The sequence below is a fragment of the Bos mutus genome, chromosome 6, assembly GCF_027580195.1.
Source record: "Bos mutus isolate GX-2022 chromosome 6, NWIPB_WYAK_1.1, whole genome shotgun sequence".
Classification (NCBI taxonomy): domain Eukaryota; kingdom Metazoa; phylum Chordata; class Mammalia; order Artiodactyla; family Bovidae; genus Bos; species Bos mutus.
The window spans coordinates 55,623,638-55,767,816 of NC_091622.1; the positions used below are offsets into that span (position 1 = coordinate 55,623,638).

Below are 144,179 nucleotides of genomic sequence, written 5' to 3' on the forward strand. Positions count from 1 at the left end.
AGAGTACCCCAACATTTGTGGCTTTAGGAATGAACGAGATTCTATGCAAGAGAATATAATAAGGGGAAGGAAGGAATGGTTTTGACTGGTAAATCAGAAGATTCCTCTTTACAGGTGACATTTAAACTGAGAAGTACAGGCTGATGGGAGTCAGCTTGTGTGCTGTGCATGTGTGTGGGAGGACAGAGGTGTGCTCTAGACCAAGAAGAACATTTGAAAACCTCAGAGGCAGCAAAAGTCAGGAACTTTTGAGGAAATGAAAGAGGATCATTCTCTAGATGGTGAAAAAATGACAAGATGAAGGAACAAGCAGGTATATTATGTATAACTATATAAGTATATAGCTGCTCATTCCTTCAACTTCATCTTGTCCTTTTTTCACCATCTAGAGAAAGACCCTCTTTCATTTCCTCAAAAGTTCCTGACTTTTGCTGCCTCTGAGGTTTTCAAATGTTCTTCTTGGTCTAGAGCACACCTCTGTTCTCCCACACACATCTATTTCTGCTTTATTGACTATGCTGAAGCTTTTGACTGCGTGGATCACAATAAACTGTGGAAAATTCTGAAAGAGATGGGAATACTAGACCACCTGATCTACCTCTTGAGAAATTTGTATGCAGATCAGGAAGCAACAATTAGAACTGGACATGGAACAACAGACTGGTTCCAAATAGGAAAAGGAGTTCGTCAAGGCTTTATATTGTCACCCTGTTTATTTAACTTATATGCAGAGTACATCATGAGAAACACTGGACTGGAAGAAACACAAGCTGGAATCAAGATTGCCGGGAGAAATATCAATAACCTCAGATATGCAGATGACACCACCCTTATGGCAGAAAGTGAAGAGGAATTCAAAAGCCTTTAGATGAAAGTGAAAGTGGAGAGTGAAAAAGTTGGCTTAAAGCTCAACATTCAGAAAACAAAGATCATGGCATCCGGTCCCATCACATGGGAAATAGATGGGGAAACAGTGGAAATAGTGTCAGACTTTATTTTTCTGGGCTCCAAAATCTCTATAGATGGTGACTGCAGCCATGAAATTAAAAGACGCTTACTCCTTGGAATGAAAGTTATGGCCAACCTAGATAGCATATTCAAAAGCAGAGACATTACTTTGCCAACAAAGGTTCGTCTAATCAAGGCTATGGTTTTTCCAGTGGTCATGTATGGATGTGAGAGTTGGACTGTGAAGAAGGCTGAGTGCCAAAGAATTGATGCTTTTGAACTGTGGTGTTGGAGAAGACTCTTGAGAGTCCCTTGGACTGCAAGGAGATCCAACCAGTCCATTCTGAAGGAGATCAGCCCTGGGATTTCTTTGGAAGGAATGATGCTAAAGCTGAAACTCCAGTACTTTGGCCACCTCATGCAAAGAGTTGACTCATTGGAAAAGACTCTGATGCTGGGAGGGATTGGGGGCAGAAGGAGAAGGGGACTACAGAGGATGAGATGGCTGGATGGCATCACTGACTCGATGGACGTGAGTCTGAGTGAACTCCGGGAGTTGGTGATGGACAGGGAGGCCTGGCGTGCTGCGATTCATGGGGTTGCAAAGGGTCAGACACGACTGAGCGACTGATCTGATATGATATAAGTCATGTCAGGTTTGGGGATTTTTATCAGAAGGGTGATCAGAAGTCATCAAAAAGATTGAAGCGGGGACAACGTAATCATTTCCTTACCTTATATAATCTTCAAAATAACCCTTGATGGAATGTATGACTGCTATGTTCTTACATCAGATATATAAATTGAGATGCAGAGAAGTTAAACTGCAAATGTTATTATTTGATAGAATATTCTAGAGACTATCTTTTTTTCTTCTATTGCAGTTTCCCCACATTCAGGTAACTTCCTGTTCAGAAGCATGCTAGAGGGATGACATCAAGAGCCAACTATCCTGAAGAGGTGAAAACAATACTTTGTAAGAAAAACTAAAGTGACAAAAAGTATTTTCAGTAAAACGATGTTCTAACAGGGACCATCCTTTTAGTCACTCTTACATTCCACCTATCCAAAAAGAGTGCACAGTCTAATCTATAGAGATTTCAGAGTAGAGATGGACCCACACTATATGTCCACCTATAGACTGTGACTTACAAATAGAAACGACTAACTCACAGCTTTCTTAGGGACTTACAAACATTACTTGATACTTGTCATTTGATACCTTTGCTTTTAGGGAAATAAAATGGACAATCAACTCAATTTATCCTTCTATTTTCTATAGTAGTGGAGAAGGCAATGGCACCCCACTCCAGTACTCTTGCCTGGAAAATCCCATGGATGGAGGAGTCTGGTGGGCTGCAGTCCATGGGGTCGCTAAGAGTTGGACACAACTGAGCGACTTCACTTTCACTTTTCACTTTCATGCATTGGAGAAGGAAATGGCAACCCACTCCAGTATAGTAGAATCCTAATGTTAGGAAAATTTTAAGTTTTAACTATAAGGTGGCTTTTTTGTATCATATAAACAAATTTAATATTTTTTCCTAAACCAAGTAATTAAAAATATATTGATAGAAGGAGAGCAGAGGTTAAAAAATGTCTCAGTCCTTCATAAAAATGTGTTGGTATATTTTAGAATGAAGGTGCTAACCAAGTTACTCTCTCTGTCTCTAACAGTGCCAGACATGAATATATGATTTAAAAGTTCATTCACCACTGACCTCATGTGCTGTGTGTATACTTGTGACTGTAACTTCCGTGCCATCCATGTCTGCTGTTCTTACTCTAGGAAATAAGATCCAAATATCCTGTTTCTCTGTCTGAAAAGGTAGTGTTCTCAGTTTTTTTAAAAAACACATTTTTAGAAAAGATCTCTATCTGCCATTTGATCATTTTCTATGTGTGAAAAATGACATACCATCTCAGTTATGCTCCACAGCAGGTGCACAGACCTTCAAAGACCCAACTCTCAAGTCTGCATTTCCTTCACTCCACATGGCTTCTGTAGCATCCTGTGTAATGGTTTTATATTTTTTCCTGTGGAAACACTCATACCCACACTACTGCAAGTTCAGCCTGGTTTAGCAATCAGAATACATTGTGTCTTCCCAGTACGTTTTGCAAGCATATTAAGGAGACCCTGCTGTCATGCTTGACTGAACTTTGCTTTCTTTCACTTATAAAGGAACTACTGCTTATGCATTCATTCAGCCATGAATGCTTGGCTTTTTCATTACAGTTACTAGGACACTAAAAAAGGAAGGTTTTTTGGATTTTCATTCATCTTCAGAAAAACAAGAAAATAAAACAGCACTGGAAGCAGTATTTGCCTTTGTACCCAAAGGTGGGGACAATTTTTTTTACTAAAGTAATATTAAAAAAAAGCCACCAAGTTAATTCATTAGATTAGCTTCATAAGTGCAGAGAACACTTTTAAATAAAAAGCATAACATTTATACAATCATCAGATAGGTAAATGTTTTGTTGAGCCAGTTGAATTCAATAGGAACACATATATAAAGAACTTTAGTTTTTCTTCCATTGCCCCTTTCCAAGTGTGCTTTTGGACTTACTTTGCTCCTGCCCCTGAATGAAATATATGGCTGGTCCTTAGATTTTTCTCGACTGTGTCAACAACAAGAACAATCTAGTGAATGTAACAAAAAAGTGCAGCCTGATCTAGCATAACAAATTAATTCCTGTATTGTTCATTTATTATAAAACGTATTGTCCTCAGTCACCACTCCCTTTCCCACCATTTGGCTTCAGGTCTGGAAGCCTTCCTTGGGGTGGTTGCTCGGATCAGAAGGGTAGGATTTTCCCCCTCACTTCACCAGCTGTTCCATCAGACCCGTCAAGGTTCACATCAATGGGAAAAGGAGATTGAGAGGAAGGGTGGTGTCTTAAATGGTAGGTGCAGCTGTAATTTTCTGGCTTGCTCTCTCCTAGTTCTCCCCAACTCTGTACCCACTTCACTCCTCACCCTCAACCACTGCTGGAATCTGGATTCTACTTGCTGCTCCTGAGATGTTGGTGATAACGTCCTCTCAGCCAGCAGCTTTTGACATCCCCTCCTCAGCCCCTTTTGGGTTAATTGAGTTTCTCTCTTTCAAAAGACTCAGTCCCTACCTCAAACTTCTCTCAGACACTCCACAGCCTTTAGCAAGGTTCAGACACAGCTGGCACTCACTGCAAACATGTGAACTGTTGTGCTGCCTTCTTCAAAGCTAACTCTACGTTACGTACCACAACTAACATGATGAGAATAGTGTACGAGAGCCTGTGGCCAAGTATATCACGTAGTAGACACAAATGACAAAAGGAACATGCTACTACATCAACAAGGCTGGGGTCTTGCATTTTTGCAGGAATGCATGCATGTGAGCATGTGTGGGTAGACATATGTATTAAATATTACCTATATGTACAATGGACATGAATTTGAGCAAACTCCAGAAGACAGTGAAGGATAGGGAAGCCTGGCATGCTACAGTCCATGGGGTCACAAAGAGTTAGATACAACTTAATGACTGAACAACAACAATATGTTTTATTATTGGGGTCATATTTATCAACCCACATGCAATCTCAACATATAAGCCCTCTCCCTTAATCCTCACTACCCTATGAATTGGATTTCAGTATTAGCTTCATTTTATAGATGAGATACTTAGAGGTTTAAGAATTTAAGTAACTTACTCAAAGTCACACACTTTATAAAAGGTAGAGCTGGAACGCAAGCTTAGTACCACTGTCAGATGTATAGGCCTAGCTCACTGTAAATACTACATAAGGCATCTCCTCTTGGGCCTGGAGTATTATTAGCTTATATAGTGACTGGAGCTAGGCTATTAAAATGGATTCTTGCATCCTTAGCCAAAGGTTTGCTTGGATAACAGACTTTAACGGCAGCTTTCATCTCTGTGTTATTGATGGAAATCTTTCACTGAGTGAGGTGTGACTTGGGTACAAGCCTATACAAGACTGTAATCATCCCATTAAACAATACAAAACAATAACAACCCAAGCCTTCAAAGTAGTCCACCCACTCCCTCACACACCTTCTTAAATATTATATCAATAATAGAGGCAATGATGTCTTGATTCAAATTTCTTCTGCACAGTTTATGACATTTGTAATTTAGTTATGATTTCCAGGATACATGCATTTTGAATTCCAGTTTTCAAAGTTCCTTGTGCCAACTTTGAACATTAAAGAGAATCTTACTACTCATGATAACTTGTGAGGGGAAAAAATATGTTTGGTCAGTAAAATTACCAGGCAAGTCATTCACCAGCCACATTATTAATATGATGAATTCAGAGCAAGTAGATAAGCCCTGAAAAAAAATGAAATTTCTTGCTATTAGGCCCATTCAGTGGTTCAAGGCCCCACTCAAGCAAATCATAGAATTAACATTTCCAAACTAGAGTTTCATAAAAGGTCTAAATAATGTTGTAAGCTACTTGACGAAGCAACTTTGGAAAACACATCATCAATCAGTATTCTCTCCTAGAGATTTATGACAGATGTTATCTTATTAAAGTATTCATGGGACTCCTGAAGGAAAGAAACCTGTTTAACTTTGTTCAACTTAGCATTTCCTAAGTTTATTTGATCAGAAAAACATCTTTTTGTGTAACACCTTTAGTTTATGGAAACGTTTTCAGAACTTTTAGAAAAGCTGATGCAGTGTAATTAGAGAAATTGTATCTGATAGATAATGCTCAAAGAAGATTACTGACTATTGCTTTCTGCAGCAAAATTATCAAGAATTTTTTGGTGGACATGGTTTAAGGAAATAATCTTTAAAATACTACCAGCATGCACACATTCTAGACATATGTTCCAGGTCCATAGACTTCAAAATGGAAGGAAGTTTAGAAAACTTCAAAGAAAATTATAGAGCCTCCAGAACTTGAAAAAAAGTTCAGCCTACCTTTTAATGAAAATGAAACAAGATGTCTTTATGGGTAAAGTTAAGATTTTTACTTAAAAATCAATAGCAGAATCCAACCCAACTCACAACCAAAGCATAATAAAGATCTCTAAGTTCTATGCTGTGTTGTTGGTGTTCAGTACTATATTATAGAAAAATTTAATTTAGGAAATTTGTGGATAGTAGCAAATGCTCATGCAAGCTCCGAAAAATCTCACTGGCATGCCCTTATGACATATACTAATTTAACGAGTTTAACTAGCAATATAAAGTCCAAAGAAATTCTTCAATTTCTTTCTTGGCCTTATTTGCCAAAAAAAAAAATACATATATATTGATATGTATTATATATATATATATATATATATATATATATATATATATCACAAGTAAATGGCTCAGTGTTTGAAGACTAAAACTTTCCCACATTTTGCTTGTTTTAACAAATAAACACTACCATATAGGAACTTACCACCTTGCTAGAAATAAGCCAATTTTGAAAAAATCTTGTTTTCATATGGCTTCCACTGATATAGTTGTGATTTCTTTTAAATTTTTGTGTTTTTTTTTCAATTCCTTTTCTTTTCTTTCTTATTCAATAACCTTTTCATATGTCTTCCCAGGTATTCACTTTTATTGAGAAGAGCATTCCAAATATCCACAGCTTTCTTTTGGTAGTATTTTATGGCTTTCAAATCCCTTTCATATGCAATTTTCATTTACTTTGTAACAAATGCATATTAGTGAAAAGTACATGTTTTCTTAGAGATCTTTGAAGCTCAGCACATTTCTTCATTTTCTTTTGTTTAGTGAAATCCAGGGGTTCCGATTTATGATCTTTTTCACTGATGGCAGTTCTCATACTCTGGATCCTCCAAAGCACAACATGTAACTACTACACTTTTTCTAGTAAGTTCTTTGAACCCACAAATACAATTACCAGGAATGTAGGCCTTGAGTTTCCTTGAAGATCATGTACACATATTTTTCAACAAATAAGGAATAAATTTATTCTTTTTCAAAGTTCTAAAACTTGAAAGAAATTTTTATGTTGAATCCTAAGAATCACAGGCCATACAAGTGTTTTCTACATTTGTAGTAGTGGTCTTAGATTAAAACTTAGGTATTTTTCACCATTGAATTTAGATATGTTTGGGCACATCTGGAGGTTCTATGCTAGCGGTTTCGAAAATCTTTCTGTAACAGAGGACTCCTTTGTGCAAATGAAATCTTCAGAGGAAATGAAAATAAAACATAAAACGGATCACACTCTGGTTAAAATAGGGCAGGCGTGGGGGTGGGACTCTTTGCCTCTGTGGGAACGTGGGTAATTCTAAGCTGTTCCCTCTGTCAGTGACACAGACTGCCCTGCAGCTCAGCCCCATAACTCAAACTTCTGCCATAGGGAAGGACGTGCCATCAAATAGACTATAAAAGTGAAAGCTGTTCCCCACATGTTTAAGAGATACTAAGAGCCCAGCACAAAAGTAACATCAAAGAAAGCAGCCTAGGAGAATGGAAGCTATATTACGCTGGGTATTTTTAGAACTAGGGGTGGGCACAGTAGAGTGAGTGGCAGAATGAGTAGAATGTTAGTCACATTTGGATCTTCAGGGAGGACCTCACCTTCAGTGTCTGTCAGCAGGACCTAAGTATTGTAGCTATAGAGGCATTAGCAGCAGATTTCATAAAGAACTGGGAAGAAGGAAAAAACTGTATATAATCTGCAATAACTGAGGGGATGTTTCTTGATGACATTTACAACTTACCTTAGAAACTCTCATAAATACCTGAGGGGAAAAAAAAGGCAAGGAAGAAAATATAAGCCCCCTTTATTTGCTGGAAGCCATATAATAGTGATTGTTACAGAGTCCAATGAGTAAAACAATTCACATCAAGAGTTTCAAGGAAGAGTTAATGCAAGGAATGATGATGTAGGCTTTGGAGGCCTTCAGAGCAAGAAGGGAACACTAGGGTAAATTAAAGAGCTAATGAAGACAAGCAACTACTTCCCCCAAAGGCTCTGGAAACAAAATGGAAACACAGAAGTTACCAGAGTAGCAGCTTAGAGGTGAGGCCTCAGGGAATGGAGGCTCAGCCTCTGATAAGGAGTCCCCTTTGGCTGATGTGGTTTCACTTTGGCATGTGATAGGACTTATTCTGGAAGTGCCAAAAGGAGTGGGAATAAACAGTCTGGGGGTAGATTACTGCTGCCACATAGTGCTTAGAGAAAAAGCAAGAAAGAGTAGGGAGGTCTTCTCTGCCTTTCCTGCCCCATCCTCCCATCCTCTCTAGGGACCCTTATTGGCAGAACCAAATAGGACATCAAGCTGGCAAAACTACCATACATATGGAGGGATAAAATTGGGGTAAAAACACAATAGGTAAATAGAGCAAGCACAGAAAAGAACAGAGTACAACTATAATTATGGACCTATGTCCTTTTCCCAGGTTGGTGTGATGACACAAATGGTGACATTTTTTTCCTTATTTGATTGTCTATTGTTCAAAATTGGGCTTCCCTGGTGGTTCAGCTGGTAAAGAATCCGCCTGCAATGAGGGAAACCTGGGTTCAATCCCTGGGTTGGGAAGATCCCTAGGAGAAGGGAACAACTACCCACTCCAGGATTCTGGCCTGGAGAACTCTATGGACTATATAGTCCATGGGGTCGCAAAGAGTCCGACAGACTGACTTTCACTTTCACTGTTCAAGGTTAAAGTTGAAAGCATAAAAAGATAAAATGTCTTGTAAAAATACTCTCTGGAAAAAGTTTCATGTAAATTATGGCAAAGCCATCATTTTTGAAAGATATTTTTCAACATTCACTTTTATATATTGATGTAGTAATATTAATTTAGCACCATTCAGTATCTTGAAGATACACTTCACAGGCAACTTTAAACACACTAGGGCTTCCCAGGTGGCTCAGTGCTAAAGAATCCACCTACCAATGCAGGAGACCCAGCTTTAATGCTTGGGTCAGGAAGATCCCCTGGAGGAAGATTCCAATATTCTTGCCTGGGAAATCCCAGAGACAGAGAAGCCTGGTGGGCTACAGTCCTTGAGGTTGCAAAGAGTTGGACATGACTTAGCAACTAAACAACAACTAGACACATTAGAAATGAATTAATGTTAGGGGCTTGACTGATAGATAATGCCTGCTCTTAAATTTTCTCAATTAAGGTGATGTCCTTTGCTTTTTAGGTCACAAAAATCTAGGATCCTAACCAGATATGATTATAGGTGTTCATATTTATTTAAATTTTTGGACAACATTTTTGCTGCACATATAACACACTGTGTAACAGTGGGATGTTTATCTACCTAAAATATCATCATCTTCACTTTTTGGATATTCACCACATGACAGATACTGTTAAAACACTTGGAAAAGTACAAGTGAGAAGCTTTAAACTGTAAGGGAATTACTTTAATCTCAATAGCTTCTAGTTAAATTTTCTTTTTGCGTATTTGATATTTAAAACAAATGGATCATGCTTCCTGTAATCTAAAATACAGGATACTAGACTCTGAAGCCTCACGGTGTACCTCTCAATCCCTAGACTAGGCCTCACTTGACCATTCATTTATTTTGCTGTTACTCTATCAGGCCAGGTTCAGGCAGGGCAGGAGACTCACTAAGTGTTCTGGGAAAAGGAATTAACTATAAGAACTATACTTTACAATTGTGGGAGGAGCTGGGGAAGTGAAAGTCTGGAAGGGAAACTTTAGAAGATAAGAGAAGTTAGCATGCTATCAATCTAAGAAGCCAAGTACATCCCATTACTAAAATAGACCCATAAAAGGAGATCCCATTGGGGAGCTTTATGGAATGTTCTTTCTGTGGGTCTGCAGCTGAGAGTTTCTGGGTATACATGCTGCTGCTGCTAAGTCACTTCAGTCGTGTCCGACTCTGTGCGACCCCATAGACGGCAGCCCACCAGGCTCCCCTGTCCCCAACTTTGATATTCAGGACCAGTAAGCTGTTAGAGCAGAGGGGAACTAAGACAATGCAGCAACCCCACTGAACCACAACTTCATCTATCTGTTATCTCGTCTGGCTGCAAAACAACTTTCAGAGTAAAGTCTGTGGCATCACTTCAATTTGCCAATGTCTTGCAAGTTCTTCTTTTGGTAGGGGGACCAGACAGGTGAGGGGACTCTGGGAAACAGTCCTCAATTTAATAAGGATGATGTAATAGTCCATTGCAGCCAGTTCATGCAAGAAACTCATTAAGTAATCTTCTGTAAAATGGGAATAATAACAGGGTGTTTGTGACAATGAAATGACAGAACGCATGTAAAGATTTTAATAGTGCCTGCCACCTGGTGAATATTCAAAAAGTGATTGTCGTTATTTAGATTAAGCAGATAAAAATAGAAAGTAGAATGATTAACTCTGCTCAAGGTAAATTGAGGCCATTATATGCACATTGTTTTGGACACCCTGAGAAGGTGTCCCTTGGATCTCTGATGGCTGAGAGTATAACTAACTAATGGACCCACCTGCTAAGATTTGAAACCTATCACTTCAATTCTCTTAGGGTCACACCTTCCCACTGGCCTCCAGCCAATGATTGGGTGTGGCAGAAGTACTAAGGCAGGTCTGCTCCTGGGAGACAAGAAATTCCTCTCACAGTAGAGACTATGCTCAAAACCTACCAGATGACCCTGATGAACTTTCTTTAGAACTGCAAAGCCTATCTAGAAGCAGTACTTTTCTTTCCTTCCTCCATCTCTTCCTCCTTCCCTCCCTTCCTTCTTTCTTTTCTTCCTTCCCTGTCTCTCTTCTTCACCTAAGGTCAGACCAAGTTTCTTCCAGCTCCTTCCCCCTTTTTCCCATTGGAAGTTCCCTGCATTTCTAGCATGTTTAATCTGGTACTGGTGTTTGCTTCTTAAAGGACATAAGCTAACATGAGCGCAAAAGAAAAACATTAGTACCTTAGGAAGATAAGATCTAGCACCAAAAAGTGAAGAAAGGAAAAAAATTAGTAAATAGATTAATTTAGACAAGCTAACCTTCATAATTTTATTACACCACCAAAGAAAGCTGCCTGAGTATTAATTCTAGACTTCTTTCTTTACAGAGTTTCAGGATAAAACTTTTTGTTTCATTTTAATTCAATATTTTGAGAGCCCCTTCAAATTATTGTCCTTCTTGCTTAATTTAACAGAGACAAGCTAATACTCATTTCTTCAACTGCTTTAACCTCTACTTCTGTTTCAGTAGAGGTTATTGGTAATATGCATATGCATATCTAAGCAACTACTCTATTGTCCTAAGGTCAATTCTTGTCCCATAATATAATTTGATGTACAAATATTTTCACTGTTATAAGAACCATGAAGAAATTTTGATACTTTTTCAAAGCCTCTTTTGAAGAATTGATCATTGTTTTACCCTTTTTACATAAATATCAATATGTCAAAATCAGCTAGGATTCAGTACTAGAAGTGTTTTATATACCTTCTTTCATCTAAAAATAAAACCACTAGAATTCATCCCGCCATGGCCTTGATGGCGAAGAAGCTCAATGTTATGTTAAGTTAAATGCTTAGGAATGATCTTATCTTTTTCTGCTTAGGAATGATCTTATCTCTTTTGTAGTAACTTATTTTCTTTTTTGCCCTGAGTCTTTTCTATTTTTTCTGGTTTTATTTATAATGATTATATATTCATGAGTTTAAGTATCCTAAAATATCTGCATTTTGGTGGGGAGGGAACTAGATAGGCCATAAAATTTTAAATACTCTGTATATTCCAAACACACATCTATTTACAAAAATATGCTCAGGAAATGGAGCCTCATCAAGCATTTTCTCTCAAATTGGATTTGCATGTTATATATCACATAATGAGCCTTTTGAAGTTCCAAGAAGTCAAAATTCCGTCCAGTGACCTGACATCATGAAAACAGATTCTTCACCAGTCAAAAGAGCTAATTCATTATGGGGGAAAAATGATGCTAAAAATATCTGCACTGTCTTAGTCACTATAGTTTTGCTGAAACTATAACCAGTTCAAAACATACTTTTTTTTATACATTGTATAAAACAGATACTATAAACAATAGAGAATACTCTTCATTACAATTTGGAACTAGAGGAATTTGTTTTCTTCCAAGCATAACTGTTAGCAATTACATTATTCTAGCGGTCAAGATAAACAAAGCAATTAGATCTGAAGAATTAGGTATTAACGTTATTGTGAAATATCAGAGAGTCTTTGCATGCTGCAACAGGCTGGGAAATGGTCCTTTACCTGTAGCACAAAGATAATATAGTATTAGAAGTTGTTTATTTATGTCTATCTTAAACAGTTGGCTAGCTAGCCTCTTCTAGTAATCTAAACAAACAGGATATATAAGTCACACAATTGAATATCAGATACATGAGGGATGGGACTTGGGTCTCCCAGTGCCTAACACACAATAGATGCTTAGAAAAATATTTTTTAAATGAATGAACATGTTTGTAAGTTCAGTTCAGTTCAGTCGCTCAGTCATGTCTGACTGTTTGCGACCCCATGAATAGCAGCATGCCAGGCCTCCCTGTCCATCACCAACTCCCGGAGTTCACTCAAACTCACGTTCATCCAGTCGGTGATGCCATCCAGCCATCTCATTCTCTGTCGTCCCCTTCTTCTCCTGCCCCCAATCCCTCCCAGCATCAGAGTCTTTTCCAATGAGTCAACTCTTTGCATGAGGTGACCAAAGTACTGGAGTTTCAGCTTTAGCATCATTCCTTCCAAAGAACACCCAGAAACCAATCTCCTTCAGAATGGACTGGTTGGATCTCCTTGCAGTCCAAGGGACTCACAAGAGTCATCTCTAACACCACAGTTCAAAAGCATCAATTCTTCGGTGCTCAGCTTTCTTCACAGTCCAACTCTCACATCCATACATGACCACTGGAAAAACCATACCCTTGACTAGACAAACCTTTGTTGGCAAAGTAATGTCTCTGCTTTTCAATATGCTATCTAGGTTGGTCATAACTTTCCTTCCAAGGAGTAAGCGTCTTTTAATTTCATGGCTGCAATCACCATCTGCAGTGATTTTGGAGCCCCAAAAAATAAAGTCTGACACTGTTTCCACTGCTTATCCATCTATTTCCCATGAAGTGATGGGACCAGATGCCATGATCTTCGTTTTCTGAATGTTGAGCTTTAAGCCAACTTTTTCACTCTCCTCTTTCACTTTGATCAAGAGGCTTTTTAGTTCCTCTTCACTTTCTGCCATAAGGGTGGCATCATCTGCATATCTGAGGTTATTGGTATTTCTCCCAGCAATCTTGATTCCAGCTTGTGTTTCTTCCAGCCCAGTGTTTCTCATGATGTACTCTGCATAGAAGTTAAATAAGCAGGGTGACAATATACAGCCTTGATGTACTCCTTTTCCTATTTGGAACCATGATGGAACCAACAACAACCATCTGTTGTTCCATGTCCAGTTCTAACTGTTGCTTCCTGACCTGCATATAGGTTTCTCAAAAGGCAGGTCAGGTGGTCCGGTATTCCCAACTCTTTCAGAATTTTCCACAGTTTATTGTGATCCACACAGTCAAAGGCTTTGGCATAGTCAATAAAGCAGAAATAGATATTTTTCTGGATTTCTCTTGCTTTTTTGATGATCCAGTGGATTTTGGCAATTTGATCTCTGGTTCCTCTGCCTTTTCTAAAACCAGCTTGAACGCTTTTGTAAGTTATCTTGCTCAATTTAGGATTTGTTGTTGTTGCTGAGTTGCTAAATCGAGTGCAACTCTTTGCAACCCCATGGAGTGGAAGCAAACCAGGCTTCCCTCTACTTTACTATTTCCCTGAGTTTGCTCAGACTTCTGTCCATTGAGTCAGTGATGCCATCCAACCATCTCATCCTCTGTCACCCTGTTTTTCTCCTGTCCTCAATCTTTCCCAGCATCAGGGTCTCTTGCAATGAGTTGGCTCTCCACATTAGGTGGCTAAAATATTGGAACTTCAGTTTCAGCATTAGTTCTTCCAATGAATATTCAGGGTTGATTTCCTTTATGTTAGATAGATTTGATCTCTGTCCTGTCCAAGGGACTCTCAAGAGTCTTCTTCAGCACCACAATTCAAAAGCATCAATTCTTTAGCTCTCTGCCTTCTTTATAGTCCAACTCTCACATCCATACATAGCTACTGGAAAAACCATAGCTTTGACTACATGGAGTTTTGTTGATAAAGTGATATCTCTGCTTTTTAATATGCTGTCTGGGCCTTCCCTGGTGGCTCAGACAGTAAAGAATTTGTCTGCAAGGTGGAAGACCTGGGTTTGATCCCTGGTTGCAAAAGATCCCCTGGAGATCTTTTGCTAGCATGTATGTGAAAGGAGTGCAGTTGTATAGTAGTTTGAACATTCTTTGGCATTACCCTTCTTCGGGATTGGAATTAAAACTGACATTTTCCAGTCCTGTGGCCACTGCTGAGTTTTCCAAATTTGCTGGCATATTGAATGCAGCACTTTCACAGCATAATCTTTTAGGATTTGAAATAGCTCAGCTGGAATTCCATCACCTCCACTGGCTTTGCTCATAGTTAATGCTTCCTAAGGCTCACCTGACTTCATACTCCAGGATATCTGGCTCTAGGTGAGTGATCACACCATTGTGATTATCTGGGTTGTGAAGATCTTCTTTTGTATAGTTCTTCTGTGTATTCTTGTCACCTGTTCTTAATCCCTTCTGCTTTCTGTTAGGTGCTGGCCATTTCTGTCCTTTTTTGTGCCCATTTTTGCAGGAAACACCCCCTTTGTATCTCCAATTTTCTAAAAGAGATCTCTTTTTTTTCAGTCTTTTAGTCTTTCCCATTCTATCTTTTTCTCCTCTATTTCTCTGCATTGTTCACTTAAGAAGGCTTTTATATCTCTCCTTGCTATTCTTTGGAACTCTGTTGGGTATATCTTTCCTAATTTAGGATTTAGAACAGAAGTAATTAGCACTCACCAAAATGGATGCATTTTATTTCTCCACAATGGATGGAACATACTTTAAAATGTGTGTGTAATTATGTATGAGTATTTAGATGCCAGTGACATTATATTTCCAGTACAGTATACAGTCAAGGTGGCTGATGTTGTTCTTTTCTAAAATACTAAAAATTAATGTTCAACTTGTGGGAAATCCTTGGGTGTGAGCTTACAAAGTGCTAAAAGCTCTACTTTATCTTGGTATTGAGGTTCTCCAAAGAACATATCTCTCAAAACCTCAAAAGGAAACAACATTTCACAGAGAAGGCACAATCAGTTACAGCATCACAGCAGCATTTTTCTGAAGTTTATAAGAAATTCAAAGGCTTTAAATTTGAAGATTTGGCTGAAAAGGGCTACAGATAATTGCCTGACATTGTATACTTACACTGGTTTACATTATTTGTATTCAAGAAATTCATTTGAGAATAAACAGGGAAAAGTGTCATGTAGGCCAGCAACATAGAGTAGTACAAACCTCAGGATTCATGAAAAAAAGAAGCAAGTTCCCTGGGGATGGTTTCACCAGAAGTTCTCCTGACTTATGTACTCCTAGTTCATCCGTGGGTTCACTGTTCTTTCTACAAGTTGGGACTTTGCCATAGGTTTGACTTTGCACCTGAGGATATCTCAGTAACGTCTACCATTCCAGTTGCCTGCCTGTGCTATTAGCTGTTTCTTCCTTTTGTTTTCCTTGTCTAATCCATAGCACTAAATCTTTTAAAACCCTGTTTAATATATGGCTAGCTTGCTCTTTTTTTAATTTTAATTTTTTTAACACCAAAAACATTTTGTACTGGGGTATAGCTGATTAACAATGCTGTGATAGCTCCAGGTGAACAGTGAAGAAGGGACTCAACCATACACATACATCTATCCATTCTCGCCCAAACTCCACTCCCATCCAGGCTGGCACAAATTTGTTCCTTATCGATGCAATGTTTAGTCACTCCTACTACATTTTTAAGATCCACAGGAGCAAGAGCTATCTTTTAAGCCACCCGGATATCAGGACAATGCTTAGCATACAATAAATCCATGACAGTTGATGGAAAGGCAAATATCTCACACCATGGCTTCCTTCTCTGTTGTATGTAGATGTACAGGTCAATGGTAGGGCTTCCCAGGTGGCGCTAGTAGTAGAGAACCTGACTGCTAATGCAGTAGATGTAAGATACTCGAGTTTGATCCCTGGGTTGAGAAGATCCCCTGGAGGAGGGCATGGCATCCCTCTCCAGTGTTCTTGTCTGGAGAACCCATGGTCAGAGGAGCCTGGTAGCATACAGTCCATAGGGTCTCAAAGAGTCAGTCATGACTGAAGTGACTTAGGACATGTACACACAGGTGGTCCTTACATTTATTCAGCAGAGGTTTGGTGATGAACACCCTGTTTCTGTAGATCATCATTGATCTTGTCTTGCTGCTTGTGCTAGTCATGGCTCATAAGTGATGCTGATTACAGTTGTTCCAAAATGGGTCACAGTATCTACTGTTGACCCAAATTTCACAGCTAAATTGTAGGGAGGATATCACCACTACCACATTGAAATAGTTAACCTGTTTGGAAGCCAAAGCTGTGTTCACACAGCAGACTTTCTCATAAATTCACTTGCCATGTTATATTCTGTTTCTTTGTTTATTTTGTATCACACAAAAGGGTATTGCCACAGCTATTGGATTAAGTAATGCCTCAAAACATTAGTCTTCAAGGTCATGCAAATACACTATTTCATCCTTTGTGAAAAGTTGATAAAGATTTCAACTTCTGTAAAAATCTCCTGTATATTCAAAAATAGCTCTACCATGGATCACCTCTTCTCTCCAAAAAGCATATTAAAGACAGTTTCTTGTTTTTTAAAATTCCTAGCATGTCCCCTGCTATCTCTCCTTGAAGCACTCTACTTTTTGGGTTCTTAAGAATGTTAAGATTGTTTTCCAGGTATTATGCTTACAGCTTGTTGCTGAAATGAGAGTAAATGAACTACAAAAAAATATTTGGGAGTCTAGTACTTCAGAAAAAGTAGGATTTCTTAATGAATGTGTAGAAAATGCATATTTAAAAATCTTCCAGCTTATTGCACAAGCTAAACTCTGAAGGCCCCTATATTTCCAGTTATTGGATTAGTAATTATCAATTCTTTAGAAATGGTTCCATTTTTACTATTCTAAGCTATCATTAACATTTTGAAGATTTAACAGATGAAATTGTGGCTTTTTAAAAGTACCCAAACAGAGAACTCAGTTCTTTCAGGGATGAATACATTACTTCCTTTGTACATTGAAATAAGAGAAGTCCTCTGATCTTGATCATTCGGGCATATTTCTCCTAGAACTACCAGTCCTCCTTAGTACATGAATAAGGCACTGAGGAATTAACTCCTTCAAAACCCAAGGAACCCACTTCCATACAGAGGTGTTGATTTACTGTACTATCCTGTATAATCAAATGACTTTATATAGCATCTTTACTGAAATGCAATTAAATTATTAACCCCCCAAATAAACCAATAACCTGGTTTATTTTCTAGAAGCAATATAAACATTAGAAAAGTACAAATCAATTTTAGACGAAGAAGAGATTACAATCACATATTTGCAGCCAAAGGAAGTATGAGAGAGATGGTGGGGAAGACAAAGGGGAAAAATGGCATACAGCATTGATTATTTATTACAAGTTTTGCTTTTAAAGCAAAACTAACATTCTTAAGCAGCATACACACACACAAACACACACACACACCTGATTTTTTAAGACCTACTTTTCAAACAGCACTCTTAATGTCTTTGTAGATAGCACCCAAGAGTTAAAAAAATAAATAAATAAAATACTCTCATCTTGTGTTAGATAATACCACAGAGAGTATTTCTAACTTCAGCTTTAGCTTTTTGTCTACTGACTAGACCTATTTAAATTTCCTAACCTTTTTAATGAGCTCCAAAAATAAATATATATTATAGAGAAAACTGAAGCACGCTCACTCTTTACAGAGAAATGACACAGAGAGGGAATTTATGCAGTATGTAACCTAAATAACCTAGATCAGATTTAATTCAATATGGGAGCCTGGGATTACATTAGGGCTGTTATCTGGGTCTACCAGTAACTGTAACAGCATCTTCAAAAGGTGGTACAATCTTGGCTCATCTGTGTCCTAACAAAGAATGAACCCTTTGTGAGAGCAGAATTCATTTTTGTTCTCAATTTTTAAAAAATCAAATGACGTTTCCTTAAAATTTTATAGCTATTTCTAAATAAAGAAATAAAAAATTAAAAAAAAGATGCATTTCTGACAGTGCTCAGAAAAACAGAAAGAACTGTTCCCAATGACTGCCTTTCACTGCACAAACCCAACACTTAGGCTGAGAGGTACCCGGAAAGACATTCCATAGAAGCTTCAATTTTATCACCACAGATTCAGTCTTAAAAAATTCAAGTAATGCTGATGAGGAAACCCACAGTCCTGCCAAGACTCTAGTGCAAATGGGTTTATCCAAGTGATTTTTGGCAGATGGTTCAAGGCAGCAAAAGAAAAAGAACAACATGGAAGATATGCTGAAAGGGAGAGGTGAGTGGGAAGCAGGGCCAAAAAGAAGTTGCCAGTGATTATTTCATAATAAAAATGCTTGCCTAGAGCCAGCTATGGCTGTTCCTCCCACCCGCTGCCACTCACCGAGATCCTAGGGTGCCTTGAACCCACTGATGAGAGCAATGAGGAGGGGAAGTGAAGCAAAATAGAAAAGTTGATAACACTTTTCTGCTGTTGAACCTGGTTAACACCTGTAGTGGATACAAATAATTTGACACAGCAGTTGATTGCATAAGATCAAATATGTCAAGATAACAATAGTCTAAGTGGAGAGAAAGTTGTGGTTCTAAGGAACTTGATAATTTCCATTTATAATAAAATTTACTTCTGAGCAACAAAGACCTACGAAGATTCAACATGTAACTGTAACTGATGGACACTGGTTGGGGAAGATCCTCAAGCAGTCCCAGCTCAGGCAAATTTAGTTCAAAGAGTTCAGTTACTTCTGAAAAGCAGCAAATTGGAAGCCTCTTAGTATCCTTTCCCCACTTTATAAAAGTGCCCATGATGCTGAGGGTGCAGTTCATGCTGAAGAATTAGTTTCTTGTAAATTTATTTTTGCAGTGTAAGAAATAAGACTTCTGATGATAATTCTACTTTCAAAGAGATGAGTTCTGGAATGATAAGTCTAGGAATAAGCTCTGTAAGAGATGCCAGAGTGTGGGTAGAAGGACATTCTGTGGAGGTAATGTCTAGAATAGCAAAGATCTGTTCCTTTGGTGGATTTCCTTGTGACTGTCCAGAGGAGAGGGGGGAAACTAGAGGGGAACTTAAAGGGTATATGTAGTGTCAACATATATCAGACCCTCCCTTTTTTTTCTTTTAAAAATATTACTTTTCTTCTTTCAGTTACTTCTTATTTCTCTTTACCAGAACTACATCTCAAATTTCTAATTATACCCTGGTAGAAATCGAGCCTTGAGGAAGGTATAGAAACTCGTTCTAAACTGGGATACCACACACTACACAGTAGCAATGCACCTGGCACACCCTCGTTTGAAAATCTGTCTCTGAAAATTTTGGCAGAGAAGAAGGCTGTCTAGTTTTCATTTCTCATGAAAGTTCACTTCATTGGTTTCATGTCATAGGCCCATGACTCTATAGAGTCATAGTTTTCATAAACACAACAATGACTCAACAGAGAAAGGTTGTAAGCTGTAATTCAAACACTGATAGTAATTTCAGAGGCCACTAAAAGAAGAGTTTTTACTAACCAAAAAATTGAATAACACAGTTCCTGACACCCTGAACAAACCATTTTTGCTATATAGTGACTGTAGAAGTCACCAATAAGAACTTTCAACACTAAACCTTCAGGTATGAAAAACCATATTAAAATCAATAGTTACTGCAATCAGTTGGTAACGTTTTGGAATTTACTTAAACACAAAGGAATGAAATGATCTCTGCAAATATGTTGGCTATAGTTTTCAAATCTGGTGACTTAGTTTGAATTAACTCCTTTGCTGCTACTTCTCATTAACACATAAATATAACAAAAATGAAAGATAAGCTTAAAATTTATGAGGAAATTGTTCTAGCACCATTTTTTTGGCATAATTAAAAATTAGTTTATTTGTTTTAATTGGAGGCTAATTACTTTACAATATTGTAGTGGTTTTTGCCATACATTTACATGAATCAGCCTTAGATGTTCATGTATCCCCCATCCTGAACCTGCCTCCCAACTCCCTCCCCATCCCACCCCTCAGGGTTGTCCCAGTGAACCAGCTTGGAGTGTCCTGTTTTATGCATTGAACTTGGACTGGTGATCTATTTCACATATGGTAATACACATGTTTCAATCCTATTCTTTCAAATTATCCCACTCTCGCCTTCTCCCACAGAGTCCAAAAGAGTGTTCTTTACATCTGTGTCTCTTTTGCTGTCTCACATGTAGGGTCATCGTTAGCATCTTTCTAAATTCCATATATATGCATTAATATATTGTATTGGTATTTTACTTTCTGACTTACTCTGTATAATAGGCTCCAGTTTCATGCACCTCATTAGAACTTATTCAAATGTGTTCTTTTTAATAGCTGAGTAATATTCCATTGTGTATATGTAGCACAGCTTTCTTATCCATTCATCTGCTGATGGACATCTAGGTTACTTCCATGTCCTAGCTATTGTAAACAGTGCTGTGATGAACATTGGGGTACACGTGTCTCTTTCAATTCTGGTTTCCTCAGTGTGTATGCCCAGCAGTGGGATTGCTCGGTCATATTTCCAGTTTTTTAAGAAATCTCCATATTGTTCTCCATAGTGGCTGTACTAGTTTGCATTCCCACCAACAGTGTAAGAGGGTTCCCTTTTCTCTTCACCCTCTCCAGTATTTGTTGTTTGTAGACTTTTTGATAGCAGCCATTCTGACTGGCGTGAAATGGTACCTCATTGTGGTTTGATTTGCATTTCTCTGATAATGAGTGATGTTGAGCATCTTTTCATGGGTTTGTTAGCCATCTGTATGTCTTCTTTGGTGAAACGTCTGTTTAGTTCTTTGGCCCATTTTTTGATGGGTCGTTTATTTTTCTGAAATTGAGGTGCATCAGCTGCTTGTATATTTTTTCAATTAATTCTTTGTCAGTTGCTTCATTTACTATTATTTTCTCCCATTCTGAAGGCTGTTTTTTCACCTTGCTTATAGTTTCCTTTGTTTTGCAAAAGCTTTTAAGTTTAATTCGGTCCCGTTTATTTTTGTTTTTATTTCCATTACTCTGGGAGGTGGGTCATAGAGGATCCTGCTGTGATTTATGTCAGAGATGTTTTACCTATGTTTCCTTCTGGGAGTTTTATAGTTTCTGGTCTTACATTTAGATCTTTAATCCATTTTGAGTTTATTTTTGTATATGGTGTTATAAAGCATTCTAGTCTCATTCTTTTACAAGTGGATGACCAGTTTTCCCAGCACCACTTGTTAAAGAGATTGTCTTTTCTTCATTGTATATTCTTGCCTCCTTTGTCAAAGATAAGGTGTCTACACATGCATGAATTTATCTCTGGGCTTTCTATTTTGTTCCATTGATCTATATTTCTATCTTTGTGCTGGCATAATTTTTGAATGAGTTTTTAAGTTGTTTTAATTTGTATGAAAATTATTAACAAGGAGTTAGTTGCCTATGTCGGAGAAGGCAATGGCACCCCCTCCAGTTCTCTTGCCTGGCAAATCCCATGGGTGGAGAAGCCTGGTAGGCTGCAGTCCATGGGGTCAGAAAGAGTCGGACACAACTGAGCAACTTCACTTTAACTTTTCACTTTCATGCATTGGAGAAGGAAATGGCAACGCACTCCAGGGCTGCGTCTATTGGGTTGCACAGAGTCAGACACAACTGAAGTGACTTAGAGTAGCAGCAGCAGTTGCCTATGTGGGCCTTTAGTGGAGCCCAATTGTTAGAACTTGTGTAAAAAAATAAAGCATTTACAACTTTTATGAGATAACTGGAAATTTGAATCCAGATCAAGTATCTGATGATAGTAAGAAACATTTTTATTACATTTTTAGAATAATATGATGATTTTTAAATAACTTATATATTGTTTATTACACTTCATCATTATCTTAGTCATCAAACATGTGTTGACCTTCTGCTGTATCAGAGGCACTGTGTCCCAGAAGAAGTATTTGATATTGGGCAGAACCAGGTGGTAGTTATTCCATCTCTGTTTGAAGATTATGCCCTGCCCATTTGACTGCTTCTAACTTAAGTTCATTCTTGAACACTTGCCACTGAATTCCAGACATTTTCAATGATAAATTACTCTTTATAAAGTCAATAAAATATGTGTTAGCTGTATGAAGTAACCCATTTGACATGAATATGTTATGTCAGCCTTAATATCATTGCAAAAGGACCTATAGTGAGTGTAACATTTGGCCTCAGTTCTTTTTAAATATGTGAATTTGCCTTGTCTCAATGTGCGTGCGTGCGTGTGTGTGTGTGTGTGTGTATAAAACAAAATAGTATGACAACACTTAAGAGGACAATGACATATGCTTGCCTCTTACCCTCTTTCCAACCCACATATTCAAGGATCTGTCAATGCCCTCCAGCCAAAGGCCACCAGGAACAGACCTTTAATTGAACAGACAGGGCTTATTACTCATTTCAATGAGGGGGAACTCACACCATGAGGAGCTATGGTGCATCTCAGTTAAAGGGTATTGAAAGGGATTTATTATAAGATTGGGGCCTTTGTTGAGAAGATCCCCTAGAGAAGGGAATGGCTACCCATTCCAGTATTCTTGCCTAGAGAATTCCAAGGACAGAGGAGCCTGGTGGGCTATAGTCCACGGGGTCACAAAGAATCAGACCTGACTATTTTACATACAATAGTGTGTATGTTTTCATACTACTCTCTCCATTTGTCACAACCTCTCCTTCCCTGTCTGTGTCCATAAGTCTGTTCTCTATGCCTGCATCTCCATTGCTGCCCTGCACATAAGTTTATCAGTACAATCTTTCTGGATATGCATTCTCTTTCTGACTTATTTCACTGTGTACAATAGACTCTAGATTCATTCACCTCATGAAAACTGACTCAAATGCATTGATTTTTATGGCTGAGAAATATTCCATCGTAAATATGTACCACTGCTCCTTTATCCATTCATCGGTCAATGGACATCTAGGTTGCATACATGTCCTAGCTACTGTAAATAGTGCTGCAACGAGGGTACGTGTGCTGCAATTGGGGTACATGCGTCTTTTTCAATTATGGTTTTCTCAGGGTATATGCCTAGTAGTGGGATTGCTGGATCATATGATAGTTTTATTTCTGGTGTTTTAAGGAATCTCCACATTGTCTTCCCTACTGGCTGTATCCACTTACATTCCTACCAACAGTGCAAGAGGATTCCCTCTTCTCCACACCCTCTCCAGCATTTATTGTTTGTAGATTTTTTTTTGATGATGGCCATTTTGACTGCTGTGAGGTGATCTCATTGTAGTTTTTATTTGCATTTCTCTACTAATGGGCAATGTTGAGTTTTTTGTCACGTGCTTACTAACCATATGTATGTCTTCTTTGGAGAAATGTCTGTTTAGGTCTTCTGCCCGCTTTTTTGATTTGGTTGGTTGTTTTTCTGGTATTGAGTTGCATGAGCTGCTTGTATATTTTGGAGGCTAATCCTTTGTTAATTGTTTCATTTGCTATTATTCTCTCCCATTCTGAGGATTTTCTTTTCACCTTGTTTGTAGCTCCCTTTGCTGTGTGAAAGTTTTTAAGTTTAATTAGGTCCCATTTTTTTTTTTTTTTTTTAAATTTCCATCACTCTAGGAGGTGGGTCATGGAGGATCTTGCTGTGATTTACATCATAGAATTTTCTGTCTATATTTTCCTGTAAGAGTTTTATAGTTTCTTGTCTTATATTTAGGCCTTTAATCTGTTTTGAATTTATCTTTGTGTATGATGTTAGGAAGTGTTCTAATTTAACAGTTCAGTTTTCCCAGAACCACAGAAAGAGAAATTAAGGAATCAATCCTACTTACCACTGCAACAAAAGGAACAAAATACCTAGGAGTAAATATACCTAAGGAGACAAAAGAGCTGTATACATAAAACTATAAAAAACTGATGAAAGAAATCAAAGATGACATAAACAGATGGAGAGATATTCCATGTTCCTGGATTGGAAGAATCTGTATTGTGAAAATTACTATACTACCAAAAGGAATCTGCAGATTCAATGCAATCCCTATCAAATTACCAATGACATTTTTTTACAGAACTAGAACAAAAATTTTCACAATTCATATGGAAACACAAAAGACCCCATATAGCCAAAGCAATCTTGAGAAAAAAGAATGGAGCTGGAGGAATCAACCTTCCTGACATCAGATGATGCTTCAGTGCTACAGTCGTCAAGGCTGTATGGTACTGGCACAAAGACAGAAATAAAGACCAATGGAACAGATAAAAGCCCATAGATGAACCCATGCATCTATTGGCACCTTATCTTTCACAAAGGAAGCAAGAATAAATAATGGACAAAAGCTAGTTTCTTCAATACAATAATTGGTGCTGTGAAAACTCCATTGCTTTTGGAAAAGCTACATCCCTTGGTAGTTTCCCAAGAATGGGTATAGAGGAGGCAAAAGCTTTGATATTTGCATACCTGAAAGATGCCCTTTCTCCCCCTGCACACTTTTAAAAAGTGTCTTTTCTCTCAGCTTTATTGAAATATAACTGACATATAACATTGTGTAAGTTTAAGGTGTACAGTATGTTGATTTGATGTACTTTTTACTGTGATATGATTACCACTATAGCCTTAGCTAGTAACTCTACCACATCATATAATTACCATTTCTTTTTTCTGTCCCTGGCTCAAATGATGTCTTGAGGAAAACAGAATTCTGAATTAGAAAGAGGGAAATCTCAGACTATCAAAGTCACAATTGAGTGTTGATTTTGAAAAGTCTAATGCCTTCTGATTTAAATGTGACCTTTCTTGCTTCTTTGGAGGCTATTAGTATCTTTGTCCTTTATGCTTTGAATATTCATAGTATTTAAAGTAATATGAATAGTCATAATAATATGACTAGTTATGATTTTTTTCTTCTTTTTTCAATCTATAGTTCTGATCCTATAGTTTCTTCAGTCTGGAATATCAGACACTTCATATGGGAAATTTTCAGTTTTTTGATAATTTCTTTCTTTTATTTCCTTTTTCTAGGACTTATATTAATTGAACCACTTAGACTGAACCATTAATTTTCTTAACTTCCTTTTCTTTTTTCTATTGTCTTTTTGTCTTTTGTTTGACCTCTGGGATATGTTTACCTATATACCAGCTTAAAAACTTCCTGTTGTATTTTAACTCCTATGAGATCTTTCTCATTATCTGAATACTTCTCTTTTTTTAAGAAAATCTTTTCTTATTGTATGGGTACATTATCTTCTCACATCCTAGATGCTGAGTATTAATTATAGATTTATTCGATATTTTCTTCTCTTTCCTGTCCTGGCTCTGTTATTTCAAGTTTTTTGTGTTTGCTTTAGTCTTCAGCAGCATGTAGGAGGCTTGTTTCAAATGCCTCACCCCCTTGACTGATATTCCATACTCAAAAGTGAAGCATTAAGCTCACTGTTTGGAAGGTTTTACATAATTACATAGGGCTTCTGACTGGGTGCTTCATCATGAATGACCTAACAGGAGCAGGGCAGTCTACAGAGGGTGAGGAGAAGGGAGAGGAGCACTAAACATTTCCTATGAATTGGCCTTTTTCTTGGGGTATTCAGTCACTCTAGAGAACAAACTTCTAATCTTCTGCCTGAGAGGTTAACCTTGCTGGCCCTATTCTTGGACCTGAGCAGAATAGAGTGGGACTTCACTTTCTAAAATCTCACTTTACCCTTATGGTCAGAATGGCACTCCCTTCCGGTTTTCTGCTCAGCCTCCTGCCTCTGCTGCAGTTTTTTCATAGAGAACATCTCTAGCTTCCAATGGGTGGAAGAGAGACTGTTGCCTGGCTATGTGGGGCAGAGAGGAGGGATCTCGGTATCTAATGGCTCCCCAAACTGAATTTGAACAAAACTTGTTTACATCTCTAACCTTATTCTCAGTTCAGAGTTATTTGCTGCCTCTAATTCCTGGGCTCTCCTGAGCTTCTACGGCAAGAACCAGTCTATTTTCCACCATATAGGGACAGTATTTGCTTGATTAGGTTATTTACAACTTGTCCATCTGCTTCTGATCTTCCAAAAGTTTGTTGACGTATTTTCTCTGTCATATTATCACCATTTTCTTTGTCCTTTGTAGTTTACCTGTTGTTTTATCTTCTTCAGTGGCATTTTAGGAGAAAGCAGAGATAGAATATATATTAAATCTATATTGTTTAACCAAAAAGTCTTAGCTTTGATTTTTACCACCTGTTTTACAAAGACATTTTAAAATTGATAATTCTGATATTTAATTGCATTTTCCCAGTACAGTAAGTTATTGGGGAAAATAAAAACAAAACAATCATTTTTGCCTTCTCTTTCCACTCATCATCCAGTTGTGAGAACTTGCTCTAAATAGATAAAAGATATTCAATAAGAGTTTTCAAATGGGGAAAAATTAATGTGGGCTGACTGCGCCAAAGTTTGGGGTCAGTAACTACATAGAAACTCAAAGAAAATAACAAAATCAGATAACAGAACTAATAATGTTGCTAACATCTGATGTATCCACAGCTCCTCACCATAAACAAAGTGGAAAGTAGCAAAGTTCCGTATACTTCGAAACTTTACTGTCCTCTCCTGCCTAGCATCAGTAGGCTGTCCAGTCTATTGCAAAGTTATATTTCTTCACTTGTTCAGTGAGTGACTGTCCTGCTTACTGGAATTTCCTCTGCACTCACTTTGATACTTTTGTATGAAGAACTGCAGTCTTTTCAATCACATAATGTTTTGTATGAATTCAAGACTGCATACTAATTCCTTTAATGTCAGTGGAAGCAAAGAATTCTCAGTAGAGAAAGTATTGTAGTCATAATAATGAGTAACCACAATGAAGATGCTAATCCATTGTAAAGCCCATCAAGGTGAATTTTTTGCAGTTAACTTCTATGGGTGTCACAAACCTTGATTGCAAATGTCAGTTCTTTCCATGGTTAGTGACATCAATTAACTGAAAACAAGATGCAGGAACATGCAGATGCTTGTTTTAATGAGTAAACACAGCAAGCGTGGCCTGTGGTAGGTCTCACCTTGCAATATTACATATTTTGGGGAAGCCAGACAGAGAACAAGTTTAGACTTGAGGACAGCAAATGTCAATGAGGCTAAAGCAAAATGTTTGGGCTTTTTTCCTCCTGACCTGAGAGAGTATTTTCCTGCATATCTAGAAAGAAATAAATGTATATTGGTTCAGTGATTCAGCATTTCATTATCAGTTTTATTCAATACTTAAAATGTACATGGTGTAAATTCCCCATTAAAGTCTTCTGTTTTTAGGGATTCATTCACTACCTATTCAAACATGCCAATATTTTTCTGACCTCTCCTAAATGTATTAGATATTCCAAAGAATTGTCCCATGCTATCTAAAAGATGATAAATCCAAAATTAATCAAATGATCTACCTATCAAGCTGAATTTTTTTCTCCAAATTCCTTGACTCATTTGGTTTACTATCTGTTCAGTCACCTAAACCAAACATTTCAATCATACTCCATTACCAAGCACAGTTTTATACAAGTGGCCAAGAAATGTTTCTCAAGTAAATAGATGACTGGGTTTTCAATACTTTCTGTTCCTCTTTTTATAACTGATGATTTAGAAGTTATAATTCAAGTCAGGTTTAGTCACTCAGTTGTGTCTGACTCTTTGTGATCACATGGACTGTAGCACGCTAGGCTTCCTTGTCCATCACCAACTCCTGGAGCTTGTTCAAATTTACGCCCATCGAGTTGGTGATGCCATCCAATCACCTCATCTTCTGTCATCCCCCTTCAGTCTTTCCCCAAATCAGGGTCTTTTCCAATGAGTCAGTTATTCGCATCAGGTGGCCAGAGTATTGGAATTTCAGCTTCAGCATCAGTCCATCCAATGAATATTCAGGACTGATTTCCTTTATGATTGATTGATTTGATCTCTTTGCAGTCCAAAAGACTCTCAAGGGTCTTCTCCAACACCAAAGTTCAAAAGCACCATTCTTTGGTGTTCAGCTTTCTTTATGGTCCAACTTTTACAACCGTACATGACTACTGGAAAAACCATAGTTTTGACTAGATGGACCTTTGTTGGCAAAGTAATGTCTCTGCTTTTTAATATGCTGTCTAGGTTGGTCATAGCTTTTCTTCCAAAGAGCAAGCATCTTTTAATTTCATGGCTGCAGTCACCATCTGCAGTGACTTTGGAGCCCCCCAAAAATAAAGTCTGTCACTGTTTCCATTGTTCTAGTTCTAGTTCCTTTACTTCAAATCTCCTCTCAAAACATCACCTTCCTTTGCCTGCACTGTTGCTGCTCTAACATGGACTCTCAAGTCACTTAATTCTTGTGTGTCTACCATCTAAAACATCTAACTCCCTAAAGCATAGATTTTACTATAGAATTATTTGGTTCAAAAATATTTAATATCTCTCTTTTGTCTGCAAAAACACAATTCCAACTTCACCACTCTCCGTAATTATTTCTCTTACCACTTCCCAGACTCATAAACCCTCTTCAAAAGCCATGCTTTCCTCTTTTTTATCATACAATGTCATGTCTTACTTCCTTGCCTCTGATCATATTATTTCCTATGCTGGAACATCCCTTCCCTCTGTTGTGAAAGCTGCTCAAATCCTGCTCACACATTAGCTCCTAATTAGGGATTAGGCCTCTAATCTGGAGAAGGAAATGGCAACCCACTCCAGTACTCTTGCCTGGAAAATCCCATGGATAGAGGATCCTGGTAGGATACAGCCCATGGAGTAGCAAAAAGTCGGACATGACTGAGTGACTTCACTTTCACTTTCCAGGCCTCTAATCCGAGTGAAATTTTTACCCCTCAAAGCTTTGGGGATACTCTGAATTCACAGTTCTGCTCTAATTCTCAACACAGTTTAAGCTGATTTCAATCATCTTTCTGCCTTTCTCTGAAGTTCCCATCATGTAGATAGTACCTGGGCCACAGTAAATGCTACAGAAAGTTCTCAGAATTGGTATCAAATTAAAGCCATATACACAACATATGCAAATTACATACATATTTCAGGAGTTAAAGGAACAGAAGTCCCTGAAAAATAAGATTTCCACTGGAGAATAAGCCCACACCTTTACCCCAACCCTTACCACGCCTTCCCATATCACTCTTTTCCTTTTCCTCAGCCTCTTCACACCACAAAAATTCTTGGGCAGTATTTAGGCCTGTGGTGGCATTCACTCTTTATTCCCTATTCACTGGGCTGTATTTTCCCATTTCATCTTCTAGGTGTTCTGAGTGTTGCTCTAAGAACTCTGGTGCTTAAGATGAGACAAGGCAATGCCCATGGGAGGGAGGGCGGAATTCAGGCTGTGCTTTGGAAGTTTTCATTTCATTTCAGAGTCTCCCAGAGAACAGGAGCCTGTCTGGAATGTACTGTCTTCTGCCTCTGGTGCTGTACTCTCCCTAATGAAAGGAGGGGCCTGGAGAGGAGGCAGCAGGCTTCTCTGGGTTTCTCCTCACACCCTGGACTCCTCCAGTATCAAGTCCTGTAATGCCTTGGCCTCTGTACAATGTGCCAATGGAGGGGCAGGCAGCAATGGGAACTTGCTGTGAATGAATTCTAATTATACACAGTGAAGATTTCTCACTAGTTAGAGAAAGCCACTCTTCAGGTTTGCTTTCTTTTAGTGAAGGAGCATTTTATCCAATTAGAGAGAAATTATCAGAGAGGAAAGAGGCCAAGTACCTATCTTGATCTCACTGCAGATGTGCCATAGAAGAAGGCACTAATTAAACTAATCTCCTACCCAGTGGTAATAGACTCTGCTCCAGCAGAGGAATATTTTTAAAAATTCTTTATGGTAAAAATATTATAAGTATATGCTAACTAGAGATAATCATAAGGACTCTCACATGGAACTATATCCAGCTTCAACAATTATTAACCTATAGCTAATTTTATTTCATCTATACACCACTACCACAATCTCAGATTATTTTAAAGCAATTCAGACAACATATTAGCTCATGCATAAGTATTTTAGAGTATCACATAGAATTATTAGCAATGTTATTAACTTAGTTTACCTTTGATTATTATACTTCTCATCCTACCACAGAATCCACATTTTGTTGCCTTAAAACGTGAAAAATGTATGGAGCTTCCACGGTATATCAAAACTGTAAAACTTACATGGCGAGTGGGATTGTGTGAGCTAACTCTGTCCCCGTGGTTTACCATTCTGTACACAATGGCATCCAGGGTGCTGGAATGCCCCTCCTTTGGTCACCTAGTAACTTTTCACTGGTCAACAGAAGCTGAATAAACTATTATGTGGCAGGAAAGTGCTTGGCGAGCTGACTTGGATCATCTCCTAGATTTTAGAAGAAAAAAAAAATCCATAGCCAAGATTAAATTTGCTAAACCTTTAGGCTTTGCTGTCAGGAAACATTCCACTCTTGGAGAGTAAGATGGATGCAGAAGACATGGGCTCAGGTAAACTAGGCCATATATTGAAGCAGATTTGGAGACAAAATCTGATGCTAACGCAGGTGCTTCTGGGTGAAGACCACTGTGAAGGGGCTGGTGGGGCCTCTTGGATCGCCACAGTGGTCTTTCTGGGTCAGGAGCTCAGTGGGGCCCTTCACCAACTCTTGGAGCACACTGCAGGGACTCTGCGCTCCACCTGCCAGCAGCTGTACGCACTGCTTGACAAAGAGAATCATTGTACCTGGAGACAAGGCAAGTATTTATTTATTCTTTCTCTAAAAAATATTTATTAGCCACTCTGAGAGGGCTAATGAGCACACAGAGGCTACGTTAAGGTCTCAGTCCATAAAGAATGAACGATTTGATGTGGGAAGTAACACAACTGCACAGTAACACAAGGGACATTGAGGACAGTCCCATTACAGACGTACAAATGAAGTGCCTTAAGTCTTCAGAAACAGGTGAGATTACATTTTTTCAGGTGGAGAATTTTGCTAAGACAAATGCAGCATCTAACCTGAGGGTGAAGGAATGGATTGGGTTTATGCAGCCAGAACTTGGGCATGTTGAAAGAACATTCCAGGCAGAGGTGTTATCAGCAGGATCCAACACTTAGAAGTAGGAAAATATAGGCTTAGTTTGAGGCAGGTTGATCAGTTTTTCCATATTGAAATATGATATTCTAATTTTAGACTTATTTAAACTTGAACTTGCTAATCACAAAAATATTGGGAAGTCCAGGGTGGGATGGAATATGAAATTATACCCCCAAGACACACATAAAGAGGGGTGCAGGTTCTTGGGAATAAGCCCAGTTATGGATGCTAAGTACAGCATGGCAGGAAAAATGTGGTATCCAATGCCTATTATCTCAAACAATAGTTACTCTAGATAAGAAGATGGGCATCATGAAATCCAACTCTAAATAACATGGGGTGAAGGCAAGTGGGCAGGTCTCATCAATTGGGAATCCAGGGCAGATAATGTTAAAAATTCAGTCTAGAGAGCAGATCGTGGACATTGAGGGAAATCTGTCCAAAAGCAGCATGACCCAGAGACCCTAAGCTGGAACTCAGAGACAGGAATCAAATCTCTAGAGAGAACTGAATGTGATTCTAGGCAATGTATGAAGATGTGATTATTCATGGAGAATAAGGTCAGCTCCTAAAAGAGGAGTTCAAAATAAAGACTGGTTCTCAGATACAAGACAAAAAAAAAAGTCAGAACTAGAGCCCAGTGATAAGGCTAGACTAGTTGAAGATGTTTTAGTGATGACTTTGAAAACACTGAGCCATATGGCACCTTAAATTACATATTTCTGAGTTCAGAGTTGAATTTTAAAGATTGGAGAGTTGCTAAGCCTATAAGAAGCCATCAAGTGACCCCAGCTGTGAGGAGAGGAGGAATGCTTAAATAGGAAAATAAAATAAGAAACAGGGATGGAGTAAGAGACTATGTCAGATCAGATCACAATGAGAGGTTTACACCAGAGCAGAGAGGTTTGACTTGGTTTATTAGTTTTTGAGTAGCCAGGTTCCAATCAGAGAATTGGTGTCATTAGAGCTATTCTTTGAAAGGCTTATTGAAAATTGTCAGTGATCACAAGCCCAGCAGGATGAATAGTGTGAACTTAATTAAATCATAATAGCAAACAAAGTACTCAACAAAATATAGCATCTGCATCAGCAGAAATAATGTAGATATGGCATGCCTGCTACCCAAGTCTATTTGAAGCATTCCACTAAACTTCAAGCAAATCATTATATGTGGATCATTGATAAACTATATAGTACATTCAAAGAAGAAAAATAATTTCCCCCAAATCATACCATATGAGGAATGAATGGAAGGAGATGTTGACTTCAATAAGACAGCATGTTATGGGGGAGGTTAGTGGTCATGATACCTTCAAATATTCAAAGAATTTTCACAAGCAAGAGGAATTGGATTTATTCTTTGCTATTATGTTAAAAAGACAATTTGTCCCCAATTTCTAGATGTGTTAAAAAAATTACAGTTGTACAAATGACTTCTTCAAGAGGGATACAGGCTTTAAAGCCTAGTAAGGGTCTTACACACACAAAGGTCTTTACAGATTTCTAGGATAATTTCTCCATACTTTATTACATGTCAGTGGAAAAACAATGTGGTTTAGTTTTGTATTTATTCTTTTTATGTGTCTCTGTGTGTATTGTGTGTGTAGAAACCATTACGTTCATAGACTGCCTCATGAAAATAAATGAATATTTGGGGAGCACTGCTACATTTCTAAAGAAAGAAGAAAAGGAGATGTGTAATTTATGCGGCATGCATGATGAATGTACTCCACTGCAGACAAAGTCCACCATTCAAGATATCAAAGCAACAGACATTGCTGCAAGAGGGGAACAAAATGTCATAGAAACAGCTACTGTTTCTCCCACAAATGGAGAGGAAAGTCATTACACAAACCAGGTCCAGTTGAAAAAAAATAAAATACATAAGAGTTCAGAATTAGTGGAAAAAGAAAACAATACATCATTGAATGGAGATGTAACAGGGCAAGAAGAGTCACAGAACAAAATGTTCCCAGATAATGCAGAAAATAAAGATGATAAACAAATAGAACACATGACTATTGAGAGCATAAATGGAAACAGGGAAGAGTTGCATGACATAATCCAGACAACAGAAAGAGAAATTCAAGAGATTTCAGAAAGCCAAAGAGAAGAGATTACCACATCCTCAATAACATGTGATAGCTCCAATAAATGTGTGAATAGTCTTCCCAGTGACTCAGAGAGTCTAAAGCAAAAGAATAACATAATGGAAAAGGAGTAAGTAAATACAATGTAAGAGGTGCTTGTGTACGCCTACCTATATGTGTTTCCACTTGTATATAAAACAATTTACACATGAGTAAAATTTTATATCTATATTTCATATCTCCTAAAGATATTAGCAATCAATAACTGTTTAAATTACTACCATAAAAATTTATAAGGCTGTTATTATTAGTTTCTTACAGCTTCCAGAAAAAAAAATGCTTCTTTAATGGAAGAAGGAATTGACTGTTTAAGAAAGTGGTTAAAATGAACAATTGTCCTGAACACGGACAGTTTCCTAAATCAGTACTCTTTAGATTGTCATGAGGAAAAAACAACTAGGAGACTGCAGAGTTCAAATATTAGAAGAGAATTTCCTAGCCTCTGATTTATTTTATGTATATTTTCAAATTCTCACATTTATTTTATGTATTAATATAAATCATCATGTATCTGTAACCTGTGTCTGTAGAACTCTGGGAGGGCTTAGGCATAAGCTTCGGGAGATTCTTAAAATTGAATATATATTTTCACAACTACTTTATATCCTTGGAGATGGTCTAGAGCTCTCGCCAGACTTTCAAAGAGCCCATGACTTCAAAAAAATATGTTGAAATTGACTGGTCTATTTTATGAATCCATCGCCCCTAGACAAGGTAATAATAATCCATATTTCTTTAAACAAAATAAAATATTCATAAGCTATATTTTCCCAGTAAAAATAAGACTCTTAGAAGACAATGGGGAATAAAAATACCATTGGTTTAGAAGACAGATAGACATAAATTTATCTCCTGTTTTATTCCATACTAGTTCTGTGACCCTGAGCAACTTGTTTCATTTCTTAGACCCATTTTCTTATTTGTAGAAATTATATATACTTCCTGGGATTATTTGATAAGATCAAAGGATAAAATCATCTAAAGGGTCTAGTACCTTGTTGCTTGGCCAACCTTCACTCTCAGCTAAACATCTCTATGTTGATTTATTTTACCACCACCAATCCTCACTTTCTCCACCACACACACACCATCAAACATCACTTATCCCATCTGTGCTCTTTCAGACACACAATACCATTTCCAGGACAACACCACAAATGAGTCTATGGTCTCAGGCAAGTCATTTTGCTCACTTTGACTTTGTTATCTCATCTATGAAAGGAAAGGGATGAGCTCTGAGGTTCCCTACATGTCTGAAAGTCTAGTCAATTTCATAGATGTCACAGGAGCACATTCAAGGCATGAAAGACCCCCCAGGTTTGAAAGACTTATGCTTCTGAAAAACAACTGTTAAAAGCAGTCAATATGTGGTTCCCATTTCACTTGAGAAAAACATTAACACTTTGAATCCTCACACTCAGAAATGACTCAATGCATCAACTAATGAGTCACTGCTGAACCACTCCCTCTAACACCTCCTTTAGGTGTTCTTGTTAGTGATTTCCTCTTTGTGGCAATGTAACCACTTTTGCTTGGCTTGCATGTTTCGTAAGATGACTGCTCATTGAAGCTCCTCAGGCTAGGAAGCCATGGTGCCCCAAGAAAGATGAGTGTCATAAACAAAACCTAGTTTGGAATCTGTTGTGATTCCTTCCTGGAGAATATTTTTTAAAAAGTCTAACTCTTTCAGGGTAGTTGTCCTAGTGTATACAGACTCAAAGGGAAACAACACTGGAATAAACCAATATGATTATTTTGGTGGCTGGACTAGATCTGCTTGATTAGATCTACAGGTCTCCTTGCTCTACTTTGTTAGTCTTTTGGAAGAAGAGTGTATTGAGTTGGGCTTCCAGGGCACAGAAGAGAGTCATTTTTGAAGTGTTACAAGGCAGAATCATTGCACCTTCCATTAAACAATGTATCTAATTTTCTGAAGTACCATTATCATCATGATCAGAGAATACTCAAACAGACCAATGACTTGAGTAATTTTCTATTCCTCCTCACTGTATGGGTTAAGAATTGTAAATATAAATAAATAATCCTCTCTTCTATTTCAACATATTTTTTAGATTTCTGTGTTACAGGGCATTTTAAAGTTAAATTTATTAATTGAAAATAGTTAAAACCTGATTATTTTAGAACTGGGTATTTACACTGTATTTTATAAAGATCCTTTTCTTTTTTTAAAAAAAAATCTTTTTTAAAGATTCTCTTATTTCTCTTTGACACTGTTTATGTTTCAGTCATGTCACTGGTAGGAAATAAGAAATAGAAAGAAGAGAAGAAGTGCAAGCTGTGTAGAGATTTAATGTTTATTGAAAACTCATTTTATGTTAATTCACTATTATAAGAAGTTGAAACATTTTATCTCATTCAATCTTCACACTATTGTGAAGATTGAATTATTTGATATTTGATATTTGTTTCAGTTTATAATGGATAATGAAACCAGCATTTTAGAATGATTTGAGGAAGTCTGATATAATAGAAAGTTTGAGCTTTTGTGTTAAAGATAGATGGATTCATTTATTGACTCTACAACTTACTATCTGTGTAATTTTCAGAAAGTTAAAATTTCTAAACCTCAGTTTCTTTATTTATAAAATGGTAATGACAGTGGGATATGCCTGACCCCATAGCATGGGAATTTAAACGAAATAATGTCTAGCACAAAACCTGATCATAGAAAGAGCTAAAATATTATTAATAGCTATTTTAATAAGAATTATTGATGTTAAAGATAAAGCAGTTAGTAAGTAACTAATATCAAATTTGAATTCAAATCTATAAGATTCTAAAATGTTTGGCAAAGATGATGATACAGAAAGTAAGAGTAAAACCAAAGGTAAAAATAAGCTTTTGGATTGGTTCTTTGAGGACTGTGAATATTCTGTTTCTATTCACCTTGATTAAATGTACATTCACAGTACTTTTATATTTTCTCAATTTTTATTAAAAATGTAATAAGCATCATCACTTGATTTATGGCATTTAGACAATTCCAGGACAACATATATATATATATATATATATATATATATATATATACACACACACACACACACACATTTCCTTTCATCAAAACTTAGAAAACTATTCAGGTATTAGTTTTTGATTTATCAAGAAGCTTCAGCAATCTTCAGATTTATATTTGAAGTGAGCAAAACTGAGAGATGAATTGACCACCTAAATAATAACTGTAATAACAACAATAACAATGGATAACTTACATGGTACTTACTATATGCCAGGCATAGCTTTTAAATGACTTTACTGTATAATTGTTCGTTTAATTCTCACAGCCTTCATATGAGACTGGTATTATTTTTCACTATTTTAGAGTTGAGAAAGTTGAGGCACAGAGAAGTTGTGTATCTTGCCCAAAGTCACAGTGTCAGAAATGGGAGAGCTGGGATTCACACCACAACACCGTGGCTCTAGAACTGATACTCTTAGACATTTCACTATATAGTCCATAAATCAACTAATTGAAAAACAATGATGTCCCCTTTTCCCCTACAGGTATCTTGATGTGCTGAGTGATGATACTGTCCCCCAAGTGTCTTGTTATATTACAGCACCAGCCTATGTTCTACAACATTTACAATGCAGGGTAACTAATAGCATGAGTTCTTTAATAGTGAGTGAGAATGAAGAGTTGGTCAGCAATGTCATCACTGTGGAGTGCTCAGATATGGAAAAGAGAATTCCATTTCCAATATGCATTGCGATTCCATTTACTGCACGTTACAGGGGAAATTACAGAGATATCATGGTGAAAGTGTCTGACATAAACCTTCGATCAAGTTATCTAACTCCAAATTCACTGGAGGGAAAGACAGGAAGTTACAAGGTTGGTCAATCCTTGATTACACCAATATTTTCTCTGTGACTCTTCTTCTAACTAATTACTCAGATTACCAAATCATTGTATAGATATAATTGCTTCATTGGTAAAAATGGAAGGATTGATGAGATTTATGCTGGTGAATCCATGTGTTATTTTTGTTTGTTTGTTTCATTTTTCTATACATAAAGATCAAACAGCAGAGCTTGTTGGTCAAATTTGGGAGTGAAAAACTTGATTCTAGGAACCAGCAAGTGTTATATTTTTGCCTGGAAAGCAAAACCAACATCATTGTTTAATTAGCGTCATACCTTAGACTAGTTTAGACTAACATTTTTAATGGGATGAGCTTCTGTTTAGAATCTCTAGATGACAGTAGCTTTATTTTTATCATTCATGGGTTGAGAAAATATTTGAGTGTCTGTGTGTGCTTGTATGTGTGTTTGCACTGAGATAAATCATGTTTACTATAAATCATGTTTAGTATATATATGGAAAACAGTAAATGTGGTAGTTAGGATATGGATTGTGGAGGAAGACTGCTGGGTTTGAAGTTTGGTTCCTACATCAAACTTTGGTTGCTTGCAATGTCCACTTGAGTAAATTATGTAACCTTGCTATGACCCAGTTTTTTCATCTTAAAAGTGAATACAATAATAGTGTCTACCAGGTAGGGTAATAAGGATTAAATGAGAAAATACACTCAAGATGATAGAAGGAAGCCCATAAACACATTATAGTAGTTAATAAACTATCATTTATATGGTAGACTTTACTATAATAACTCTAAAGCCATCTATTCCATTTCAATCCCAAAGAAAGGCAATGCCAAAGAATGTTCAAACTACTGCACAGTTGCACTCATCTCACGTGCTAGCAAAGTAATGCTAAAAATTCTCTAAGTCAGGTTTCAACAGTACATGAACCAAGAACTTCCAGATGTTCAAGCTGGATTTAGAAAAGGCAGAGGAACCAGAGATCAAATTGCCAACATCTGCTGGATCATTGAAAAGGCAAGAGAATTCCAGAAAAACATCTAGTTCTGCTTCACCGTCTATGCTAAAGCCTTTGACTGTGTGCATCACAACAAACTGTGGAAAGTTCTTCAAGAGATGGGAATACCAGACCACCTTACATGCCTCCTGAGAAATCTGTATTCAGGTCAGGTAGCACCAGTTAGAACTGGACATGGAACAACGGACTGGTTCCAAACTGGGAAAGGAGTATGTCAAGGTTATATATTGTCACCCTACTTATTTAACTTATATGCAGAGTACATCATGCAAAATGCCAGGCTGGATGAAGCACAAGCTGGAATCAAGATTGCTGGGAGAAATATCAATAACCTCAGATATACAGATGACACAACCCTTATGGTAGAAAGCAAAGAGGAACTAAACAGCCTCTTGATGAAAGTGAAAGAGGAGAGTGAAAAAGCTGGCTTAAAACTCAGCTTTCAAAAAACTAGGATCATGGCATCTGGTCCCATCATTTCATGGCAAATAGATGGGGAAACAATAGAAACAGTGAGAGACTTTATTTTCTTGGACTCCAAAATCACTGTAGCTATGAAATTAAAAGACATTTGTGCCTTGGAAGGAAAGCTATGACCAACCTAGACAGCATATTAAAAAGCAGAGACATTAATTTGCCAACAAAGGATGGTTAGTCCAAGTTATGGTTTTTTCCAGTAGTCATGTATGGATGTGAGGGTTGGACCATAAAGAAAACTAAGAGCCAAAAAATTGATGCTTTTGAACTGTGGTGTTGGAGAAGACTCTTGAGAGTCTCTTGGACTGAAAGGGTATCAAACCAGTCAATCCTAAAGGAAATCAGTCCTGAATATTCATTGGAAGGACTGATGCTGAAGATGAAGCTCCAATACTTTAGCCACCTGATGTGAAGAACTGACTCACTGGAAAAGACCCTGATGCTGGGCAAGATTGAAGGCAGGAGGAGAAGGGGATGACAGAGGATTTGGTGATTTGATGGCACCACTGACATGATGAATATGAATTTGAGCAAGCTCCCGGAGTTGGTGATAGACAGGGAAGCCTGGTATGCTGCAGTTCATGGGGTCGCAAAGAGTCTGACACGACTGAGCAACTGAACTGAACTGAACTGCTAGCCATCTGTGGTGACAAAATCATATGCTTTGAAGAAAGAATACATGCACAATTATTAAACTGAGCATAGAGTTGATGGGAACTAAAATTTGAAGTTCTTCTCTGGACCACGGGAACTTATTTTTAAATAATTAAAATTATTTACTTTTCAGCTTTATATAAGTTGTTATTATTTGTAGAGGTGGGTAGGGAATAAATGTAAAAAAACGCCATACATACAAAGAATTCTTCTTGACTCATCTTTTCCTCTTCCAATTTGGGTCTTTTCTGAGTTATAAACAAGATTATACAGTTGAATATGAAAGCTGTGCCTGTTCTAATTATTTACTCCAATTCGTGCAACTAAAACGTTTTCTATTCAGTCTAGGAAGTAGCTTGTGGCCTTTTACCATTGACCTATCCATGTGACTATCATAATAATAACAAAAAATGTTCATAGCACATATGCTTTTCACCAAATAGATATGAAGATGGTTAATAAATAGCGCAAAAGAAAAAAGGGAGAACATTTCTACTCAGAAAAATAAAAGCATATACTTTTCTTTTAATAGTTTTCTAATGGTAGTTATCCCTATATTTAGCCCAAGAAAATTTAAACTCTGGATTCCTTCCAAATTTTTGTGTGGTTCATACGACATTTAAGAATTCTAATTCTGGAGTCAGATAAACCATCGTCAGAATTCTGCTCATGACACTCCCCTGCTTAAAAATCCTTCCGTTTCCCCAGTATCTGCCAAATATACTCTAACTGCATGGCAACCATCATGAGTTCCGAGAAAACCTTTTTTCTTACCTCTCACCATTTTCCCTCTGGCCAATTAAGAACATTCATCATGCCGTGAATTTTCCCAGCAACAGATTCATGCAGAGATATTGTGAAATCTCTTCCTTAGTCAGTTTTCAAATGATAGATTATTTTCCATTGTGATTGTCCTGAAATGTTTGTGTGTGTGTCTGGATGATTATCCTCTCATGCCTGGGTGGAGCTCGGCTGGTGTTTGGGGAAGCATTGAATAGACCAGATTACTTCTAAGTCCTCCTCTTCATTTTAAGCTTTGGTGATTATATTGAGTAGATAATTATGTTTTCATTTATGTACACAGTTCCTTTCTGTGTGATAAAAAAGCTTGAATATGTCCTTGCATATATGCATTCCAAATTTAAATGTCACTATATAAAAAAGAAACACAAGTGTGTCTCTTTGCAATCATCTGCTCCCCCTGCATGGAAGAGAGAAATAGAGAAAATGACTTTATCAGGAGGTTATGAATTGTCAGAGGAAGGAATTTGCTGACAGTATAAGTGCTGTAGGATTGGTGTAAACTACCCAAATGATGAAATTTTAGCCCTCAGAATTTCTAAAACTGTTAAACTTTCTGGATAGAGGCCAGTGCTTAAAGTCCATTCTGGAAAAGAAGGATAGGATTCCAAACATGATTAATATTTGTGAAAACACTAAATTTACCTTTTACCTTTTCAGGGGAATAATTTAAATTGAAAAATATATTTATTTCTCTTTTTTTCTATTGTGTGGTTCAAGTTTGAGAAACTCCTAGTAACTACTTCTAGTTTATCTCATGAAAGGACCATCCATTTTGGGTTAATGAAGAAATTCTCAATGACAGAAACAGCATATAGCTATTGTTTTTTCTTTTTTCCCCACAGCTGTAGAATATGTACAGCATATACTTCCAGAATAATGCACTACTAATGTGTTTTAATGTCATTGTCTTAATATCCTTCAATCCACACAGGGGACCTGTGCTGAAGTGAAAGTTTACAAGTTGGGGATCTTTTCTGTTGTGTCTTGTTTAAAGAAAGAGTCCTTTACAGTAACAAAGAAAGGTCTTACTCATAAGACAACCATGGATTCCCGAATATCCTTAAATTACCCTCCAGGAGTTTTCAACTCACCAGTGCTTGTACAAATAAAGGTAAATATTAAAAACTGGTGAGGCTTTGTGTGGGTTATCAAACTTTGTCCTAAAAGGGAAGAAGATACAAATATTTAATATAGCAATAAATGAATTTTCATACTTTTAATCACCTAACTTATAGTGTCATCAGTGAAATAGTGGTGATTTAGAGCATATTAAATCTCATTCCCAAAGAAATCCCTGACTTATTGTAAAGCCTGTTCTAGCTATTTTTTGTCTTATTTTGTTGTACTGTTTATGATATTTGTTGACCAAAAAAATGTTGAATATCTATGATAGAATTAATGTTGGACTTTGGGGCTTTTGTATAATTCAAGAATTCCACCTGAGAGGATGTTTAAAAAAGAAGCTAATCAATTAGAACATTTCTGATTATGAATATTTGGTTATATTTAATTATAAAACAGTTCTTTTGGGGATGAGAATTTAATTCATACAAGCATTACATACAAGACATACAACTATGTATCAATATACATTTTAGAAAACATATTTCTTCAATATTTCCTATCCTTCTAGTCTAACTCTCCCTCATGCTCTCCTATTTTTTCCCAGTTGTTACCATAATGGGTAAGGGAAGAAAAGTCAGGAAGAAAACATATTATAAATAATTGATTCATAAATATTTTCTATAAACTGTGAAATTTTGAAATCATTCTAGTTATTTTTATTAGCCATTCTTATGTGAGAGGAAACAAATAAATGTAGTCTTGTTTGTCTAGTTTCTGAAGATCACTTGATCTAACAATAGTTCTAATTAGAAATTATGTAAAATGTCTATTTTGTTTTCTGGGTCATTTTGTTGCCTACAATTAACAGTGATTCTCAGTTATTTATAACATAGAACAAGAAACCTAGATTTTACAAAGACTTTGCAAAAAGAGGACCAATCGCTATGATCTTTCATAAGATAGTGTTGATTCTAGCCAACAATGCAGAGAAAAATGTATAAAACTATGTTCTAATAAATTTTTAGAAAATTGACTTGGACATGTGCTGATACTTTGCATCTTCTGCTATTAAGATATAGCAATATATATCCTTTATTTTTCTTTGTTTAGGTTCAACCAATTGAACCATCTCTGGTGGCATATTTAAAAACTCAGCAAGAGACTTCCTACTCAGTACTATCCACAAGCCCTATGATTCATGTTCAGCACCCATCAACACATTCTTTTCAGAAGCCAGTCACTGTACTCCTACCTTGCTCTCCACACCCTGACAAAAAAAATCTTGGGTCTGAAATAGATCATAAAAGAACAGCTAGTACCACAACAAACAGAATCATACCTTTGTACTTCAACAGGTAAGTTTGACCCTAATGGCTCTAGTTGACTTAATGGTAAACAAAGAAACATGATTAAAAGTATAATCAGATATAGTTAAGTATCAGCACCGAAATATGATGAAATATTTTTAATATAGAAACAAAATATTGTGGATCTGGAAGGGTAATGGTTTTAGCTGTCATAGGTCCAAAAGTATGCTCTGAGAAAAGATTGACACAAAAGAGGCAAAATTAATCCTCGCTTTCAAAAAATTTATGATATGGTTAATTACAAAGATGTAAAGGTTTGATCTCTGGGTCAGGAAGATCCCCTGGAGAAGGAAATGGCAACCCACTCTGGTATTCTTGCCTGGAAAACCCCATGGACAAAGGAGACTGGAGAACTACAGTCTGTGGGGTCGCAAAAGAGTCAGACACAAGTTAGTGACTAAGCACACACACACACACACACACACACACACACACACACAAATAGTAACCCTAATCTTTGTTTCTGTCCTTTCATTTAATACTTTTTTTTTTCCTAACAAGAAAGGTAAACAGGAACCTTTACATTCTTTGATTCTGAAGGCAATTTTTTTTTTCTTTTTGGAAAAAACATTAGAGGGAGAAACAACTTCAGACAGAAATAATAACAATTATTAACTGAGAAGCTAATTTTTTTTTCTTTAATTTTATTTTTAAGATTAAAAAAATTTCAGGTATACACGTGCTCCCCATCCTGAACCCTCCTCCCTCCCCCCTCCCCATACCATCCCCCTGGGTCGTCCCAGCGCACCAGCCCCAAGCATCCAGCATCGTGCACTGAACCTGGACTGGCATCTCGTTTCATACATGACATTTCACATGTTTCAATGCCATTCTCCCAAATCTTCCCACCCTCTCCCTCTCCCACAGAGTCCATAAGACTGTTCTATACATCAGTGTCTCTTTTGCTGTCTCATACACAGGGTTATCGTTACCATCTTTCTAAATTCCATATATATGCGTTAGTATACTGTATTTATGTTTTTCCTTCTGGCTTACTTCACTCTGTATAATAGGCTCCAGTTTCATCCACCTCATTAGAACTGATTCAAATGTATTCTTTTTAATGGCTGAGTAATACTCCATTGTGTATATGTACCACAGCTTTCTTATCCATTCATCTGCTGATGGACATCTAGGTTGCTTCCATGTCCTGGCTATTATAAACAGTTCTCACGATGAACATTGGGGTACACGTGTCTCTTTCCCTTCTGGTTTCCTCAGTGTGTATGCCCAGCAGTGGGATTGCTGGATCATAAGGCAGTTCTATTTCCAGTTTTTAAGGAATCTCCACACTGTTCTCCATAGTGGCTGTACTAGTTTGCATTCCCACCAACAGTGTAAGAGGGTTCCCTTTTCTCCACACCCTCTCCAGCATTTATTATTTGTAGACTTTTGGATCGTGAGCCATTCTGACTGGCGTGAAATGGTACCTCATAGTGGTTTTGATTTGCTTTTCTCTGGTAAGGAGTGATGTTGAGCATCTTTTCATGTGTTTGTTAGCCATCTGTATGTCTTCTTTGGAGAAATGTCTGTTTAGTTCTTTGGCCCATTTTTTGATTGGGTCATTTATTTTTCTGGAGTTGAGCTGTAGGAGTTGCTTGTATATTTTGAGATTAGTTGTTTGTCGGTTGCTTCATTTGCTATTATTTTCTCCCATTCTGAAGGCTGTCTTTTCACCTTGCTAATAGTTTCCTTTGATGTGCAGAAGCTTTTAAGTTTAATTAGGTCCCATTTGTTTATTTTTGCTTTTATTTCCAATATTCTGGGAGGTGGGTCATAGAGGATCCTGCTGTGATGTATGTCAGAGAGTGTTTTGCCTATGTTCTCCTCTAGGAGTTTTATAGTTTCTGGTCTTACGTTGAGATCTTTAATCCATTTTGAGTTTATTTTTGTATATGGTGTTAGAAAGTGTTCTAGTTTCATTCTTTTACAAGTGGTTGACCAGATTTCCCAGCACCACTTGTTAAAGAGATTGTCTTTAATCCACTGTATATTCTTGCCTCCTTTGTCAAAGATAAGCTGTCCATATGTGCGTGGATTTATCTCTGGGCTTTCTATTTTGTTCCATTGATCTATATTTCTGTCTTTGTGCCAGTACCATACTGTCTTGATAACTGTGGCTTTGTAGTAGAGCCTGAAGTCAGGTAGGTTGATTCCTCCAGTTCCATTTTTTCTTTCTCAAGATCGCTTTGGCTATTCGAGGTTTTTTGTATTTCCATACAAATTGTGAAATTATTTGTTCTAGCTCTGTGAAGAATACTGTTGGTAGCTTGATAGGGATTGCATTGAATCTATAAATTGCTTTGGGTAGTATACTCATTTTCACTATATTGATTCTTCCAATCCATGAACATGGTATATTTCTCCATCTATTAGTGTCCTCTTTGATTTCTTTCACCAGTGTTTTATAGTTTTCTATATATAGGTCTTTAGTTTCTTTAGGTAGATATATTCCTAAGTATTTTATTCTTTTCGTTGCAATGGTGAATGGAATTGTTTCCTTAATTTCTCTTTCTGTTTTCTCATTATTAGTGTATAGGAATGCAAGGGATTTCTGTGTGTTGATTTTATATCCTGCAACTTTACTATAATCAGAAGCTAATTTTTTAAACCAGATTCCTTATGTATATTATCTCATCCAATCTGCCCACCACCTCACCTTCATTTTATCACTTGGAAGTCTAAAACTCAATGAGACTAAGAACTTGTATTACAATTATCTGCAGGTTGTACATCTGAGGATCAATCTATCACAGGTCAATAATATTTTTTAAAAAATTCTAGCAAGCTTCCCAAGGCAAAACTTGAATATGCCATGCACTGGCAACTATTTATATACCATTTAACTGTATCAAGTATTATAATTAGTCTTGAGATAATTAAAAAGAAGATGTGTGTCTAGATTATGTGCAAAGCCTATGCCAATTTCAAAAGGGACTTGAAGAGTTTGGTACCTCTGGGGGTCCTGGAATCAGTCTTTTGCACCCAGATACTGAGGAAGGACTGTGCCTAAGAAGTGTGTGAGCTGGGTTTGGACTCACATATTTTACCTCTAATCATGACTCTGTATAGCACATGGATCTGCCATGTATTTAGTTTGAGGCTGTAAGATTAGAAATTGAGAGGTGGAGTATTTGCTCTTTACCACTGTGTTTCTAATTTAGGAAGCTGACAATAGTAGAACATTGGCCAGGCAACCAAGTTAAACTTTTGTTAGTATTAGGTATGTGAGAGCGAACACAGAAGTATAGACACGATTCAGTTGTCTGTGCTTTTGCTGTACAACATTATATGTATTATATCCTAATTGGCATTGAGTTAATCCATGTTCTTGTATATCATGGTAAAGTACGATTTAAAACCAAAAATATCCTGGAGCTTCCTACTTAAACATATTAGTCTTAACAGATTAAGACATTCTCTTTCAAATATCCTCGCATTTTATATACATATATTTTATATGTGTGTGTGTGTGTGTGTGTGTGTGTGTGTATATATATATATATATATATATATTTAAAGATGAGAACTTAACTCTAAAATTTGATTCTTACTGGTAACTTATTGCTAAAATCTAGTAAATGTTTCAGTTGTCTCTAGGGTAGGTTGCAAAGGATTAATAAAAATAAATTTGTGTTGACATGTACTTTATATTATAAAACAAAGTAGCTACATTTGCCAGAAAGATAATAATAAAACAATTTCCTGTTCCCAATTGTTGATCTTATTCATAGTCTATATACACCAGTGAGAATAAAAATGTATCCCTGTCATACACAAATATCATTTGTGCAAGTGACTAAATCAATGTTTCTTTTGCCTCTCCCTTGCTGTACTTCCACATCCCTCAGAAACAACAGGGCAGAATGTGGAGAGAAATTGGAAGCAGTGTATTGCACTGTCAAAAATGAAATTGCCAAAATATAGGGATAACAGTAGAGGCAATAATATCTCTAAAAGATATGCATACTGGGGGTGGCACATTTTCATACACTTCATTGACTCAAAGTACTGGAAATCTAGTCAGTACCGATAGGAGAATGTTACACCTTGGTCCAGAGAAATTATACTCGGCAAAAATGACTAGACACTGAAAACTGGTTTAGAAATGTTGCCCTCTAGATCTATGAAAGATTCAAATGACAACCAAATTGAAAATGGGTGAACAGATGTTCACTCAAAGATAAGAAAATACCCAACTCCTCCATGATGTGGTAAGGGAAAAAAAATAATACCAATCAACACCAAAACTTCAAAGAAGAACAAAAATAACCACAACAACAATATATAGAAATGACCATCAGGATGGGGCAGAAAAGAATAAAGAACAACAGGGTGAGATACAAAGATAAGAAACTGAGATGAAAAGTCACCAAGGTATGATAAGGGCTCATCTAAAGTGATATAACTTAAGAAATTTAAGTACCATTGAGAAAGAGACCAAAACAACCACAAAAAAGTAATAATCAAAGGCACAGAGATGTAATTTTCTGATGTTGACTAAAACCTTGAGTTAGAAAGTGTTATTTCAAAATTTATGGAAAAAAACCTATACTTTAGACATAACATAGCAAATTGAAATGTATTTTTAAATAAAAGGTAATTCCATAAGCATTCATTCAGCAGAAATAGATTCAGTAAGAAGGAATAAAATCAGTCTAGCCCCAGGCTCATTCTGTATAGCATGATAAATGGACTAAAGCCTTCATAGATTTGAAGGGAAGATGTGGAATTAGGGTTTTCACCTAACAAGCTTTTTTTTTTTTTTTAAATACAAGTGCTCACAAAATGTACTACTCACTTGATCTTAGCAAAATAAATAGATAAAATTAATGAGTTGGGAATAAAAATTTAACAGATCAAGAATAGGACATTAACTCATTTTCAAAAATCTAGAATTGAATATAAATTATATAAAAGCAAAAGAAAAGTAAAAATTCATATGGCAAAATGGTAACAGAAAGAAAACAAGAAAACAGCATGGTGAAATTAAAGAGAAACTATTATATAAATAAAATCATCATTTGTATTAATGGGAAATAGATGGGGAAACAGTGGAAACAGTGTCAGACTTTTATTTTTGTGGGGCTCCAAAATCACTGCAGATGGTGACTGCAGCCATGAAATTAAAAAACGCTTACTCCTTGGAAGAAAAGTTATGACCAACCTAGATAGCATATTCAAAAGCAGAGACATTACTTTGCCAACAAAGGTCCTTCTAGTCAAGGCTATGGTTTTTCCAATGGTCATGTTTGGGTATGACAGTTGGACTGTGAAGAAAGCTGAGCGCCAAAGAATTGATGTTTTTGAACTGTGATGATGGAGAAGACTCTTGAGAGTCCCTTGGACTGCAAGGAGATCCAACCAGTCCATTTTAAAAGCGATCAGCCCTGGGTGTTCTTTGGAACGAATGATGCTAAAACTGAAACTCCAGTACTTTGGCCACCAAATGCTAAGAGCTGACTCACTGGAAAAGACCCTGATGCTAGGAGGGATTGGGGGCAGGAGGAAAAGGGGACAACAGAGGATGAGATGGCTGGATGGCATCACCAACTGATGGACGTGAGTCTGAGTGAACTCCTGGTGATAGTGATGGACAGGGAGGCCTGGCATGCTGTGATTCATGGGGTCACAAAGAGTCATACACAACTGAGCGACTGAACTGAACTGAAATATAAATAGGTTAAACATAATTTATATGAATGTCCACCTTAATCTTAAATATTTTTAATATTTTACATGCTACATTTGTGGAGATTTCCTTAGATTTATCATATATTTTACCAATTTTACTGTCAATTGTTTAAGGTGTTCATTTTAATAATTATAATTCTCTTTTCTAAAAGGCTATTATTATATATTAAAATTTTTAAAATATCTTTTCTGAGGTTCTCTATTTTTTCATTATGCTTACTATTTCTTCTTTTATTCCTTTAATCATTGTAAACACTTTCATTTTAAGTCTCATTCAGATTATCTTACCTATGAGCATGATATTAACTGTGATATCTATTTACATGGTATAAACTAGTAAATTGTCTTTCATACTAATTCTACTCTACAAATTTTAGCCTTAGAAATTTATTTCCAAGTATTGATTATACTTCTTGATCAGATCAACTGTTCTCCTCCCTTCCTTTCCACCCACAGCTTTTTTTTTTTTTTTAAACTTTACATAATTGTATTAGTTTTGCCAAATATCAAAATGAATCCGCCACAGGTATACATGTGTTCCCCATCCTGAACCCTCCTCCCTCCTCCCTCCCCATACCATCCCTCTGGGTCGTCCCAGTGCACTAGCCCCAAGCATCCAGTATCATGCATTGAACCTGGACTGGCATCTCGTTTCATACATGATATTTTACATGTTTCAATGCCATTCTCCCAAATCTTCCCACCCTCTCCCTCTCCCACAGAGTCCATAAGACTGTTCTATACATCAGTGTCTCTTTTGCTGTCTCGTACACAGGGTTATTGTTACCATCTTTCTAAATTCCATATATATGCGTTATTATACTGTATTGGTGTTTTTCCTTCTGGCTTACTTCACTCTGTATAATAGGCTCCAGTTTCATCCACCTCATTAGAACTGATTCAAATGTTTTCTTTTTAATGGCTGAGTAATACTCCATTGTGTATATGTACCACAGCTTTCTTATCCATTCATCTGCTGATGGACATCTAGGTTGCTTCCATGTCCTGGCTATTATAAACAGTGCTGTGATGAACATTGGGGTACACGTGTCTTTTTCCCTTCTGGTTTCCTCAGTGTGTATGCCCAGCAGTGGGATTGCTGGATCATAAGGCAGTCTTACACTGTTGGTGGGAATGCAAACTAGTACAGCCACTATGGAGAACAGTGTGGAGATTCCTTAAAAAACTGGAAATAGAACCACAGAAGATTTTGTATGCTTCTTTGTTGCTTTCCTGAGTCAGTTGTTCAAAGGGATTTTGGTTGTTTTTGTTGTTTCTTATTTCAAGGCCAGTACTGTCCTTTTGGGGGTTCCAGTTTTATGACTGAGTCAGTTCTAGCTGACAGCTGGAGGCTGTATGTAATGGGCCTAAGTGCATGTTAGACTCCAGACCCCACACATCTGGTGTGTGTGCGTGACTGGTGGGATTGGGGCAGGCTGATTCATGGACTCAATCCCTTGTGTTCCCTAGGAAGGAAAAAGAATTCTAGCTTTTTGAGATTTTTTTCCCCCCAGATCTAGGGGATTTTCTTTCCAGCTTCAGAGTTTGTCTAACTTGTGTGTTTGTGTGTGTGTGTCACTTTGTCTGGCGTTCTAAGATTGCCATTTGTCATCAATTCAACTAGCCAAATTTCTTTTTTCTTCTCCATTTCTTTGCCTTAGTACATGATCTCTCTGCTTTTTCTGCCATGATTAGCTGAAGAACTCTCATTTGTTCTATAAGTTGAAGCTCAGCTCTCTCCTTATGTCAAGATAGTCTGTGATCTCCAGAAGGGATTAACTGCTCCTCTCTTAGTTCCAGCCCTGTTCTTTTGTATATCTTAAATCACACCATAGTGTTATTAAATTTATCTTTTCCATTTATAATCACTCAGCATAATTACAACATAGTTGGTGCCATGTTGAATTTGGTGAATTAAATAAATTAATGAGTAAATTTGTGGAAAAATAAATCATGCCATTAATTTTCTGTACTTTCTGACAATACTAAATTGATAAATTATGATATGCTCTGCTGCTATTAGTGATAGACATGGGAGATGCATTTTCCCTATCTAGAGGAGCATAAAACAATTAAGTAAAAACCTATATGAACTATTTACATAACATTCTTATATCAAAGAGTAAAAGTTAGCTGAACATTTTCTGTGGAAATAGAAACACAATGAAGCAATCCATGTCTCAGAATATAAAAAAGATAAAATGATTTGATGTCAAAATGTAGTTTGAAAATAAAGAATAAAAGGTCTTTGTTGTAGTACATTCCTTCATGTGTGAATGATTTCTGGGCAAAACATGACAGTCATTTAATTATGAGCCAGAAAAGATTTCTTGATAGTAATGAAAGGAGAAATTAATTTATTAAATAGAAGCTTATTTCATATTATGCAAGAAATATTTTAGAGAATTAGATGGGAAATTGTGTTTTTTTTTTTTTTTGCATGAAAAATGCCATTTCTACAAAATGCTATTGGTTTTAAGATAACCTTATTAAAATATATGTGAGTCATATACAAGAATATCTGTACAATATACATGTCATATAAAAATAATAAAATGGAGAAACTGGTAACACTATCACATAACTTAAGAAATTATATATCATTAATAAAATTACATCTCTTTACTTGTCTCTTCCCATCCTATCCCTTACCTCCCTACCCTAATTACTCTTCATTTTCACCAAAGTTAACCACTATTAAAAAAGTTTGACTCATTCCTGTGCTTTTAACTTTTTTTACTTTCATCAATATATTTTTATTCATCCATATATAATGTCTTGTGTGGCTTTGTCTGTGCTTGCCACTTCTAAAAATGCTACCCTTCTGCATATAGTCTTATGGTCTTGCTGTTCCATTTATTATTGTATAAAGTTTGTTCTCATTTCTGTATAATAGTCTATTGAATAGCTTCATATTTCAATCATCAGTGTTCTTATTGGGGGATATTCGTGTAGTTTCAATTTTTGCTAACATGGATATTACTATTATGATTATTCTTCACTCAAAGTATATTGTGTAGGCACTTCTTCAGAGTATCTACCAGTCTTACTGCTGGGCATAGCATATACACATGTACAATTTTTCAGGTTTTACAAACTGGTAGAACTAAATTTCATTCTCCCAGTATTTTTATATTTTTTAGCCTTGCATATTGTCAGATTTTGTAATCTGAAAATCTAATAGTTGTAAAATGGATTTTTGTGGCTTTAATCTGTAGTTCTCTGATTAAAATAAAGGTGGCATCTTTCATAATGGCTTTTATTAGATATTTGTGTTTTCTTATATGTCAGTTCAGTCAGTTCAGTCGCTCAGTCATGTCCGACTCTTTGCGACCCCATGAATCGCAGCACGCCAGGCCTCCCTGTCCATCACCAACTCCCGGAGTTCACCCAGACTCACGTTCATCGAGTCAGTGATGCCATCAAGCCATCTCATCCTCTGTCGTCCCCTTCTCCTCCTGCCCCCAATCCCTCCTAGCATCAGAGTCTTTTCCAATGAGTCAACTCTTCGCATGAGGTGAACAAAGTACTGGAGTTTCAGCTTTAGCATCATTCCTTCCAAAGAACACCCAGGGCTGATATCTTTCAGAATGGACTGGTTGCATCTCCTTGCAGTCCAAGGGACTCTCAAGAGTCTTCTCCAACACCACAGTTCAAAAGCATCAATTCTTTGGCGCTCAGCTTTCTTCATAGTCCAACTCTCACATCCATACATGACCACTGGAAAAACCATAGCCTTGACTAAACGAACCTTTGTTGGCAAAGTAATGTCTCTGCTTTTGAATACGCTATCTAGGTTGGTCATAACTTTCCTTCCAAGAAGTAAACGTCTTTTAATTTCATGGCTGCAGTCACCATCTGCAGTGATTTTGGAGCCCCTCAAAAATAAAAGTCTGATACTGTTTCCACTGTTTATCTATCTATTTCCCATGAAGTGATGGGACCAGATGCCATGATCTTCGTTTTCTGAATGGTGAGCTTTAAGCCAACTTTTTCACTCTCCACTTTCACTTTCACCAAGAGGCTTTTGAGTTCCTCTTCACTTTCTGCCATAAGGGTGGTGTCATCTGCATATCTGAGGTTATTGATATTTCTCCCAGCAATCATGATTCCAACTTGTGTTTCTTCCAGTCCAGCGTTTCTCATGATGTACTCTGCATATAAGTTAAATAAACAGGGTGACAATATACAGCCTTAACATACTCCTTTTCCTATTTGGAACCAGTCTGTTGTTCCATGTCCAGTTCTAACTGTTGCTTCCTGACCTGCATAAAGATTTCTCAAGAGGCAGATCAGGTGGTCTGGTATTCCCATCTCTTTCAGAATTTTCCACAGTTTATTGTGATCCACACAATCAAAGGCTTTGGCATAGTCAATAAAGCAGAAATAGATGTTTTTCTGAAACTCTCTTGCTTTTTTGATGATCCAGCAGATGTTGGCAATTTGATCTCTGGTTCCTCTGCCTTTTCTAAAACCAGCTGGAACATCAGGAAGTTCATGGTTCACATATTGCTGAAGCCTGGCTTGGAGAATTTTGAGCATTACTTTACTAGCATGTGAGATAAATGCAATTGTGCAGTACTTTGTTAATTTCTTGCTCATTTTTGAACTTTTTACATTGATTTGTAAATTTTTAATGGTCTCGGTGCTAACCTTTGTCAATTTGTGGCCTGTAGTTTTATATTTACATGACTAATTTATCATATATTTCTTTTATTATCAGTGTTTTTTGTCCCAGTCCTAAAATACTTCTATCTCCTAAATTATAAAAGTGTTCTTCTTTATTATCTTATAATTTTAAAGGTTTGGATTTCATGTAAGTCTTCAATCCATCTGAAATTGACTTTTACATACAATGTGAGGTAAAAATCCATATATTGTTTTTATGTGGATAGACAGCATGATTTTTTGAATGGTTATTTCTTTCCCTAACAATCTGTGAAGCCTCCTCTGTCATATAACAGATTTTCTTCTGAACTGTTCCACTGGTCAGTCTTGTTGTATAGTTTTGAGCTAATCTAACACTGTCATAACTTTTAAGGCTTTATAATAAGTTGATCCCTGATAGGTAAGCCATATCATATTATTCTTATCCAGATATTTTTTTGGTTTGTTTTCCTTGAAATTTTTCCACTCATATAAAATAGAATTTGTTAAGGTCCACAAAAACAAACTGTTGGGGTTTTGCTGGTAATTGCCTCTGACATATGGGTCAGTTTGGAGAAAGATGACATCTTTAGTATATTGTATCTTTAAATCTATTACCTGTAATATATGCTTCAATTTGTGTTGTTTTCCAATGTCTTTCAATGAAGCATTGCCAAAAAGTCTCCACACATATACTATATACATTTTATTAGGCTTATTCCTAAATACTATATAGCTTTGGTATGTGGATTGGAAAGTCAAGTAAGAATTTAATTTTCCAAATCAAAAATAAAATATCACTCAGACTGGCCAACATAATACAGTAAGCCTCCTTATGTGCAAGTTGTGAACTTTCAAAGATGTGAACATGTGTCTGCATGCCCAACCATGTAAGTTAGTTCACATGTCTGGCATACATCATCATGTGTATGCATTCTCTACAAGTGGCTATGATTTTGTGTACTTTATTGTTCTATGGAGTATTCAGTAGAACAGTATCTTTATTTCAAGTCCAGGATGTATGGAAAAAAGAGTAAAAGCAGTGGTGATACAGTTGGTACTGCTAAGAAGTGCCAAGAGATACTGATGGAAACAAAAGTGAAAATAATTGAGAGAGTGGAGCGAGGCGAAAAGATGACAGACATCTCTTGTTCTTATAACATGAATTGTTCTGGTATGATTCTAAAGAAAAAAGACTTGTGAAGATTATAGAACCTGTGAAGTCTGCTGTGCTGATGATGTCAATGATGTCGGCAATACTATTTAAGAAGCATGGAAAAGTGATAGAGGAAATGGAGAAACCTCTCAGTGTGTGAATGCATGCATGCTAAATTGCTTCAGTCATGTCTGACTCTTTGTGACCCTACAGACTGTAGCCCGCCTGGCTCCTCTGTCCTTGCAGTTCTCCAGGCAAGAATCCTGGAGTGGGTTGTCATGCCCTAACCCAGGGGATCTTCCTGACCCAGGTATCAAACCAATGTTTCTTATGTCTCCTGCATCAGCAGGTGAGTTCTTTACCACTAGCACCACCTGGATCAGCATCAAGTCCCACTTAGCTTAATGCTGCCTGGGAGTTTCCTGAAATACTTTGAGAAATTATTGATGAAAGCAAGTATTTACTTAGTATTCCCTGGTAGCTCAGATGGTAAAGAATCTGCCTGCAATTCAGGAGACCTGGGTTCAATCCCTGAGTTAGGAAGATCCCCTGGAGAAGGAAATGGCAACCCGCTCCAATATTTTTGTCTGGAGAATCCCATGAACAGAGAAGCCTGGTAGGCTATAGTCCATAAAGCTGCAAAGATTCAGACACAACTGAGCAGCTAATGCTTTCATTTACCTAAGGAGGTTTTTAATATGGATGTGACAGCGAATGTGCAATAGAGAAAGAACAAAGAGAAACCAAAGGAAAAAGGAGTAACTGAAAAACCAAAGAGATTCGTGACACAGGAAATGGCAAGGAGATTTTCTTTATTTGAGGAGGTACTGTTTATTCTTGTAACATGTAGAATGTTACATGAAGGTTGCAGCAGCCATTGCAGAATGCAATCCAAAGCTACCCTGTCATCTATGACAAGAAAAAAAGAGCTACTACCCAGACATCACTGGATTTTTTTTTCCAAGAGGGTAGATAGAATTTAATCCAGCAAGAAACCAGAACCTGTGCCATCAATGTCAGGCATGAGTGAAATTGCAGCTTGGCCTCCATCTCCTATTGCTGATGATCCTTCAGCTCTACCACCTCTCACTTTCTTCTCATTCCTCTAGTCAGTAACTTGTTTTGCTTCTTTACTAGATGTCAACCCCTGTGTGCAAGCTATTGTAATATACTACAGTACTTTTCAAGGTACTTCATGATTAAAAATGATTCCTTTATTTTTTGTGTTTGTTTTTTATGTATTATTTGTGTGAAAAATATATTAAACCTATTACAGCATAGTACTATATAGCTAATCATGTTAGTTGGGTACCTAGGCTAACTTTGTTGGACTTATGAACAAAGTGGACTTATAAACTCTCTCTTAGAACAGAACTCATTCATATATAAGGGACTCACTGTATTAAGGAAGATCAGCATTGGAGGACTGACCCTCCCTGACTTCAAGGTGAACTATAAAGCTACAGTGATCAAGACAGTGTGGTAGTGACCACTTAAGAATTGACACATAGACCAATAGAACAGAATAGAGAACCCAGAAAATACAACCAACTGATCTTTGACGAAGGGAAAAAGGCAATACAATGGAGCCAAGTCAGTCTCTTCAACAAATAGAGTTGGAACAAGTGAACATTCACATGCAAAAAGAATGAATCTAGATACAAATATTATACCCTTTACAAAAGTTAATCCAAAATAGTAGCATGTAAACATAAATATGAAACACAACAGCATACAAAACTCCTAGAAGATAACACAGGTGAAAATCTAAATGATCTTGTGTAAGGCGATGACTTCTTCGATAAAACATCAAAGGTATAGTCTGTGAAAAAAATAATTGATATTGTTGGAACATAAAGTTAGAAACTTCTACACTGGGCAAAAAAATGCCAAGTGAGTAAGAAGATGAGTCACAAACTGGGAGAAAATATTTGCAAAAGGTACATCTGATAAAGGACTGATATCCAAAATTCATAAATAAGTCCTAAAACCCACAATAAGAAAACAAAGACCTGATTCAAAAATAGGCCAAAAACTTTAATAGATACCTCACCAAAGACAGTGTACAGTTGCCAAATAAGAATTTAAAAAGATGATCTATATCATATAAGTGAGACTCACTTATAACACTTATAACATATAAGTGTTAACATAACACTTATAATATATAAGTATTAACATAACACTCTAACATATGTAGATATTACTACATACCTATTAGAATGACCCAAATCTGGGACACTGACAACTTCAAATGCTGGTGAAGATGGGGCAAAACAGGAATTCTCATTCGTTGCTGGTGGGAATGCAAAATGGTACACTTTAGAAGATAGTTTGTTGATTTCTTACAAAACTAAATATAATCCCACCATATGATCCAGCAATAGCACTCCTTGGTATTTCCCCCAAAGGAGTTAAAAATGTATACACACAGGTGTTATAGCAGCTTTATTCTTATCTGTCAAAACTTGGTAGCAAGCAAGATGTTCTTCAGCAGGTGAATGAATAAATAACACCCACACAATAGAATATTATTCAGCACCAAAAATAAATGAGCTAACAAGCCACAGAAAGACATGGAGGCACCTTAAATGCGTACTGCTAAGTGAAAGAAGCCAATCTGAAAAGGCTACCTACTGTTTGATACACACTATACAGCATTTTGGAAACGGGAAAACCATGAAGACAGTAAAATATCATAGTTATAGGAGTTTGGCATTGGAGACAAATGAACAGGCACAGTACAAAGACTTTTTAGGTTGGTAAAAACCTAAATCACTCTGTACAATACTATAATGATGGGTATGTGTCAATACGTATTTGTCCAAATCCACTGAAGTGTTAGTCACTCAGTCATGTCCTATTCTTTCGATCTCATGGACTGTAGCCCTCCAGGCTCATCTGTCCATGAAATTCTCCAGGCAAAAATAATGGAGTGGGTTGCCATTTCCATTTCTAGGGTTTCTGTAGGGGAAACTAGAATTGGATGCGTCCTCTAAGGAAGATTCCTGGGCATGTTCATTGTCAGAACATTCCTCTCCTTTGAAACACTTAGGGCTTCCCTGATAGCTTACCTGGTTAAGAATCCGCCTGCAATTCAGGAGGCCCTGGTTCAATTTCTCAGTTGGGAAGGTCTGCTGGAGAAGGGATAGGCTATCCACTTCAGTATTTCTGGGCTTCCTTGGTGGCTCAGCTGGTAAAGAACCCGCCTGTGATGTGGGAGACCTGGGTTCAATCCCTGGGTTGGAAAGATTTGCTGGAGAAGGGAAAGGCTACTCACTCCAGTATTCTGGCCTGGAGATTTCCATGGACTGTATAGTGCATGGGGTCACAAAGAGTTGGACAGACTGAATGACTTTCACTTTCACTTTCTAACTGCCAGATTGTTTAATTGTTAGCCATTCAGTGCAACACAAAGAGTGAACTCTAATGAAATTAAGGACTTTGGGTGGCTATGCTATGCCAATGCAAGTTCATCAATTGTAGTAAACATACCACTCTGGTGGGGAATGGGGAATGGGGATAAATGGAAGAAGTTATGCATTTGTGGGAGTAGGTGATATATGGGAAATCTCTGCACCTTCCTCTCCTTTTTACTATGAATCGAAAACTGCACTAAAAATATAGTTTAATAAACAAAAGAAATTATCCTTGAAAAGTCCCCTGTATTGTCTATTTGCAAAGACAAAATATTGAGGTACTTTGGAACAGATCTTTTTATCTTGGAGAAAAATCTTTAATTGTGTGGCACTAAGGCATGTGTCTGGGAATTATGTTATCAGTACACTGTAAGACTTGAAAAAAGCAGCCTAGGGTGGATATGTGCTGGTTTGTGTATCCTTCTACTTTATTTTTAGATAATTATACCAAAATTCTAGAAATTGTCTTTTCCATCCATGTGGAGCTCATAGAAGTTTTCATGTTCTTCAGTGTTCAGTATAATTGAATATTTGACCTCAAACAGGCCAAACATAATTCCCTCAATGCCTGAAATTTTGGACATGGATAGAGTCTTGAACTCAAGAAATAGCAAAGTCAGCTGTTCTTGAATAAACAAGTTGATTTAATAAAGGTTGATTATGTTTTATGGAACTATTAGTATATCAAAATCTCATCTTTTGTGGAGTCTGATCAAGGGCTATTCACTGCCAGGTAATCCCACTTGTCAAAGTTTGCTGATGGTATCATAAAATAAAGAGTTTAATTGCAGAGTTGTTAAGAACATCTGGAATAAATAAGGATGTCATCAAATTATTTAATTTCAATACAAGTTGTGTCTATTATCATATTAAAGACTAAATTTTAAGTGATAGATGTACTAACTAACCTAATTATGGCACTACTTGTCAATATATACAAGTATCAAATCATCACATTGCACATGTCAAACTCACATAAAGTTATATGTATATTGTATCTCAATGGAAAAAAATAGTCTAAATTTGATCTTCATATCATTAAGGACTTTTTTTACTTTAAGTGATAGAAAAACAAACTCAACAGGGAATCCTTTAGTCCATGTAAATTACAAATCTAGGGATACTTTTATTTTAATATTTCACTTGAGCCATAAAGAATAATATTAAAATATTATTTTTAAGTATTTCTGCTTTTTCTGCCTTTCTCTGTGCCAGTTTCATTCTTTGACATATTTCTCATGCTGGAGATATTTCTACATCTTCAAAACTCCAAGTTCAGTAGAAAAGAAGAATCTTCCTTTCGCCATGACTATACGTAAAAGCCCTGGGTCTTATTCTTACTCCAAATCTGTCACAAACCCATCACTAAATAGATCACTGAAACCAAAAGGAAGACGTGCTATACAAGGCAGGCTCGCCTAGTTTATGACATGATAACAAAAACCTGATTCATCAAAGACAGGCTGCCTCTTGGTCATCTCTCTCCCAGACTTAAGTTGAAGGGCAGTCATTGTTTTGTTGCTGTCATGGTAGCAGAAAAAAGAGCCTTAGATACACTTAAACTAGCAGTTAAATACTTAGCCTGAAAATGACAAAATGACATTTCTCAATATTTATTAACCAGAACTGGTCACATAGCCCCACTCAACCACAGGGGACAAGGAAGTACATTTCTATCATGTGCTCAGAATGTGCAGAAATCGGGTATTTTGGCAGATAGCACTGACGAATGCCACATGTACTATATGGCTCAAATCAAACACCCACCCAGACCTGGGGGTAGCGTCAGCCCCACCACAGTGGATAACATGTAGATTTTCACAGAAAACTTAGGCTATTAGCAGGGAAAAAGTAGTTTTTTATCAGAAAAAATTAATATTACACATAATGAAGTCAATGTATAGTAAATGACCAAAATTCTGGATTCAGTATGAGTATATCTTCCTGTGTTAATAGATCATTAACTTCCAAGTGTTAAAAATTTACCATATTTGTGGTTATAAGCCAAAAGCTAAAAACTTATATTTTCCCCTATCCTCTTGCTTTTAATCTGGGTTGATCAACATAGTCTAAATTTTTAAGGGTAGACATTTTAAACATAGTTCAGTTCCTCATTCCAGTTCATAAGATAGCTCAACCTGTGAAACTAAAGTGGTTTTAAACACATAACTAATTCTATTCACAAATGAAGATGGGAGATTCACGTTTACATATTCATTCTTTTTGTTTGTTTTCTTTTCTTCTTTCTTTTCTTTTTGTTTTAACTTTTTTGGCCCCATAGTATGGCATGTGGGATCTTAGTTCCCTGAGCAGGGATCAAACCCACATCCCTTGTCATGGAAGTGAGGAGTCTTAACCACTAGACCTACAGGGAAGTCCTTGTCTTAATTCTTTTAATTTTTTAAAATGTAGTTTCACTTATTTATATTTGGCTGTGCTGGATCTTTGTTGCTGGGTAGGCTGTTTATCTGGTTGTGGGTAGCTGGAGCTACTCTGTAGTTGTGGTGTGCAGGAGTCTCTCGTGGAGCACGGGCTCTAGGGCATACGTGCTTCAGCAGGTAGGTTCAGTATTTGCAGCTCCTGGGCTCTAGAGTACAGGCTCAATAATTGCGGCACTCGGACTTAGTTGCTCCACTGTACATAGTATCTTCCTGGATCAGGGGAACGAGCCCGTATCTCCTGCATTGGCAGGTAATTTCTTTACCACTGAGCCATCAGGGAAGCCCCCTGTCTTCATTGTTAAGTACTTAGCTAGAGTTGTTCTATCCTCTTATGGGATGTAGCATCATTAGATCAAGTTTTGTTTTTCTTTTTCCAGCAAGATATTCAGTATCAAGGAATTTTCTTTCATTAATTGTGAGGAACCAGTATCTATTTCAATGAATTTAAGAAAAGAAGAACTTACTGTAAGGCTTCAATACTTAATCTCTGCTTTCTCCATCTCTAAGCCTACATTACTTGATCTTGTTTTTTTTTGTTTATTGTTTTTCCTTTTCTCTCTTCACATCTGCTCTAGCATTTCTTTCTTAATAATCTCTCTGCTTACTCATTTTCATAGCCCAGGGCACTACAACCAAAGGGCAGCAAGTTATAATACAATCTCTGGGCCTCTTTATTAGTTAAATTTCAAAGACAGGAATCAAATTGGTTAGGTGTTGGAAATTGATCCACTGTTAGCGAAATCAGCTCTGGTTGGGGGAAAGTATCACATAATACAATACAACTGCCTCTTTTAAGGCTTTAAGGTGGGGCAGGTTAGCAAGAAGGAGAACTGTATAAGAAAGCTAATTGGCCATGCCTACTGTAGGAATTAGGATGAGAATATCAATACCATTTACGCTTATACAATTTTATGTGCTTTACAAACTGTAACTCATTTAATCCTACAAGGTTGATAGTATCATTACACTCATACTGCAGATGAGAAGACTGAGATATAGGGAGGTCAAGGCAGAGCCATCCAGAATTTGGAAGTAGGTAGCATTGCTCCAAAATTTATGGTTGCTATATTGGGTTTACATCAGTGAGTTTACTGTCTTGGGATATTCCCTTAACTCTTTGACCAGGAGCAAAATGCTTCTCATTCTCCAAGGCTCATCTTGAATATTAGCATTGCCACTTTGCAAGCTCTCCTTCTGCTGTTAAACCGTCTCATACATTCCCTTCATTACTACACAGATCACCTTGTCCTATGATTAATACTGTGAGCTTCTACTGAGCAAGGGCAAAATATTTCTTACCTTTGTGTTCTTGATGCATGGTATAATGACTGGCACACAACATATACTTAAAGAACTGTTATTGGATAGTTCACTTAATGAAAGAATGAATTAAATATGATTTATGCTATACAAACCTTACAAATTTCTCTCCTGTTACTGTAATATAGGACAAAAAGCACTTCCATAAGAAAACCCAGAAACAATACTTGCGAATCTTTGAAATTATTGGGATTCAAAAGCCGGGAGAGTGGTTGGTTTGTGCTTGATGATGTCGTGGTGAGATCTGTGCAGAGTGGCCTGATATCATTTGAATTATGTGAACATCTAGAGAGGTAATACAATAGTAAACAATAAATGTTGATGATATTCTATTCTGATGGCTTGTAATTGATGTTTATAGAAGTAGAATCATAGGATTCGATTTTTTTTATTTCTCAGATAGAAATATGAATAGTCCTTTAGGGTGTGTTTAAAATGCAAACTAGATCTGACATGAATACACTATCTGTAATTTCATTCATGGTAGTTTAATAAGTGCTGTTGGAAACCAGTCTTAACTTAGATTTATTTTTACAGCTTTCTTCTAACTCCAAAATAGTTCTAAAATAGTGCCTTCATTTCTGAAATTCCATGGAGATAGTAATTAACTGTTCTTATTATGCTCATCTCCTACGTATGTATTAACTGAATTTGTTATTTCTGTGTCCTCATTTTGCTTTCTCATTTCCATGTTTTCTAGACAGCTCATTACTCTAAGGGTTTCAGACATTTAAAGGTTCATGAGAAGTAGACACTCATAAAGAGAGGGCCATTACATGTCCAAAGACAACCTTTATCTTACAAAGGAAGAGTTACATCTACAATTGTTGTGGGTCAGTTTCCCTAGAAAGAGTCTAAAATGAGAATGCAGGTGATAGATTGAGAGAAGGCTCCCAGCGGACTCCTGTTGAGGAATGAGAAAAACAGATAGGGGCAAGGGAAGAAATGGGAGAAACTATGGCTTAAGTTGAGGTTTGACCTCAGCCTGACACCTCAGGAGAGCCCTGATGTGAGTACCAAGGAGACTGGCTTCACACTCTTTCATCAGTTAGTCTTTGTGGATGTGGGGCTGTGATGAGGGAGGGGGCTCTTTAATGACCTCACACTGATTTGATTACCTCTGTTAAGAACATACCTCCAAGAAGGCCACATTCTGAGGTATTGGGGCTTTGGCCTCCAATACAGAAGTTGGGTGGAGGTGACACAATTCAAATCATTCGGGGTACACTATAACAACCCTTATCACAGTGATGAGATGAATATTTCTATCCCCACTGAATATGATGTATATTTTTATCCTATTGATATTAGGATATTGTTGATAATAAATGGGTTATCTTGATTCTCTCTCTCTTTTTGAAGGAGTACTCTTTGGTAATGCTAGGTAAAATGTAATTTAAAATATGCTGCCATAGGTAGAGCTAACCTGATGATTTCTTTGTTTATGGGCATCTGTTTTAGATTTAGCTTGATTTAAGCTGGTTTCCTGACTGCCAAGAGTTTCATTCAAGTCATTCATTCAAATTCATTCCATTAATGGATTTAATCAGTCTTTAGAATGCTTGATTTTTAAAGGAGGTTTGGTTTATCATGGCCTTTCGGAGGTGTGATTAGTTATTTGTGATATTTTTGAGACCGGTTGTTTTCCCTCAGGTCACTCCTCTTTACCTCTCTGCAGGTTTATCGTGCTTCACTCTTCTTCCAGTGTGGACAACGGCCATTTGGTTTCCTTTGTGAAGTCTTTGGAGGAAGCCATGTTCAGCACCACTGCCTGTGTTATACTTTATTACCAGAAAGACAACCCACATAGAATTGTTATTTTAGTGGTGCCTTCTAAAGATTTATACCAGGTGCTTGGGAACTTGCGCTCAGAAGCTTCTAGTGGTCCTCCAGAACCATCTCGCCATTTCCAAGTGAAAGAAGGAGAACTGCTTCTTTTACGATTTACTGGAAATATATTTGCTTCAAGTAAGTATCATGAAATTGTTTTGTATATACTGTGGGCTATCAGCCACGTGCTTCAGATGGAGTTCCCTAAATGTGCTTCAAAAGAGTCTTCAAAGGACTGAGGGAAGGCTTTGGAAAAGTAGGAAAAGGACAAGGACTTATTTATGTCTTTCTTTCCAGTCTGTTTCTTCTCTTTTTTAGGGCATGCATGTTCCCTTATGGGCCTACTCTAAGTGACGCTCTTCTGGAAATAGTCTTCTCTCCATAACTGCTCTAGCTGAGACTATGCTAGGATCATCTTTCCAACACCAATGTAGTTGCTTTCTAAATATTCCTTTGCTTCTACTATTAGCCATGTGAAACAAAATGTATTTCCATACAGTAACAGCAGTGATCTTTTAAAATTATAAATCATACTTTATTACTCCCCCCAGTTAAAACTTTATAATTACCTCCTATTCTACTTCAAACAATATCAAAACTCTTTATGTTGTTCTGCAAAGAATCTGATCTAGGGTCAGTGTACTCCCAAGAGATGTATGGATAGAAATATGTTTCAGTATAATTGCCTTATTTATAATTCCATTTCTTTTATTTTGTATACCTAAAAGTCTACACTGAGAAGGAGTCAGTAAGTTTCACCACACTCAAAAAAGGTTCAAAAGTTGCTATGAACCTCAAATCCAGATGACATACCCCTGCTTACCTCTTATCTTTACATTTATCTAGTGATCTTTTATTTCTATTACAAATCTTACCACAACTTGAAATTATTTATTTGTTCTTATACTTTTCATTCCTATACTTAAGTTCTTGACTAGAATGTAGATTCCATGAGGGCAGTGACTGTGTCTTTCTTGCTATGCATCCCTGAGACCAGAGTAGTTCCTGGCACTTCAAGGGCTTTCAATAAATACATAGTGAATGAATGAATATATGATGCCAAGGAAAACAAGGTGAATGACTATAAGAGGTGACAGGAGAGGTGGGAGAAGTAAGGAAATGACTAAGGTAGAAAAGCTAAAAAGAGATTAAAAAAAAAAAGTAAGCAAAAAGAACAGAGAGAAAACAGCTGTGTGAGAGAAGGGAAGAAAATATCTTTGGGGGGTGCTGCCATCACAGGCATTTATTTTTATGAAAAAGACTACTTTCCCTTTCTAACTCCCTTCCTTGAGGTAGAATAAGATCTAACAGTGTGCATGTAAAGGAGGAGGTGTGGGGGGAAATTCAGAAATGGGTTTTGTGGGGATTTCTGGCTCATTATAGACTTGACTTAAAGTAATATTCTCTATTTATAAATTAATATAGATCCCATTGATTTTTTAATGGTTTCTGTTTTCTAATTTTGAAAATTACTCCAAGCTCCACTGGCTCTTTGCTCTTTGTTGTTTCCAAAATGATGTGGCTTAAAGCTTCAGCTGACCTTTTTTGGTTTCTCAAAAATAAGTGAGATTCAAAGTATCCCAATTTGAAGTATCTCTTCCACTGTCACAGACATTGCCTCAGCCATCTGAGCCAGCTGTCAGGACCTAGGGAGTAAGTGACACAATATCAGAAAAAGGGGAAGGGAAAGGAGAGGAGGAAAGGAAGGAAGGGTGAAAGACATCCCTCCTACTTGGCTTCCAGGGAAGAAACCACCCTGGGACAATCTCTCTAAGATACAGTCAAAACCTGGAAGTGTCTCACCCAAACTAATGATGCAGAAGACTTCCTGTAATACTTGGGACAGCAGCTGTGTTTACTTCCTGCCCTAAACAGGAGAGTTACTGTGATTCTCATAGGCAGGGGTGAAGTGTACTGTCATCTATAAGGGGGAGTGAAGAGCATACACTAAAATAAAAGTGCCTGGAGACAGCCAGTGTGTTCACAGTTCCTCAATATAGGAATGAAATACTCCTCTTCAGTCAGGGAAAATGCACCAGGCAGAATGCCAGGATCCTTCCTGCTTCGCCTTTTTTAGAGATGTATATTCAGACATGGAGCTTCACTGGATTTTCTCCATCCATCTTTCTAGTGTATAACATATAAGCCCCCAGTACAATCTAAGAGGAGCAAGACCCTCAGCAAAAAACTGATACCTCTGTTTGATTCCCTTTGTTGTATGGCAGAAAGTAACACAACATCTTAAATAAACTATGCTCCAATAAAAAAAAAAAAACAAAAACAGAATTTTTACCTCATCCTTTCATCAGGGCCTGTGGTAGCCTCTGTGAATCTCAAATACAAACAGCCAGAGGTTGTCTGCCTGGGGGTCCATCTCTTGACCTATCCCCACGGGCTTCTGCAGTTGTCTCCTACTATATTTTCATATCTCATTATAATGATCATGTTCAGAGAAGCCTTTCCTGTCTTTCCTGATTATATCAGTTTGTATTTTACTTTTTCAGATTTCTATGTAACTCTCATTGGAAATGGCCATAGATTTCATCTTCTATTTATTTTTTAATTGCTTGATCAACATCAGTGTCTGTGACTACAGTCCCAAGAGAGGACTGTCTCTTTAATTAGGGAGGACTATTCAATTCCCAGCACCTAGAATGGTACCTAAAAGCTATATGAAGTATTTGTTCAAAGAATGAAGACAAAACCTTGGGGATAAACTCAACATTATAGTATTGTGTGATTAAAAGTATTTAAAACTTTAATAAATTTAGATGGCTTCTCTCTGAGAAATATCAAAATCTCTAAATTCATTACATAGTTGGACATTCAGTCATGTCTGATTCCATGGACTTTGTGACCCCATGGACTATATAGTCTATGGAATTCTCTGGTCCAGAATACTGGAATGAGCGGTCATAACCTTCTCCAGGGGATCTTCCCAACCCAGGGATCGAACCCAGGTCTCCTGCATCACAGGTGGATTCTTTACCATCTGAGCCACCAGGGAAGTCCAAGAATACTGGAGTGGGATCTTCCCAGCGTATACTTCCCAGGAATCAAACTGGGGTCTCCTGCTTTGCAAGCAGATTCTTTACCAACTGAGCTATCAGCTGGAGCGATCAGGGAAGTCCGGGCTACCAAGGAAGCCCTCTAAATTAATTACATGGAATATAATGATTCTTTTGATTGAGGATCTCGCTACATGGAGATTATTTCTACTTCTAAGAGAAAATTAGACATATTTCCCCTTTACACTGGCCTTTGGCATTCCTCTGGACACTGCTAGAATCTGCCGTCTTTCTCTGGGTTATACATGTTGATATAGCACTTAAGCTTTCTAGTGTATCACATCTGAGCCTCCAGTGCTCATAAAATTCATAAAATGCTGGGAAAGGGGCAGAGAGAATTGTACATAATGATGCCTTAGCACAACTCACTCATAACACTAAGTAATGCCCTAAAGAGGTTTGTGTGTGTCCAAGTTTCCCCAAATACTCTTTGGCCTAGAGAAGTAGTTTTCCCAGACACAAGTGTTAGAGTGTTAAAATGGCCATCCTTTTATTCATTTAACAAAGATTCCTTTCCTTTATTATACTGTATTTTACTGCAGAGAGACATAGAAGAAGCAAATAAGTAAATAAAATGTACAGCTTAATGAGATGGAAGCTTCCTTAAAGACGAATAAAGCAGGGAAGGGACATAGAAAGTCTCAGAGAGAGTGGCAGATTTGTAATTTTAAATAGACTCATCTGAGAAGATCTTTTTGAGAAAGTACCATTTCAGCAGAGACTCAAAGATGAGAGAGCAAGCCACGATCCTATCCCAGGAGAGTCTGTCCCAGGCAGAGCAAGAAGGCTGAGATGGCTGGATGAGAGGGAGGGAGAGGAGACTTGGAGGAGATGAAATGGATACTGTTCCTGCCTTGAAGGGCATTTTAAGGACTTTTCCTTTTATTCTAAGTGAAATGGGGAGCCCTGAAGGATTTTCAACAAGGTTGTCACACAATCTGGGTCAGATTATATCTGTGTTGAAATTAGATGATGTAAGGCAAGTTAGCAGCAGGGAAATCAATGAATAAGCCATTGCAATGAACCAAACAAAGAATACTGGAGGTTTAGAGGCAAACATATTGGAAATCATGTCTGGCATTTTTGCCATAGACATCTTTGCTGTGAGCATTTTTACTGAATAACTTATTGACCATAACGCAATTTTGCCATAAAAGATACAGTGACAAAAAATAAAAAAGGGAAATTTAAAAGCGAATTTTAAAAGCTAGTGGAGGTGATGGAATTCCAACTGAGCTATTTCTAATCCTAAAAGACAATGCTGTTAAAGTGCTGCACATAATATATCAGAAAATTTGGAAAACTCAGCAGTAGCCACAGGACTGGAAAAGGTCAGTTTTCATTCCAATCCCAAAGAAGGGCAATGCCAAAAAATGTTCAAATGACCATACAATGGTCCTCATTTCACATGCTAACAAGGTAAATCTCAAAATCTTTTAAGCTAGACTTCAGTACTACGTGAACCAAGAACTTCCAGATGAACAAACTGGATTTAGAAAAGGCAGAAGAACCAGAGATCAAATTGCCAATATGTGTTGGATCATAGAAAAAGCAAGAAATTCCAGAAAAAAATATGCTTCATGGACTATGCTAAAGCCTTTGATTGTGTGGATCACAACAAATTGTGGAAGATTCTCAACCAGACCACCTTGCTTGCCTCCTGAGAAACCTGTATGCAGATCAAGAAGCAAAAGTTAGAACTGGACATGAAACAATGGACTGGTTCCAAATTGGGAAAGGAGTACATCAAGGCTGTATATTGTCACCCTGCTTATTTAACTTATATGCAGAGTACATCATGTGAAATGCTAGGCTGGATGAATCACAAGAAGGAATCAAGATTGCTGGGAGAAATATCAACAACCTCATACAAGCAGATGATACTACTCTAAAGGCAGAAAACAAAGAGGAACTAAAGAGCTTCTTGATGAAAGTGAAAGAGGAGAGTGAAAAAGCTGGCTTAAAACTCAACATTCAAAAAACAAAGATCATGGAATCCAGTCCCATCACTTCATGGCAAATAGAATAAAGTGGAGACAGTGACAGACTTTTTTTTCTTGGGCTCCAAAATCACTACAGATAGTGACTGCAGTCATGAAGTTAAAAGACACTTTCTCCTTGGAAGGAAAGCTATGACAAACCTAGTAAGCAAGTTAAAAAGCAGAGACATCAATTTGCTGACAAAAGTTCCGAAGTCAAAGCTATGGTTTTTCTACTACTCATGTATGGATGTGAGAGTTGGATCATAAAGAAGGCTGAGTGCCAAAAAATTGATGCTTCCAATCTGTGGCACTGGAGATGACTCTTGAAGTTCCCTTGTACAGCAAGGAGATCAAACCAGTTGATCCTAAGGAAATCAATTCTGAATATTCATTGGAAGGACTGATGCTAAAGCTGAAGATCACATGTGGCCACCTGATGTGAAGGGCCGACTCGTTGGAAAAGACCTTGATCCTGGGAAAGACTGAGGGCAGGAGAAGAGGGCGACAGAGGATGAGACGGTTGGATGGCATCATTGACACAATGGACTTGGGTTTGAGCAAATTCTGGGAGATAGTGAAGGACAGGGAAACCTGGCATGCTGCAGTCCATTGGGTTGCAAAGAGTCGGATGTGATTTAATGATTGAACAACAACAAAACCACCTAATGAATCATGAGAAATGAATAACAAAATTATAAAGACTTTATTGTGAAATATAAAATATTTAAATACAATTAAAATGTGTGTAGTTTCATGCCAATGCTGCACAGATAACTGATTTATTTTGTGACTTGTACCTAAGCACTTGTCTCTAAGTATTTGTTCATTTTTATATATATATTTTTACTTGTTTATTTATTTAGCATTGTTTTTATTTTTTTATTCACTAAAATGTCATCCATCACTGAGAGAGGTATCAGTTTCCAAATACTGGGATGCATATTTGTAACTGAGCTTTGTGGAGCACTGCAAAAATACTGTCTGTGCTTGGTATATTGTCACATGTCCATTGATACATGTTCCAAAGTTCTATGGGAAAAGTGAAAGTGAAAGTCACTCAGTCACGTTTGACTCTTTGCCACTCCATGCATTATACAGTCCATGGAATTCTCTAGGCCAGAATACTGGAGTGGGTAGCCTTTCCCTTCTCCAGGGGATCTTCCCAACCCAGGCCTCCCACATTTCAGGCAGATTCTTTACCAGATAAGCCACAAGGGAATATGTGTTCAACTCTGGGTCTCTCAGGCCCATGGTCTCAGCCTCTTTCTACCCCAGTGTAGTGTTTCAAAGAAAAAAAAACCAAAAAACAAAAAAAACAATTCATGGGGTAAATCATTGTCATCTGTCATGATTTTTTGGTTGTATATGTCAAATGAACCTATTAACCAGGTATTTTATCTCTTACAGCAAAATTGTCTTGTGGCCTGATCACTAAATCTGTGATATTACACATGCTGTGCTGTACATAGTCACTCAGTCGTGTCCAACCCTTCATGACCCCTTAGACTGTAGCCCATCAAACCCTGGGACTGAACCCAGGTCTTCTGCATTGCAGGTGGATTCTTTACCATCTGAGCCACCAGGGAAGCCCAAGAATACTGGAGTGGGTAGCCTATCCCTTCTCCAGGGGAACTTCCTGACCCAGGAATTGAACCAGGCTCTCCTTCATTGCAGGTGGATACTTTACCAGCTGCTCTACTAGGGAAGCCCTATGGCCTGAGAGTTATATGGCAAAAAAGTTTATGGAAAAAGGCTCTGAGAAAGAGCCTGTAACTATTTGCTATAGCCTATTTGTCTATAGCAAATATGCTTACAGTGAAAGTACCTATAACTAGAAGAGATGTGTTAGGACAGAGAAATATCCCGAGCCAGTGGTTTTCATGAGAGTCTTCTGGTTCTCCGCGTCCCTAGCCTGTTACTTCCTCATCTTACCTTTATAAGCAAAAGCACATATTACTACCTTTGTACTTCCTATGTTTTCAGTGAAAAATACTCCAAAACCCAATATTGAGAAAATATATTGCTATAAGAAATATCTAGTAACACAAAATATAAATAAATCCTGTTCTTCTTTCTATGATAAATTTTTACTGTATAGTTACTACCTTCTATTCCTACTAGGAACTGTATACATAATATGCACAAAGAGAAAGGTTCTCAAAATGTCAACTCATGATTGCTTTTATAATTTTGGTATGTAATGAATGACTTTTGGTTTTACTTCTCTAAATATGACAGAGTGGGAGAAAAAAAATAAAACAGTGCAATTTTCTGTGCTACTCATCCTCTTTTGGTTCTGTTATTTTTTTAAAACTGTGACAAAGGGTCTTCCAAATATAGTGTAGTATATCTTAGTGACAGTGAAATTCCACCTTTAAAAAGCTACATAATGTTTTCTATATAGAACAATAAGGTAATGTTATTTATTAATAGTAAATGCTCAATAATTTTATCCTTATTTCATATGTAAATGTGATTCTTAGAGATTTACATTTTAGATCTTTAGTTTTTTTTAATTAACTGGCAATAAAAGGTTGATAAGTTCCTCAATCTTTATACAATATATGTATGTAAATTATTGCTTATGAGTAATTGTGTACCTGGCAGGGAGCACCATTCATGAGATGGAAAGAGAAATTTAGTAAATTATATTCTACTGGGACAAAAGTCGCAACATTTTTCTTGCTAGTACTCTAGAGGGATGGAAGTAGGAGTTTGTTAGGTTGCCCCCCCGTGATCCAGAAACTCTAATTTATTATTTTCAAGATGGCATTTCAGTTTCAGTGACTCCAAATAATTTTCCGCCCCCCTACCCCATTTTTTTTTTTTTTTTAACCAGAGTGATTCTTTTAAGGCAAATCGGTCTAGTCATGCTTATCTTAGAATGTCTTAGGAATCTGTTTAGTTCAACGAACCAGGTTGCCCCTAAAACACAGACTTGTGCAAAGGAACATACTGCTATACCTTCCATAACCTGGAGTTATTCTAATTCTAGATTTAACTGTGCTTTAGAAAGCCACCAAAATGACCTCTAGCAGTCACAACAATGAGAAAAGTATTGATGTCATCTGCATCTCTCAAAGAACTCTTATGTCATTGGGAAGATTGGAAGTTTCCAGTCAGAGAGATAGCGAGGTAGATTAAGATAGAGATAGGTAGATAGAGAGAGAGAGATCTTGGAGTAGTCAACTTTCAGGCCTCTCAGAGCAGCAGGAAGTTGCTGCTGATATAAAAGCTTCATATTGACATTTTTTTAAGAAATTCCAGTGGGTTGTTTTTGTCATAAACACAAATTCAAAACAATGTAAGAATCCCATCTGTTTTTTCTCATTTGTTGTCTTGCTCTTGTTTACTGAGCTCTTATTATGTGCCACATCCTTTCCTAATCATTCTATCCACACATTATCTCATTTCATCCCCAGAACAATCCTAGGAGGTAAGTTTTATTTTTCTTGTTTTAAAGGTAAGGAAGTGAAGGTTCTAAGAAGTTCAGATGTGAAAGAACTGGATAAATATTGCCATGTAAATAAATACTAGAAGCTGAACTTGGATCTAGATCTTTATGTCAGAGACATAGTATAACTGTGACTTTATGGCTTACTTTTAAATTTGTGAAGGGTAATGCACACCTGCCTTAGGGAATGTGACCGTGTCTGTTTTACTATTCCAATGAGAAGGTGAAATAGCCTGATAGTCATGGTAAAACCCCTATGAGTGAAATGTTATGTTCACTAAAGTTCAATTATTTTCAGTGGATCGTTGAGAAGACTTTTACATATCCTTGTGTGGGGGGATTCACTAGGTTTTAATAGAAATTTCAGTAACTATTAAATCTAGAAACTATTACAGTTGAAAGTTCTAGAACAGCACTGTATTTCTGCCATGGTGAATATGTTTTATATATGTACTCTCCAATAAGGTAGCTACAGACAGATGTGGCTATTGAACATTTGAAATGTGGCTACAATGCCTAAGGAATTGAATTTTTAATCTTAGTTTCAACTTTAATTTTAAAAGCTACATGTTGCTACCATATAGGAGAATATATTTCTAGAATGTCCATGGTGAGGTCATGATAGTGTGCAATATGAAATGGATAGTTAAGTGAAAGGAAAAAATGTCATTGTTAAGAAGTGAAAACAATTTTCTAAGCAGACAAACAGCTAAATATTTCCAATGGTTTCTTGTAGTATAATGTAACAGAAAGTGAAAATCAGATCAATGATGATTTCCACAAATGCATAAAAAAAGAAAAGAACCAAGGATATGAGATCTAGAAGAAGCGGCCAGAGAGAACATAGTTCAAGTATAGATGAGAATTTTTTTAGCAATTTACACAATCTCAGTCTAGTGCTGCTTTGCTAGGTTATGTTTTGATAAGAAGTATTTACACACAACAGATAAATTTAAAAAATGAATGATTATTTGAATTTTTAAAAATTAAGTTAGATCCGTGGTATGTATTAACAGTAACAAATACATTTTGCTTTTATTTAGGCAATGGGAAGGATTATGGGAAAGACTACAAGCTTATTTTTCATTTACAAAGGAAACCTAGACTGGAACTCCAAATCAAAGAAGTGGATGAATTTGGAAACTATAGCTGCCCTCATTATAAGGGTGCCATTGTAGTTTATAAAGTACCTAAAGAAAAGATAGTCTGCAACTTGGATGAATCTCTTATATTTAATGAAAACAATTATCAGTTGCCAATTTGCAAATTAGCATTGAGATTACCAAAGGTGAGTAATTTTGCCTCCCTAATTACTATATTTTGTTAATTTCCTGTAATTCTCTACAAATTCAATATTGCAGATATATGGATACTTATGGTTAAAAGGAAAGCTAGGAATAATGGTGACAAGGAAAGAGTGACTAGCCCCAATTTAAGAGTAATAGAATACATATCAGGAAATAAAGTTCTTTCATATCATCATTATTCTAGGAACAATTCAAGTTGGTTTGATCCTGACAGGATGTTGTTAATGACTATTGAAAAATGTCATTCATTTCTATAACTGCATCTGATTAACTAGAAAAATCAATTATAAAAACATTGAAAATATTTGGAACACAACACTTTGAAAAATTGTGTGGTGAGCAGAAAAATTGTTTTGAAATACATTCAGGATAAACAAATCCTGCACATTTAAGACTTAATTACTCTTTCATTTCTGATTTTACTTGAGTTCTTTTTCTCTTGGTTAGTCTAGTTAAAGTTTTTTCAATTTTGTTTATCTTTTCAAAGAACTAACTCTTAGTTTCATTGATCTATTATACTGTCTTTTCAGACTCTATTTCATCTATTTCCACTCTGAAAAAAGGAAAAGTATTAATCACTCAGTTGTGTCCAACTCTGTGGGATCCCATGGACTGGAGCCTGCCAGGCTCTTCTGTCCATGGAATTCTCTAGGCAAGAGTACTGGAGTGGGTAACCATTCCATTCTCCAGGGGATTGTACCAACCCAAGAACTGAACCCAGGTCTCCTGCCTTGCAGGCAGATTATTTACTATCTGAGCCACCAGGGAAGCCCCTATCTCCATTCTAATCTTTATTATTTCATCTCTTCTGTTAACTTCAGGCATTTTTGCTCTTCTTTTTCTATTTTTTTTTAAGGTACAAAACTAAATTGTTTATTTGTGATTTTTCTTGTTTCTGAAGTAAGCCTGTTTTATTATCATGAACATTCTTCTTAGAACTGTTTTGGCATAGATTTTTGTGTTTACATTTCTGTTTTCATTTGCCTATGTATTTTGTGCTTGTGTCTTTGAATTTCTAGTTGGTTACTGGTTATTCAGTAGCATATTGTTCAATCTCCACAAATTTGGTGGTTTTCTGTTTTTTCTTATGGTTGATTTTTAATTTCATGACATTGTTGTTTGGAGAAGATGCTTGACAAGATTTTGGTTTCCTTAAATTTATGGAGACTTGTTTTGTGACCTAAGTGTGTGGAAATGGCCCATGTACACTTGAGAAAAATGTGTATTCTGCTGCTTTAGATGGAATATTTCTTTTTTCTTTCTCTGTATATGTATATCTAACCTATTAGGTTCATTTGGTTTGATGTGTTGTTTAAAATTGATGTTTGATTATTATTTTTCTGTATGGATGATGTCAGAGCAGGCAATGGCACCCCACTCCAGTACTTTTGCCTGGAAAATCCCATGAACGGAGGAGCCTGGTGGGCTGCAGTCCATGGGGTCACTAGAGTCCGACACGACTGAGCGACTTCACTTTTACTTTTCACTTTCATGCACTGGAGAAGGAAATGGCAACCCACTCTAGTGTTCTTGCCTGGAGAATCCCAGGGACAGGGAAGCCTGGTGGGCTGCCATCTATGGGGTCGCACAGAGTCGGACACGACTGAAGTGACTTAGCAGCAGCAGCAGCAGCATGGATGATGTATCCATTGATGTAAGTGTAATATTAAAGCGGGACTTCCCTGGTAGTCCAGTGGCTAAGACTCCAAGCTCCCAAGTATTGCTGTCAGTTTCTCCCTTTAGGTCAGCCCTAATATTTGCTTTCTTTATTCTAGTGCTCCTCTACTGGGTGCATATATATTTATAAATGTAACATCTAAAGAATAAGTTATAATTGACACTGTAAAAATAAAAAATATCATAAGAAACTACTATAAACAATTATAGACCAGCAAACTAGGCAACCTACAAGAAGTGGATAAATTCCTAGAAACAAACTATCCTCTAAGACTTAGTCATGGATAAATATACTGAATAGAAGATACTTAATCATGAAGAAAATCTGAATAGATTGATTTCTTGTAAGGGTATTGAAATGGTGATAAAAAAATCTCTTAACAAACTATAGTCTAGGATCAGAAAGCATTAGGGGTGAATTCTCCCCAAAATTTAAAAAAATATTTAATACTATCCTTCAAATTCTTCCAAAATGTTGAAAAGGAGGGAATGTTCCTAAACTCATTTCATGAAATCAACATTACCCTGATACCAAAATCAAATGGGATACCACCAAAAAAGAGAAAAGTACAGGCTAGTATCCTTAATAAATGTAGATGTAAAAATCCTGATCAAAATATTAACACACTGAATCCAACAATAGACTCATACAGCAGGATCAAGTGGGATTTATCCCAGGAATGCAAGAATAGTTCAATATTTGAAAATCAATCAATGTGTTATACCACATTTCAAAGTAAATGATAAGAATCATATGATCATCTCAATAGAAGCAGAAAAAGAATTTATGAAAAAATATCAACAAAATAGGTATAGAGAAAAGGTACCTCAACATAATAAATGCAATACATGACAAATCGACAGCAAACACACTAAATGGTGAAAAACTGAAAGTATTTACACTAAGATCAGGAATAAGACTTTTACCTAAGAAGATATGCAGATGGTTGATACGCATATGAAAAGATGTTCAAGATCACTAGTTATTAGGGAAATGAGATTCAACACTGCAAAGAGATATACCTCAAATTTCTCGTATAGAATGATTATTGTCAAAAAGACAAGAAATAACAAATGTTAAAGAGGATGTGGAAAAAAGGGAACATTTGTACACTTTGGGGATGGTGGGAATGTAAATTGATGGAAATCTAAATTGGTCCAGCCACTGTGAAAATCAGCATAAAGATACTTCAAAAATTAAGAAAAAGCTACTATATGATTCAGCTATTCCACTTCTGGGTATTTATTCAAAGTATACAAAAATATTAATTTGAAAAGATATATGTACCCTATCCTCATTTCAGTATTATTTACAATAGCTAAGATATGGATACAACCTAACTGTCCATCAATAGATGAATGGAAAAGGAAGATCTGGTATATATATACAATGGAATACTACTCAGGGATTAAAAGAATGAAATATTCCATGTGTAATGACATGGCCTGACTTTATGGTACTTAGTTATATTATTGACTAAGCAATATAAGTTAGACAAAAGAAAGACAAATACCATATGATTTTACTCATATGTGGAGTCTAAAAAACAACAACGAAAAATGATTAAACCAAAACAAAAATAAATTCATAGATACAGATAACAGATTGTTGATTACCAGTCAGAGGGGAGGGGGTTTTGGGAATGAGCAAATGGTTGAAGAATGTCAATTGTATGGTGATGATTGATAACTAGAGTTTTGGTTTTGTGCACTTTGCAGCATATACAAACCTCAAATGGTAATACACACCTGAATCATAAATAATGTAACATAGCAATTTTACTTCAATTAAAAAAAGAGTTAATTAATTTTGTCTAAAATTCTTCTTTGTATTGGGAAAGTAGGGCTGAATTGTTCCCCTCAACTTGTGAAGCAAAAAGTCAATGATGTTATTGCTATACATACTATTTCTTTTAGTGATCCAGGACTTGTACTTAACTATATTCTAATGAGAAGTGAAAAATGTTTCATTCCAGAGGAAGAACAAATTTTTTATCCTTTAAAGAAAGTTGAGTAGTTTTCCTACTTTTATGGTTTTTATATTTTTACTTGTGTTATGAATAGCAGAAACATGTTTTCTATGGGACAAGATTTTGTATTTACTTTAAATATATTACTAAAGTAAGTAATTTTATAAATATTAATTGAAATTCTGAAATAGAAAATGTGCTAAGTTAGGCATTATGATAAATACTGAGTTATATAGGATAATACAAGCCTTAAAACTGCATTGTCCGGAATGGTAGCTACTATCTACATCTTTCCATGGAACACTTGAAATATGGCTAGTTCAAACTGCTGCTGCTGCTGCCAAGTCACTTCAGTTGTGTCCGACTCTGTGCGACCCCATGGACCGCAGCCTACCGGCTTCTCTGTCCATGGGATTCTCCAGGCAAGAACACTGGAGTGGGTTGCCATTTCCTTCTCCAAACTGAGATGTACCATAAATGTCAAATACACACTGGACTTCAAAGACCTAGTACAAAAATAGAAAATATTTCATTAATTTATTTATAATGATTTCATTGTAAATAATAACCTTTTGGATATGGAGTTAAAAATGTATTACTTTTTTTTTTTAATTTAATTTTATTTTTAAACTTTACAATATTGTATTAGTTTTGCCAAATATCGAAATGAATCCGCCAAAGGTATATCCGCGTTCCCCATCCTGAACCCTCCTCCCTCCTCCCTCCCCTACCCTCCCTCTGGGTCGTCCCAGTGCACCAGCCCCAAGCATCCAGTACCGTGCATCGAACCTGGACTGGCGACTCATTTCATACATGATATTATACATGTTTCAATGCTATTCTCCCAAATCTCCCCACCCTCTCTCCCACAGAGTCCATAAGACTGATCTATACATCGGTGTCTCTTTTGCTGTCTCGTACACAGGGTTATTGTTATCATCTTTCTAAATTCCATATATATGCGTTAGTATACTGTATTGGTGTTTTTCTTTCTGGCTTACTTCACTCTGTATAATAGGTTCCAGTTTCATCCATCTCATTAGAACTGATTCAAATATATTCTTTTTAATGGCTGAGTAATACTCCATTGTGTATATGTACCACTGCTTTCTTATCCATTCATCTGCTGATGGGCATCTAGGTTGCTTCCATGTCCTGGCTATTATAAACAGTGCTGCGATGAACATTGGGGTACACGTGTCTCTTTCCCTTCTGGTTTCCTCAGTGTGTATGCCCAGCAGTGGGATTGCTGGATCATAAGGCAGTTCTATTTCCAGTTTTTTAAGGAATCTCCGCACTGTTCTCCATAGTGGCTGTACTAGATTGCATTCCCACCAACAGTGTAAGAGAGTTCCCTTTTCTCCACACCCTCTCCAGCATTTATTGCTTGTAGACTTTTGGATCACAGCCATTCTGACTGGCGTGAAATGGTACCTCATAGTGGTTTTGATTTGCATTTCTCTGGTAAGGAGTGATGTTGAGCATCTTTTCATGTGTTTGTTAGCCATCTGTATGTCTTCTTTGTAGAAATGTCTATTTAGTTCTTTGGCCCATTTTTTGATTGGGTCATTTATTTTTCTGGAGTTGAGCTGTAGGAGTTGCTTGTATATTTTTGAGATTAGTTGTTTGTCGGTTGCTTCATTTGCTATTATTTTCTCCCATTCTGAAGGCTGTCTTTTCACCTTGCTAATAGTTTCCTTTGTTGAGCAGAAGCTTTTAAGTTTAATTAGGTCCCATTTGTTTATTTTTGCTTTTATTTCCAATATTCTGGGAGGTGGGTCATAGAGGATCCTGCTGTGATGTATGTCGGAGAGTGTTTTGCCTATGTTCTCCTCTAGGAGTTTTATAGTTTCTGGTCTTACGTTGAGATCTTTAATCCATTTTGAGTTTATTTTTGTGTAAGGTGTTAGAAAGTGTTCTAGTTTCAGTTTTAGTAATACATTTTTATTATTAAAAAGAATAAAAATGTATTACTAAAACTCATCTCACCTGATTAAAAAAAATTTAACTAGAATATTTTAAAGTATATTTTTATAGGATATCATTGCTCTAAATTATTTACAATCTAGCAGAGTAGCAAAACATGAACAAAATTACCTTGTAAGATTGTGAATAATTAGATTAATGGTATAAACAGTGTACCAATAGTTATTCAGAGGAGGGAAATTGTTTTTCTGAAAGTTAAACTCGAGAAAAATTTCAAGGTGGTTATGGTAATTTATCTGAGCTTTATAAGTATGTAGAAATTTGGCCACTGGAAATGAAGAAAACCTATGTTAGGCTGAGGAAATGGAATAAATTTGACTGGGGACTGTAGGCATAGTTTAGCAGGAATTCAGAATTCATATAATAAGCATTATAATAATTTATAAAGTACCAAAGATCTTTCAAGTGTTTTCCCTTCATTGCATCATTAAATTCTCATAAAAATCACACGAGGCATTATCATTTTATCGGAAACTTAGGCCCAGAAATTTTAGGCAAGTTGTCCATGGACCAAAAACTAATAAGTGTCAGAATTGGGATTCTGACCCAGAAAATCTGCTTCACACATGGGCAACCACAGAGTACTATTGCCTCTTGAGCAGGTAACACAAGAATTTTTATTCAAGGATGCAAGATGGATTTTAGGACACTCAGGTTCTCCCTGCAAGTTGTAAGACAATTTCATGTATAACATGCTTTAGTGTAGAGGTGACAGGACATGGATTCTGGTCATTGGCACTGAAAATAGCCATTTGCATGGGCCCAGAGACATTAACTCTACTTGCTGGTTTCAGAGAGACTTCCTGAGGTTCTTAAGAGCCATGAGTAAGGTAGCTGACTGTAGCAAAACCACTGATACAGAAAATGACATTTTAAGAAAGGTATAGCATCTTCCCTTGTGGCTCAGAGGTTAAAGCATCTGCCTCCAGTGTGGGAGGCCTGGGTTTGATCCTTGGGTCAGGAAGATCCCTTGGAGAAGGAAATGGTAACCCACTCCAGTATTCTGGAGAATCTCATGGACGGAGAAGCCTGGTAGGCTATAGTCCACGGGGTCGCAAAGAGTCGGACACGACTGAGCGACTTCACTTACTTACTTATTTATAGCTAGAGAGGTGTATATTCACTATCCATTGTTCATTTTCATTTCCACTTAGGGTCCGTGCCTTTGCTTCTCCCTGTGTTTGGGGGTCTCTTCCCTCCGATAGTCACATCAGTTCAGTTCAGTTCAGTCATTCAGTTGTGTCTGACTCTTTGAGAACCCATGGACTGCAGCACATCAGCCTTCCCTGTCTATCACCAACTCCCGGAGCTTACTCAAACTCATGTCCATCCCATTCTCCTCCCACCTTCAATCTTTCCTAGCATCAGGATATTTTCCAATGAGTCAGTTCTTTGCATCAGGTGGCCAAATTATTGGAGGTTCAGCTTTAGCATCAGTCCTTCCAATGAATATTCAGAATTGATTTCCTTTAGGATTGACTGGTTGGATATCCTTGCAGTCCAGGGAACTCTCAAGAGTCTTCTCTAACACCACACTTCAAAAGAATCAATTCTTCAGTGCTGAGCTTTCTTTATAGTCTAACTCTCACACCCAAACATGACTACTGGAAAAACCATAGCTTTAATGAGATAGACATTGGTTGGCAAAGTAGTGTCTCAGCTTTTTGATATGCTGTCAAGGTTGGTCATAGCTTTTCTTCCAAGGAGCAAGTGTCTTTTAATTTCATGGCTGATTTCACCTTCTGCAGTGATTTTGGAGCCCCCCAAAATAACGTCTCTCACTGTTTCCATTGTTTCCCCATCTGTTTGCCATGAAGTAATGGGACCAGACGCCATGATCTTAGTTTTCTGAATGTTGAATTTTAAGCCAGCTTTTCACTCTCCTCTTTCACTTTCATCAGTTCAGTTCAGTCATTCAGTCGTGTCCGACTCCTTGCGACCCCATGAATCACAGCACGCCAGGCCTCCCTGTCCATCACCAGCTCCCGAAGTTGACTCAAACTCACGTCCATCGAGTTGGTGATGCCATCCAGCCATCTCATCCTCTGTCATCCCCTTCTCCTCCTGCCCCCAATCCCTCCCAGCATCAGAGTCTTTTCCAATGAGTCAACTCTTCGCATGAGGTGGCCAAAGTACTGGAGTTTCAGCTTTAGCATCATTCCTTCCAAAGAACACCCAGGGCTGATCTCCTTTAGAATGGACTGGTTGGATCTCCTTGCAGTCCAAGGGACTCTCAAGAGTCTTCTCCAACACCACAGTTCAAAAGCATCAATTCTTTGGTGCTCAGCTTTCTTCACAGTCCAACTCTCACATCAAGAGGCTCTTTAGTTCTTCTTCACTTTCTACCATAAGTGTGGTGTCATCTGTATATCCGAGGTTACTGATATTTCTCCTGGCAAACTTGATTCCAGTTTGTGCTTCATCCAGCCTGGTATTTCTCATGATGTAGTCTGCATATAAGTTAAATAAGCAGGGTGAATATATGCAGCCTTGATGTACTCCTTTCTTGATTTGGAGCCAGTCTGTTGTTTCATCTAAGGTTTTAACTGTTGCTTCCTGACCTGCATACAGATTTCTCAGGAGGCAGGTAAGGTAGACTGGTATAGCTGATTCTTCTTATTTAGGTCTTAGCTCAGACATCACCTCCTTATCTATATTCCTCCATCTCCTTATCTCAAGGTGCTCTTTAATTAGTGAACCTTTTAAAACTTACTTCATAACACTTATCATTAATTGAAATTATTATATTTATTTATTATTATATTTATTTATTTCTACTTGCAATTGCTTCTTGAGAGAGCAAGGTCCATGTTCTTGCTCTAGCATTAGTGATTAGAAAAATGCCTCTCACACTGTAGGCACTCTAAATATTTGTGACTGGTTGAATGAGGGGAAGTCTACAGAGTCCCTTAGCTTCTACTAAAGTTTAGGAATTACTGACTTAATGGAATACTTGAGTACTCCCATATCAGTGATTTATAGGCTGTGTTCAAACACTTGGCAGGTAGGCCAAGGGGTTGATTTGGATCAATGTTGAGGATTTGAGAGCAGAGAAAGGATTCATCAGGGGTGCACTCTAGACACTTTGATTTAGCACTTTACTTCCTAAGATCATTATGTTGTTCTAATGCTATGGGGTAACAAAGAGGGAGACAAGTAAGGGAGGCTGTTGGGATTCTCTGACAGGATTTGGCCAGAGTTTCAGAAAATGAAAAGAAAGGCTCTTATGTGAGACAGGAGAACTTGAGGTACAAAATGTGACCCAAATTCAGCTTTCAATTTGCCGTGATTTCTCTGTAGCCCAACTTCATGAATTAATTAGTCAAATTAGCCAAGCTAGAAAATTAAGAGGTTTATACAGGATTTTTCTCAATGAAAGTCCATTTAGAGATTGTCCAGATCTTTTGTATGAGCTCTTCCTTCGCTTTAATTCTAGAACAACTTCTCCACCTGTTTGCCTGAGCAATTCCTACTGGCTATCCCTTACAACTCTGCTGAAGTGTGACTTCTCTCTGGAAGCCTTCCCCTACCTCCTTCTCTACCAAGTTAGGTGCTCCTGGCATGTGTTTCCACGACATTCTATGCTTTCCCTATCACTGGAGTTATTATATTTTATTATAATTACTTGCTTTCCAATAGACAAGTGTTTCTCAATCTCTTTTCTCTTCCTAAGGGATCTTCAGACTGTATAACTGTTTATGTATTGTATGTGTGTGTGTGTGTGTGTGTATATATATATTATATTAAAACTTTAAGGTTTTTTGTCTTACCTAACAACAAATTTTCTCTCCTTAAGAGTGATGTTACCTCGGTTGGGAATGAGTATAATCAACCATGCAGATGCGTCCACTACTCTGCTCAAATTTGGATTGTCAGTGCTATGTTTATAGTACACATTTGATAATTATTTACCTGGAGAAGGCAATGGCAACCCACTCCAGTACTCTTGCCTGGGAAATCCCATGGACAGAGGAGCTTGGCAGGCTACAGCTCATGGGGTCGGGAAAGGGTCAGACACAACTTAGTAACTAAATAATTAGATAAATGAGATAATTTTTCAAATCCTAAAATTGTCCAACCTTGAAATTAATCATCTTGAGACTATATTGTCATGTTAAAAAATACATTTTAAATGTCTGCTGCCTTTCTTATATAAACACATAGCAAGTATGCCATCTGTCTTTTTTTCCCTCCTAGATAGATCTGTATAGGGATTTCCAGATTCACTCTTTTGACCTTTTCTCACGGTATAGCCTGGCAGGCTACAGACCACAGGATTGCAAAGAGTCAGACACAACTGAGCATCCATGCAAACTAACTCTTTACAAGTAAGTTTCTTGGCATTGAGAAAGAATCTGTGGCTGGAAAATTATTTCCCTCATTTAAAACTAACATATCTAAATGGGAATTGAAACCGTGACCTCTATTTCTGTGAGAACAGACTTCTTCCATAAAGTTCAGAATTTAAAAAAATTCCATCTCAGCTAGACAGTACTAGGATGTGCTATTTTTCAGGAATGGAAGTAGCCGCATTATATGGAGCTTGGCATTAATGCATATTACAATACACATACGTTTATAGATGTGGCATAAATTAGGTGAAAATATCTGTCAAAATTCAAAGTGTTTTCCACAGAGAAGGCAAGCAGTAAATATTCATATCTATGTATATAGATATAAACACGCACATATTGGCATACAAATAATTATAATGTATGACCTTAATGTACTACCTCTGTTTTCCAACAATGTGAATATATCACCCATTACTTCATGCTTGTGAGTATCTCTGTTTATCTTATTCTTCAGCCTCCATATTCCATTCATTCATATTTTAATTCGTCCAACACACATCTTTTGTCTCCTGGACCATGCATACTGTGGTGTTCCAATATATATGGTCTCATTCTTCCCTTGCATCTCTACAGACTACTCTCAGATCAGAGTGTAGAGTGAGCCTTTAAACCATCAGTCAGATCACCTCCTGCCTCTGCTCCAAACACTGCAGTGACTTTCGGTTTCATTCAGAGTAAAAGATTCTATATGAACTTGCCCCCTTGACACTAAGACTTTTGTTTCCTCTTTACTTACTTAACTATTGTCACAACGGCTCTCTGACTATTTTTGGAACTTGCTGCTAATGCATAGGCTTTAGGTCTTTGTATTAGTGGTTCCCCCTGCCTGGAATACTCTTCCAACCATTAGATACCTACATGGATAACACCTTCATCTCCTCCTTCAGTTTGATCAAATTTCAGCTTCTCCCTGAGGCCCACCTTGATTCTATTTCTTATTGCAGTCAGTTCCTATCCATACAATTTGACACTCCTGATCCTTCTGAAATTGCCCTGATATTTTTCTTTCCTCTAAAGCAGTGCTACTTTCAAACATCTATTTCCTCATGTATTATGTTTATTGTAGGAGCACCTCCACTCCACAGCCAGGACATAAGGTCCTTGAAGGTAGATGTCTTTATCTGTTTTGTTCACTGATGAATCACAAGGAATTATTATAGGATAGTATCTGGCATCAGAGAAGACAATGGCACCCCACTCCAGTACTCTTGCCTGGAAAATCCCATGGACGGAGGAGCCTGGTAGGCTCCAGTCCATGGGGTCGCCAAGAGTTGGGCACAACTGAGCGACTTCACTTTAACTTTTCACTTTCATGCATTGGAGAAGGAAATGGCAACCCACTCCAGTGTTCTTGCCTGGAGAATCCCAGGGATGGAGGAGCCTGGTGGGCTGCCATCTTTGGGGTTGCACAGAGTCGGACACGACTGAAGCGACTTAGCAGCAGCAGCAGCAGCAGCAACATCTGGCATATGTTAAGTCCTCAAGAAATGTTTGTTGCATGGGTGAATTCATAAATAGAGCTTTCATTCAAAATACCAGAAGTGTAAAGAAGAAAGTAAGAAGCAACAAGAAGAAAACTAAATTAGCATCAGAGAGTTGACAGAATTGGCAGTGGCTGCTTATGGATAAGATGGACAGTAAGGGCTTCACTGTGGAGGTGTCCTTTGGGCTGAAGAGTCACAGTGACAAGAAGTCTGTGTGCTGTGTGGTCAGGAATGCACCCAGGCTGACAAACAGCAGGTATCAAAATGGCAGTGGGCATGAGCTTCTTATCAAGGACTAGAAGGAAGACTACTACAGTGAATGCACACATGAGGGACAGAGAAAGGGCCTGAGGTTTGAAAGTTAAAGAGGGTCCTAATGATAGTTGGCATTTCAATATGATCTTCTGAAAATAGTCACATAATCAATATATGTGTGAAAATGTATGGCTGAAAAAGGTGATTTATTTCCAAGTTTTTCTTAAGATGTGCTTCAAACTTCTTCCTTTTATAAATACTCAAGCCAGTTCAGTTCACATGATGTCTATTCGTGCTTTGGTGGAAACCAGGAGAGTTTCAAAGAAGTGTCAAAGGTTTTTAGGTGGCAGGAAGTAGTGTGCGTCTGTGCTTCTGAAATCACGTCATGTAGATGTCTGTCTGTGCAGTTCCGTTATTTGCACCAGCTTGAGTTGTGGCTGCCTTTGAGTGGTGACTCTTCCTGTCTGCTCAGAGGCTTTGCTTTGAAGGAGAGAAAGGCTCCAGGTGGCTGCTTCTGCAGGACTGTATTCAAAGTCGCAGTCATACCTAACCTTCATATTTACGTAAGCCAGCCGTTGACCCAAGTTTTACTTAGCCTGAACTTCCTCTTTTTTTTAAATTTTTTTAAAATGAACTCCTGACATGTGATTTCTAGTAAATAATGGTACTGCATCAACCCTTACTTTCTCACCACATAAAATAACTTGCTGTGTCAAAGGGAGGAAGCATGCAGAGGCTGGTGCAACATTCAGTTCTTCAGAATCACCACTTTCTTACCATTTAGGACTTTCCTTAGCATCTCCCTGCCCTGCAAAGGCTGACTTTCTTTGCTGTATGATTTTTTTTCCCCCAACAATATGACTACTAAAAAACGACCTTGATTAAATAAATGAGATGTTTCCACTATTGAAAATGTTTATATTCACAGGTACTACAGTTCTATCCAGGCTTTTTAGTTGCAACAATTTATAAAATTATATTACGTTTCAACAATGAAATGGAACTTTTAATGCTACTGGTAAGAAAGCAGATTAAAAAAAAATTTAAAAAAAAGATAACCTGTGAGAGAAATCAGAGTTGTGTGTGATGGGGGGGGATGGTAAATTTAAAATAGTAATTTAAAAATTTTTGATAACTTAGTCTCATGTTTTCTGTACTAATTATAATACTGTACTGCTTCATATTCCACCCCTACCAATTATAGAAAAAAAACACTAGAATCTTGGTAAGTAGACACATCATGTCAATGTCTTTATCCTCTGAAAGTTTTAAAAGCCTTCTCACTCTTCCCAGTGTTTCAATGCCAGCGTCCTGGGTGCTGCCTAAACATGCCTTCCCAGCCTGTAGCCTAACCTTCCTCTAAGCCATCAGAATGACCTTCAAAGAGAATTTTGCCCAGGTCACTGAAAAAAGAACTTTATATTGTACATGACACACAAAAGGGAGGGAATGAGCGAAACTGGTTTAGTCAGCAACAGGATCCTAATGTTTTGGAAAGTGCTTTGCCCACCAGTTTAATCAGAAGAGAATAATTGCCTTTGCTTTTACTTCTCCTTCCTCTTCTCTTCCCCTCCCTTTCCTTGTCCCTGTCCTCTCTTCACCTCATCTCTCCCATCTCTTCCCCTCGCTCTTCCCCTTTCTCTGTCTCCCCTCCGCCTTCCTCCTTAACCCTCTGTCCTTAAAAGGAAAGGTTTTCTCTGCTCAGTGGGCAGTACAACTAAACCAAGAATTGCGCAGTGTTTGGCCATATGGTTTTCAATAATTCTTTCATAAAGGAAGCACATACATTCCCGCCTGTCTGGAAAAATGTAACAAAAATAGGTTAATTGATATATTTGGATTTATTCTGTTAAAACTGTAACATTTAATAAGTAAAAAATGATGTTCATTAATTCAAACAATTTTCTAGGTCCTGAACTGTACTGTGGCTCAGCAGTAAAGATTCCATCTGAAATGCAGGAGTCACAGGCGGTATGGCTTCAATCCATAGTTCAGGAAGATCCTCTGGAGGAGGGTATGGCAACCCACTCCAGTATTCTTGCCTGGAGAATCCCATTCACAGAGGAGCCTGGCGGGCTACAGTCCATAGAGTGGCAAAGAGTCAGACATGACTGAAGCGACTTAGTGCGTGCGTGCACACACACACACACACATATAAAATGAAGGGCTTAAAAAATGAATACAGGTCAGTCCTAACTTTCAAGGAAATTATGGTCCAGTGAAGGAAATAAAGCATAAACACTTTAAAAGTTATAAAACAATGCAAAATATAAATAATAATTGAATACAATAATACAGTAATATCCCAAGACAGGAAGTGATGATAAATTGCAAATAAGTGACTGAGATGGTAAGTGCTAGGACAATTTCAGAGAATTTCCAGTAGACTGAGGTGACTTGGGGACATTTCACAGAGCAAGATAGTTGTAGGGAATGTTTAGGTTCTGGAGAGGAAGAGAGAAACAGGCAGTGTGTTCCACGTGAGAGGGATGGCATGGGCTGAAACTTACAAGTATCAAAGCACAAGGTGTGTTTCAAGAAAAGACAATGAACAGAACAGCATGGCTTGAGTGAAAGATTTGGAAAAGTCATATTAATAAGTTGGGGAACTATCATAGAGGGATTTGAATGCCCTATTTAGTTCATCCAAATGTCTCTGTGAAACTGTTACGGAGGAATCTTTTTGTCAAAATTTGTCAAAAGAATGTGATGATTTCATCATAGAGAGATCATGTAGAAAGGAGAGATTCAAACCATACATCCTTAGGATATGAGTAAACAGCAAAATCTCTTAGCCACTGGATTCTTGGAATGAGTCTGGCCATACTGAGGATAGAGAAGTAGGTATCTAACTAGTCATCATTGAGCTTATCTTTCGTCCTATAAGTAGTGGCTAGTGATTGGAAAATTTTAACCAGGACGGTGACGTGATCAAATTTTGTTGACTTATTACTGTGACAACCTATAGGTATATATTAGAAAGAGATGAGTTTCAGCAACAGTAAAATAGAAATCTAATGAGGCAGCCTTTGGACTAGATGGTGACAGGCTGATGCTCAGATCATGGCAGCAAGGATGGCAAATGGAGAGCAGGGTTGGAGCAACTGGACTTGGTGATGGAGTGAATATGTTTGGGGATGGGAGGCAGATGACACTGGGAGATGGACAAAGTTGTGGAGTGGGCTCTTCTAGGGTGGCTCTTAGGACACTGGATTGAGCTGCTGTCCTTTGACACAACTTCATGTTTCATTGACTTTAGTTTGGGAATGTGTTCAAACTTCCATTTCATCTCCGTTCCCTCTAACGTCTCATCCAGTAGATCACTGCAACTTTCTATGTGAAGCCCTATCACCAGTCCCCTTTTCTGTCAATACTTCTAGGCTACATGAGTGATAGGCAGTTTTTCTCAAAAATAAATATGATTTTATCTTTTCTCCTAAAACATCTCAATTGGTACTTTCTATCTATTGATCAAAGTCCAAGCCACTTACCCATATATAAGACCCTTAACAAACACCCACAACTTACCCTTGCAACTCTTCATATTACATTTACCCAAAAAAACATTTTTGCTTCACTTCCACTTAAGCTCTCACTTTTTCACACAGTATTGTATTAATTGCCTCATGGCTCTTCCCAAAGTTTGTCCCTGTGAGCACTGACTCCACACTTAGCTCTATTATCATCTCTTTAGAAGAAGCTCTTAAATTTTCCAGGCAGAATAAGGTACTACACAGTAGCTAGAACCAAAGAACTTTGAACATGTACTAACTATGGTCTGTTATTAATTTAATTTATATAATAATAAAAGTAATGATAATATAGCTGATATTTGTTGTTCTTGGATAGTAACTTGGTAAAACACTTACACATATTAAACCATTTACTGAAACAGTGGTTGAAGAACCTGAGATATAGAGAGGTTTGAGAACCCAAGTTGGTCTGAGTCCAATGATGGCATTCACAACCCCTCTACCCAGGGACTCCTTTTGTGTTAGAGCTCCTCAGACCTAGGAGAATAGCTCATTCAATCCTTTAATCCCATCTCTAATATACATTCAATAATGTTTTGTTGCACTATCAAAGGATAGATGAATGCATGCTGGGGAAATTGATAAAACAATTAAAGGTGGAGTCTTAATAGCTGACCAAAGCTTTACCTGCTTCCTTTCCCAGCTAACAGTTACATTTAGCAGAAGCCTTTTGTGCCTACAAAGGAATGACTAATGTGGGGATTTCACACACTGGCCACAGATGGGAGGAAGATGTTTGTAAGCTATCTAGGCCTTTCCCAGCACATTCACATCATCACCCCTTTCTGTTGGAAAGGTTATTCCCATCTAGAAGCAGGAAAAAACAAGCCAGGAAATTAAAAAAAAAAAAAAATCTGTTAGAATATTCCAGAGAATTTTGTTCAGAGTTGAACAGGAACTTTGACAGATATTTGTGCCTGAAAAAAAACTTGGGATTATAATTTAAAAGTGAAACAATGAAGAGACAAGGTGAAAGCTTATACAAGTTCTAATAGTGCTGTTTATCTTTGATTCGTTGAGTTGTTTTTAAAATCAATATGGTCTCCCACATAGCTGCATTTATGCATCAAAAGCATCTGCTTTGGCCAGAACTGCTTTGAATAGTGAGCAAGCTTTTAAGCATATTCACAATAGTTAACACTGATGGAGTACTTGGTAAATTCCAGGTACGTTTGAAGTGTTCAATGTGCATTAAGTCTATCTTCACCGCAACCCCACATACTACGTCTAATGCCTCACCCTTCGGTAGATAAAAATATCAATCTGGAGATACTAATTTATATATTATCTATTCCAGACTGCTCTTGATGACTTTCCTTTACTGATTCCACATGTCTTCCATTTTGTTGTTCAGTTGCTAAGTTGTGTCCAATTCTTTGCAACCCCATGGACTGCAGCATACCAGGCTCCTCTGTCCTCCACGCCCTTCTGCAGTTTGTTCAAATTCATGTCCATTGAGTGCATGGTGCTGTCTGTATTTCCTGAGTTATCCAGGACCTTACTTTACTTTATGCCTGCAGTCATCCCTAAGACTTCTTCCTTCTCCCTGTGCCAGCTCTTTCGATCATTTAGGGTTTTTTGGATTGGTCTATCTAGATTCCTGGGTCCTCAGGTTGTCTTCTTTTGTGATTGACTCCTTCAAAGGTTGAAAGATAATCAATTCCTTCCTCTGGAGAAAGTCATACTCAAATTGAAGCCTTAAATAGAGTCATTTTCTAAGAAGTAATTTTAAAAAACAATGAGGAAACAAAAGTTTGGCTGCAGTAAAAAGTGTAGAGTTTTAAAACTAAAAAAGATCTGAATGAAACAAAATGGACATTTCTAGTATTGGTAACAGCCTGATTTCATTTCCGAAGATCTTAATTTCTAGATTATCTCCAAGTGAGACCACTCTGGGTCAGTTCTTTTAGCTCTAAACTCAGTTTCTACTTTTTTCCCACAGTAGTCTTACTTCTCTGTAGGCTTATTAGGATCTTCAGATCTTTCTATGTAGAAGCCCTTCCTTTCACTGTGTGGACCAAGCCTTGAGGAAGTTCTACACTGTGCGGTAAAAATGTTAACTGTGATGAAAACAATAACAGGATATTTATTGACTGATGCTTGTGTCTTTTAATCTGTTTCCCTCTCTCTCTCTCTCTCTCTCTCTCTCTCTATATATATATATATATATATATATATCTAAAGGTGTGAGTGTGTGGAAATTTTCAGAAACACACGAAAATAGAGGAACTACAATGAAACTACATGGACTCATCACTTTACTTGTAATTCTGTTTGTTTCTCTAAGGGTAAGGATTTTTTAACAAACAATGGCAAAACCCAATAGAATTAGTTCAGTTCAGTTCAGTCGCTAGGTCGTGTCCGACTCTTTGCACCCCATGAATCACAGCACGCCAGGCCTCCCTGTCCATCACCAACTCCCGGAGTTCACTCAGACTCATGTCCATTGAGTCAGTGATGCCATCCAGCCATCTCATCCTCTGTCGTCCCCTTCTCCTCCTGCCCCTGATCCCTCCCAGCATCAGAGTCTTTTCCAATGAGTCAACTCTTCGCATGAGGTGGCCAAAGTACTGGAGTTTCAGCTTTAGCATCATTCCTTCCAAAGAAATATCAGGGCTGATCTCCTTCAGAATGGACTGGTTGGATCTCCTTGCAGTCCAAGGGACTCTCAAGAGTCTTCTCCAACACCATAGTTCAAAAGCATCAATTCTTCGGCTCTCAGCCTTCTTCACAGTCCAACTCTCACATCCATACCTGACCACTGGAAAAACCATAGCCTTGACTAGATGGACCTTAGTTGGCAAAGTAATGTCTCTCCTTTTGAATATGCTATCTAGGTTGGTCATGACTTTCCTTCCAAGGATTAAGCGTCTTTTAATTTCATGGCTGCAATCACCATCTGCAGTGATTTTGGAGCCCCCCAAAATAAAGTCTGACACTGTTTCCACTGTTTCCCCATCTATTTCCCATGAAGTGATGGGACCGGATGCCATGATCTTCATTTTCTGAATGTTGAGCTTTAAGTCAACTTTTTCACTCTCCACTTTCACTTTCATCAAGAGGCTTTTTAGTTCCTCTTCACTTTCTGCCATAAGGGTGGTGTCATCTGCATAGAATTAGTAGTTATTACTAATAGTATCTACTACCCAACCCATGTTATATATTTACCTACTGACTCACGTTCCTCCTTTTACTATTAATTTGTTCAAAAAACAAGTTCTGAAAAGTATCCATCCATACATTGCACTTGGCTTGTGAGTCTCCTCCTCCATTTTTTGAATTCTCAGTGTAGGTGACATCCTTTACAGACATCACCTTAATCTAGCCTCAGAGCATACTTCAGAGGTAGGAGCCATCGTCTCTGTTTCACCAATTTGAGATTTTAGCAAGAGTTTAGATGACTTGCCTCGACTTGCATAATCTCACAGGGCAGAGGCTGTGCGCAGGCCCAGTTTTCAAAATCATTCCTATCTCATGCTCTTACATTTCCCTCATTCCTTACACAAGCTGGGTCTTCTGTTTCCTTTTGTCTGCCACTTTTGTCACTACATCCTATTTCCTCTCATATCTTTTGCCCCTTTCAATGTATTTGGCAACTCTGGATCTTTCAGGAAGCTAGGGTGCTTGAATCTTTTGCTGAAGCTAATAGAGCAACCTTAGTCTCATAAGGTGGTTTCCTTTGTTATCTGGAATTTTAAGCTCTTGAGGCAGAAGCAGATTTCTCTATCATCTTGGTTTCACATACACAGTGACTTCTGAACAGCCTAGTAGGTTCCTCTGTTCTATCCACATAGATAGGTCATAGCTCCTCATTTTCAGAGCAGAGTCACTGCTATCCTTTTAGCATGATGAAAGCTCTGGCTTTCTCTGGCTCAGGTTATGAGTTCACATTTTTTAACTTTTTGTTGCTGACCTATCACTCAGATACCCTCAAAATGTTCTTTATGGTTTTAAAAGAACAAAAATACTTTCCATGCATGTTTACAGTAAAAGATGGTAAAAGGTAAGATTACTGGCAAATAAAAGTCAATGCTCAGTTACATTTTCCCCAAATTTCAGAATTCTAAGTACTTTATTTTTAGAACAATAACATAACAGCTTTGAATAAAATGGATTCACATAGTGAGGCAGTTATTTTATTTTTAATTCTTTTGAATCCCTGATTCACTCAGTAGATCTTAGATTGGTGCTTACATGTTTTTAGCTCTCTCAAATACCTGCAGAGTTAACAAGCAGAGAGCAACTCTCAGGCTCAGAGATCTTGGCTGGCAAGATAATAATATTGTTTTAACTGTATTTTTTTTTAAGATTTCCATGTGTTTATACAAGTTAAATGGTATTTCCACTTATGCCTGAAATACGATTTTTTAAATGTATTTGTGTAGGTAAAAAAATAATTTTAAAGAAAAATGTTAAGTAATAGCTATTATCTTGAGTACTTATTATATACAATGATCTTCTCAAAGTTATATGATGTAGCGAAAGATTTCTTTTAAGGGCACTATGAAGCAGATACTATATATCATCATGTCAGATTCATGAATGAGGCAAATGGGACACAATCCTGTAAGATCACAAGGTTGATATCATTAGGAATTGATTTCTTTCCCTCTTTCTAATACTGCTTCCAAATCCAGAGCAGTGATGATATTTGTGACTGGTGAGCTTAATACAAGAGGTACTAGAATGGCCAAGGGAAAGCCTAGTCTCACATCCTTCCCTTTATATACACAGGTTATAAATAAAGGATCCATAGTCTTACAAATTTTAGCTTTAGTATTACATCTGCTACTTAGTATGTATGTTTTTGGTCAAATTATTTAATCTCTCTAAGCTTCAGTTTTCTAGGGAACCCTCCTCTACTGTTGGTGGGAATGTAAGTCGGTGGGAATGTAAGTTGGTGGGAATTTAAGTGGTGCAGCCACTGTGGAAAACAGTGTAGAAGTTTCTCAGAAAACTGAAAAAGAGAATTACCTCCTGATTCAGCAGTCCTACTCCTGGGTATATGAAAGTGAAAATGAAAGTGAAGTCACTCAGTCGTGTCTGACTCTTTGCGACCACGTGGATTGTAGCCCACCAGGCTCCTCCATCCATGGAATTCTCCAGGCAAGAATACTGGAGTGGGTTGCCATTTCCTTCTCCAGGGGATCTTCCTGACCCAGGGATCGAACCCAGGTCTCCCGCATTGCAGGCAGACGCTTTAACCTCTGAGCCACCAGGGAAGCCCTGGGCACATAGTTGGATAAAACTATAATTCAAAAAAGATAAGTGCACCTTTATGTTCATAGCAGCACTATTTACAATACCAAAAACAAGAAAACAACCTAAATGTTGATGGACAAATGAATGGATAAAGATATGGTTCATGTATACAACAGAATACTACTCAGCCACAAATATAATGAGATAATATTCTTTGTAGCTCCATGGATCCAACTGGAGATTATCATACTCAGTGAAATAAGTCAGAAAGAGAAAGACGAATAATATATGTTATCACTTATATGTGGAATCTAAATTATGACACAAATGAACTTATCTTCAAAGCAGAAACAAACTCATGGATGTAGAGAAAAGACGAGTGGTTGCCAGGGGAAGAAGTGTTTGGAGGTGGGTTGGAGTGGGAGGTTGGTGTTAGCAGATATAAGCTATTACATAGAGACTGGATAAATAGCAATGTCCTACCATATAACACAGGGAACTATATTTAGTATTCTAGGATAAACCATAGTAGAAAAGAATAGAAGAAAAATGTATACCCTGAAGAAGGGAATGGCTACCCACTCCAGTATTTCTGCCTGGAGAATCCCATAGACAGAGGAGCCTGGTGGGCTACAGTCCATGGGGTCACAAAGAGTCAGACACAACTAAGTGACTAACACACGCACATATACGTATAACTGAATCACTTTGCTGTAGAGCAAAGATTAACAATGTAAATCAACTATATCTCAATTAAAAAAATAAACTTCAGTCTTCTCATTTGTAAAGTAAGTATAACAATTACCTTACAAAGTTACAGATATACTAGACTCCACCAAGGTTATGTAATATATTTTCAGTTATTAAAGTTATTACTGGTACATGATAAGTAATTAAAATTGTAGCTAATATCATTATCTGGAGGAAATAATATTAATGTTTAACTCAGGACTTTAATTGGAATTCTTTAAGACAGGGCTTTGGACAGAACTGGAATTCAAGATTAGTCCCATGTTACCTTGGAGAAGTTACATCTGTGAAAGGGGAATGACAAATTTTCAAATGTGGTTTGGAATGAAATAATATAGTTACACATTTAGCCCAATTGTTGCCACCAGTCCTGCTTGGTATTCTCTGAGCTTCCTGAATCTGTGATTTGGTGTCTGATATTAATCTGGGAAACTCTCACCCATTATTGTTTCAAATACTTCTGTTTCTTTCTCTTTTTCTGGAATTCCTATTGCACACAGGTTTTCATAGTCATTTCACAGTTCTTAGATGTTCCGTTTTTATGTTTTTTCTCTTGATTTTCAGTTTGGGGTTTTCTGTTTAGATATCCTCAAGCTCAAATTCTTTCCATGGCCATGGCCATGTCCATGTACTAAAAATCCTAAAGTCATTCTTCATTACTCTTACATGTTTTGATCTCTAGCATATCTATTTGGTTCTTTCTGAGACTTTCCACCTCTCTGTTTACATTGCACATCTGTTCTTATATGCCGTTCACTTTTACACGAGAGCCTTTAGCATATTAATCGTAGTTTTAAAAAATTCCTATCTGATAATTCTCATAGTACTGCTATATCTGAGTCTAGTTCTGATGTTGACTTGGTCTCTTCAAACTGCTTTTTGTCATTTAGGCTGTCTTGTAATTGCTTCTCTTGATAGCTGAACACGATGTACTGGGTAAGCGGAACTACTATAAATAGACCTTTAGTGACGTGGTGGTAAGCGTGAGGGAAGGCAAGTGTTCTACAGGTCTATGACTTGGTCTCAGTCTTCAGTGAGCCTGTGTCTCCTTCCCATCCACCTTTGGTGGGACAGGATGGCCAGAGGGACCTGAAGTTGGCTATTTCCCTTCCCATAGGTCAGTTACACCCTGATAAAACACCAGCAAATTAAGCTTTGGTTAAATAGTTTCTTCTGAGGGCAGGCCTTCTACAGACAGAGTACTCTGGGATATTTCAAAAGGCTTCCTTTCCTCTCTCCCTGCAGGAACCACAATGGGATTTTTCTCAGATATTCACTATAAGAACCTGGTTGAGTTCCTGGAAGTAAAATTCACAGAAGTGTGGGAAATTTCCCCATGCCTGGGTGCTCCTGGAGTCTTCTCCTGGAGCTCCTGGGCTTGTCTGCTCTGCGCCTCCAGGAATTTGTTGATTACAATTCAGGTTTCCTTACCCTGGGCCTAGTTCCTGCGGTTGTTTGTGCTGTGGGTTTCTGCTCTGGTTAGTTGTGATTCTCAGTAGCTCCTTGTCAGTCTCTTCAAATCTGACTAAGAGGTTTGCCCCTGTGACCTTATTTCTCTGACAAATTTAAAGACAGTTGTTGATTATTCAGCTTGTTCTGCTTTTCACTGTTTAGGACAGAATGGCAACTTCTGGCCTCTCACATGCCTAACTGGAAACTGAAAATCTAGCCTAGTTCTTCATGCCAGTAGGTCCTCACTCAGTGCTACTATAAGCTCTTATTTGATTTGTATTATGTTGGACCCATAACTGAAGCACAGAGATTTTATGCTAACATTAATATTTTATATCAGATTACTTCTTTGATCAAGATTCTATCTAATGTATTTATAATATAAAATCTCTAAGAGTTTTATAGGAGTCATACATTATGAAGTTTGAGACTCTACAGTTTATTACTATGATGTGATAAATGAACTCAAGTTAAGCAAATGGCCGCTATTACTTAGTTGAAGAGGCCGCTATATGAAATAAATAAAGAATAAAGTAAGCAGTTAAAACTTGTATGTAGCTATGGTATCTTAAAGGCTTTTGGCAAAATCCATGCCAAAAATACACAAAAATATACTAATTACATATATTCCCTTGATTTATTATTCATTCCACTTCCACTTTTATATCTTCTGACTACAAAATAAATGACCTATTTATCAGAAAAGTCTACAAGAAGTGTTTGGGGATAGGAGAAGTATGACGGTTAAGGCTGGATGGAGGAGTTGTTGCCACAAGATATTATCATAATTACCTGTGAAAATGTCTCCATGAATAACTGCCTTAAGGCAAATGATAAAAATGCTAATATCAGCATCACATTTTTTTTGTTGGATGTGTAATGCTGCCCTTTAGCTATAATTCTCTGTGGCATCCATGTTAGATGGTACTTAAAGTATCAGAAACTTTTTAGCATGTTACTTTACACAAAAATTGGTTCTTCAGTAGAGATTCCAAGAACTAGTGTGTGTGTGTTACTTGCTCAGTCATGTCTGACTCTTTGCAAACCCCGTGGACTGTAGCCAACCAGACTCCTCTGTCCATGGAATTTTCCAGGTAAGAATACTGGAGTGGGTTGCGATTTCCTTCTCCATGGGGCTTCCCGACCACAGCTCTCCTGCATTGCAGGCAGACTCTTTACTGTCTGAGCCACCAGGGAAGCCCCCAAGAAATAGTAGGCATGTAGAAATTAAAGAAGAAAAGTCTATAACTTGTTATTTCTATAGCCACCAAATAGCAATAGTAAGATCTTCATGACCCAGATAACCATGATGGTGTGATCACTCACCTAGAGCCAGACATCCTGGAATGTGAAGTCAAGTGGGCCTTAGGAAGCATCAGTATGAACAAACCTAGTGAAGGTGATGGAATTCCAGTTGAGCTATTTTTGAAATCCTAAAAGATGATGCTGTGAAAGTGCCGCACTCAGTATGCCAGAAAATTTGGAAAACTCAGCAGTGGCCACAGGACTGGAAAAGGTCAGTTTCCACTCCAATCCCAAAGAAAGGCAATGCCAAAGAACGTTGAAACTACTGTACAATTGCACTCATCTCACATGCTAGCAAAGTAATGCTCAAAATTCTCCAAGCCAGCATTCAACAGTACATGAACTATGAACTTCCAGATGTTCAAGCTGTATTTAGATAAGGCAGAGGAACCAGAGATCAAATTGCCACCATCTGTTGGATCATCAATAAAACAAGAGGATTCCAGAAAACATCTACTTCTGCTTTATTGACTACACCAAAGTCTTTGACTGTGTAGATCACAACCAACTATAAAATTCTGAAAGAGATGGGAATACCAGACCACCTTTCCTGCCTCCTGAGAAATCTGTATGCAGGTCAAGAAGCAACAGTTTAAACTGGATGTGGAACAACAGACTGGTTCGAAATTGGGAATGGCATACATCAAGGCTGTATATTGTCACCATGCTTATTTAATGTATATGCAGAGTACATCATTCAAAATGTCAGACTGGATAAAGCAGAAGATGTATTAAGATTTCCAGGAGAAATATCAATAACCTCAGATAAGCAGATGACAACTACCCTTAAGGCAGAAAGCAAAGAACTAAAGAGCCTCTTGATGAAAGTGAAAGAGGAGAGTGAAAAAGCTAGCTTAAAACTCAACATTCAAAAAACTAAGATCATGGCATCCAGTCCCATCACTTCATACAAATAGATGTGGGGAAACAGTGAGAGACTTTATTTTGGGGGGCTCCAAAATCACTGCAGATGGTGATTGCAGCCATGAAATTAAAAGATGCTTGCTCCTTGGAAGAAAAGTTATGACCAACCTTGACAGCATATTGAAAACCAGAGACATTACTTTGCTGACAAAGGTCCATCTAGTCAAAGCTATGGTTTTTCCAGTAGTCATGTATGGATGTGAGAGTTCAACTATAAAGAAAGCTGAGCACTGAAGAATTGATTCTTTTGAACTGTGATGTTGGAGAAGACTCTTGAGAGTCCCTTGGACTTCTAGGAGACAAACCAGTCCATCCTAAAGGAAATCAGTCCTGAATAGTCATCAGAAGGACTGATGCTGAAGCTGAAGCTCCAATACTTTGGCCACCTGATGCAAGGAACTGACTCATTGGAAAAGACCCTGATGCTGGGAATGATTGAAGGCAGGAGGAGAAGGGGACACAGAGAAATTGGTTGGGTGGCATCACTGACTTGATGGACATGAGTTTGAGCAAGCTCCAGGAGTTGGTGATAGACAGGGAAGCCTGGCATGCTGCAGTCCATGGGGTCAGAAAGAGTTAGAAATAACTGAGCAACTGAACTGAATTGAATTATTGTAGGTATCCTTGAAGTTAGTGACCACGCATGTTATAATTGGGGGCTTCCCAGGTGGCGCTACTGGTAAAGAACCTGCCTGCCAATGCAGGAGACATAAGAGACATGGGTTCAGTCCTTGGGTTTGGAAGATCCCCTGGAGGAAGGCATGGAAACCTACTCCAGTATTCTTGCCTGGAGAGTCCCATAGACAGAGGAGCCTGGCAGGCTACAGTCCATAGGGTTGCAAAGAGTTGGACACGACTGAAGCAACTTAGCATGCAAATAACTGGGTCAGTGTACCATACACCTGAAACTAACACAGCATTGTCAATCAAATACAAAGTAAAATTAAAAAAAAAAAAAATAGGATATTACTTTAGGCACAAAAGATGTCATTTCATGTCACTCTTTCCATTTTTCACTTCAAAATATGTTTTATTATAGTAAGGATTTATAATTTTCCTGACTTCTTTTTTACTTTCAGTTTGGTTTTATGGGTTATCATGGTGAACCTGCAGAAATTTCACCCAACAACTTTGTTGAATTCCCTAATTTTACCCATATTTGTTATTTTAAGCTGGAATGGAAGGCACAGTGATGATATGATGTTACTAAACAAATCAGTGCTGAACCCAACCTATAATGGCTGTTTCCACTGCTTTATTTTTCACTCTAGTCTTTTTGGTGTATGTTCCTAGATCCCCTGGAAAAGGAAATGGTTACCCACTCTAGTATTCTTGCCTGGAGAATTCCATGGACAGAGGAGCCTGGCAGGCTGCAGTCCATGGGGTCACAAAGAGTCGGACACAACTGAGTGACTAAACACTTCACTTAACGCACTCCTACCATGAGGTTACCTTACTTAACTATGGCACCATCCTAAGATTCCTGAAAGCCTATAGTAAGGGCGAGTCCTGACCAAGATTGAAACTCTGAGCTTCTTTCTATCAGAAACTCGATAGTCTGCAGCTGCTGAACCCAGGTGGGCTATGAGACCGCAGGGAAAGGGGTTGTCTCCAATACCATTATGTCATGAAACACTTAACTTGTGTCTCACTATATATAAAGTTATAGGATTTACCTTATTTACAAATGGATCTTTTAAAATTAATTTTTATTGGAGTAGAGTTGCTTTATAATATTGCATTAATTTCTACTGTATAGCAAAATAAATCAACTGTATGTATACATATATCCTCTCTTTTTTAGATTTCCTTCACATCTAGGTCACCACAGAGCACTGAGTATGGAGCTCCCTGTGCTATATGTAGGTTCTCATTATTTATTTCATACATAGTATCAGTAGTGTATATATGTCAATCCCAGTCCCCCAGTTCATCCCACTGCCCTTCCTTTTGGTATCCATTTGTTTGGTCACTACATCAGTGTCTCTGTTTCTGCTTTGCAAATAAGATCATCCATACCATTTTCTAGATTTCACATACACGTGTTAATATAGGATATTTGCCTTTCTCTTCAAATGGATCTTTGGACAGTCATTTATTGTATTGTAATCTGAGAGGTATCAAAACATTTCTGATACAAAATGAGACTCTAGTTCTATCAAGAATTGTGTGACAAAATTAAGTGACTTACTGAGCACACACTCTGTACAAGGAATTCAATGAATCTATTCCATTTTATTTCATCTAAAGTATGTTACACATTGTATTTCATATAAAGTTCACTACACATCTAGGAAGGAGACAAGATGATGACAGAAATTTTAAAGTTTAGGGAACCAAGTCATGAATTGACTCAGGGGTCAACAACTGATAGAATGAAGTTTAGACTCAGTCTTACCCAAGAGCCCTCAGGCTCAAGCAGCCTTGTATTAAGGAAAGCATATATTTTGGAGTTCATCAGAGTGGTATTGAGCCCACAGTTCCCTCACTCTGAAGTCTCAGCCACAAGGCCTCACTACTTTTAAGCCTTGATAGTCTCTTTCATCCAAGAGGAAAAGAGTAAGAACTCCTCATCTTCCTCACAGCATTTTGGGGAAAGATAGACGAGATAACCCAGAAGAACACACTTTGTAAATAACTCTGAAGCAGGCTCAGTTTTGACAGTTTCAGACAAGCCTGATAAATAAGTGCTGAGATTCATCCAACTCATAAGAGTATTTGCATAGAAGCTGAAGTGATTCCTGGAGTAAGAAATTAAACTGTATTCACTGCTGAGTCTGAAATAACTGAATATGAGATATGACTTGACAGAGTTCTATTTGCAGGGGACTCAGAGTATGTTTGCCCTCCCTACACACATATTTATATATATTAGAATATAAATAATTTTTTATTAAAGACATCTAAATATATACCAAATATTCTATGTTAAATGTGTCACATATTAAAATATATTTAAAGCATACAGGCCATCAGATGTTGAGAACAGAGTACTATAATTATTAATGAAATCTGATTCTCAGTTCAGCCCCTTGTCCTAAGGGGAATGATTTTAATTTAAAAACAGAAGACATATTTAATTGAGTCCTGTGACACAACAGGGCAAAGTTCATATTACTGTAATGTCACGTAACCCAAGGGGTAGGGAGACGCTTACTTCATTCTATCACATTTTACCACACAATTTACACACCAGGAGAGCTCAGAGTGGTCACTGATGGAGAACTGCTTTGCTCAGGAGAAAAGTAGGAGAGATGATGGGCTTCATGTGGAGCAGGTTAGAATGGTATCACTGCTGAAGGATCCAGCAGAATGGTAGTGGGGTTGCAACAGAACAAACCCATGGTAACCACTGATATGGAATAACTGTGCTTACGTGAAACCTTGGGAGCAAAAGCGTGGCGTGGGTAGAACACTCATGGCACTACTTGGGATATGCACAGGAAGGGGAACTGCTGTGCCCACAAAAAGGGCTTTGATGGTTGTGTCGCCTGGCTGACCACTGTGCTGAACCTGGGGGAACGTGTGGATACCAAGAAAGGAAAGCCCATAAGACTGCCAGAAATACCTGGATGGGACTTTGCCAGAGTTGGAGTTTCTATGTACGCACCAGAGTTAAGTCATCTGTGCAACTCCTATGAAGCAACTTTTGAGTGAGAAATTAATTTATTACTGTACCTCTATAGCATTGGTTGTGTAAGAAGCAATCAGAATCTCACTTTGGCCCTGACATGATATTAGAAATCTCCATCATTTCTTGGATAAAGATATGTGTTTCATTCTTCCATGCACTGCTGGGATACATTTGGAATGCTAGGTGATAACTGATGTTAAGTCCAACTCAATGGTGCTTTTCTAACTGGAGCCACCATACTTCGGAATAAGAACCATCTGTGTTACAAATTTGGCCTTATCTGAGACCAATTCAAAGTATGAACTTAATTTTTGCCTTTTTCTTAAGATTCATTTTCATGAATGCTATGGTTTGAGAACACAGCCTTATTTTCTCAGTGAGTAGAAGACAAAGCCCCTTGATGAGAGTGCTGGGCAAGGGTGAGGTAGAAGTCTTGCAAAGAGTGGTAAATGTGTGCAATAATTTCTGTAAGCAATGGTGGAAGAGGTCTTCAGAGACATATAAAAATATTGCTGAGCAGTCCCAGTCCCCATCTGAAACAACAGACTTTAAATTTGTGGTGATAACAATCTTCATAATTGTCCACTGAGAATCCCCAAAGCTATGAAGAATTGAGGCTTGAGGGTATGGTGTAGTCACCCTGTGGTAAATAGAAGCACTGATATAAAAGAAAACACAGAAAATGATACAATAGGACCTACCAATATACAACTGTAAAGAAATTTAACAATGGTTAAAGAAGACAGCTTAAGTCATACAAGTAAACTTTGTTTAAGACTTCATGAAGTGGATAGTCTCCTTTCAAAGAACTACAAAATGGGGCAAAAGGTAAGAAACCTTTATAAGATAAGAAAAAGAGCAAGGATGAGACAAATAGAAAATATCCGATTCGCTGGGGCCACAAAGTCACCCTTGATGGGCGTGAGAAGGCTGGACTGGGCTTGGCCTTTATGGACTGGCCGACTGGATACACTGCATGTCTGGTCAAGCAGAACATTTATGAGGACATGAATGTTTTCTACGTTTTGCTTTGCTGATGTGGCATCCTGGGAAGGAGTGTGGATTCTTCTTGGGCCTACAGATTTATTTCAACAGAGGCACTGTCCTGTAGGGAAAGAGATCATGACACTGAGAGCTCCAGTTGGCCTCTGGGTCTCCATGTTTCACGGCTTCTGTGCTCATATCCATTCTGTGGTTCTGAAGAAGCAAAGAAAGACAGCTCTTGGGCATCATGGAACTAGAGGAACCAGAGAAAGTGGAAGTGCTGCAGCCTGAGGAACATTTCGAGCAGTTTCTGTTTCCAGTCATCAGTGAGGTGCAGGAGGCTATTGTGCCTCGCACTGGCGTGCACAGAAAAGCATATGACATAATAGGATCAGGCTGTAGGAAATGGGCAATAAATTCTTCCAATAAAACACAGGTGGAAAGCCTTGGGAAAAGCACTCTGAATTATTTTCAAAATCAATGGAGTCAAGGGCAGAGTGACCAAAAGGTGCAAGAAGGAGGAGAAGGCAAAGGAGATTGCAAAGATGACAGAGACAGATGTTGGCTGACCTAGTCAGGCAGGTAAAGAAAAGCAATTGTTGTGAAGGAAGGTCAGCCATTTATGTCTAACGGATTCTGGTCAAGCAGTGGAGATTGGCTGAGACCCTGAAGAAGCTGAAATCATAGAATCTTTTGTTTCCTTATTTTCTGTCTACACACTGTCCTCACTTACACTAATGTCCTGCTATGGTCTGTGGTTAATGACCTCAATATGAGTTGTAACTAACTGTTAAATAATTTTGTTTGAGGAAGTAACTTTTGTTTGGAAAATGCCCTCACATATGAGAATTGGTGATAAAGGCTCTTGCAGGAGTAAGAGAAGCTGCAAGCCTTCTGTAAGGAATCTCGCAGTAGCTACATTTGTTTCTGGGCTTTCAGTTATTTCTAAATCTCGAGGTGCTTTGCTCTTTCTTGTGTGACCAGCTAGCTCCCAGGAATATTGAGTATGTGCTGTGCTGTGTGGCTCATGGGACTCAGAGCTGGAGTTCTGTAGTTCTGGAGGTGTCTGCCAAAGGAGCGGTGCTATTTCTGAAACATGATTTCACGCAGCAACTGCTAAAGAAGCTGTGCAGGGGACCAGACTCTTACAGGGAGTGTGAATATGGTTGACTTGGCTAAGACTGATGAATCAGAAAAGGGGTAGAGGATGGTATTGTCTGTGTTTTGGGACTTCAATTTCTGTGTAAGACCTAAGAAGGAGATATGTATTTTGTTGAAAATTTAAATTTTGTGTGGCACACTATCTGATGTAATCAGTCTGGTCATTTTGTTTTGATAGCCTAACTCAGCTTTTTTGACATGGTGGTTTCCATGTCAAAGGATGGAAGAGTCCTTGTCAAGATCTCAATAGGAGATGAGCTCTTGGCATTCTGTTCAAGTTGATATTATACCTGGATGCATTTCAGGGGATTCTGGACATAAAATAAAAGAGGTATTTGCAAAGGCCCTTGAGAGGCTAGGGAAGGAAAGTGAAGACTATCTGCAATGGGCCCTAACCTGGACAGGAAACAGGTATCTTCAATGTTCCATAAATCACCCAACAATAAGTTCATTTGAGTAGCCAACCTGACAATTATTTGAAGTCAAAACTTTACCATGAGGGGAAATATTATTATGGTAATAAAAGTAATTATTTTATTGACAATAAAAGGATACAAAAATTACCAAAAGTCTAACTGGGGAGGGAAAACAAACATATACAAGTAATGGTATGAGTGGCATTGATGACAGCACAAGACATTAAGAGATAAATTGACTGATGGTACATAAATTCTCAAATAAGAAACCAGGAACCAGAGTAGTTGATAAAAGAGGTGGAAATGATCAGTGGTCTTGAAAACATGGTAGGATATGAAGGAAGAGATCATTCAAGTCAAGAGAAAGTATCACATAAGTTAAATAGTTCTTACTACCCTATGTGTACGTGTCAATACCATATAAAGCATGGTAAAGAATTAATATAGGAACAAGGTACTTTATTGGCCCTCAAAGAGATGATAGTCTAATACGCAGAGCCCAGACTGATCATGGCTGGTTTCTGGAGTGGTGAAAAGATACAATGAAGGGAAACTTTTAGGTGCATCACTAAAAATAATGTTGGATAAAATAAAGGATGTGCTCAAGTTAATATTTTTGTTGTTGCACACAAAAGACCAAGTTGGTATAAGCTCAATTAAAAATGTTTCCTACGTTTTAAAAATTCAGTAATGGGGTTGTACTTAAGGAACATGGAAACAATAGACTTAAAAGCAGGGGCCTGTAAGACTCAAGACACAATACCCCTTCCAGGTGTAAGTGACTGTTTTTAGTTCCAATCTTTTAAAAACACTTCCAAGTCAATGAGAGCTGTGTTGTAACAAGACATAGTTGTATATATTTGAATTATTTATACTTGTATACTGATGGCATATAGTGAAGAAAAAACTGCCGCATAAACCCTACTGCACCCTTCTACAAGGTATGTGTGTAAAACTGAAAACTTGAGAGTCAGGTTTAGATTTGCTAGACAGCCTTACTGAGAAGTAACATATTGAAAGTGGCATTTTAGAAAGTTTATTTGGCAAAATAAAGTCTACAGTATTAATGTAAGAGCAAGTTACCTGAGAGGAATAACAAACTTTCTCTAGCAAATAGTTGACCCTTAGGGGATGCAACAGAATAGCATTTGTTGATGTGAAGAAGAGAAGAGAGATAAGTAGGGAAAAATCAGAGTCAATCCTGCCAATGAAGGCATCCAGATAACCCTGTGTAGACACAGAATCTGTGGGAGCGGACACTGTAGGACAAGCACTGGCTTCCCTGCTTGGCTTGGAGCTGACCCTGAGCACCAGTGACATTTTAAAGGTGGTATGCAAGGCAAAAATAGTGCACAGAAAAAAAAAAAATGGAATGAAAAGAAAAAAGAAAGAAAGAAGGGGAGGGAAGGAATAAGAAGGGTGTTTGAAAATCCCTGAATGATGAGAATATATGGGAGACCAGCATACTGCCTGGAAGTATAAAAGACCCAAGATTTCCCATGCATCCACAATTCACTGCTTCTGCAGTTGGGTTCCAGATAAAGAACATGGCTTGAATTTTCACATATTTCAAAAAATACACATACTTGACCACCAGAATCACTTTCAGTGCATCAAGTTGCTTCGAGCCATCTGTGAAGAAAGAATGACTGGAGGGGTGGGTGGTAAATTGTTTACACACAATAAAGAAAAAATCCAATGTGTACCTCTTGTCCTAGACTCAGTCCAGGCCATATGTCCATTGGTGGGAACGACAGAATCTGCTGCATGATTTAAACTGGCATTTCTCAATTTTTTTGGAGACGATTAAGTGCAAAGTTAATGCCTCAAAAATCTGTGCACTTCTTTTGAAATACTACAGTATCAGTACTCTTGGATTTATATTTTTCTTATGTTGATTCTTAATCTCCTCCCATTAAAACTTCTTATTGTAAGTTTTTTTTTTTAAATTTCAGGTGTACAGCATTAGAATTCAATATGTGTATACATTACACAGTGATCACCACTACAAGTCTAGTTACCATTCGTCTTTGTACAGTTCACCTCCATCACCCATTTCACTAACCCCTCCAGCCCCCTTCTCCTCTAGAAACCACAATTCTGATACCTGGATCTGAGTTTGCTTTGGGTTTATTTTATTTATTCCTTTGGGTTTTTCTTTTGAGATTGGACATATAAATGAAATCATATGGTATTTGTCTTTCTCCATCTGATTTATTTCACTTAGCATAATACCTTTGAAATTCATCCAAGTTGTCACAAGTGGGAGAATTTCATTCTTTTTTATGGCTGAGTAGTATTTCACTCTGTTCTTGGATTTCCCTGGTGGCTTGGATGGTAAAGAATCTGCATGCAATGTGGGAGACCTGGGTTCGATCCTTGGGTTGGGAAGATCCCCTGGAGGAGGGCATGGGAATCCACTCCAGTATTCTTGCCTAGAGAATCCCCACAGACAGAGGAGCCTGGTGGGCTACAGTCCAAGGGGTCTCAAAGAGTTAGACACAACTAAGTGTCTAAGCACACAGCACAGTATTTCACTGTATATATTTGTGCATGCTAAGTCACTCAGTCATGTCCAACTTTTTGCGACCCCATGGACTATAGCCCACCAGCCTCTTCTGTCCATGGGGATTCTCCAGGCAAGAACACTGGAGTGGGTTGTCGTGCCCTCCTCCAGGGGATATTCCTGACCCAGAGATCGAAACTGTTGTCTCTTATCTCTCCTGCACTGGCAGGCAAGTTATTTACTACTAGAGCCACCTGGGAAGCCTCGGGTATATATATATACATATATCTATATATGTATATATAATGTATCTTCTTTATCCATTCACCTATCGATGGACACAGGTTTTTTCCATATCTGACAACTGTAATATATTGCAATAAACATAAGAGTTGACTCATTGGAAAAGACTCTGATGCTGGGAGGGAATGGAGGCAGAAGGAGAAGGGGACGACGGAAGATGAGATGGCTGGATGGCATCACTGACTCAATGGACGTGAATTTAAGTGAACTCCGGGAGTTTGTGATGGACAGGGAGGCCTGGCGTGCTGCGATTCATGGGGTCACAAAGAGTCGGACACGACTGAGTGACTGAACTGAACTGAACTGAACTGAAGGGTGCATCTATCTTTTCAACTTAGTGTTTTTATATTATTCATATAAATACCAAGAAGTGGAAATATGGTTAGTTCTATTCTTAATTTTTGAAGAACATCCATACTGTTTTCCATAGTGGCTGCACCAATTTACAGTCCCACAACAATGAGTGTTTTCTTTTCTCCTGTCCTCTCTAACATTTGTTATTTTTTCTCTTTTCAATAATAGCCATTCTGCAAGTAATATCTCATTGTAATTTTGATTGACATTTCCCTAATAATTAGTAGTGTTGAACATCTTTCCATGCCTGTTAGCCATCTCTATGTCTTCTTGGCAAAGTGTCTGTTCAGATTCCCTGTCCATTTTAAAATTATTTGTTATTGAGTTATGTGAGTTTTTAAAATGTATTTTAGATATTAACCCCATAGATAAATAATATCTTCTCCCATTCAGTAGGTTGCTATTTCATTTTGATAACAGTTTGCCTTAACTCTTCAGAAGTTGTTTTTTTTTTAATTTATGTAGTCCAATTTGCTTATTTTTACTTTTCCCTTGCCTTTGAAGTGAGATCCACAATGTTACTGCCTATGTTTTTGTCTAGGATTTTTATGATTTCAGATCTTACATTCAGATCTTTAATCTATTTTTAGATCAGGAGCTTTCTATGCCACCATCTTGCTTGCATGCCTTAATGGATATTTTATATACATGTCTATGTAGTATACATGACAAGAATACCTACAAAATATTATATTCTGATTTAATAAATTAGTGCTTTTAATGAAGCAGTTTACAATACATTAATATAGAGTTCTACATCATTCTTGTATCATTGCTATGAGAAGACTTTTTAAAAAATCAGTTTTATTTTGAAATAATTATAGATTTACAGGAAGTTGCTAAATATAGTACAGAGAGGTGCTAGATATTCTCACCCAGTTTTCCTCAGTGGTTACACCTTACATAACTATAGCAAAATATCAAAGCCAGGAAGTTGACATCAATTAAACACGTGTATATAGTACTGTTACTGTTTTATCAGATGTGTAGATTTGTGTAACCACTGCATTCAAGATATACAACTGTTCTAGCATTACAAAGACCTACCTTGTGATATCTTTTTATAATCTTCTACCACCATCCTAACCCCTGGAAATCACCCATCTATTCTATATCTTTGTAATTCTGTAAGTTCAACAATGTGGTATAAATGGAATCAGAGTATATGACCTTTCGAGACTGAATTTTTTTCACTCAGCACAACTCTGAAGTTCATGCAAGGTGTTGCATTTATCAATGACTTATCCTCTTTATTGTTTAATTGTATCCCACCTTGTGGACGTTCAATAGTTTTTTTAGCCATTCACCTTAGCTATTACAAATAAAGTTGCTATGAATATCTGTGTACAGTTTTCTGAGGTGTGTGTGTGTGTGTATGTGTGCATTTTATTAAATCATGTTTCAGAGCTGAGGCTGAGGATGGAAATAAACTGTCCAGAGCACTGAACAGGTTTTCAAACATATATTTTAACTTACTCTCTTGTGCTATTTTTCCTGATTCTATATTAACTGAAAACAAACCATTCTGTGGACAGTGTAGAAAGGTAATGATTATATATTTGATTTCTTCTTGACAAAATATTGATTCAGAATAATATTGGCTTAAAGACTTGGTTGTTTTTAGCATTATGTCTGCACATTGATTCACTCATTTATTCACAAAAACTAATGTTTGAATACCCACCAGGTACCAGGCCTGATGCTGAGTGTTGAGCAAGGTGCCTGGTCCGCAGGGGCTTTTACTAAATATTATGTTTGTATCATAGAGGTAGCTTGCTCTTTGTTAGCTGTATTAACAGTTTTAAATTTTAGTTTAGAAAGTGTTTATTCAGAGTTAATTAAACTGCTATAATAATATTTATATGCGTATTCCTAATTTAAATTTTCTGAAAGATTTGTGTTAATATATGTTGCCTTATCTTGGGAAAGCAACTGCTGAGCATGCAGACAAAAATACACAATGTGATTTTGCAAGGCATGCAATTCAGGACTTTTCCCAAACAGGGGTGAAGTTCAGAAGGACTTTAATGTGTAGCTTGTTCACAAATTAATGATTTCTTCTGCTTATTCTGTGTCCCTTTCTCCCCAAAGCATGAAAAATTAATCAACCGTCCACAGAGTACCAAAAGAATTTCTACAGATCCACTCGGTAAGAAATATTTGCTGTGTCCTCATTATGATGGTGCTCTTTTCTTCTTATATTTTATATTTTATGTGAATCTTAGGACAAACAGAGAACTTTGCTATTAACAATAATTTGCTAAATAATCATTTCTTATCAGCCGAATAAATAAGTTTTCCTTTATAAGTCATGCACATAGGAACAAAATTCTTACATGGAGATGTAGTTACACTTTTAGTAAAGTCTATAAGAAATATGAATTCTTCTAAGTACTGTTTAACTAAGGGAACTAGTAATTGCTTTATTTGGTCAACAAACTACTATGGTTTGTTCTTAAATGTTGACTATTAGGTTTTGAATCTTAAAATAGATCTTAAATAGAGGTATATATAGAGGTATGAAACCACAAGAGAAATATAAAATTTGACTGCGGTTATGTCTAATTCAGCTACATAACAATGACACATATTTCAGAATTTGACACTTTTATTCTATTTTAGTCTCCGAAACAACTCATTTTGTGATGCTAACAATTACTATTGTGACAATTTATAGGTCTTCAAAAGATATCAGTGAATATGTCTTGACTATTGTGTCAGTCTCCCAACTGATGGCATAACATTTCGTTTAGGGGTTTTCTTTGTGGAAGTGTATAAAAACTTTACAAGCTGCTGAATTAAATTATAAGTAGGTAGGATGGGCATAAACCTTAGCATTATACACTCTTTCAGAGGCAATAAAATTTATATTTTTCAGTGAGATCAGGATATAGAGCAAAAAGAAAACACGAAAGCCCAAACCCCCAAAACCAAACAAAAAATCCCTACTGAAACAACAATAGTAGTAGATGAAAACCAAGCAGGGTGATAATGTTAACTTTGAAGAACTTGGTGTTCAAATAAAAGCTCTCCCACTCCCTCTGGTAACAACCACCAGAGAGGACAAGGGTATAGGGATCTTTCTTAAGTGTACCAGGGAGTCCTAAACTGCTATACAATGTGGTCTTGCATGGCCAATGCCATCTGAGCTGCTGCAGGATGATGGTAGATGAGGTTAGAGCAGGATACAGTTATAAACAGCCTTAAATGCTAAGTTGAGAAGTTTAGACAATGAAGGAGGCCACAAGAGATGTATTAACAAGGAATGAACAAGATCAGATTAGACTTTGAAAACTTCTATTTGTTAGTTGTGTAGGAGACTACACTGATAGCAGGGGTATGAGTTATAACCCTGGTTCTTAAAATTTTCCAGAAAAAAGAGGTAGGACATGATTGAATCCATAAGACTATGAAGTGGGAGAAACATCTGAGGTATGATTACAGTTACAGCCAATAGAACTTGAGTATAAGTGATAAGATATAATAAGCTTTGAGAAACTGGGATAATCTTATGTGTATTAGTAATACTAAGCTGTAAAGTGAAGTGAAGTCACTCAGTCGTGTCCGACTCTTTGCGACCCCGTGGACTCTAGCCTACCAGGCTCTTTCGTCCATGGGATTTTCCAGGCAAGAATACTGTAGTGGGTTGCCATTTCCTTGGAGTGGTCCCATTTACTAAGATAGTGAATAGAGTAAAGGATCAGGCAGAGGGAGGGAAAAACTAAAGTTTATTTCAATTTTAGTAATGTGGAATTTAAATTGGCTGTACTATAAACTGGTAAAGATAACCAGGAGATGAATATTGCAGATGAATGTGGGTTTGGTTTCAAACCATCACAATAAAGCAAATATCATGATAAAGTCACATGAATTTTTGGGTGTCCTAGTACATATAACAGAGAGGGCAATGGCACCCCACTCCAGCACTCTTGCCTGGGAAAGCCCATGAACGGAGGAGCCTGGTGGGCCGCAGTCCATGGGGTCGCTAAGTGTCGGACGCGACTGAGCAACTTGACTTTCACTTTTCACTTTCATGCATTGGAGAAGGAAATGGCAACCCACTCCAGTGTTCTTGCCTGGAGAATCCCAGGGAGGGGGGAGCCTGGCGGGCTGCCTTCTATGGGGTCACACAGAGTTGGACATGACTGAAGTGACTTAGCAGCAGCAGCAGCAGTACATATAAAAGTTACATTTACATTATATTGTAGTCTAATTGTGCAACAGAGTTACGTCTAGAAACTAATGTACATACATTAAAAATACTTCACTGCTAAAAAAACATGCTGACCATTTTCTGAACCTTCAGCGAGTCATAATCTTTTTACAATAGTAACATCAATGATCATGGATCACAGATCACCATACCAAATAAAATAATGAAAACATTTGAAATACTGTGAGAATGACCAAAATGTGACACAGAGACACAAAGTGAGCAAAGATGTTGGAAAAATGGCACTCATAGATTTGCTTGACCCAGAGTTGCCACAAATCTTCAATTTTCAAACAACGACAACAAACAGTGCAGTATCCATGAAGGGCAATAAAGCAAAGCACAAGAAAACAAGGTGTGCCTGTACCAGGATTTAGGAAAACAGAGTTAAAGATGAAGATACGCTAGATCTGGGATAATTCACATAGAGGAGATGGTTACGGCAGTTGGTGAATTTCGAGGGGAGGGGCAGAAATAGAAGGGGCCTGAGCTAGGAAGCAGTAATTCAGCACAATTAGGAGGAGGAAAGTCAGCACAGAGGGAAGAGAGAGAAAAGAGGAACACCAGGGCAGGCCATGGAACCCAAGGGAAGGAGTAAAATGCTATGTGGAAGCTGGAGAAGATGCAGACTAAGAATCAGTTGCTATAAGTATTATCTAGGAGGGCTCTAGAAAGATTGGAAAGAAAAGCTTAAACAGAGTTTTAAAAGAGGATATCAATATCCTGTGATAAACTATATGGAAAAGAATATGAAAAATAATGTATATATATCTGAGTCACTTTGCTGCACAGTAGAAATTAACACATCATTGTAAATCAACTATACTTAAATAAAATTAATTTTTTTAAAAGAGGTTATATAACCCCAAAGCAAGGGCCTAGGAAAGCATTAATATTGATGGATTTAAGGCATCAAATTTACGTTAGGCACGAAAAGGTTTTATGGAAAAGGAGGGAGAGAGCAAGCCTGGGAGCTAGAAACAGTAGGAGAAACAAGGGAAAGGAAAGCCTGAGAGTACTTGTGGGAAGCCTGGAAAGAATCTGATGGAAGAGTGGTTAAGGGAATGGTGTGAAGGGAAATTATTTGATGAAAAACACTGTGGGGATGGCACCCATCAAGCATGGTGGAGTGAGATTCTATAAGAAAGTGATTTTGAAATGAAAGTGAGATTATGAGAACTCAGGTCAAATGGCTTTGTGGAAAGTTAGGAGGAAGAGCCACTGGCTAAGTGAAACACAGTAAGAGTGAGATTGAGACTTGATTGACACTGCTGCGGAAAATTTTAAATGGGAAACAGACTTTTTAATGAATTTGTAAGCTGCTAAAGACTTAAAATGTGTGCAAAACATAGAACTTGAGGATCACATTCTGTTTCTTTTATAACCTGGGATATCCCAGTAGTTGACTGCCATGTAAGTAAGACAGAATTGATGGCTGACAAATTGAGAACATTGAAAGCTAAAGAGGACAGCAGATTTTAAGGAGGATGCAAACCCATTATTGACATATAGAGCTGATTGTTATGGTAGTATGTGTTCAGAGGCAGACGGAATGGTGTGAGCATCAAAGGACTTGCTGTATTAGCAATGGGGCAAGAAGCATATTAAGTAGGAGCAAAGGAATAAAAGCTGTGTAGGTTTAGGGGGCAGTGGTTAACAATAATACAGAGCAGGTGAAGCCAAGGAGACAGAATAATTCTGGCTGGTGATGAAATGTAAGGATTGGCCATGAAAGTCAGTTTCTAATATGGAGTCATCACACAGGTCAGTGATGTTGACAAGATTTAGAAATGAGGAGGTCAGAGGTGCAAATAGTTATCAACAGGATTGCTGATGACGGGGCCTGCCAACGGCAAGAGACAGATGATGCAGTCAGGGAGAAGAAGGCTTATCCATGTGGCATGGGCATTAAAATGAATATATTGCAGGAAGGAAGTGGAATGTTGGTAAAGTGACAGTGGAGAGGACGGATGTGTTGGCTCCATTTCCTGAGTAGCTTTCACAGAACAGTGGTATGATTTATAGTGTAAAAGCAGGTGCAATCTATGTGAGGAGGTAGATAGAATAAAGTAAAAGGTGGCAGACAGAGAGCTCTTTTCTGACACCAAACCAGGGAAACTGGTGCAGACTTTTGAATGAGTGGGAGAAAGTGGCTGTGATGCAGGTTAGAAGTTACATGAGGAAGGAGAGAGATGGTGGGGTCCAAGGGGTTTTCTGAGAGTGAGGGCTACACAATAAAATAAGTAACAACAACAATAGAAAATTAGAATCATACATTTAAGTGGTAGCAGGAGTCACAGGGTAAGGGAAAGGGTAAGCTGAACATATAGGACATATTCAGAGATGTTTATGGTTCTAAATAGTCCAGAAACCAAGGGAAGGACGTGCAATGGATCTTCTATAGAACTCATCTTTGGAGAGTGGATCTTGGTGAGTTTATGTGTGTGTGTGTGTGTGTGTGTGTGTGTCTGTAGTTGGGGGACTGGGGTGTGAGGATTGCCTAACTGCTGCTATAGTTTATGTATTAGGTTAGCACGAATTAAGAGAAGTATTTTTTGAACCTAAAAATGTATTTTAACATAGTACTATCCAAATGTGGTTGGGGACCTCAGCATCAGTGTCATCTGGGTGCTTATTAAAAATGCTAAGTTTTGCCCATATCCTAGTCTTATTTAGACTATCCAGGGTGGGGACATGAGCACCATGTTAACAAGCCCTCCTTGATCTCATGGAAGTTAACATTGGAGAAGCATTTCTAACCCTCTGCAATAGGTGGTTCCCTCAGAAGAAGATCCCAAAGGCTCTCAGCTGTTCTGGGTGGGCCGATATCTTTCTGCTGCCGAGAGGCCAAACCAGAGACTGAGTAGGTTTCCTGTGAACAGGTGGAGGGTTGGATGAGCACACTCCCCAGGAAAGGGTTCTAACTCTGAGTGTCCCCCGTGTGCCTGGCAGAAGCCCTGTGGGACAACTTGCTCTACTGGCTGGCGGATGAGCTCTCAGAGGAGAATGCCCTGTGTCTCTCCTCCTCACTCCCTCTTCGCCGCAGCACCATTCAGCTCATCAAACTGAAGAATCCTGATGATCTCACAGAACAGACCCATGAACTTCTTTGTTTTTGGAAAAGATCACTCCCAAATTCCACTGACAAACTTCGCCTCCTGGCTCGCCATCTCCGCAAGATCGGCAGGAATGATCTTGCAGAAGAGCTCAAATTCAAGTGGGAAAATAAAGTGTTCACTGAACCACAGCAGTGGTCTGAGGTGGCCGAATTAAGCCCCACTGCTCTTGCTTTAGCCCTAGAAAAAGGGTCGTAGATGGTTTGAAGATGGTTTCCATTAACATTTTACTAGCAGTTTCCCAGTAATGTTGTTTGAAGTGAACTGTTTGATAGATGCAATATTGAGACAAGCAGAGAAGCACTAATCAGACCATAAAAGGCATCTGCGGGTTTGAGTCCTTGCTCAGGGTTCAGTAGTGTATGTTCTGGAAGTAAGATTGTCTTAAGCCAAACTTAATAGCATTTGTAATAGAGTTTGCCCTGTGTATATTTTAATAGCTGAGGTAGCATGTTAAGTGTAAAGGAAATAAATTCTGTATAAATTCTGTATATCATATATATATATATGATATAATATATTCCTTTATTATTCATTTTTATTATTATCTACATAAAAGTAAACTAGTAACTCAGAACTCCAAGTAGCTAATTCACATTCTAGGTATACTGTGGAGCCCACAGGTAACAATGCAAAATAAATTAGGCTGCAGAGGCCTAATGTTGATGATAGAAAATCACTTTAAAAAAACAGCCAAGGTTGAAATAAATTAAAAATAGACTAACACTCCAGCCATTGAGTGCCACAAATTTTTAGTGAGATACAGCCTAGAATCTGGAAAGCCTCATATTTTATTGTTAGTGAAGTGAAGCAGCAGAGAGATGATGGAATAGTGGTGTCTTTTGCCCAGACTTAGGAAAACAACCTGCTACTAAACCAGTTTGACAGAAACCTTCTTACATAAGCCCTATAGGATCACTGTTTTTTTTTTCAACTGCCTTAAAAAGGAAAAAACTAAAAGAAAAAACAGTAATAATTACCTAAGCCGCTCTATCATTGATAATCCCTGTTAACATCTGTGTTTACACTTTGAGGCTTTGGTAACCCTAAAGCACTTTAGCTCCTAAAGCAGTGTGACATGATGGTTCATTAGATTCGTAACGCCAATCCATTGATGGAAGACCATAGGGCCTTGGATGGCAAATACCAATAACTACTAGTTTCGATTATGGGAACAGCTGAAAATTAATGAAGTTGTATGAAAAATTACACATTTATATGCTTCTCATATTTAAAGACAGGATCCCATTCTATAAATTAACCAGAGACTTAAGATATCTGTATGGTTATATGTTAAGAAAGAGAGAAGTCCAATTTTCAAACACATTGCTATCAAGAAACCTTATAACAGTCAAGAATTTTTATTATTTTTACCTGTTTCCAGAAAAGTACAATATTTCCCATGTGCTCTGGGAATGAAGGAAACAGACTGAAATGTTCATCGTTTTTTTTGACTACAAAATAACAGAAGAGTCAAGAAAATTAGATTTGCCTCTTACTCCACCACTAGAGATCACTATTATGAAAATATTTTGTTCCAGTTTTCTATTTTCTTGAAGGAAATGTTTCTTGAAGGAAACGTTTTTACTTCTATGTATACAGATGTATCAATATATAAATACACCTATGTGCATGCATATGCACACACACACGCTAATACACACAAACCTCTTCACACATAGAGTCTTACCCGCCTCCTTCTCACTCATACACGTCTCACACACCCTCTCTCTGTCCTCACACCCCAACAAGGATACTCACTCATATAAATGCACACGTCCCCTCCCACACACCTGTCACAAACATGTCTGCCCCTTACAGGAACAGAGACTCTCATCCACCTGTACGTTCTCACATGCATTCACACACTCTCACACACAAACAGCCTCCCACACTAACACACTTTTTCACATACAACTCCCCACCATAGACAACCTTACACACATACCGCCTTGGATCCACTTGTGCACTCTCACACACATGCTTTCACAAATGCATCCACACCTCCCTCCCACAACTCATACATACACACGCTCATTAACATGCACACCCCACACCTCCCTCCCACAACTCATACATACACATGCTCATTAACATGCACACCCCACACCTCCCTCCCACAACTCATACATACACACGCTCATTAACACGCATACCCCACAGATACACCGACAAATACACCATCTCACATTACCTGTATACCTTCACATCCACACTCACCCATACCCACCTGCACTGTGTCTCACACACACACATAAATTCCTTTACATTCATAACCTCACAGGCTCACATCTCTTCACACACTCTGACACACATTTCCCCCTAGAATTAAAAAACTTGTATATTATTGCAACAGTATAATAATAGGTACATAAAGAACAAAGTGGGTCTTCTCTGTAACCCCTCCTCTCCCTTCAGCAATCAGAGGGCATGTGTGCCACGCCCACACCCTCCCCTGTGCAGCCTGTACTCTACCTGGTGGGCTGACCGGTAAGGGCCACAGCCATGGCACTTTGGCTTCAAGGTTAACGGGGAGCCCCAGTGGGAAGCTGGGAGGATGGAGAATGAGTTGGATGTTCCCTTTCTTCCTCCCTTGAATTCACTGCAGCCAGGCTGCATCTTCACCCAAGGGCCACTGACCCTCTCCTCTGTGAACAGCTCTCTCCTGGCACTGGGAGCCTCTCCTGCTCATGTCTCATCAGGTCTGGGGTAGTAACAACTCTATTGCATCACTTCCCCTTGTGGTCCCCCACACCCTGCCCAGGCTTTTAAGACAAAGCCTCCTCTAATTATCCTAATTTGAGTGTGTCATATATTTCCTATTGAGATCCTGACTGATATTTCTCACAGTAACTTTTCTTTTTTTTTTTTTGCAGAATGGGGATCATATATTATATATAGTTTTAAATGTTATTGTCTTTTATTAAATTATGAGCATTTTCCAATATCTTTAAAGGTTTTAATAACTATCTCACTTTACAGTCATAGCATAATTTAATTTTAGTATTATCCATTAAAAAAATTAAAAAGTGGAATAATACAGTATATATATTTTTATATCTGGCTTTTGAATTCAAATTTACTTTGTTGAAATTAATTCATGTTGTTTGTGTGGCAATAGTTTGCTACTTCTCATTAATAAATACTATTCCATTATATGAAGCTACTATAAGTTACATATCCATTTCACTGTAACTAGGCATTTCAGTAGATTCCAGTTTGTACCTCTCATGAACAGGGTTTTTATTAACTTTCTGTAAATATCTGTTGGTGAACATATATATTAATTTCTTCTAAGCATTTAATTAAGAGGACTATAATTGGTTACCCTAATTCATTTATCCTTTCTTCTCTTGTTGGATATTCAGATAATTTTCTTTTCAAAAAATGATGCATGATCATTTTCTACATGTGTATATAAATTATTTCATTAGGATACATTTTTGGAAATGGGATTACTTACTAGGAACAATTTTAAGGCTCTTGATACACATTGCTAAGTTGCCATTTATATTCTAATTGTCAGGTTATGAAGATTCATAGGAAAATAGCATATTTAAGTATATTTATATAAATTAGTAATTTATATAAAGTAATTTTATATAATTTATATAAATTAATGGCTTTGATTAATTACATTTATTTCTTTTTTTTTTTTTTTTTTTTCTCAGTTCCATCATTGAAATCTTTTAGGTATATTTGGGATGATCTGGGTATGTGACTCAATTTTTTTCAACTGTAAATGCTTATAAATCTAGACACAGGTTAAGTATTTCCAATGAAAATTTAGGATCTGAATTGAGACATGCTCTAAGTATAAAATACACTCTGGATTTCAAAGACTTAGTAGGGACAAAAGAGCTTGTAAAATATCTTATTAATCATTTTAATTTGATTTACATGTTGAAATTATGATATTTTGGATATTGGGTTAAATAAAATATATTGTTAAAGTTACTATTATAAACTTTTTAATGAGGCTAGGCAATGGCAACCCACTCCAGTACTCTTGCCTGGAAAATCCCACGGACAGAGGAGCCTGGTAGGCTGCAGTCCATGGGGTTGCTAAGGGTCAGACACGACTGAGTGACTTCACTTTCACTTTTCACTTTTCTGCATTGGAGAAGGAAATGGCAACCCACTCCAGTGTTCTTTTTTTTTTTTTTTTTTTTTTTTTTTGCTTTCACACATACAATTTTATTTTATTTTATTTTTTCTAATGTTTGACATTTCATAGAAAGAGGAATCATAATTTCTATTTACTGCTATTTCATTGAAATGCTTTTTTTTTTTCAAGTAAGCTGTTTTTTTTTTTTTTTCCATGTGCGCTTGAGAAAAAGGTGAAATTCATTGTTTTGGGATGAAATGTCCTATAGCTATCAATTAGGTCTAACTGGTCTATTGTATCGTTTAAAGTTTGTGTTTCCTTGTTAATTTTCTGTTTAGTTGATCTATCCATAGGTGTGAGTGGGGTATTAAAGTCTCCCACTATTATTGGGTTATTGTTAATTTCTCCTTTCATACTTGTTAGCATTTGTCTTACATACTGCGGTGCTCCCGTGTTGGGTGCATATATATTTATAATTGTTATATCTTCTTCTTGGATTGATCCTTTGATCATTATGTAGTGACCTTCTTTGTCTCTTTTCACAGCCTTTGTTTTAAAGTCTAACTTATCTGATACGAGTATTGTGACTCCTGCTTTCTTTTGGTCCCTATTTGCATGGAAAATCTTTTTCCAGCCCTTCACTTTCAGTCTGTATGTGTCCCCTGTTTTGAGGTGGGTCTCTTGTAGACAACATATGTAGGGGTCTTGTTTTTTTGTACCCATTCAGCCAGTCTTTGTCTTTTGGTTGGGGCATTCAACCCATTTACGTTTTAAGGTAATTACTGATAAGTATGATCCCGTTGCCATTTACTTTATTGTTTTGGGTTGAGTTTATACACCATTTTTGTGTTTCCTGTCTAGAGAATATCCTTTAGTATTTGTTGGAGAGCTGGTTTGGTGGTGCAGAATTCTCTCAGCTTTTGCTTGTCTGAAAAGCTTTTGATTTCTCCTTCATACTTAAATGAGATCCTTGCTGGGTACAATAATCTGGGCTGTAGGTTATTTTCTTTCATCATTTTAGGTATGTCTTGCCATTCCCTCCTGGCTTGAAGAGTTTCTATTGAAAGATCAGCTGTTATCCTTATGGGAATTCCCTTGTGTGTTATTTGTTGTTTTTCCCTTGCTGCTTTTAATATTTGCTCTTTGTGTTTGATCTTTGTTAATTTGATTAATATGTGTCTGGGGGTGTTTCTCCTTGGGTTTATCCTGTTTGGGACTCTCTGGGTTTCTTGGACTTGGGTGATTATTTCCTTCCCCATTTTAGGGAAGTTTTCAACTATTATCTCCTCAAGTACTTTCTCATGGTCTTTCTTTTTGTCTTCTTCTTCTGGAACCCCTATGATTCGAATGTTGTAGCGTTTAATATTGTCCTGGAGGTCTCTGAGATTGTCCTCATTTCTTTTAATTCGTTTTTCTTTTATCCTCTCTGATTCATTTATTTCTACCATTCTATCTTCTAATTCACTAATCCTATCTCTTGCCTCTGTTATTCTACTATTTGTTGCCTCCAGAGTGTTTTTAATTTCATTTATTGCATTATTCATTATATATTGACTCTTTTTTACTTCTTCTAGGTCCTTGTTAAACCTTTCTTGCATCTTCTCAATCCTTGTCTCCAGGCTATTTATCTGTGATTCCATTTTAATTTCAAGATTTTGAATCAATTTCACTATCATTATTTGGAATTCTTTATCAGGTAGATTCCCTATCTCTTCCTCTTTTGTTTGGTTTGGTGGGCATTTACCCTGTTCCTTTATCTGCTGGGTATTCCTCTGTCTCTTCATCTTGTTTAAATTGCTGAGTTTGGGGTGTCCTTTCTGTATTCTGGCAGTTTGTGGAGTTCTCTTTATTGTGGCGTTTCCTCGCTGTGTGTGGGTTTGTATAGGTGGCTTGTCAAGGTTTCCTGGTTAGGGAAGCTTGTGTCGGTGTTCTGGTGGGTGGAGCTGTATTTCTTCTCTTTGTTCAGTCGCGCTGTGGGGAGGGAGGGAGGGATGCTGCAAACAAATGACACTGGCGTGCGCCCGCAGTGCCTCAGCCACACTGGTTCTGCCCCCACTCACGGCGCGTGTAGCCTCCCTGCCCACACTGCTCGGGCTCTAGGTTGTTCCGCCGGGAACAATCCGAGGCTGGGCCTGGGTTGCATGCACCTCCCAGGTCCAAGCCGCTCAGGTTCAGGCACTCAGGTAGTCCTCAGAGGCGCAGACTCAGTTGGGCCTGCGTTTTGTGCTCTTCCCAGGTCCGAGCAGCTCAGGTGATGAGGTGTTTGGCGAGCGCCAATGCTGCGACTTATCGCCTCCCTGCCACTCGATTATCTGGATGTAAAACCGGCGCACCTTCTCAGGCAGTTGTTGACCGTCCAGACCCCCAATAAGTTTTAGTTAGCAAAGAAGCCAGTTTTATAGATAATGTCTCTCTGGGGCTGCGATTGCCCCCTTCCGGATCTGGCTGCCTGTCACCGGAGGGTGACAGGTCTGCAGCCGGCTATCTCTGTTTAGTCCTTTGTTCCGTGCGCGGGCTGGCGGTGTCTTAGGTTAGGGCTGGCTTTTCGCATGGTAGATATCCCACAGTCTGGTTTGCTAGCCCAAATTATTTCGCTCAGATAGTGCTCAGGGTATTCAGGCCAGATTCTTACTCTCAGCGATGCAGCCCGCGCCGCGCCTCCCTGCCCAGCCCCTGCTTGCTAATGGCGGATGCAGGCGTCTGCACTGTTTCTCCGCTGGGGGAGTTACTGTAGGGCTCGCAATCTGCGAGTTTTAATTGTTTATTTATTTTTTCTCCCTGTTATGTTACCCTCTGTGCTTCCAAAGCTCGGCACGGATTCGGCAGTGAGAAGGTTTCCTGGTGTTTGGAAACTTCTCTCTTTTAAGACTCCTTTCCGGGACGGAACTCCGTCCCTCCCTCTTTGTCTCTTTTATTGTCTTTAATATTTTTTCCTACCTCCTTTCAAGAGTTGGGTTGCTTTTCTGGGTGCCTGATGTCCTCTGCGGCATTCAGAAGTTGTTTTGTGGAATTTACTCAGCGTTTAAATGTTCTTTTGATGAATTTGTGGGGAGAAAGTGTTTTCCCGTCCTACTCCTCCGCCATCTTGGCGCCTCCCTCTAATTACATTTATTAATTGATCAATCACTTTTATATAAATTCATATTAATTTATATAAATTAATCACTGAGGTGAATAACATGAAATTCTACATCAGAGGTAAGCCTTTGGATTGTCTTTAATTGCTCTATTGGAAAAAAGAGATATCAGCTTAAATCTTTTACAATATTTCTTCTACGAATGAATAGATCATATCCTATTGTCATTGCCAGTTAAAAAAAAAGTATATGAAGCGAAATAATATAGCAGGAATGGGAAGATTCCAGGATGTCAGAGACCTTAGCAAATATAGCTAGTTTTCAATGAAAAAATGTTAAATCCATTTATTCAGTATATATGTACTACTGAATACAAACCCTGGGTCAGGCAATCTGTTTAATGCCAGGAGCACAGAATAGAGTAAGAGACAGTCCCCTGGGTTATGCTTTATGGGTTAAAGGAAAAAAAAAAGAACCAAGGAATGAGATAAATATATTGTTCATTGCCTGTAATGAATCAGGCTCTTTTGGCTTAGTCTTTTGCAAGTATTTATTTCTTTAATTCTTCCAATGCCCTAAAAGGAAGGTACACAGCCCAGTTCTACAAGAGAGGAAATAAGATTATAAAGATTGAGTGCCTTGATTAATGTCACAGTTGAGTGACAGAGGATCCAAAGGTTGGTTGTTGGCTTGGCTCCTACCACATCATGTTGCTACTAACCTAAGGAGAATAAAGAAGGGAAATGGATATATCTATTTTTTCCTAAACTTTCTCTATTCCTACTTCTCATTTTGAAAAACAATATTTCTAATTCATATCAGTGGTACAAACAGATACCAGTTTTGAGGATGGGAATGGGAAAAGGGCCAGGAGGTAGGATGGGTTATGATTATTGATATGTGTCCCAGCTCAGTTAGTTAAATGTTCTCTTAGAGTTAAGAGACTGACAGATTAGGATAATATTGCATATTGACCTAACACAGACTGGTGATGCCCAAATACTGGGATATTTGCAGTAAATATCAGTAATCACCAATAGTTGGAGCCATACTACCATAACTAGCTATTTAGACATATAGAGAGCCCTTGAAAACAGTGGCTGCAAAACAAGGCCATTTAGCAATGAGGTCTTGGGCATCATTGCTGTGTACAGAATGAAGACTTCATCTAAGGCACATGGGTTCCCTGAATTTAAAAAAACAGTAGTTCAGAAGAAAGGGAAGTATCAAGTGAGGTCGAAATAGTGGCTGACGCAGATCTCGGATTCCCGTGTAGCTTAGTCAAGCTAGCTTCTTGTCCCTAACCTCATCAGTATGCCCCTGGACTATGTCACAGGTTTTTGACTGACTTCACATCCTTAAACCTCCACTTGCCATTCTCTCTCATGTTCTCCACTGGCACTTTCAGTTTTCTCCACTCTGCATTTATTAGCCAATATACTAAATACTTTATACTTCAATTATAGTTATTATTTTTGTAAACCTCCACCTTAGTGCATGTTATTCAAGGGTGAGGGAGCTTGTCTCTTTTGTTCACTGATGTAATTTTGTTACTCAGTACTCTTGTCTGGCACTTACTGAATGTGTCTCTGTTTTGGTATCCTTATTTTACAGATGAGAAAACTGCGGTTCAGGGTTACAGTGATACCCAGTCTGGTAGAACCTGGATCAGAGCCTAGATGATTCTGTTTTCAAAGTCCTTTTTCCTCTGCTTCCAACATTTTGCCCTTGACTCCCTTGCCCCCTTCCCCTCCATAGCCCTCTCTCTTCCATAACCTAGGGTAAACTTTTTCCAGTCCCCTGAACCACCAAGACTCAGTTAGTTGTCCTTGGCAGCCTAGACTTAGGTCTAGTTACCACACTTATACCCCGTTGTATTTGCCTATGTATCTGTTTTTTCTACGAGTCTGTAAGTTTCTTGACGGAAGAGACTGAGTTTTGTTCATTGTGGAATTTCCAGTACCCTGCACAGGTCCCAGCACGTAGTAGGGGCTCAACAAGTCTCTGCTGAATTAATGCATGAATCATATCTATACACTGTCATGCTTGGGCCCTCTTCCTGTGCCATCTTCCTTCTGGAAGCAACAGAGCTGGAGCCAATGTTCTGTCTGAAAAGGTAAAATTTAGATCAGACTCTGCTGTCATTCATCAAGCTGGAATAACTGACACAGATGAAACCAATTGCAAAGTTACCAGGATTCAATATTTCTTCACTAAATATACTGCAGCTGTAAAGTGTCCTCTTTGAGTGACTGCTGCTTTCTTACATACAGAAAAACTTTGTTATCCAAAATCACAGACTATCAGAAACTTTGCTGTTTGAAATCATATCAGTAAGAAGGAAATATCCCTCTCTTGCCTGGAGGATGTAAGTCACTTTGACACAGAAAAATGGTCTTGATTGACAACCTGAGTGCAGAGCCTCTGATAAAGGGTTTCTGGATACAGCATTGCCCCTCTGTCTCAACGTTAGTGTTTCCAAGGAAACAGGACTCTAGGTGCCCTTTTCAGTGCAGACCTGATGTTGATCTCTTTATACAAGCTGTTTTGCTTTGAGTCTATCAAAACACTCAACTCCACCCTATACCCATGACCTAAAATAACCCTGTCTTTGCCTTTCCTCAATGAGACACCACTGTTCCTTCAGTGTGCAATCTCCCTCATTGCAATGAGACAATCAGCCCAACTTTGTTGAACTTTAAGTGGGTACCTGGTGGTCCTAGGCTGTTTGGGCTAGCACATCCATGCTTCTGTGCTCTAATCTAGTAGTTCTCAAATTAGTTGCATGTTAGAATCAGCAGGAGGTGCCTGGACCCATTCTGAGAAATCCTGATTGAAGTAATCTTGAGTGAGTCCTAGGAATCAGAATTTTAAAGTCCTTCAGTTGATTCTACAGCCAAAGCTAAGAATTAGTCTTGTAGAGAAATGGACCTAAAAAAAATCTGGAATGGGCATTAAAATTCAGTTTCACAGGACCACAACTCAGTCCCCTAAGTCAGAAATTTCAGCTACAGACCTGAAGAATCTATACTCTCAGTGAATATCTCAAGTGATGTTTACATACAGGGAAGCTGAAGGACACTGCCCATTCTGTATAATTCGTGCTCAAAGTACTCTCTCAATTATGATTTTTCATGGTTAGCACAGACCCTAGAGTAACACAGGAGGAAAAAAGAAAACAGAGCAGGCTGTGTGCTGTGCTAGATATAAAAGATTTTTTTATCTTAGTTTATAGTCTTTTGAGACAATTCATCTGTTCACAAGACTAGGTAGGGTGGTATCAGGAATTGAGGCAGGGAATTGGGACAATTGGGAAAGAGGAACATTTGACCCAGAGGAACTAAATATTGAGTTTTACTCATTTGTGTTACCAGAAACAGTCATGCCAAAATCACAGAGATAAACTGACTCCCCTGAAAGCTGAATATTGTACACCTTTAAATTTGGTTCTGTTGATAGACTACACACCCAATAATACACTGTTAATTAGTATTTTTGATCTTTTCTCTCATTTTAAAGAGCAGATTTATATTTCATTTTAGTAGGTGTGCTAAAAAGTTTAAATGAACTATATTATATTATTTGTAGACATCTTTTTGGCCATTTTTATACATTCTAAAGACCTCAAAAATTTTAAATGACCCAGGACTTAATCCACTTGAAAAGCCCATGTCTGTGCCGGACAAGTTGAAACTTAAAAAACAGTCACTGCAAATGCCTAGATGCCACCACAAGAGGGCCTCTGTATCTCAGATAAAACTAAGGAAATGTTCAAGACTTCACAGAGAAAACTCTTTATATTGTCAAATAATTGTTTTGCATGACACTTTAAAAATATTTGTTATAAGTCATTTTGGAGCGTAGCCTCATTCATGATCAGTATATTGTTAGTGTAATAGTACATCATTTTGTGGCTAAATTATGCTCTAATATTCTGAAATGTCAACTCTCATTTAACATAAAAACAAAATATATAAAAACTCTTGCATTATAGACACCTTTATGTTACATTGTATCTTCTGTTTCTTCAGTCAATGCAATAGACTTGAGAGTGCAATCTATTACTGATCATAGGAAATGATGTAATTTCTCTGAAATTATCTGGAAATAAGTTTTTAAAGTATAAACTATTAAAAGTATTACAGAGTATATGTATTTTTGACTCACTTTACTTTCAAATAAATGTGATTGAATTATTTGATTTCTAAATAATTACCTTCTTGCTTTTGAAATATTTTGAATAAAGTGTTGCTATGGTTTGCCAGCAAATAAAAATGGGTTACATATATTCAGAGTAGATTTCTGAATAAATATTATTTTAAAATAATCAAATAATATTTTCAGAATGTTTTGGTTGCAATTTTAAAATAATGTACTTCTGAGATTAAATTATAAAAAATGATGAATATTACCCCTTCCACAAAGCATCATGAAACACAGTGTGATAGCCATAGAACAGCCCTTGAACATAAAGAAAAAAATGGGCATGACAGCTGAAAATAATCGAGCTACAAAGATGGCCACTAAAATGTAATTGATTGTACTGAAATATTTGCCACTTCTCTCTGTGGAAAGGCAGTGAATTCCTGCCCCATGGTTTTTACTGTTGGTCGTATAATTTAGAGTGCCCAGTGACATATGGGTATCATATTTGAGCAGAAGCTACATGAGCCATCCAGTGTTTCCATTACATTCCTTTGAGATCAGCAATGTCTCAAATAAGAAAGTTCTATCAGTCTGGATCCTGGAGCATGGAAGAGAAATTCATAGCCTATTTGTAACAAATAGTATAAAAACTATGTGAGAAAAATATGTTTCATTGTAACTTCCTATTATCCTGATTGAGGTAATTAATTTATCAAGCATAAACAAGAAAATACTGTGATTGGTTATCAGTCCTCAGATTTTAAGAAAAGGAATAGAGCCTTGGGCTTTACAGGCAAGGTAAAAAATAAATGATAAGAAGGGCAGCAAAAAATGCAAAGATTAGAATCATTGGTGTTAAGAGCAGACTGCTATAGCAAATGGGGGGAAGAGAAAGTCACTTATAGATATGGCAAGCCCAAATACTATGCCACTGAAGAAAGATTAATAATAGATACCAATTTATTGAATGCTGACTGTGTGTTAGTTAACTAACCAATCTAATCACATGGACCACAGCCTTGTCTAACTCAATGAAACTATTGAGCCATGCCATGTAGGGCCACCCAAGACGGGCGGGTCATGGTGGAGAGTTCTGACAAAATGTGGTCCACTGGAGAAGGGAATGGCAAACCACTTCAGTATTCTTGCTTTGAGAACCCCATGAACAGTATGAAAAGGCAAAAAGATAGGACACTGAAAGATGAACTCCTCAGGTCGGTAGGTGCCCAATATGCTACTGGAGATCAGTGGAGAAATAACTCCAGAAAGAATGAAAGGATGGAGCCAAAGCAAAAACAACACCCAGTTGTGGATGTGACTGATGATGAAAGTAAGGTCCTATGCTGTAAAGAGCAATATTTCATAGGAACCTGAAATGTTAGATCCATGAATCAAGGCAAATTGGAAGTGGTCAAACAGGAGATGGCAAGAGTGAACATTGACATTTTAGGAATCTGCGAACTAACATGGACTGGAATGGGTGAACTTAACTCAGATGACCATTTTATCTACTACTCTGGGCAAGAATCCCTTAGAAGAAATGGAATAGCCATCATAGTCAACAAGAGTCTGAAATGCAGTACTTGGATGCAGTCTCAAAAACGGCAGAATGATCTCTGTTCGTTTCCAAGACAAACCATTCAATATCATGGTAATCCAAGTCTATGCCCCAACCAGTAATGCTGAAGAAGCTGAAGTTAAACAGTTCTATGAAGACCTACAAGACCTTCTAGAATCAACACCCCAAAAGATGTCCTTTTCATTATAGGGGGCTGGAATGCAAAAGTAGTAAGTCAAGAAACACCTGGAGTAACAGGCAAATTTGGCCTTGGAGTACAGAATGAAGCAGGGCAAAGGCTGCTTCATAGAGTTCATAGAGTTCTTCATAGAACTTCAGAGAGTTCTGCCAAGAGAATGCACTGGTCGTGGGAAACACCCTCTTCCAACAACACAAAAGAAGACTCTGTGCATGGACATCACCAGATGGTCAACACCGAAACCAGATTGATTATATTCTTTGCAGCCAAAGATGGAGAAGTTCTATACAGTCAGTAAAAGAAACACTGGGAGCTGACTGTGGCTCAGATCATGAACTCCTTATTGCCAAATTCAGACTTAATTTGAAGAAGGCAGGGAAATAAATGAAACAGAGACTTAAAAGACAATAGCCTTGATGTACTCCTTTTCCTCCTTGGAAGGAAAGTTGTGACCAACCGAGATAGCATATTGACAAGCAGAGATATTACTTTTCCAACAAAGGTCCATCTAGTCAAGGCTATGGTTTTTCCAGTGGTCATCTATGGATATGAGAGTTGGACTGTGAAGAAAGCTGAGTGCCAAAGAATTGATGCTTTTGAACTGTGGTGTTGAAGAAGACTCTTGAGAGTCCCTTGGACTGCAAGGAGATCCAACCAGTCCATCCTAGAGGATGGATGTTCATTGGAAGAACTGATGCTAAAGCTGAAACTCCAGCACTTTGGCCACCTGATGCGAAGAGCTGACTCACTGGAAAGGCCCTAATGCTGGGAAAGAATGGGGGCAGGAGGAAAAGGGTACAACATAGGATGAAATGGTTGGATGGCATCACCAACTCAATGGACATGGGTTTGGGTGGACTCCAGGAGTTGGTGATGGACAGGGAGGCCTGGCATGCTGCAGTTCATGGGGTCACAAAGAGTCAGGCATGAAAGAGTGACTGAACTGAACTGAACTGGGAAGGGTAAAAGAGAGAGACTTGGTAAGGTGGTATGTGACTGTATGGACTGCTTACTTTCATGACAGAAACAGTCGCAAAGAGTAGGACACGACTGAGGGACTGAACTGACTGACTGACTCCTTTTCCTATTTGGGGCTTTCTTGGTGGATTAGAGGAAAAGAATCTGCCTACAACGCAGGAGATGCAGGTTCAAAATCCTGGGTCAGGATGATTCTCTGGAGGAGAGCATGGCAACTCACTCCAGTATTCTTGCCTGGAGAATCCCATGGACAGAGGAACCTAGAGGCTACAGTCCATAGGGTCACAGAGAGTCAGACATAACTGAAATGACTGAGCTGCTGCTACTGCTGCTGCTAAGTCGCTTCAGTCGTGTCTGATTCTGTGCGACCCCATAGATGGCAGCCCGCCAGGCTCCCCCGTCCCTGGGATTCTCCAGGCAAGAACACTGGAGTGGGTTGCCATTTCCTTCTCCAATGCATGAAAGTGAAAAGTGAAAGGGAAGTCACTCAGTCGTGTCCGACTCTTCACAACCCCATGACTGCAGCCTACCAGGCTCCTCCACCCATGGGATTTTCCAGGCAAGAGTACTGGAGTGGGGTGCCATTGCCTGCAGGCACACATATTAATCATAAGGGCTTCCTTGGTGGCTCAGACAGTAAAGAATCTGGGTGCAATGCAGGAGACCAGGGTTTGATCTCTGTGTCAGGATGATCCCCTAGAGAAGAGCATAGAAACCCACTTCAGTATTCTTGCCTGGAGAATTCCATGGACAGAGGAGCCTGGTGGGCTACAGTCCATGAGGTTGCAGAGTCAGACATGACTGGGCAAATAACACTTTATATTAATTATAAAAGTAGAATACAGCAAAATTAGCTTTCAAGACACTCTTTACTCCTATATTTTTTTTTTCATCGAAATCAACCTTCTGACACAAAGCTTGAGTATCAGTTCAGTCCTTCAGTCATGTCCGAATCTTTGTGACCCCATGAATCGCAGCACACCAGGCCTCCCTGTCCATCACCAACTCCTAGAGTTTACCCAAACCTATGTCCAATGAGTTGGTGATGCCATCCAGCCATCTCATCCTCTGTTGTCCCCTTCTCCTCCTGCCCCCAATTCCCCCCAGCATCAGAGTCTTTTTGCATGAGGTGGCCAAAGTATTGGAGTCTCAGCCTCAGCATCAGTCCTTCCAATGAACACCCAGGACTGATCTCCTTTAGGATGGACTGGTTTGATCTCCTTGCAGTCCAAGGGACTCTCAAGAGTCTTCTCCAACACCACAGTTCAAAAGCATCAATTCTTTGGTGCTCAGCCTTCTTCACAGTCCAAATCTCACATCCATAGATGACCACTGGAAAAACCATTGCCTTGACTAGATGGACCTCTGTTGGCAAAGTAATGTCTCTGCTTTTGAATATGCTGTCTAGGTTGGTCATAACTTTCCTTCCAAGAAGTAAGCGTCTTTTAATTTCATGGCTGCAGTCACCATCTGCAGTGATTTTGGAGCCCCAAAAAATAAAGTCTGACACTGTTTTCCCATCTATTTCCTGTGAAGTGATAGGACCAGATACCATGATCTTCGTTTTCTGAATGTTGAGCTTTAAGCCAACTTTTTCACTCTCCTCTTTCACTTTCACCAAGAGGCTTTTTAGTTCCTCTTCACTTTCTGCCATAAGGGTGGTGTCATCTGCATATCTGAGGTTATTGATATTTTTCCCGGCAATCTTGATTTCAGCTTGTGCTTCTTCCAGCCCAGCGTTTCTCATAATGGACTCTGCATAGAAGTTACATAAGCAGGGTGACAATATACAGCCTTGATGTACTCCTTTTCCTATTTGGAACCAGTCTGTTGTTCCATGTCCAGTTCTAACTGTTGCTTCCTGAACTGAATATAGGTTTCTCAAGAGGCAGGTCAGGTGGTCTGGTATTCCCATCTCTTTCAGAATTTTCCACAGTTTATTGTGATCCACACAAAGGCTTTGGCATAGTCAATACAGCAGAAATAGATGTTTTTCTGGAACTCTTGCTTTTTCCATGATCCAGCGGATGTTGGGAATTTGTTCTCTAGTTCCTCTGCCTTTTCTAAAACCAGCTTGAACATCTGGAAGTTCACGGTTCATGTTTTGCTGAAGCCTGACTTCGAGAATTTTGAGCATTATTTTACTAGTGTGTGAGATGAGTGCAATTGTGCAGTAGTTTGAGCTTTCTTTGGGATTGGAATGAAAACTGACTTTTCCAGTCCTGTGGCCACTGCTGAGTTTTCCAAATTTGCTGGCATATTGAGTGCAGCACTTTCACAGCATCATCTTTCAGGATTTGAAATAGCTCAACTGGGATTCCATCACCTCCACTAGCTTTGTTCATAGTGATGCTTTTTTTTTTAATTTTTATTTTATTTTTAAACCTTACAATATTGTATTAGTTTTGCCAAATATCGAAATGAATCTGCCACAGGTATACATGTGTTCCCCATCCTGAGCCCTCCTCCCTCCTCCCTCCCCATACCATCCCTCTGGGTCATCCCAGTGCACCAGCCCCAAGCATCCAGTATCGTGCATTGAACCTGGACTGGCAACTCGTTTCATACATGATATTATACATGTTTCAATGCTATTCTCCCAAATCATCCCACCCTCTCCCTCTCCAACAGAGTCCATAAGACTATTCTATACATCAGTGTCTCTTTTGCTGTCTTGTACACAGGGTTATTGTTACCATCTTTCTAAATTCCATATATATGCGTTAGTATACTGTATTGGTGTTTTTCTTTCTGGCTTACTTCACTCTGTATAATAGGCTCCAGTTTCATCCACCTCATTAGAACTGATTCAAATGTATTCTTTTTAATGGCTGAGTAATACTCCATTGTGTATATGTACCACAGCTTTCTTATCCATTCATCTGCTGATGGGCATCTAGGTTGCTTCCATGTCCTGGCTATTATAAACAGTGCTGCAATGAACATTGAGGTACACGTGTCTCTTTCCCTTTTGGTTTCCTCAGTATGTATGCCCAGCAGTGGGATTGCTGGATCATAAGGCAGTTCTATTTCCAGTTTTTTAAGGAATCTCCACACTGTTCTCCATAGTGGCTTATTGGTTTGCATTCTCACCAACAGTGTAAGAGGGTTAAGGCCCAGCTGACTTTACATTCCAGGATGTCTGGCTCTAGGTGAGTGATCACACCATCGTGATTATCTGGGTCATGAAGATCCTTTTTGTATAGTTCTTCTGTGTATTCTTGTCACCTCTTCTTAATATCTTCTGCTTCTGTTAGGTCCATACCATTTCTGTCCTTTATCGAGCCCATCTTTGCATGAAATGTTCCCTTGGTATCTCTAATTTTCTTGAAGAGATCTCTAGTCTTTCCCATTCTGTTGTTTTCCTCTATTTCTTTGAGTGTAGACTGGCTAAAACAGGCCAGACCCATGAAAACTATAAGCATATAAAGACACATTTTTCAGGTCATTAATTTTGTGGTAATTTACTGTATAGCAAGAGAAAACCAAATGCATGTACCTTTAGGCTGGTAATTTTGAGTCATTAATCAAAGTTCAAAGTTTAATTTATGTTCAGAATTATTTGCTTGAACAAGTAGGAAAGTATGATGGTAGAGTTTAGAAATATGTTCAATAAAGAGCAAGGCAAAAAAAAAAAAGGAAAGGCAATGAGAAATGATTTTAATAGAGGATCTCTAAGCTTTCTTCTATATCAAAGTTTATGGTTTTATTATCTATGATTTCATGACCTCTAAAATCCCTTCTTTTCAAAGTTCTTCTACGGATTTTATTGATTTTGCCAGATATACTAAGTTGTTGATTCTGGTAAAAGTTTGTAGCAGTGGTGGTCTACCCACAATATATAACTTTGATTGGACAGAAATTCTTCATTGTTTCCTTATATGAGTCTCAGGAGTCTATGCAAAAGGTTTCTCCCTGAGACTAGTATGGACAAACGTAAAGGCCCTTTCATTACTATAGTCTTTTCTGTCAATGTATGTATTTCCTACCATAATCTTGACCTGTATTCACTTTGGCTTTTTCCTCTCTTTGCATTTATACAGCAAAGGTTAAATATTCATTGACAAGCTGAGATTTTTTTGGACGAATCCCTGTAGTTTTTGTGCAAGATCATTTTTAACCTTACTATTCTTCTATAGCAAAAACTTCATGAATAGTTTTAATTTTTCTATTTGTAATGAAACGTTGTTCCACTAAAATATATGGCAAATATATGACCTTTATTTTAAGAGAATCCTTTTCCTTTCCAAGATCTATGAAATATTTTATTCCAAATACAAAATAAGGCATAAAAGCAGAAAACTGGTCTTCCATCCTATAGCTTTACAAAAGGAAATCTTGCTGTGAGAAAGCAGCTTCCTAACTAATGGATGTTCTTTGCGTCTCTCTTGCAGTGTGCTCCATTATTCATTAGTATATACTGTCAGGATGTCCTTTATCCAAGTTTAATTTCCCTTTCTTTCCTTTTTAATTCATTACATTGAATTACATGTCTCTATTCAAGAAAACAATCCCCCTCTTTATTCTTCTTAAGTATTTGGGAATATAATTACTTTTGGATTCAGTAACATTGCTTCAATTAATGTATCAAGTTGTCTTTCTAGAAGAGAATTGTTCTTGTCTTGTCTGTTTGGGACTTGCACTGTTTTGAATAACATGTAAAGAAGCTAAATTGCCACTCCTAGTCATTGAACAGAATGCAGTACTCAGTTCTAAAGGAGCTATTTAGTTACTTAATAAAATCTGGCAGAGGAACAACTCTGCTTTTTGTAGAAGAGTCTGTGTTAAAATATGTAAAAATTGCATCATATGGGCTGTGAAGCTACTGCCTTATGACATATGTGAAAGCGTTAGTATTAGATTGTGGGTCAGATGTCCTGAATCTCTAGTTCAGGTTCTGAAACTCACTCACTGTTGACTTTTGGCCAAGTTCCTTAATATCTTTGTCTTAACTATTTTCACTTAAGTTTGAAAGGGTTAGATACATTTAAGATGGCATAAATACTGCTTGAGGGTTGTTCTCTCATGTCTACGTATCCATAAGACATAGTTGATGGTGGCACAATTCATTCAATCATTCATCCAAATTCAGCCAAAATCCTCATTCTTAAACTCAGTGGTTTTCAACATACATTGTTACTGTTTAGCATGAAACAATATACCTTTCCAGGAACAGATGGTCCCCAAATAATCTCCTATTTATCCAGAGTTCTATGTTTCTTGTCCTACCTGCTAACTGAAAGAGTTCTACATGACTCAAAGAAGGCCCGGTTTTGCTCCAGTTCTTGGCTGTGTGTCTTATTTACTCACCTTTTCTTAATGTGGAATATACTTTGTTCCTGAGTAGAATAGACTGCTAGCACAGTGGTTCCCACTCATCCGTGTGCATCAGCATTTGTTGAAACCCAGATTGCTAGGCCCCATCCCTGGTGAATGATTCAATATGTCTGAGTTAAGACCCATGAATTTGTGTTTCTGGTAAGTTTCTGCTGCTGCTGCTAAGTCACTTCAGTCGTGTCCGACTCTGTGCGACCCCACAGATGGCAGCCCACCAGGCTCCGCCATCCCTGTGATTCCCCAGGCAAGAACACTGGAGTGGATGGCCATTGCCTTCTCCAAGTGAGTTTCTAGGTACTTGTGATTTTCTGGTCTGGGGATCACATTTTGAGAAACACTGCTGTTTAGAAGAACTTTACTTAACCTAGCTATGCTACTCTTCTGTATTGTTTTTCTCTTTTGGAAAATATAGTATTTTTAATGAAAATATAGTATTTCTATTAATATATAATTAACTTATAATTGTTATTTTTAAATAAATTTATCAATAAACATGTCATGAATTTTGTTTTAATTTATAATATGATAAATATAGCCAGATATAATCAACAAGAAGAAAAAAAAAAACACTTTAGGGTCTTCCATTTTAAAGCATGGAATGAAGTCATGAACCAAGGTTTTTTTTTCCCTAGAGAATTTACAGCCTGAATAATATAATTATTAAAATATCAAAAAAGTCTACTAGTGATGGGTACTTTTAGCAGGTCTTGAACCAAGCACATAAAAATTGCCTTTTCTTTGGGAATTTATTAAGACTACACATTGACAGAAACTATAAAAGAGATAAGATCAAACTGGGAACATAAGTGATTTAAGGAATTATTTTTTTTTAATTTCAATAACTTCAGAGGATGACAGGATTAAAAGAAAGCAGGGTTGGAACAAACAGGATGAGTTGGTGGCCACACCTGTGGCATGTGACAGCATGCCAAGATGTGTTCCTTCTCTACAAGTCTCCTTTACCTGCTTGGCATTTTTATTACAAGGAGAAATGGACAAAGTAGAAATAGTCCAGACAGGAAGCATATTAAGTAAAATTCTCATTAAAATATGAATAACTGTTATTAAATCTCAAGAGCCAGGCTGGGAATGTAGACAGGCAAAGCCCCTATGGTGTCAGAGAATATGAGATTATGAGCTAGATGACTTCATTCAGATGGGGCACGTATTTACAAGCCTTCTAGTAGAGGAAGCTTAGATAGAAAGTAGAGAGGAAGATGACCTAATGGGGGCCTGAAGGAAATGTCAGTCAATGGGAAAAGAGTAGCATTTAACACAATATTTATATAGTTCAAAATCATGTTTTGGGTAACCATTAGTAAATCTAACTCATGGCTAAGGGTGAAAATAATGTCTGTTCTCTTACATACATAGCAGGCAGTCTTCTGTAGGAAACTAAAATATGTAAATCTCTTCATTTTTATTTTAAGTTCCTCCTTGAAGCAGAGGGATTTGAACTATGTTAAAAAGTCTATGTACTGGTCATAGCAAACACCCTCTTCCAACAACACAAGAGAAGACTCTACACACGGACATCACCAGATGGTCAACACCTAAATCAGATTGATTATATTCTTTGCAGCCAAAGATGGAGAAGCTCTATACAGTCAGTAAAAGAAACACTGGGAGCTGACTGTGGCTCAGATCATGAACTCCTTATTGCCAAATTCAGACTGAAATTGAAGAAAGTAGGGAAAACCTCTAGACCATTCAGGTATGACCTAAATCAAATACCTTATGATTATACAGTGGAAGTGAGAAATCGATTTAAGGGACTAGATCTGACAAATAGAGTGCCTGATGAACTATGGACAGAGGTTCGTGACATTGTACAGGAGATAGGGATCAAGACCATCCCCATGGAAAAGAAATGCAAAAAAGCAAAATGGCTGTCTGGGGAGGCCTTACAAATAGCTGTGAAAAGAAGAGAAGTGAAAAACAAAGGAGAAAAGGAAAGATATAAGCATCTGAATGCAGAGTTCCAAAGAATATCAAGAAGAGATAAGAAAGCCTTCCTCAGCAATCAATGCAAAGAAATAGAGGAAAACAACAGACTGGAAAAGACTAGAGATCTCTTCAAGAAAATTAGAGATACCAAGGGAACATTTCATGCAAAGATGGGCTCGATAAAGGACAGAAATGGTATGGACCTAACAGAAGCAGAAGATATTAAGAAGAGGTGGCAAGAGTACACAGAAGAACTATACAAAAAGGACCTTCACGACCCAGATAATCACGATGGTGTGATCACTCACCTAGAGCCAGATATCCTGGAATGTGAAGTCAAGTGGGCCTTAGAAAGCATCACTACGAACAAAGCTAGTGGAGGTGATGGAATTCCAGTTGAACTATTTCAAATCCTGAAAGATGACGCTGTGAAAGTGCTGATTCAGTATGCCAGCAAATTTGGAAAACTCAGCAGTGGCCACTGGACTGGAAAAGGTCAGTTTTCATTCCAATCCCAAAGAAAGGCAATGCCAAAGAATGCTCAAAATACTGCACAATTGCACTCATCTTACACGCTAGTAAAGTAATGCTCAAAATTCTCCAAGCCGGGCTTCAGTAATACGTGATCCGTGAACTTCCAGATGTTCAAGCTGGTTTTAGAAAAGACAGAGGAACCAGAAACCAAATTGCCAACATCTGCTGGATCATCAAAAAAGCAAGAGAGTTCCAAAAAAACATCTATTTCTGCTGTATTGACTATGCCAAAGCCTTTGACTGTGTGGATCACAATAAACTGTGGAAAATTCTGAAAGAGATGAGAATACCAGAACACCTGACCTGCCTCTTGAGAAATCTGTATGCAGGTCAGGAAGCAACAGTTAGAACTGGATATGGAACAACAGACTGGTTCCAAATAGGAAAAGGAGTATGTCAAGGCTGTATATTGTCACCCTGCTTATTTAACTTATATGCAGAGTACATCATGAGAAACGCTGGGCTGGAAGAAGCACAAGCTGAAATCAAGATTGCCGGGAGAAATATCAATAATCTCAGATATGCAGATGATACCACCCTTATGGCAGAAAGTGAAGAGGAACAAAAAATCCTCTTGGTGAAAGTGAAAGAGGATAGTGAAAAAGTTGGCTTAAAGCTCAACATTCAGAAAACCAAGATCATGGCATCTGGTCTCATCAATTCATGGGAAATAGATGGGAAAACAGTGGAAACGGTGGCAGACTTTATTTTTTGGGCTCCAAAATCACTGCAAATGGTGACTGCGGCCATGAAATTAAAAGACGCTTACTCCTTGGAAGAAAAATTATGACCAACCTAGGTAGCATATTGAAAAGCAGAGACATTACTTTGCCAACAAAGGTCCATCTAGTCAAGGCTATGGTTTTTCCAGTGGTCATGTATGGATGTGAGAGTTGGACTGTGAAGAAAGCTGAGCGCCGAAGAATTGATGCTTTTGAACTGTGGTGTTGGAGAAGACTCTTGAGAGTCCCTTGGACTGCAAGGAGATCCAACCAGTCCATTTTGAAGGAGATCAACCCTGATATTTCTTTGGAAGGAATGATGCTAAAGCTGAAACTCCAGTACTTTGGCCACCTCATGCGAAGGGTTGACTCATTGGAAAAGACTCTGATGCTGGGAGAGATTGGGGGCAGGAGGAGAATGGGACGACAGAGGATGAGATGGCTGGATGGCATCACTGACTCGATGGACGTGAGTCTGAGTGAACTCTGGGAGTTGGTGATGGACAGGGAGGCCTGGCATGCTGCGATTCATGGGGTCGCAAAGAGTCGGACATGACTGAGCAACTGAACTGAACTGAACTGAACTGAAAAAGTCTATTATATAAGGGAAAAACTCATTATTAATGTACTAACAAGTACATACACTAAATAGATTAATTAATGTTATTAGTTTATAGGGCGTCCATAAATCATTACTGAATGAATGATCATATTAATCAAAAAACTAGACTAACTGGCTAGGTGCAAACACTATAGCTCCCTACCCTCAAAGAAGGAAATATTTCCAGTTATTAATAGCTTGTAGTACATGATGGCAGTTGGTCACCAAACTGTAGACAGGTTCTTTATTTTGTTCATTAATATTTCCTAAGTGCTGAGAATAATATGTTATCCAAAATTAGTGCTCAGTAAATATTTAATAAATAAATTGTTACATTGGTTTAGGGTGTAAAAAAGACAAAATTTAACTCAAAGCAGAGAAAACAATAAAGTGAAGTTATGAGTTAGCTTACTGATAAGCATATCGTTTGGGAGAGATTTAGAGCATCCTCTCCTATAAAAGGAGGGCTTTGGAGCTTTTATACTAATTCTCAGTGAGCTTCTCAAATCCACTCTTGTCAATGAGTTGTCCTTGAACACAGGCTGGCTTCACCCGTGGCTGTAGCATACAGTCATTTCTCAGTATCCCTGAGGGATTGGTTCTAAGACCCCCATGGATACCAAAATTCACTGATGTCCTTATATAAATGGTGTAGTATTTGCACATAACCTAGAAACATCTTTCCATATACTTCAAATTATCTCTGTATTACTTATAATTACTTAATTTATATAAAAATATATAATATATAAATATATATTAATATAATATAATCTCATATAAATAGTAGTAAATACAATGTAATTGCTACGTAAATACTTGCCCATGCTTGGTAAATTCAAGTTTTGCTTTTTGAAACTCTTTAGAATTTTTTTTCCAGATGTTTTTGATTCACTGTTGGTGGATGTGGAACTGGAGGATGCAGAGGGTTGACTGTCCTAGCTTCTTCCAATTGTTTCTGAAAACAAGAAATCTCACCCAAAATGATCAAGACCTTCACCTAACAGTATTTGGACCGTCCTCAATATATCCTTATGAGCAGAGGGTACCAGGTTCTGGGACACTCATGGTGACAAGAAACAGAGTAATCAACACACCCCTCCATCCTTACGCTAAACATTGTCTGTTTTTCCTTAAAGCTCGTACTATCTGCTCCGGCCTGAGTGCAAGCCTTACCTTCTTTAGCATTCATTAAGGCATTTCCCTCCACACCACTGTGATTATTTTATTAGAAGTAAAAAATGGTTTTAACAGAATGTTCCTCACTTTGCTAAACTTTAAAACAGTGGCTGCCAATTCTGGCTGATCATCAGAGTCATTGCTGAGTTTTCTAAAAATTCAGATTTCTGGGACCAAGCTGGTGATTTTGATTCAGTGTGTACCTTAAGTCATTCTATCAGTTAAGTTTTAGCATCGTTGCTATTAGCACTGAAAAAATGTATGGTACAATATTTGAAACTAAGAGTTTGTTTGTATTGGGTTTGGCACTCATCATTGGGTGACGTTAGGTACTGTTTCTCTTTGTTTTCCTTGAGATTGTAAGCTTATTAAAAGAATAAAACCATCCTCCTTATATATATGCCTCACTATATCATCATATTTGATATACTGTGTATAGTGTGAGTTCTACAAATATGATTGGTTTCGACATATCACCACAAAGGAGACATGGGGATTTGGGGCCAGCAGATCTAGAAGGTTCGACTGGAGTCTGTGCCTTGCTTACAGAAACTAAAGGTTTTGTACCTCACATTTAACCTGGAAACCAACCCATAGGTCCATCAGAAGCACTGCTCTCCCACAATAACCAGGGATGCTCAGTATGATAAGTCAGTGGGACAGTCAGATTAAAAGCTCTATTTGATTTATATAATAAAAATATTTCTAATGTGATATTTGACATTCACAAAAATTCTATGCCAGCATTTATCAAATAAAGTTTGAGAATAAGAAGAGACTCCATATAGACTAAAAAGTCAATATTGCTTTGATTTGCAAATCAAAACTCCAGTGAGGTATTACCTCACACTAGTCAGAATGGCCATCATTAAAAAATCTACAAATGATAAATGCCGAGTGGGTGTGGAGAAAATGCAACCCTCCTATACTGTTGGTGGGAATATAAATTGGCATAGCCACTATGGACTATAGCATGGAGCTTCCTTAAAAAACTGAAAATAGAGCTACCATATGATCCAGCAATACCACTACTGGGCACATAGCCAGAAAGAATTTAAAAAGATGCATGTACCCCAATATTTATTACAGTACTGTTTACAATAGCAAGGACATGGAAGCAATATAAATGGCTTTCGTAAAAGGAATGCATAAAGAAGATGTGGTGCATATGTACAATGAAATATTACTCATTCATAAAAAGGAACAAATTAAGTCACTTGCAGAGATGTGGATGGACCCAGAGTCTGTCATACAGAATGAAGAAACTCAGAAAGAGAGAACAAATATCGTATATTAATGCATATCTGTGGAATCTTCAAAAATGGTACAGATGAACCTATTTTCATGGAAGGAATAGAGACATGGACATAGAGAATGGAAATGTGGACACGGCGAAGTGGAGGAGATGGTGGAATGAACTGAGAGTAGGATTGACGTATCTACACTACCATGTATAAAATAGATAGCTAGTGGAAGCCTGCTGTACAGCACAGAGAGCTTAGCTCGTTGTTCTGTGCTGACCGAGATGGGTGGGAACGGAGGGATGGGGGAGAGGCACAAGAGGGAGGGGATATATACAGATAGCAGATTCACTTTGGTGTATAGCAGAAACTATGGGCTTCCCTGGTGGCTCAGTAGTAAAGAACCTGCCTGCTGATGCAGTAGATGCAAGAGAGAGGAGTTCGATCCCTGGGTTGGAAACATCCCCTGGAAGAAGAAATGGCAACCTATTCCAGCATTCTTGTCTGGAAAATTCCATGCATACAGGAACCTGGCAGGCTACGGTCCATGGGGTTGCAAAGAGTCAGATATGACTTGGCGACCGAACATACACACATGCAGAGAACAGAAACTAACACAGCATTGTAAAGCAATTATACTTCAATAGAAATTTAAATCTCATCTCAATAATCATATAAGTCATATGTAGAAATGATAAAAAAACAATTGTTAAAATGGTATGGAAAAACAGGTTTTTAAATGCTGTATTAAATCAGTTAAGTTACTATACTATGCTATGTTATTTACCAATTTTTAAAAAATTTCTGAATTTCTTAGTCCTTGCTTTATATTTTTACTCAGTTCCTTAACGGAATTTTATGGTTTCATAGTTCAACAATGTAACTTTCCTTTTGATTAGAAACTTCATTAGGGCAAAACATATATATTTATTCAATTTCCTTGGGGTCCTATATGACAATGTTCAAAATGGATATGGAGCATTTATTCACAAAATCAATTTTTATGGAGATGAATGCTTCTTTGTGCTTTTCCTTAACTTTACATCACTCATTTATCGCAAGTGTTAAAAGCCTAGATGATTGCTATATTTTCCTTTGGAGTGACTAACGTTTTGATCATTGATAAGCGCAAAATTATCACTGGGATTTTTTTTTTTTTTTTCTGTGATCACTTGCGTTGCTTTATTCTGAGATCAAGGTAGGTTAATCTCTTGTTCACTGCCAGGTCTGAGTGGATCTATTTAGAACTGGGAGAGAAATAGACATCATTTTGTAGCTCAATCTCAACCCCTTGGCATGGCCACCTAGAAATCTGTCTTGAAGATTCTAACTCCATGAGTACTGGGACCAATTTATGAGTGAAGGAGAGAAGATGATTATGTTATGATGGCTCATGCATCACATACCTGGAGAACTCAACTTAAAGATGATTTAATACCAATAAATGTTACCACTCTCATAAGGAGCCTCCAAAAGCCTGAAAAGCTAGATAATAAGATGTATAGATTTCAATGCACAAATTCAGACATTTGGGGGCAATGGTAGAATGTGTGAGAGCCTTCCTGGCCTCCTTCAATTATTTCCACAAAGGGGTTACTAAATTTGCCTAATTTTGAGGCTGCTCTTTTGGAGCAGTTTTTTTTCACATATTTCTACCAAAATATTTTATGACTTATACATGAAACTTGATTTTTAAACAAAAAATATAAGTAAAAACATATTACCATTATTATCATTATGGACAAAACAGACAATAAATTCACATGAATATAGAGAGGGAAAATGTTCCATTTAATAGCAGAGAATCTTTTTTTGTTGGAAGAAGAGAAACAAAATGTCAATCTCTCAAATTTAAAAAATGCTTCCCAGTTAGCTTGGCCATGATCCCAGGCTGGTTTCTGGGAACGCTATGAATCACCCCTGACTTACTATATATGCCAGTTTAAGTTCATCCCAAATGAGGCCAAAGGCAGTCAGTTCTCTCCCTATACCACCTCACCTGCCACGTTGCTTATTCTTGAGAGAGATGCTGCTTTGATCATCTGTCAGGTACAACTTTCTCAAAAGTAATTTAGAATTTCCATTTATAGGAAGTGTTTCCCAAGCAAGCACTCTATTACATCACTTACCAGCTAGATTGCAAATTTTTTGAGGATTGGAGAAATATTTTATTTAGCAGAACATTTCTGGGACCAAGGGCAAAGAAATGAGATGACTCCTCCTCATATTGTTTCCCTGTTGAGGGCTGCTATGCTTTGGTATACATATGCAGGTCCCTCCCATCTGTCCATCTGTCCCTCCATCCATTCATCACACTAATCAGCAAGCATTCATTGAGCATCTATATTATCAGAAATAAAGAGATGAATACATTGTTTTGTTTTGTTTTTTCCTCAAGAAGAGCACACTCTAATATGAAAGAATTAAATTATAATACCTTTAATTTTCTGTAGATAGATCAGAAGTGCAGTTAGGGTCTACATACCCTTTAAGGAAAATTTTTTTGAACAGTAAAATATCTAGATGTCAATGCTTTTATAAGAAACATTACTTCTGGGAAGGTTTCTCCTGTAGATTGGGAGTCAAAGTAAAAGGAACTTAAGGTCGACTATAGAGCAGGGGTCCCAGCCTCTGGGATCTAACATCTGCTGATCTGAAGTGGAGCTGATGTAATAATGATTGGTTGACTGAAAGTCACTAGGTGTGTCTGACTCTGCGACCTCATGGACTATACAGTCCAGGGAATTCTCCAGGCCAGAATACTGGAGTGGGTAGCCTTTCCCTTCTCCAGGGGATCTTCCCAGCCCAGGGACTGAACCCATGTATCCCGTATTGCAGGTGGATTCTTTACCAGCTGAGCCACAAGGGAAGCCCTGATGTAATAATAATAGAAATAAAGTGTACAACAGATGTAATGCACTTGAATCATCCCAAAACCAGCCCCCCTACCCGAGTCCATGGAAAACTGTCCCCCATGGAAATGGTGTCTCGTGCCAACAAGACTGGGACTGATGCTATAAATGACTCTATAATTGAACAGGAAGCACGTGGATCAACACTGAGGCCACGTAGTAAGAACAGAAGTGCATCTCCCCTGAGCTCTGGCAGAAGTATGAGACTGATGGTTCTTGCTTTGGAGAAAGAGATCCACTCTATCTTTTATTTATTTATTTATTTTTTCTTGGTAGAAATATCTGTTCCATTCATTCATCTGACAGTTGAACTCCAGAGACATACTTGAAAACACAGGCATCTTTCCTTGGACTCTGCAAAGATACTTTCCTTGAGAGCTAAAAGTCAGCAAGTGTACCTGTGGTGACACGGGCGCTGTGAGCAACAGTAACGACGCAGAGCCAAGCCTGCCCTGCATAGTTTGCAAGGGTCAATGAGAAAGTACTTCATTCATCAGCCTGCAGCCTGGGGCTTCCATATGACTCTGCTCACGAGGCAAGCTGGCAGTGTATTCATTTGACTGTATTAGGACAATAGAGTCCGTGGATAGATTGCAATTTTGAGTTTCTCCTGTTAGAGAAAAGCAAATGGGATGTAGTACCCATCCCTTTTGAACACGTGTGCATTTTTCAATGGAGATCATTTCTTGCATTCATTCATTCATGATTGTTTTTTCATCCAATTAATCATTAAACACCAATCAGCTAGAGTCAGGTAGAATGTTAGATGCTGTGACTCCAACAGCTTGAAAATTTTTTTCTCAAGAAGTTTTCATTCATTTTTTTCATTCAGCATATATTATCTGAACACCTACTATGTGCCATATACTATGCCATGTTCTGAGGATACAATAGTAAACAAAAGCACACGTGGCCAGGTGTCTGCCCTCATTATTTTGCAGTTTTCTTTTTAATGCTATGCTGAGAATACTGAAAATCTAAGTTCTCTGACTTGTGGGTGGAGCCACAGACTGAAAGCTCCCAGAAAGGCAACTTATTCTTTCAGAACTAAACAATCAGGAAGAAAAAGAAGAAGCCTGTTTCCTATATGGAGGAGGAACCACGGTTAATCTTTTCCTTGGAAACAAGAGCAGTTAACTAAAAAGATTAATCTGATATATATTTTTCATATTAGTATATTATATTAGGCTCAATGCA

The 144,179-nt window shown here is 37.8% G+C and overlaps 1 protein-coding gene across 1 annotated transcript; it reads left to right on the top strand.

The window, feature by feature from the left end:
- The first annotated feature begins 30,424 nt into the window (after window positions 1-30,424).
- Window positions 30,425-116,568, top strand: DTHD1 (death domain containing 1). Its single transcript, XM_005886679.2, has 10 exons — window positions 30,425-30,820; window positions 32,772-33,384; window positions 36,840-37,170; window positions 41,045-41,224; window positions 42,289-42,533; window positions 61,351-61,515; window positions 62,901-63,190; window positions 72,600-72,844; window positions 109,206-109,263; window positions 114,280-116,568. Exons 1-10 carry the CDS (start codon window positions 30,550-30,552, stop codon window positions 114,639-114,641), a joined length of 2,760 nt encoding a protein of 919 aa, XP_005886741.2. The 5' UTR covers window positions 30,425-30,549; the 3' UTR covers window positions 114,642-116,568.
- Window positions 116,569-144,179: the final 27,611 nt, after the last annotated feature.

What these genes read in the sequence shown, in the direction of transcription:
- DTHD1 (XM_005886679.2), top strand. Translation starts at nt 30,550, where the DNA reads ATGGATGCAGAAGACATGGGCTCAGGTAAACTAGGCCATATATTGAAG. An exon ending in CAGTGCTTGTACAAATAAAG is followed by an intron (nt 41,225 to 42,288) that starts GTAAATATTAAA and finishes TTCTTTGTTTAG; the next exon opens with GTTCAACCAATTGAACCATC. An exon ending in AATTTCTACAGATCCACTCG is followed by an intron (nt 109,264 to 114,279) that starts GTAAGAAATATT and finishes TGTGCCTGGCAG; the next exon opens with AAGCCCTGTGGGACAACTTG.